This window comes from Episyrphus balteatus, chromosome 3, assembly GCF_945859705.1.
Source record: "Episyrphus balteatus chromosome 3, idEpiBalt1.1, whole genome shotgun sequence".
Taxonomy (NCBI): Eukaryota; Metazoa; Arthropoda; class Insecta; order Diptera; family Syrphidae; genus Episyrphus; species Episyrphus balteatus.
Genome location: NC_079136.1, coordinates 73,788,384 through 73,910,279, shown reverse-complemented (window position 1 = coordinate 73,910,279; position 121,896 = coordinate 73,788,384). Strand labels below are relative to the sequence as shown.

Genomic DNA, 121,896 nt, shown 5'->3' with positions numbered 1-121,896 from the left:
AGTTTTTGAAAAGTGACGCGCGTCAGTTTTTTGAAAAGCGATGTGCGTCACTCTTTGCAAAAGTGACGTCGAAACATCCCAAATGAATTTTAGCCTACTTCCAATTATCGTATCGAAATGAAACTTTGTACATATATCCAGCTCAGATGACTATACCATATTTTATTGGTCCGGACCCTGGGGAGGTGCATAGAGGGGTCAAAACACCCCAAATCAATCTTAGCCTTCTTCCAATTATCGTATCGAAATGAAAATTTGTTCAAATATGTAGCTCAGATGACTTCACAATATTTTAGCTGTCCGGACCCTGGGGAGGTGCATTGAAGGGTCGAAAGACGCCAAATCAATTTTAGCCTACTTCTAGTTACAGTATCGAAATGAAAGTTTGTACATATATGTATCGCAGATGACTACACAATATTTTATTGGTCCGGACCCTGGGGAGGTGCATTGAGGGGTCGAAAGACTCCAAATCAATTTTAGCCTACTTCCAATTATCGTATCGAAATGAAAATTTGTACATATATGTATCGCAGATGACTACACAATATTTTATTGGTCCGGACCCTGGGGAGGTGCATTGAGGGGTCGAAAGACTCCAAATCAATTTTAGCCTACTTTCAATTATCGTATCTAAATGAAAATTTGTACATATATGTATCGCAGATGACTACACAATACTTTATTGGTCCGGACCCTGGGGAGGTGCATTGAGGGGTCGAAAGACTCCAAATCAATTTTAGCCTACTTCCAATTATCGTATCGAAATGAAAATTTGTACACATATGTATCGCAGATGACTACACAATATTTTACTGGTCCGGACCCTGGGGAGGTGCATTGAGGGGTCGAAAGACTCCAAATCAATTTTAGCCTACTTCCAATTATCGTATCGAAATGAAAATTTGTACATATATGTATCGCAGATGACTACACAATATTTTATTGGTCCGGACTCTGGGGAGGTGCATTGAGGGGTCGAAAGACTCCAAATCAATTTTAGCCTACTTCCAATTATCGTATCGAAATGAAAATTTGTACATATATGTATCGCAGATGACTACACAATATTTTACTGGTCCGGACCCTGGGGAGGTGCATTGAGGGGTCGAAAGACTCCAAATCAATTTTAGCCTACTTCCAATTATCGTATCGAAATGAAAATTTGTACATATATGTATCGCAGATGACTACACAATATTTTATTGGTCCGAACTCTGGGGAGGTGCATTGAGGGGTCGAAAGACTCCAAATCAATTTTAGCCTACTTCCAATTATCGTATCGAAATGAAAATTTGTACATATATGTATCGCAGATGACTACACAATATTTTACTGGTCCGGACCCTGGGGAGGTGCATTGAGGGGTCGAAAGACTCCAAATCAATTTTAGCCTACTTCTAATTATCGTATCGAAATGAAAATTTGTACATATATGTATCGCAGATGACTACACAATATTTTAGCTTTCCGGACTCTGGGGAGGTGCATTGAAGGGTCGAAAGACGCCAAATCAATTTTAGCCTACTTCTAGTTACAGTATCGAAATGAAACTTTGTACTTATATGTATCGCAGATAACTACACAATATTTTATTGGTCCGGACCCTGGGGAGGTGCATTGAGGGGTCGAAAGACCCAAATCAATTTTAGCCTACTTCCAATTATCGTATCGAAATGAAAATTTGTACATATATGTATCGCAGATGACTACACAATATTTTATTGGTCCGGACCCTGGGGAGGTGCATTGAGGGGTCGAAAGACTCCAAATCAATTTTAGCCTACTTCCAATTATCGTATCGAAATGAAAATTTGTACATATATGTATCGCAGATGACTACACAATATTTTACTGGTCCGGACCCTGGGGAGGTGCATTGAGGGGTCGAAAGACTCCAAATCAATTTTAGCCTACTTCCAATTATCGTATCGAAATGAAAATTTGTACATATATGTATCGCAGATGACTACACAATATTTTATTGGTCCGGACCCTGGGGAGGTGCATTGAGGGGTCGAAAGACTCCAAATCAATTTTAGCCTACTTCCAATTATCGCATCGAAATGAAACTTTGTACTTATATGTATCGCAGATGACTACACAATATTTTATTGGTCCGGACCCTGGGGAGGTGCATTGAGGGGTCGAAAGACTCCAAATCAATTTTAGCCTACTTCCAATTATCGTATCGAAATGAAAATTTGTACATATATGTATCGCAGATGACTACACAATATTTTACTGGTCCGGACCCTGGGGAGGTGCATTGAGGGGTCGAAAGACTCCAAATCAATTTTAGCCTACTTCCAATTATCGTATCGAAATGAAAATTTGTACATATATGTATCGCAGATGACTACACAATATTTTATTGGTCCGGACTCTGGGGAGGTGCATTGAAGGGTCGAAAGACGCCAAATCAATTTTAGCCTACTTCTAGTTACAGTATCGAAATGAAACTTTGTACTTATATGTATCGCAGATGACTACACAATATTTTAGTTGTCCGGACCCTGGGGAGGGGCATTGGAGGGTCAAAACTTGCCAAATCAATTTTAGCCTACTTAGAATTATAGGGGAGAGTGGGACACATTTGAAGAATTTTTGCTTTCGCAACTTCTTGAACGAAATATGTTCGTTTTCTTGATCTATAAAGTTTACTAACAATAAACATTAACATTGAACTTCGATTTCAAATAACATTTGGATAGTTAGACGAAATATTGATATATGTAAAATTTTGATGTTTAACCAATATAACTCTTATGTTCAAAAGTGGGGCAGGTTTGAACATGGAAGGTGCACTTTTGCACAGAAGTATTACTTTCGTTGTAATGAATAGATAAAACATAGCTTTTTATTAATTTTTTACTAAGAACATACACATACTCAAAATTGATTATTATATCATATTCAAGAAACCAAAAAATAATAAAAACTCAGAAAAAAATAACCTTAAAATTTAAAATATAGTTATTTCACATTTATTAGTTGAAAAGAAAAACAAGAAAAATTAATTTAAAACATAACTTCGAAAAATGATATTCATATTCATACCTTTTATGCTTCCAAGAGTAAAATAGATTTATTTTGTGATCAACCTATTTTTCTAGACATTAAATGCAAATGTTAACAAAGCGGATGTTCTTCATATACCAGGAGCGTTAATTGGTGTAGGCAGCTTGCAGGGGCGTACACACCTTTGGGGCAAGCGGGGCGGTGCCATGCCAGGGCCTCGACTGGAAACAATGCAGAGTTGGCAACTTACTTAACGCAGCAAAAAGATAAGTTATTTGACATGAATTACTTCGGATACAAGAGAGACAAATTATATTGGTAGCCAATCACATACCTCAGGGATCGCAAAAAAATAAATCAGTTTTTTGAAAAAAAATTACCTATATATTATTTGCCACAAAAAGTGTTGCGTAAATAATCTTAGCGACCAACAAATGATACATCAGGGGTCCCATAAAAAAAAGTAGGCTGTATACCTACGTACTTTTTTATTTGTTCTTATTTTCTATATAAAGTATGTTCAACGAGGATTTTTCTAGATCAGAACAGGACAGGACAGCACAGTTTCGTGAGAAACGTCAGAACAAGTTAGAACAGTCATTTAAACGTCACTTGTCAAAATGAAAAAAAAAAAAAAAAAAACAAATTGTAAATTTGAATTTTTTGTTTATCGTTTCTCGTTTATTTTTTCTATTTTTTTGTAATTTTACTGTGAAAAATATAATTAAAAATTATTTATTAGTTATAAAAACCACGAGCACCCGAGAAATATTCGTACAATTAAATCAAAACAAAAACAAAAAATGACAGCTTTGATTTTGACACTTCTCACGAATCTGTTCTAACCTGATCTGACTCAAAAGCAAGAACAGAAAATCCTGTTCTAAACTGCTCTAGATTTGTCAATGAACAGGAAATTAGAACAGTTCAGCACAGAAAAAACCTCAATGAACAGCAAAAAGCTGTACTTTTCTGCCTAGAACAGTCCAGCACAGCGTCAGTGAACAGAGCTATAATTTGTTCTTTTTCTATATCAACTCAACGTACGCCTCTGGCAGCTTGACTTTAATTTTTATACCACGTAATCGAGTTCTCATCGAAATCAGTCTAGTAGAACTTGAAGGATTCAGGCATTTTTTGTTTAATCTTCAATAATGTTATACCTACATTTCCATTTTATTTTCTTTAATTTTTCCACAAATGCTAGTTTCATTATCCTTTTTATAAGAACATTCAAGTTTACCTACTTAAAATATCTGATTCAAACTGCTCGGGGGCGGTTTTGAACATGTTCGAAATTCCTCCAACACACTTGTTCAAACCAATAATACAAAATTTACAATCATTTAAACATTAAGCTAGCTAATATTTTTTTAATGTTAACTATTGTGTGGCAGTTTTGTCCTATGTTACAGGAAATACGTAGATTTACTAACTGCCTACTAACTTTTTTGTTTTATTAAAATGATATTGTTTAATTTAACATTAATTTCGCAAATTTATGCATCACTTTTTAATTATTTAGGTAGGTATAGGTATAATTTGTTATTTATTATATTCATATTTATACTTTAACATGTACATTTTGTATGTAGGTATAATGAAATATGAAGATATTTTAAACTTTTATAAAACACCATAGCTCAAGATGTTTGGTTCTAGTTATTAATGGAATTATTTTAACACATGGATATTTTTATAAATAAAACAGATAATTTTTCGTGATCTTTCTCTTGGTTTTTTTAACCCTAGAAAGATAATCATAATATACGTCTCAGAGACGTATGATTCTAAAAAAGATTTTTGGTCTTATGTTAACACTTTTTGTCATATTTATTTAACTCATTACTTAGATTATTTTAAAGAAGTGATATAATAAATCAAATCAATTTAACAAAAACCCAGAAATTTGAATTGAATTAGATAAAACAGTTCTTTACACGCCATACGTCTTACAGACGTAGATTATCTTTCTAGGGTTAATAGTAAATATATTTCTATTTTTTTAGTAAAATATTTCTTTTTTAATCATAAAAAAATCAGGTACAATCCGGTTTTACGACTTTTTTCAAAATTCCGAGAAAATCGCGTTTGAAAGTTGGGGTAAATTTTTTTTTCGAAAAATCCCCGAATCTTTGAACGCTCCTGGAAGCTAAACCGCTTGAGAGCAATTTTTGGGAGTGGTGCCAACTGCCAAATGATAGCTTGTGTCATGGGCCTACGCTTTGCACATTGTCAGATTTTTAAAAAATCGCTTTGCATGTTAAACCGCCACATCATGCCTATTTTTTCAGAATCGGGCTTAACTTTTTTTTTACCTTTAAGTTCTCCTGGTTTGAGAACGCGTGTACCTACAGGGAAGGGAGTTGTACCCAAATGTAGGTTAGAGTCCCCGCTACCTTTTGGCATCAAAAAAATTTTCATTTTTTTTCAAAATTCCGAGATATAGGCGTTGGAAGTTGGGGCGCTCACTTTCAGCTCAGCTCACTTTCAGCTCAGCTCAAATGAGCTAAGCTATGGTACCTAGCTCAAATTTGAGCTGAGCTGTGAGCTGAGCTGAAATGTTAGCTTTTTGCAACCCTGGCAACTTGCCACATGTAACTTGCCACATGCAACTTGCCACACGCAACTTGCCACATACAACTTGCCACATGCAACTTGCCACATGCAACTTGCCACATACAACTTGCCACATGCAACTTGCCACATGAAACATGTAACTTGCTACGTGTTGTGTGTTTTATGTTTGCCGTACTGTGGCGTACTGCATTTTTAAATACTAAAGTACTGCGTACTCTAAAGGTGAAACGACAGCCCTGCTACCCAGGGTGATCGCGTCATAATCCCTTTGACATTCTTGTCAAAAAGTAAATTTTCATACCCACCCTCCCATAAGAAGTATAACTTCAAAAAACAAAACCGACTTCCATGGATCAAAAATGGGTTTTATGGTTTTTCTCTTAGTTTCTATACCCAGAACTGAACGACATTGAAATGGGACTACAGGCCCCAGCTTTCCAATACAAAAAGAATTATCAAAATTGGTCCACTCAGTCCAAAGTTATAAGGTAACAAACATAAAAAAAAAATACAGACGAATTGAATACCTCCAATTCTACAACTATAATTCTACAACTTTTATAGATTTTACATGTAATGATGTTTGCGACGCGTTTCGAATTGTTACTCCATCTTTGGCGGAATACTTTTTCATTTTGTCAAAAAGTAAAGTAGTCTTTCTTTGTTGTGTTAATTTTCTAACACAAATAAATTTATCCTTTTAAAGCATATGAAGATTTCACAGCTGTACCAAAACTTACGCAAGGTTTAACTCTTTTAAGATCTGTCATTAGTTTGGTCAAAAAGTGTTTCGTTTCAAATTGTCATTTGTTCAGGAAAAATTTTCTCCATAAGATCCAATGGTAACGAATTTACTTTAACTCGTAATTTCTCCGAATTCACTTTTTGTGACTTGGTTCACTTCAGCTCTTAGCTCTCCATATCATCAAATGTCTAAACTATTGCTTTGAAAAACTTGAGTATAACCACTTCATAAGTCATACACCACATACCTACACGATTTACCCTTTGTGGTCCATGCGTCGTATGCTACAAGCTTAAGGAATAGTTTCCACAAAACCTTGATTGATTACATTTTCAAGACTCTCAAATACTCAAATAGACCTTAAACTTATCACGAATTAATACTGCTTACTTCAAGATTATCCTAGCTATCAACCACAACCGACTACGTCCACCAATGAACCTCAATGATAGAAACTCGTGCTGGCTAGCAAGACAGAGTGAAACAGGATTTTGCAACCTATTGTCTCCAACAACATAAAAATTAATTCATAATCTGCGTCAATAAATCATAAAGTTGTGACGATCTTCATTGTTAGTTCTATACATAGGCAAAATGGACAAGGCTTACAAATTGATTTTATGGAAATTAGAAAATCTAATTGGTCGTATGCGGTTAGTTATTATTAATGCAAAAACAAGCTTCCGCAATCCTATATACTACCATACCTCTATTCAAAAAATTCAGAAAACACCATGCACGGCATAAATTAAAAAAAAAAGTATTATCAACCATTAGGTTTGGGTTATCCGTCCATTAAGGAAAAAGGAAGCGAGAATGGTTTAGGTTTTCAAAATAGATAAAACTAATACAAATAAAAATGTACTTCGTATAGTAGTTGTTATTTTAAAGAAGAGAATTTAAGAGAAAAATACATTAAAAGAGTGTCTTAAACTTTCACTGCGCAATATCGTCATTTTGTTTATATCACAACCCTCTTTCTCTAAACATATCGTGAGAGTTGGGAGAGAGTTTTTAAACAAAACACGTGGGTCTCATGAGTTTCGAATATATTTTTGGCTTTTTTTCAAACATGGGATTATGTTTATAGATTCGGACGTTACAACTTATGCATATGTATGAGTATATGAAAACGAAGAGTAATGTTATTTTATTTTTTAAAGCTTCAAGTGTAGTAGTGAAGTCCTACACGAAGACATGTCAACAGAGCCAGACACGATTACGTTCAATACCAAATGAATGAATGGATGAATCATGAATTTTCAAATTTTATCCAACCAAACCACCCGTGGACATACCTATATAGAATAAAGATATATGGTTGCCAAGGTGTTTAATTTAAATATATCTACAAACATAAGGAATCGCCAATTTGAGGGCATCTATCTTCCTTTGGGAGAATTTGTCTGCTGCTTGGTACTTAAAGTTGCTTTCAAATACTATTTCTCTATTGAATTGATTTGAAACAGTAGTTCAAAGTAGATCTAAGTACTAAGCAGTAGATAAAGGTTACAAAAGGAACGCAGCTATTAGAAAAAATAAAATGAAAAAATAACAGAAAGTAACTGATATATATAAACATATCCATAGTGACTCAAAAACTAAAAACAATAAATTTTTTCTAACGACGAAAATTTGGAAAAAAAAATATTAAATATTACTATTTTATATCCAAGGCAAGTTATATACATGAAAATCATGTCAGTTTCAATAGTCCTGTTACCGAAGGTAATGGTACCAGCCATATGACCAATATGAAAACCTACTTTTTCGAAAACAGTTCTAACGATTTTGATTAAACAAAATATGTATACCTTCTGGCAAATAAGGACACAATTTTGAAATACATTTGTAACAATAAAATTTTTTGACCCATTACACTGTTAAACACTAAAAAAATCGGACACCTTTCATCATATCATAGCACTTGTCCCACTGATACGAAATGGTATCTCAAAATTTCAATACACCGCGAAAGTCCTGATATAGGGACAAAAATCGTTTATTCTCTTAAATGACTTCAGATTTTCGCGAAAAGTTATATTTAGAGGCGTTTAAATGTTTGAAAACCCCATTTTTTGGATTTAAAAAAAATCAATTTTTTGAAAACACTATGGTTTACATTTTACAACGAAAATATAATACGAACCGTTAGATTTCGTTTTACAAAAGTACTTATGCAATCTCAAAAGACATATTGTCTAAAATAAACATATTAATTATTTTTCAATTTTTTTTCGAAGAGATATTTAAAATATAAATTAATGATATTTCAAAACCTTAGTGGTAAACATAACCATACTTTTTCTTCCAGTATGTGAAGGTCACTAATTTGTGATTTTTTTTTGGAATGGGAGAGTTAAGAACCAAAACAGTTTATTTCCTTACCTATTATTTATTTAAAAATTATTATTATATCCCAAAAACCGATTTACCTGATTTTTTTTTCAAAAAAAAAAAAAATTTCAAATTTTTTTTTAATGATCGAATCGGTTCTCATTCCATTCAGCACTATAAAATATTTTAAAATACTATTTCTAATAGCCAGATTTTTCAACCTATCAACCGTCTTCTTCTCCTCTACTCTTGCAAATGCGGTTAAAACAAAAACAATACAAAAAAGTACGTATACGCCACAGTGCATATAAAGAACGTGGAAATAATATAAGTTACACTACCTTTGGCATATGTATCATACCCAAATCATAATTAAATTACACTTTCAATCAATAAATTGTACAAAATCTTCATCTTCTATGTCGTCATTGTTAACAAATAGACAGAAAAAACAAAATCCTTTTAAAAAAAAACAGCACTGATAAAAATGAGACCTACATACATATATGGCATCAATAGTAGATAACAAATATGATTTTTTTTTTTAACCATCCCCGGAACTTGCTTTGCCGACACTTAATTTCAAACTATAAGTGTTTTTTTTTTCAGCCAAAACTTTTTTCTGGGATGTTAGATTATTTTGGTGCAAATTTTATGAGATTTAGATTCAGGTTAGATGGATCCATAAAAACTTTCAAAAGCCAGACAATTTAGTTTATGCCAATGCCCAGGAAGATCTGGCATAAATTATTTCTAATTTAAAAAATTTCATTGCAAATGCACTTTATTTTGGAATTACCTTCTGCATCTATACATCTAAATCAAAGAACCAAATCCAACATACCAATCATTTTATGTTTTCACCCGCAAATCAACACAATTCCAGTCTGTCATGTTCATTATGACCAAAAACTTTTATTTAAGTTCAACATCAAAACCCCTGAATTTTAGAAAAATGTCTATTACTTTTTGTAGAACTAATTTTTCTTAAAGACATTTTGATCAAGTATGTATTGTATTGTATGTATTAGGTTGATTTTAAAATTTCATCAAAATCCGTTAAAAAGTTCAGATTTTACAGACTTCCGACCAAACCACTATTTTCATTCATAATTTAATATTCCATACAAAAAATCAAAAAATTTGAAAATAAAGCCCAAAAAAATCCAAATTAATAAAACACACTTTTAGACCTCTGATTACGCTATTTCATGGATATTTTTTTAAATTAGCACCATTTTGACATCTCTTCTATTTATGTTTCATACAAAAATTGAATATTTTGTGGTTATATGGTTGCCAACTATGTTTTTAAGTAAATATTAGAAAACATGATATAATGAAAAATTTCAATGTTCAATAAAACTGAGAATTAATTTTTTCGTTAGGTAAACCAAAATATACTTTTCAAATAGATTTCAATTTCTAAATTCAAATCCGAAGTCGAAAAAAATCTATAATGTCATATTTCGTCAAGAAATGGCCGTGCAAATTAATTTTGACGCCAAAAAAGCACAAAAGGCACCACTGTGCGCCGCCGCATCTTAAAAATCTTACATAAAAAAAAAAACCAACACCAACCAGATAGGATGATTTTTATAGTCGTTTTACCATTAATTTAATAATAATATACATACATATGTGACCGCTGGAAACCCACACAGAAAAAAAGGCAATGAAATTAATCGGATTTCTGCATGGTTCTTTGCCAAGAAGACTACCGTTTTAATTTAAACGGAAATCCACTTAATTTAAGATGAAAATTTTCTTACTTTTATGGAAATAAAAAAATAAGTTGATTTCCGCTTAATTTAGGTGGTCTTTTTCTCCGTGTAAATGCGATATTTTCGATGAATAACTGCGCTGCTTGAATTAATTTTTTGCTAAGGTGGCAATTCTGTTGAATCGTAAAACCATCTATGTATAGTATCCTCATGCTGTAACAATCGTACTGGCAATCCCTGTTGATATACTTTGTGAAATTTTCGAAAATGCACTTTTGTCTGGCTGCTGTGCTAGCTCACATGGAGATGCTTTACTTTTAGGTACTGTGCGCAAGCAAAGCAATAGAAGAGATTCATTCAAACATTCTAAAGCATCATCCTGTGGTTCTGTTGATGTAGTATGTGCTGCTGATGTGATGAGGGTTGTTGTTGTATAGTCTTAAAACCTTAGTCAGACGAAACCAATACTACACACAGCACAACATTGAATGGAGCTGTACTATCGCATTTTCACCCATCAAATTAATGTTGTTGGGATTGCGGGTGGGAAAATGTGAGGGGTGCAACGGGTTGTTTGGGTTTGTATAGTTACTATATATCGTATCTTTTTGAATGTGTGTGAGTTCGGCGGGCTTTTATCCATTGGAAGAGTGCGGTCTATGAATTTTGTATCAATTTTGATCCGACCTAGGGTAGGAAAGTAGTATTGGGAGGGAATTTTCAAACCCCAGAGAGAGAGCAACACCGACAAAAATATTACCAAAATGTTTTTCAAAAGAGAGTCAGTCAGCAGAATCCTCCAATAAAATGAGACAGGTTGAATGATGTTCTACCATAGTAAAGCCAGCAGAGATACAAACTTGGTTGGCATATAACAAAAAAAAAAAAAAAAAAAAACAGGAGATCTTTCTTTGGGTCTGCTGCTGTTTCAGAGCAAAGAAGATACATTTAAAGGATTCAGTCATTGCCGGCTTTTCAAACTGTTTGGACGTGTCGTCCTCGGTAGATATTAGACAAAAAAGGACTTTCCCTATAAAGGTTATCTGGCAAATTAAATAGTATTTCTATAGTTATAGTGTTGTGACAGTGTGGGTCAATGGATACATCAAAACGGGCTGCCCAACCCAGCCTATACCTACTACATACCCCTCACCTCATTGCATAGCTGAGGTTGTGTGAAATTTTGTTTCCATTTTAACACCTCCACCCGCTCGTCACCGCTGGCCTTCGGCATTTGGGATACGGTTAATACCTTTCGGTGGTGTCCCTTTTTTTTTTGGGGAGGAATTGCGTGAAAAGTTGATGGACCTGATATGCAATAGCAGAGAGGTTGTTTTTTTTATTTTTGGATCTATTCTATGGGAAGTTATTCAAATAATTGAAATAATAAAGAAAATTTAAATTTTTTTTCACAACTAGTCGATGTATTCAAAACATCGTGTAACTGCCGCCGGTGTTTTAGTGAATTTTGGTGAAAATTTGTTATAAAGTGGAAAGTTCTTGAATATCCTTGATTTCCTGATTTATTTGCAATAAACTCGTCCGTTTTTCTGATGATGGTACACTTTAAAGTTTTTTTTTTGTGATGATTAAATCTTTTCGACGCTGAGTGAATAACCGCGCGAAGGTCCTTTAAACGACTTCCGTTTTTTTAACTACTAGTCGTTTATTTCTTGAAGTAATTAGCCAAGTTAATCAATATTATAATTGTAAAAAAAAACGAAAAATAAAGATGTGATGTGAAATCGATTGTTGTAAATTAGATAGATCTTTAATAACCCTTCGACGAATTTCCAAGATTTTCAAATCGGTACACAAGCAAGCATGAACCTATTTATGTTCCTTCCGTTCCTTACTCATATATGAAAAGATTGACATAAATCCATGATCCCCATATAAAATGTTTCTGTGTGTGTTGTTAGCCTTATTTGAATTTCGTGTGATGCTTTGCATTCCGATAGACTTTTGATAATATTACTGCCCATATCCTTTCACAAAAAAAAAAAAAATATACAAAAAAGGGTTCACACGTATAAAAGCCCTAGTGTTTTTTATAGGATGTTCGTGAAAATTTGTTGTTGCTATCAAAAAACCGAAGGATTACATTGAGTGCGAAACTTTGGATTTTACATTTTTTGTTTGGAAAAAGGAAAAAGGTAGGCGAAAATTTGGGGTGGTAATAAAAATGGTAAATAATAAAATGTATAGATGAACAAAGAAAAAGTGGTCGTTAAATGTGTATTTTATTATTAGGCTGAGTACGAGTTATTTATTATACTAACAGATACCAAGCGTGGGCTATTGGGATAAGTGATTATTTTTTTTGCTTAAATGCACATCCTGATGGATAAATATAAGCTTTATAGGATGTGTATTTAAAGAAACTGGAAAAGATTATTTGATTAGTTTTATGTTTGTTTGGTTCGTAAAAATCTAATTTTTAAAATTAACTAAAACTTGGTTGAAAAGGAAACTTTTGTATCATGAATTTCAAATTGACAATTTGACTGCATTGGGTTTTATTTTAAAAATTTGGAAAAATATGGAAAGTTGCTAAGAGGTTATATTTTCTAAAGCAAAATATCCGCAACAATAAACTGTTTGAGAAAAATGTTGTCAGAATCCAAGAAATCATTTTAAAACAAGGATAATTTTGTTTATTATCTATTCTATGGATTTAGTTCATTGAATTGAATTAATATTATGATTTCAATTTTCTCTTACGATTTTGTTGTACGATTTTTGTGGTCGATTCGATTTGTAGAAAAATATTAAATACTTTCAAAAATTTGTCAACAAAAAAATTTCAACCTGAATTGTGACAAAATGGAGGATTGCAATGACATGAAACAAATTTGGTTTTCTCGAGTTAAAAAGAAAATAGAATTTTTAAAAAATTATATTTTTTGATCGCCGACGCACAGCCGAACAAAAGCCATTTTTGTGGAAAAATGCTCCCGCACGCTGCGTGAGGCTGTGATTCCGTGAAATAATAATTTTTTTAAGTGGTGCGGCTGTGGTTCGGTGGAACTCCATTTTTTCTCGAGTTACCAAAAAAGGTGCTGGTTTTTCACTAGTGTATTTTTGGTCCGAATAATTGCTTTTCTTTCTCGCATGCAAGGTGCTAAGTGTGGTATTTCATACTTGATACTAGTCAAAAGGCATGTTTCCAAGAATTTGACTCGTAGGACTAATTTTCTAAAAAATTGACCTAATTCGGAAACAAAATTACTAAAAACCACTTAGTACGGAAAAGATAGATTTATTAAATGGGGTCTGGGAAAAAATTCCAAAATGCTTCAAGACTCGAAAGAGTATCAGGAAACGAGTCGAAAACCACATTTTGCACAATGGCACCTAGAGTCATTTGGCCCCATTTTGTTTTTTTTTTTTTTTATGAAAATTTTACTTTTTCACATAACTCACGTATTTCTGAGTCAACAGAAAAAAAAATTTATTATAAACTTGAAGATAATTAAATTTCCTACAATATGCCTATGTTAAATAACTTTTTTCGATTATTACTTTGGTATAAGAGTTAGGATGGTTTGTTTGAACGCGTCAAAGGGTGATTTTCTTATTTTTGTCATATCCCTTTTATTTGAGCTTTTTTGAAAATTAGTAGTAAAAATTGTAGATATTTTTATTTCCTTCATTATTTACACTAACGGTTTTTCAATTTGACAGACCGTTTTTTAAAAAACAAACACCTAGGGCGTGTAGGTTGCACTCCGACAGGAAAAAAAATCGTATGGGAGGGGGATCTATGTCCCCTCTTTTAGGCGGGAGGTTCAATTTTAAAAGAAAAACACTTAAAACTGAAAAAAGTGATTAAAAAATATATACAAAACATTTCGACATCCGATTTTTTGTGATTGATCACAAATTAATAAGAGCATTGAATATAAGAAAAAAAATAATACTTAATAATGTAAAATAAAAAATTGTTTAAAAAAAATAATTTTTTTTAAGTTTTGATTTTGAAAATCTGTTTTTTTTTTTAAACTATTAGCTTGAACAACTTTATAAAGAAATTTAATTAAATTTCTAGAATTTGGCTTTTTACAATGGTATAGCAAAGGTCTATGGCTATAACCGTTATTTAAAAAAATTTTTTTTTAATGTTTAAAGTGTTTTTTATTTACTTGCTCCTCCCCGCCTTAAAGGAGGGAAATAGACCCCCCTCAAATATGATTTTTTTCTTGTTGGAGTGCAACCTACACGCCCTAGGCTTTGTTACACCTTATGCAAATTACCCTGTTCCTTTATAAAAAATTGCAATTTTTTTGAAGTTTTTTGCCTACAGATCGAAAACGGTCTGTCAAATCGAAAACCGTTAATGTAACAAATAAAGGAAAAAAAATATCTACAACTTTACAAATTTACAAGCTCAAATAAAAGAGATATGACAAAAATAAGAAAATCACATTTTGACGTGTTTCAAAAAAATTAACCCTAACTCTTAGGCATGCAGAGTTATATAAGGAAACAATCAAGTATGCCAGTATTAGACCAAACCTAAATTAATCCTCTTTTCAATGATAAAGTCAGTAAACTGACCTGCCAATTTTTCTTACTTTATAAGTACAATGTCTGGGAATTTTTAAGCATTTCAAGTTTAGTTTGCAGTTCACCGTGTAAACTGCAATTGAAATACAATTGAATTATTGCTTGCACGCGTAAAAAATATCAAATTGAGGACCTTTTTTCCAAAAACAGAATTAAAAGCATCAGGTCCAAACTATTCAAAATCGCAGCAATGCCTACTAATATTTTTTATTCCACCAAAACTTGATTCGAAAAATGTGAAAATATTCAAATTTTTCAATAGCATGCCATTTTAAAACACTCGTGAAAGAATTAACTTTGCAAAGAGTTTTCTTTTTAATTTTCCACAAAAAGCTAAATTTGGACTTTCCCCATTTTTGATGCATAGTAAACATTTTTTACACGTTTCACCATTTACCTACAAAATTTCACAAACTTACAATCGCAAGATTTTTTTAACTTTTTTGAAAATATCGATGAATTTTGTTTCACCATACCAGTCTGTTCACGGAAAAAAATATCACTTAAAAACAAGCGGATTTTTGCATGGTTTTTTTCCAAGATGACTTTCGTCTTAAATTAAACGGAAATCCTTTTAATTTAAGATGAAAATCTATGTCTCCACATAAAAAGAAGATTTTCATCTTAAATAATGTAGATTTCCGTTTTATTTAGTTATCTTGGAAAAAAAAACAATGCAGAAACCGGCTTGTTTTTAGGCTGTTCTACAAAAAATGTGGTAAAAATATATTTTTACAAACTTCTTTTTCTCAATAGCTAAGAACTACCTTTTTTTAATTTGTGAAACCAAATTCTCTCCTTCTCATTTCCCTTATAGCTCGCAGGACACAAATTGAATGCAAACTAATTACATACATATATTTCGAAATCCATTAAATTTTATTCAATCTTATCATCCTTTTTGCTGGTACTCATTTCATCAAGTGTTTCAAAAACAGTAGTTAATAATTCAACAACACTGTATTTTGAAACTCCACATGTGAAATTTAACTGGAAAAACTAAATAAAACATTTCAACTTCTCAGAAATTACTATTGTTGAATATATTAACCGTGTTTTATTGGTAACTCAGTACTTAGCTCAGTAAAATTTTAGACGGGAAACAACAACAAAAGATTGCTAAGCATAAACAAAAGTTTTTTATTTGTTGTTTTATAGAGACAATTTTTTTCTAAACTTACACATTTTTGACCCTTCAACAATAAGGATTATTAATAAATAAATAAAAGTAATCAATTATTGTTGTTTACTGCAAAAAATGTTTACTCAGTAAAATACTGAGTACCAATAAAACACGGCTATTATAAATAACAATTTTGTTAATGTTTTTGGAAACATACTTTTATTTTTTATTTTCGATAGAATCATTTGAACAAAAGAGCACTCCAATAGGCCAAAATCATTTTTGTTCTTTTTATTTTTGAAAATGTTCCATACAGGGTGTCCCAAAAGTAATCGTCTAAACTGAAACTAGTTAGATCAAATTTTATAGCCACTCGTATTTTGGTAGTTTGTTAATTCCAATTCCCAAATGCACATGGTTTTCAAATAAGTGTAGAGCTTATGAATTTTCGAAAAATACCTACCAACATTTTGCATCCACTGTTTGTTTATTATTTTTACCGGCTTCCAAAAAGGAGGTGGTATTCAATTCGTCTGTATTTTTTTGTTACCTCATAACTTTGGACTGAGTTAACCAATTTTGATAAATCTTTTTGTATTGGAAAGCTGGTGGCTGCAGTGTGAAAACCCAGTTTTGATCCATGGAAGTCGGTTTTGTTTTTTGATAAAAATGAATATCTTGAACAAGAAACATTATTTACAGGATATTTCTTCTTCCTCGTCTTCTTTTTTTTCTATTTTTTTTATGTTTATCTACGCTACTATGATTTCAAAGTAAGAATTTTTCATAATTTCACAAGAACTACATTTAATCGATGACCGCCAAATTCTGAGAAACCATTACGAGATGGTTAAACCATTTATATTTTGGACCATTACTTTATGAATACCCTGTACGTTCTAATAGTGATTTCTAATAGTTTTGTCATCGGTTATCGACTTTTATTTATGTTTCTTTCTTTGTTTTATTTTTTAAACAAGAGAATGAGTAGCAAAAGCGCTTTACCTCTACTTGTATGGCCTAGTCGATAAGATGAATGCTTTCATGATATGCACTTACACCTTAAACTCGAAGATTCTTGATATACACCCGCGCACCAATCGCTTGCACTTCTATACAACATTTCTTTTACCATTCCTGATTCCGGTCTTAATTCAATGGAACATGATGGTGATGGTGGCGTGCTATTTGCTTTTAAGAGCTTTTCCAGGAAAATAGACCTTTCGAAGCGAGAAAAAATAAATACATTTCACCTCATTATATTCCTGCGGCTTTTGAATCATTTAATAGTCGTCACCTTTTTCGTTAACACTTTGCATCGGCGAGCATCGAGCAAGAGTCTGGTGTGTTAGGTTGGGTTGTGTTATATACATACATATATGGAGTTATTATCCTTGCACACAGATCATCATCATCATCGTCGTCTTCGTCATCAACGTCACCATAAAGTCTTCTACATGCAGCAATGTCGTCGTCGTCGTTGCTGCATTATTCGACGTCGCCGCCGCCGTCTCTATCATCAGCAAATGGATTTACCCCGAGTGAACACTATCCGATTTGAAAAGAGGGTTGTAGGGGTCGAGCGATGGATTGGGAGGAGGAAAAGGAAAGTGCCTGAAAGAAATTTAAGGCCATACCCACTTGGTATTTTTTTTTCGTTTTTTTTTTTTTGCAAGGATATGCAGGATGAGAAATGCAAACAGTTATTAGGTAACACTTCAGATGTGAAAAATGTTGATGGCTGTGAATAGAAAGGAACTCATTACGTTCTTTGTGCATATGTTATGTATGTATGTAGTGACTGATGCTGCCATGTGAGGTGATGTTAGAAGGATGTATGCGTTTTTGGACAATGAAGCTGAAGACTTGCTGTAGCATTTTTTTGTAAAGGGGTGAAAATAACGTCTAGTGTTTTTCTTTTTTTTTTTTTTGTAATCTTCTCGACATGATCGTGTCGTAATTTTTTTGATGGTCACATGTTTATTGAAGGGTTGGATTGAACTCATAGAAGTCGTTCAAAACAATAGTCCTTAAAAGTCTTTGAAGTGGCAATAAAATTATAATTATGGCAAGGAATTACTGTTTTAAATTGATAGGTGTTATGTTGGATCTTGAGTTCTTAAAACAAGCTTTGTTTACAAGTAAGATTGAATTCAGCCTGACATCTTTTATACCTGCCTATAGTTGAAATTGTGTTTTTCTACTTTATCAAAGTGATGCTTGAAGCTTGTTTTAGCTTTGCTATTTTTCGATCCGATGCAAATCCAAAACCCGAGCATCACCGCACTTGTGTATGGCACAGTTTAAATATTGAATGATAGTTACAAAGCCTAGCACGCACAGAAAAAGACATGCTGAAGAAAAATGGAATCCGTACTAAATTAAGCGGATTTCACCATAGTTTTTTTTTTTGCAAATGGACAAAATAGAAATTCAAATAAACAACACAAATTAAAACAAAGCCGTTTGTAAATAGTTCTTGTTCACATAAATGTATTAATCTAAAATTCACACGTTTCTCACACCAACACACAATAACATAATAGGTAGACCAAATAAAAATGAACAAAAAAATAAAAAAAAAGGTCACTCAAAAAATTGCCTTTTCTGTATTATGAGAAAGACGAAAATTAAAAAAAAAAAAAATACAAAAATATTAATTTTTTTATAAAGAGGATCATTAATACTTTTTTATAGTCGTCTTTTCGGGTCTTATTTCATTCTGCATGTTGCGGCATTTGGCAAGATTGCATGAACATAAAGTTTCTAACTTGATCAACCGTATTCTTCTCCCCTAATGTTTCATAATGTGGTTTAAAAAAGACAAAACAAAATACAAAAAAAATCACGTATACGCCATAGTGCACATGAAGAAAGAGCAAATTATATGTATTATAACATTGTCCTAGATTCTATCATACTCTAATCGAAATTAAATAAATACTTTCAACAAATAACACTTTTCAACAAAATTGAACTTTTTTTCTGCCACAAGAACCAAGATATACTTTTCTAGAGGTTTTTGATATGCTGAATTCGAATCCGAAGTCAGAAAAGTTTGACTTGCTTCGGTTTTTGAAATATTACCGTTATAAAATGCTAAAAAAAAAAACATTTTCGAGATTCTGTTTTTATGTGTTGTCATTCATTTCATTATAAACAAATTTGCAGATATTCTTCTTCCAAAAACTGTTTAAATTTTTCCGATATCTCTGTTATTCCTCGAGATATCTTAAGTTTCAGTTAATAAGCCAAAGAGAAACAAAACTTAATCTAAAGTTTAAGTCACTGGTCACAGAATTTTTGTCACAAGAACCAATATATACTTTTCTAAAAGATTTTGGATTTTTTAACACGAATCCGCAATCAGAAAAATAAAAACCTTTTTTTGCATTTTATAACGGTAATATTTCAAGAACGAAGGATAATAGAATTTTTGTAATTGCGAATTCGAGATCAGCAACCCAAAAATCTTCAGAAAGGTATATTTTGGTTCTTGTGGCAAAAACCTTGTTGACCAGTGTAATTAAACAAAATGTTCATAGTATAATAAAAAAGCATCAAAAATCATAAAAATATTTTTTCAACCTCGTTAATTCTGTTAATTTTAAAAATATTTCAAAAACAAAAAATTAATAAATACATTAATACATTAATACAATCCTAACTCAAAACAAAACCAATACAAATAAATAAAATAAAAATAGGTAGCACTCTTTTAGTATAATTTTGAAAAGTCCTTTTCAGACAATTTTTGGCTATCGAATCCATTCGCAGCGGTTATAAAACAAAAAATCTATTAGCATTGATTTCTAGATTGTTTTTCTATTCCGGTGCTTAGTTGATGATGGTTAATATGTACATATAAATGTACTTGGTTTTGATTTTCTTTTCATGAAAGTTCACATTTGAAAGGATTTGGAGAAATAAAAAATTCGATGAAGCCAACAGGAGCGTATCTTAGAGCTTTTGCCTTAAATTTTAAATAAATTAAAAAACTTTATCCAATTTAAAAAAGAGAATGAACTTTTGTACATATCGATTAAATAATACACATTCGTGCTGTTAAAAGAAATTTTGTTTGCATAAATACAAACAACAAGAGTCTTGTTTTGTTGTTATATATATTTTATCTAATTAATTGCTCTAGAATAGAACAATTTACATTAACATTTTTCGAAGAAAAAATTGCGCATACGCCATAGTGACCCCTTATTTAATAACTGAAATAGTGCATTATGTTGTTTGTGGTTGACTATTTTCTTACTGTACTGTGACTATTTTCTTACTTCAAAAGAATATTACATTGTAGTTGAAATTTTATATGACATACTTATATGAAAATGGTTCTGGGCTTAACGCTAAATACCGGTAATTTTTTTGTTTTTTTTTATATAATTTCGAAATTACGTATTTTTGGATATTTTTTAATTCCCGCTTAGAGAGAGAACTAAACATTTTTTTGTTTCAAGAACGGCTCTAACAATCCTAAATCTATATTTTACAAATAATATTGTTACCATTAGTAATAAAACTAAACGCCAATGACCTCTTTCATTTAAATCTCATATTTGAGTTTTTTTTCACGACTGCATACAACATCGCAATTTAAGCCCAGTGCCTCTATGTTTTTTTATGCAAAAAATGTACTCATCTACCGCTGCTGGCCAAGGCAATTGAAACAAATATGGACGCTCTTGAGTGAATAATTTGCAGAGTTTACATTCCAATTGAACACCTCGTCGTCCGTTGCAAATAGAAAAAAAAAAGTCAAGTGCAATATAAACAGTACTTGCACCTTCCAAAGACTTCTCCTCTTACTCCCATCCAATCCACCTACACGGACTAGCTTCTGATGAGTGGTGAAAAATAATACTGCAAACAAATAAATAAACTCCAATGTGATGAAGAACAAAAACTCCAATGTAGCTTTATTAAGGGAAGGAACTGGGCGAACATAAATAAAAGCAGGACGACGCATTTTACTCCAACTTGAAGTGTTGCTTTTCTCAAATTCAAAATTCATAAGCGAATTCAAGCTCAGTCCTCGTTCTCTCCGGTCTTAGATCTTTCAGCAGAGTTAACATGTGTATGTGTGAGAAAGAAAATTTTTATCTACAAAGCAGAGGGTGGCGACAAGCAAAGCAGAACGGTAGCTCATTAAAATGGTGAATCGGACTAAGGCTTCAAAACAAAAACCCTCAAGCTTAAACAAACAACAACAACTTTTTTTAGAATTGTAAATAGCAAACGCCTCACTGAGACCTTAGAAAAATGTTTGGTGATGCTTTGGCTTACACTGCAAAGTTTATGACTTCCGGCGGTGTGAATGTGAGAATAATCTTGCCTTCGTTTCTTCGTAACGAAGAATATTAATGGGACTGTTGGGTATATAAGACTCGTCCCGGTGCGGTGTTTCGTATTCCATTTTCTCTCTATGTGCAAAACAAAAGAGGGCAGAGTGTTAACTTTTGTGTTTAAAATTGAAAATTTACAAAATGCTTTCACCATGAATTTTGGTAAGACACACACATTGCTCTTGCCTGTTTGGAGCTGGTGATGAGCTGAGCTGAGCTGAGGCCTCCTTCGTACTATATTATTAGGGGTAAAGGCAATGGAATGAATACGAGACTATGATGATGAAGATTATCTCTGGGTATTAGGAGAAGGATTTTCGCGTTGAGCATAATGCTTTGTGCTGTTGTAAAAAGGAAGGCAAGTATTATCCAACATGATGTGCCTGGATGGATTTCCATCATTGTTTTTTTTTTTTTGTTATAAATATCTTACCTACCTTTGGAGTGTAGGTTAGGTATGTGTGTTTGCGGGCTGGATGCCTGTTGACACGCTAGCTGGCTGGTTTTGTAGAGTGTAGGTAGAGGTAAGGTACACTTTAAATGACATGGTAAAGTAGAAATTAGTTTAAAGTTCATTAAGATGTAGTTGTGCACTTGTTTTGAACTAAAGAAGTTCATTAGTTGATGAATTAATATACAGACGTCTTTTACATTTATGTATCAAAGGAATCTGTTTTTTTTTTTAATGGATGGATAAATGTTTCTTCTCCGTTTCTTATTTTGTACGGTAAGATTCTGTTGAGAGTTAATTTTGATAATTTAATTTCTGTAGGTATTAATTAAAATACTTATTCAGCCTTTGTGTTAAAAATATTGACTTGTTTTTGAAAGAGTCAATTACTACTTATTGGATATGGGCTTTTAAAATATTTTTATTGCGAGGCCGGAACTTGACTCAAGTAAAAAGAGTTCAATGAAAATGTAGGTTCATATGTTTTCAATACATTTGAATAAATGAACTTAAGCAATACCTACATGTTTGTAGTACTACATATTTAACAGAGGTGGCGATATTAAATATGTTATTGACAATTAATTTTTAAAGTTTTTTTTTGTTTTTTTTTTTTTTTTTTGAAAAGATCAAGCAGTTACTACAGAGCATAAAATTTTGACATCAATAAAATAAATATTTTTAATGTCACTCGTTTTTGAAATAAAAGAAAGGGTTGAATGAGAAAGAGGATATCATGAGAAACTACATTTATGTCCTGTTCTGCTGAAGTTTTGCTGAAATGCTACATACATAGTTCCGTTTTTACTTCCTGAGATAAAATATGAAAATAGTCAAATTTTAAGAGTGAATTGAACGAAAGAAGCAAAAATGTTCGTTACTTTTTAATTGTATTTCTTATCACACTTTTTGTTCCTATATGTAAATATATAGGTATGACATGTGTATTATATTTTATTAATTTTAAATTCTTTAAAAATAAATTTGCATTTTGCACGAAAAAAAAACACACTGACGAATATTAATTTTTCATTAAAAAAAAAATGTTGACAAAGCTCGTGTTTAAGTCGCAAGAAATTCTTTGAGTTATATATTTATCAGTTAATTTGTATTTTTTTTTTTTTAACGAAAAATGAATTGTCTTATATTAATAATCATTTTTATCAAAAAAAAAACAAAACCGACTTCCATTGACCAAAACTGGGCTTATGGTTTTTCTCATAGTTTATATAGCCAGAACCGGACGAAATTGAAATGGGACCACACTGCGGGCACTAGATTTCCAATACACAAAAAATTATCAAAATTGATTCACTCTGTCTAAAGTTATGCGGTAACAAACATAAAAAAAAAAAACAAAAAAAAAAGACGAATTGAATACCTCCTCCATTTTGGAAGTCGGTAAAAAAATGAAAAAGAATGAAAAATAGATAGCATTTTATTCCCACTCTTGAAGAATTGACAGAATTTTCTGTATTGCGAAATATGCCATTTCAATTTGAAACATTTGAAAAAAAAAATGTTAAAGCAGCTATTTGATAGCCAAGAAATCTCTGAAAATGACAATTTGGTTACAAAGAAACTGCACCAGGGTTGCAAGAAATCATTTTTTTAATGCATTTGTTTTCCATTACAAATTTAAAAAAAAAACATTTGTAACAAATAAAAAATTTTCATAAAAAAAATATTAATGCAACTGAAAAATATTTGCATAGAAAATAAAATTTTTATTACAAATAAAAATATTTTGCATTAAAAAAAATTGTATATTGCAAATATACAATTCAAAATGTGTGCTTTTATTTTTTTTTTTTAATATTTGTGAATTTCTTACAATTTTGACTGTTTCGCCTTTCATTATTAAAGTTGAAGCTTATCGTCAAATACCTAAAATTGCAAGAAATTCGACGCACACATTTTGCATAGAATTTTTCTTTTTTTTTTCAATGCAGAAAATTTTAATTTGCAATAAACATTTTTTTTAATGCAAAATATTTGTATCTGCAGTAATAATTTTATTTTCAATGCATTTTTTTTTTAATTGCAATAAATATTTTCTTTATTTCAATTTTTTTGTTTGAATTGATATTTTTACAACACATGTTTGTCACATAGTTTTAAAATGTACCTATTTTATAATGCTGAACTTGAAAGAACTACTCTAGAAAAAATTACATAGGTATCTACATTATAATCGTTTTTGAGGGGTGAGCGGGAATTAACAGGGGTAGGAAGCAACATTTATAAAAAACAGTGTTCCTTTTAGAATTAACAACTTGCTATTACTCTATAACCTTCTGTTGCAAATGAAATGATAGTAAAAGAAGTTCTTGGTGTGGTGTCAAAATAAAGCACCTATCTTTCTTTTTGGATTTTTGGTCTTCTTTCTCTTAATAGAGAAGATACACATTTCTGATTGTCTTACTTTGTCATAAATTTGTGTTCTGGCTACATATTGTTTGTTCATGTGAGAAATATATGAATTTCAGTTTTTCAAATTTCTTCTTATTGTTCCTAAATTATGGGTTTTGCTTTTTATGAACATTTGGTATTGCAACAAAGGTTGTTTACTTGAAAAAAAAAAACAGTGTATTTTATTAGAAATAGAAAACTAGCATCCAACACTCAACGAAATGGCAGCTTCCCTCATGCATGCCGCGACCGTACCAACAAAAAAAAAAAAATGCACCCAAACATATTCTATAAAAATGTTATCCTAATTAATTCAAACGGAGACGAGACATAATAAAAAAAAAAACAACAAAACAAAACGAGGTGATAAAATGTTTTAATCTTTTCTGTACATCAAATTTTACTATTGCTATTTGTAATACAAAAGAAAGTTTCCATTTTGTTGTTAATTACATTAAGTATGTATTAATTTATTATGATTTGTCATCCCTTAATTAGCCATTTATGCATCCAAATTTGAAAGAAGATTGTTCAATACTGTATTTGAAAAGTAAGGTTATATGTATTAAATATGAAAATGAATTATTTAAATAGGTACACTCACCTGATGCACCTTGCATTACAATAGGTATGACTCTTTGGCCAACATTTCTCAGAAGATCGACAATTTGTTTTATTGCTGCTATATCCTCGACTGGTCCTTTCTGTTCTCCAGAATTTTCTTCTTCAGCCGATGTAGAACGCAATTGTCTTAATTTGTTTTCCACAGAATGACTTTGACTATCCACACCTAAGGCACTCTGGTTGTCAATGGATTCCAAGGAAATTTTAGTCCTCAATTCCGTAATTGAAGTTTGGCCTTCCTGCTTATATACTATTTATAGTAAAATCTAAATTGCCATAGTTTTTCAAATAATATTACCGTTGGACATGTTTCTAGTAAAACAAAATATGAAAATTCCAACGAAATTAACATCAAAAAACTAAAGAAAAGTCGGAAACCCATTTAAGCATTGGGTATAGTTTGATCAACTGAGAACTATTGACACAATCTGGTGAAATTTGTTTTCAAACAGTCCCAGTTATGTATGATATTGAAATGTTGGCTATAGATATCTAAAAAGATAATAAACTTTAATAATAAAAATTAACTATTGATTATAATTTGCGTATAAATCAACAAGTCATTATTTTATTAAAATGTATTTACTGGTTGCAATTGAGTTAAACGATGCACTTAACATTTGGATATGCGTGACATATCGACTTCATACCGTTTTAAAAGGTTCAATTACAGATGTCGGTTTCATATTGTAACTTTCTTGAAAGCATTTATCAAACATGAACCACTTGAGTTTCATGGATTGAATAATGAAAACATCTTTTAAAAAAAATGATGAATGATAGATCTCTTAAAAAAATAATGACGTCTCTCATGAAATTTTTCATAATTTTACTGCTGAATTCTTTTTTGCTCAGGTTCACATAATTGTAAGCGAGTATCTATTAAATTATACTGATCATTATTTAAAGTTCAAAAACTGACAATTTTAGTGAACCGGGCCGATCAGCTTCGATATTGATGATTTTTTCTTTTTCAAATGTCGGTAACCAAAAATACCTTTTTTTTATTTCATAAAAATTTAAATGATATCAAAACATTGTCTAGGTTATTTAAGGAAAAAATTAAGTGGTAGAAGCAATTTTATCTCTAATTGAATCAAAGCATAAAAAAATAAAATGCACGACCGGATCGCATGTACTTGCTCTATTAGTTCAAAGTACATACTTATTAGCTTACCATTGAAAAATTAACGATATGTCTAGATATCAGAAAAAAAATTAAGAAAACATGTTCAAAAAAATATTTTTTTTTAATTTTGTTCAATTTTTTTTTTTAATTTGGATACCAAAAATTATTTTAAATTGATAATAATAAATATCTGTCTATAAGGTTTAAATAAAATCGCTGAAGCCTTCCCACCGGCCGTCGACGCACAGACCGACACGGACGTATTGACGAAACCATCTTTTTTGAAAATCGTCGTAATGCTAGTTTTGATTAAAACCTGGAAATTTTTTGACTCGAAACCAAAACTAACTGGTCCTATAGAGCAAGTAAAAAGGATTAAAAACTGTTTTTAAAATAACGAAAACACCTTTTTGAATGGTTTTAATTTCCGAACTAAGTATGCCATTTAATTTCATGTACAACTCATGTAGGAATTTTTTTTTTTTTAATACAAACTTTCGAAAAAAATCTGATTTTAGTATTGTTTAGAAATTATTTATAAAAAAAAACATAAGATTTAAAAAAAAAAAAAAAATTCAATATGTGTCGGATATTTTGTTTTAATTTTTCAAACAAAAGTTACGGATTTTAGGGCCAATTTTTCAGTAGTCAGATAAACCTCAGATAGAGCTTATTTCTAGGAATAAAAGTTTTTTTTATATTGACATTTATTCTTTTGATAGTCTAACTGACGTTTGAAAAATCAGGGCTAAGCCCTGTTTTTCTAAAAGTGATGATGCTATGTATTTTTATAGAATTGTGAATACAATATTCGAATTCCTTGGGAAACTCAACGTCTTCAGCCTAGTACGCTGCTGAAGTGAAACGAAAAATTTTGAAGTCTCCAAAGTCAACAGCGGACATGTTAACGAAAAATTACCATCAGGTATTATAGCAAAGTAAAAAAATAATTTTTTATATATAAAAATTTTCTAACATTTTTCAAAAAAAAAGTTGGTATGCCATTTTAAAGAAAAAATTGATTTACACATAAAAACGAAATTTCAAAATTTTTCACAAGCCCATTTTCAAAAATTGATTTTTCAAAAAAAAATTTTCAAATATTTTTTAAAAATCCAAAAATGTGTTTTTTGAAAATTTTCTAAAATTTTAATATTACCTTTACTTGAGCGCTTTTGCATAAAAATTTTTGTTGAAATTAGGATTGTCTTGTACGAGATATTCATTAATCAAAAAAACTGTTCTATGACAGGTACCGTTAATAACGGTACAAAAAATATTTTTTTATTTAAAAAATTTGGCTCTTATCTGTTAGTAGTATACACACATTTTTTTTTTTTCAAAATCGTTAGAGCCGTTTTCAAACAAAATAAACTTTTCTATTTCCGTTATATGGAAGGTAACGTTAGTTTTGGTCATAAAAAAAAATTTCAATTTCTCCTCTAGGGAATCATCAAAAACTGCTAACTACTAAGTTTAAAGAAAATCGCTCCATTAGCTCCAGGTACTTACAGACAGACAGACAGAATTGCCGGACCCACTTTTTTGGCATTCTCCATCATCGTAATGTCATGAAAAATTGTTATCTTGAGTTCGATTTGTTTACGAATCCTAAACTTGCCCTATGTATATCGCAAGTAAAAATTATGTAGAAAAAGGTTTCTAAGTTTTGAAAAAAGTTCAAACGCTATCAAATAGAACTTAAAAACAAAGATTTAAAAATTCAGCAATTTTCATTCAATTTTGGTTATATGGCAGGTACCTACCTACCTCCAGGGAATCTCACAAAGAATTTTTTTTTAATTGATTCTTACTTAATACTGTAAATTCTTCGAAAATTTCTCATCAAATTTCAAATTTTGAAATAAAAAAATAAAAATTACTAAACACTTCAAAACTAGAAATAAAAACTTCTGTTGAGGTTCTTACACAAAATCTTAATTCTATTGATTTTCATCAAAAAAATCTTTGGATATCTCTTAGGAAATGTACGAATCTTCTAAAAAGTTTAATTTTATTTGAAGTGAAGAATCTAAATGTGCCATATGTATATTCGAGAAACGGTGATACATATGTACATTGTACACAGTATGTTCCCACTCTGTCATTGCTAACCAGAACTGGAGTTTATCTTTTTCATTTTTATTAGTTTTGGACTCTGATTTGACTTGAACTTAATATATAGATGAAATGAGTTTAAATTTTTGTAAATGCATATTCTTGATTCCTCCAGTTTCCCCATTTATATTTATTTTTGATAATTACAGAAATCTGGTGAAATCTAATCATTTTATCATCGAAGTTATCCCCTTTGGACAAGGCTAAATACAACAAATTGCTAATGTATAGCAATGATTTCATCAGTGACTGTGATTTTGATGAAGGGTGAGTACATTCAAAATAGAAAAAATAATCCCTTAAACCATTTATTTTTGATCTTGACAATCTCAACTCTATTGCACATATATATATCGTACCTAGTACAACCCTAAAATTTGAAAGTAATTAGTTGTTATTGTGCTCTATCCATTATATAATTTGTCCTCACGCCTATAATACAAAAATGCTTGCTCATTACCGCAATATTAGTGTCGAAGACTTCTTTTCTTTTAATTCCCACACAGCATGTTATCAGAAACCAACACAATTTTTTCTAAGTCCTGTACAATGTAATCGACATTTCCATTTCAGCTATTTTCATTTCACTTATGGGGTGAAAAAACCAACCGCAGACTCTTTATTTTTTTTTTTTTTTTGTATTTCACACTGTTTTTTCATTTAATGTGTCCTTAAATATAGCAATTTACTTTTTAACTCCCCGACCCGATAGATGCTGCTGCTGTTGTGCTCCAACTTATAATTATCTTGGGAGTAATTATGCCATACTGCAAAGCTACAAATGGACTACGAGTACCGACTTTCATCCAAGAGCCACCACCACGTCTTCTATTTAGCAACGATACGGGAACTCAGGTTTCATGCACGGCACATGGCAATCCACCACCTACAGTCACTTGGGTTTTAAAGGATGGCTCAATGGCGACACCTGTTCCTGGCCTTAGGTAAGAAATTGAGAAAAAGTTTTTTTTTATATAGCTATATATGAATTGCAATATTACTTTTATTTCAAGTGAATCTTCTTCGTTGGCTATAGGTCTTGATTTGAAACGTCGACAAAGAAGAAAAGATAGACTCAAATCAAGACCTATAGCCAACGAAGAAGATTCACTTTATTTAAAAAGAAAGGTCACGGAATAAGGAAGTATTTACTTTTATTTCTTTTTTAAGTTGTTGATATACATTGTTTAATCATGTACAGTACATAAATATGCATAAATATGTAAAAACAACTGTACAATTGAACATTTGGGCATTAATTTATCAATTGTTCTAACATATAGTGTTTTCAGAAAAATAACGAAGTTGATCATAAATATGTATATTAACAAGATTTTTCTTACTTATTACATAAATACACTACAGATCAATGGAAAAGGTACACTCCGTAAATGACAGATAAATAATTCTTCTCTCACTTTTATTATCTTTTCCCAATTGTATTATCTGAATTCAACCTCTGCTTCTCGAAATTAACGTGCATCTTTGGGTAAAATATTACCAAAACTTAAATTTTTGTCGTTTTGTTATAGTAAGTTTCAGGGGCGTATGCACATACTATTGGGCAGATTGGGAGGTGAATTGCCTGGGGGTGCCCCCGACAAAAACCAGGGCCCCATGTAGAGAAAAATACTGTTATTTTAAATAAAATAACGATGCAAAAAGATTAAAAAATGTTCACTTACTTTCATAATTTACTTCAAGAACACCGAGAACATTACAGATACGAATAATAGACATTTTCCACTACTGCGTTGTTTGGCAATTTCTGTGGACCCCTCGCAGTAAAAATAGTAAATGTACAAGAAAAGATATTTATATTACCTTCAACTTTGGTTAAGTAACATTTTCGGTCAAGCCTATAATTTGGGATATATTGAATTGAAGCTATGAGAATATATAGTGACGTAAGCCATAACATTAAGTTTTGAGCTTTTAAGCGTTTAAGATACAGGGTTTTTTAAAACAAGACTTTTTTTAGTGCCATCTAGTTTTGAGCGTATCTAGCTGCATAAATTTTTTTTTTATTAATATTAAGACACCCTTTTTTAAGAAAAACTCATTTAAAAAAAAAGTGGGTTACGCAACTATTGTTCTCATAGCCTAAATTAGCGTTTTTCAAAATGGCGGATTTCGTTCTGGAGAGATATTCTTAAACGTTGGCAAAACCACTGCTTTTTCATTTTTCCTAATCTACTGGGGTCTTCCTGCCTGGATGGAAAACAGCATTTGTCTAGCCTGTATTTAAAAGAGGCTCCGTTCTTTCTCCTACCATCTTCCTCATTTTTATTATTGATCTTCTACGTTAAACTTCTAGTTTACTAAACTGTTTCGCTCATATTAGAACCATCAGTTTTTCATATTCATTTTGAGGATTCACACCCATGTCCTTCGGATGTAAAACTTTAACGACAAAATATGATAAGCTCATTAAATTCTGATCTTGACAACATTGTCAAGATTTCTCCGAAATTCAAGAAATTCTTCTCATCTTCTGATCTAGCTCTAATCTATACATTCGACCAAAACTTGAATACAATTGTCACATCTGGGCAGGTGCTCCGATAACGTATTTGAGTTTCTTGGACAGAATGCTTTTAAAATGATAGATGATAGAACGATAACTGAGACAATTGCCTTCCTCGACCACCGACGTAATGTTTCATGTCCCTCTTTGCTTAATCGCTATTTTTATAAACAATGTTCAGATGAAATAGCTAGTTCCATGGGTACTTGAAAATATAAATTTCTTACCTTAAAACAAAAGTCAAAACAAAAGTAAAAAATCTCCATACATTTTCTTAAATAGAAAAATTAAGATAAAAAAGGTCCTTAAATTTAGTTTTGCCCCGAGGCCTTGCCAGCTCAACGAACATCTCTGCGAAATATGTAGGTCCCGAGAAAAGCATTTTTATTTTTTGTTGGACTACTTACATAACTTCCAAATTCTTTTGCCAAACTTCAAGAAATCAGGAAATATTTATCTTAATCTCAAATATGTACACTGTCTATTTATTGCTAGGTTGAAATTTATTTCATCAAGAAAGTAATAAAAAAAAAACTTTCCAAGTGATTTTTATTACTGAGATGATTATCTTTTTTTTATTTCATACCAAAAATACATCAATGAAAGCTTTAGAAGCGTTGAAAATATTTTGCCAAACACCATTAAACATTTAAATGAACTGCTTTAGTGATAAGATTCATTTATATTTATAACTTAGGTATACATCTCAAGAATTGACAGAAAACAATAAATCAACTGTCATTTGCAATAACGACCAGCTTAAGCAACATTGCATTGAAAAAATCGCTTGAAATCTTCAATGCAATGTGATATCATTTATAAAATCTTTTTCCTTCCATGGAAGGATGGGATATTCAACTCTAGTTTTGTCTTTAAATATTTGGCAAATCCTTTTGTCATTTCATTACTCCTCACCCACAGAGTTATATTATGTTTGTCTGTCAAACTGGCTTCATAAAACAAAACGTTGTTTCGCTATAACATAATGCATACATAAATAAATGAGTGTATGAGTGAATAATAATAATATTTAACAAAAGAAATAAAATATAACAACAAAGCAGTATTATATCTTCAAATAGCTAGTAGGAGAATAACAACGAATGAGGACTCTCATGCATCAAAACTTTTCTTCAACGCAGCATGGACGATGCAATGATAGAAAGATAAAACAATAAGAGAAACAAGTTCTCCGCGCCGTTTTTGCCCGTTCAGACAAAAACTTCTCAATGCTAACATCATTTCACGAATTAAAAATACACTATTTATTCCTCAAAAAAGGAATTCTACTAGACAATTCTGCTTTTCGTTTCCTTTGGCCGCAAGTTGATACCACTTAGCGAGGATTTAAGAAAACGCTTATTTGCTTATTTGGTATACCTTTACTCATAAAAATGATAAATTCTCCGTAAATAATAATGATAAAAACGTCGTTAAGATTTTGATTTTTAAGACAAATTTTATTCTTTGTAAGTGCATTTCAAAAATTTTTTGAAGGCTGTAAAATTTTTCTTACACATGATAATTTTTGACCTTGAGACCAATTTTCTATAAATTTGGGATAAACATAGTGTTTTATTAATCTATTCCAATGAAAAAAAAATAATAGTAAACAAGAAAGTCAAAAGGGTATAAATTATAAATTTATTTTTGTAGTTTAGGATAATTTTTATTTAAAATATAGGGTGCTTTCATAAATGCATGGTTGCGCAAGTCTGACGAATGCAAAGCTTTCATTAATGCAAATGACAAATGTCAGGTGTTCATAAATGCAAAACGCAAATATTTTGCAGCGTAAATGTGCAAATAAAAAATTTTACATGCGTTCTAAATTTATACTGAAAAAAGAGACAAATATCATGTCAATGATAATTGCAGTCTTTTTTAATTGTTTCTATCTGCTAAAAGCCTTCAAAAAACCTTGTGGATTTCATTTTTATAGAAAGATGAATCAAAATCCAAATTAAAAAATTTGGACAAATGACGCTATATTTGAAATCAATCGCATGGCTATCATCTTTGGCTCTAGTTCCATATTATTTTGCCTTATCTACTTTTTATGAAAAATTTAGCAACTTTTGAAGTGCTCAATTCTTAAAACTATAAAACCAAAACGTTTTTAAGCTTATTTTTGATTTGGTTATGCGTTATGGTGTTTTTCATAACTTAAAAATGACTTAATCCTTTCCCTGCAATAGCAGAATAGCCCATTACACGGTGTAACACTCAAAATATAAGCGGGCGGAGACCTATCACGTTTTGTAGAGCTAGTCGCACTGATTACGGAACGGTATTTAAAAAGTCCCTAACACCCCCAAAATCTGGAGTTAGGGGCAAAAAACGTTTTTTTTTACCTTCACCCATTGAAAAAAATCTATCTTCGTCAAATTTTTACCCATTTCCGAATTTTGACAGGAGATAAATATACATTTTTAACAATGTATAAAACATGTAACTCTGTTAAACCACCTAGAATTTATAAGCTGTCAAAGTTCAAAAATTTCATTTTTTTCGTCATTTACCCAACTTCGACATCAAATTAAAGTATATATTTTCACAACAACATGCTGTTTTAAAAATATATTCTAAAATAATATTTATTTCCAAATCAAACGAGGTATTTTTTATGAAAATCTGTTTAAAATCGGCTTAGAAAAAAAAATTTACGATTTCAACCCAGATACAGAAATTCGAACTTTTAGGTATAGAACAAAAATGTTGTTTTGGCACGTGGTAGGATAACTTGGGCGCCAGAATTTGATAACAGGTTTTTGTAGAGGAGTTCAATACAAACATTTTTTCCTTTGGGAGGGGGGTCTATCTCCTCCCGTTTAGGTGGGAGATGCAGTTTTCTAAAAAACAATTATCAAAATAAAAAAAAATTATTAAAAAACAACGGCAACACTTACAGTAATAAATGATACCATTTCCGAAAGGCTAAACTGTACATTTAATTTTAATTTTTAACTCAATATACTATAACCAATAGTTTTTGAAATAATCGATTTCAAAGTTAAAAAAAGGTGAACAAAAATGTTTAAAAACTCATTTCATACTATTTTTGTCCAGACTGTGAATTTTAATAAAAAAAATTACTCACACAGAAAACTGCCTCAATTGATTCCTAATCGAACAGTGAAAACTGTATGTTTCTATTTCTATGTCTTCTAGTTTTTGAGAAAATTGAAAAATAAAAACAAATAAAAACAAAAATTATTTTGGAAAAAGAAAAATCTGATAAAATAATTTTTTTTTTGCCCCGAATTCCAGATTTTGGGGGTGTTAGGAACTTTTTAAATACCGTTTCGTAATCAGTGCGACTAGCTGTACAAAACGTGATAGGTCTCCGCCCGCGTATATTTTAAAACCTCATTTTTGTAACACAGTGTTATGTGTCTTTTGGTCTTTGAATTCGGAATTGTTTTTAAAGGCTTCAAGCTTCTATATTTTTTTCAATATGGGGCCCTGGCCATAAAGTTAAGAGTGTCCCTGTTATTCTTCAATGAATAAAATTAAGAATTAGACCTGTCTGGTTATTCTCCGAGCACGAATTCCATAGAAATCATTCTTTGGAGATTCTCAAGCGTAAAGTTGCAGGAAAGCAAATTAAAGTCCAAAATTAGCTTCTGAATGGCAGAATGGTGAAAAAGTCAAAACTAAATTTTAATTACCTTTAAAAAGTTATTGCAGCATAATGAAAACATACAAAGTTTCCAAAAACGTCGTTTCTCCTTTTGTATGTATTTTCTATCAAAATTTATGATTTTTTTTTTTATTTTTTAAGTCAATCCGTGTCTCCGTGAATGAGACCAAAAAAAAGTTTCCTACTTCATCACACTCTTGAAAGATTGAGCAACATTAACCAAAATAAAGCAATGTACTGCTGTGATCTCTACGAGATCGAGATCACATGCAAATAAAACTTTATAATTTTGAAACTCAGTGAATGATGAACAATAGTTAGAAAGCTTCATTATTTAGTCAGCGATTAAATTCGTTTCACTGTTTTTTAGTTTTAACATTGGGGGTCCCCGTGGCGTATGCGTATTTTTTTTTTTTTTCAATAAAATTAAAAAAAACGTCCGTTCCTTGTTCAATAGTTTAGTTGACCAATTTTGAAGCAATTTAGAGTAAGTTACAGTAAGACATATTTGTTTTAATTAATACATTCAAGTAATAATAAGGAAGATTAAATTAAAAAAAATATATATAATGTGGTTATAGTACGATTAATAGAAAGCAATTTTAAAATATTCTTTTTTTTAGTTCGTTTTTCAAAAGGACAAAATTTAAATACACTCAAAGTGAGATCTTCTTTGAGTCTTTTATGAAATTATTACGACACACATATTTTTTTTAATAAAACAAATGGTAGCTTTATTCACATTGAAATGTTTATTGATTACTTAATAATGCATTGTTTTGAATAGTAATTTATTAAATTGACAGTTCACTGATTACAAAAAGACCAGAAGACAGATTCATTCAAGAGCAGTGGACAGGAAGAACAAAACTGCATGTAATTTTTGTAAATTACACTGTTGTCTTCGAAATCAAAATTTTATATATACAAAAAATCCAAATTAAATTGGACATGTTCAAAAGAGTTAGGAACTAAATATTAGTCATAGAATATGAACTTCTATCTCGACGGGAAAGGATTTTTTACATTTCTCTTGCATTTGATTTTTTTTTTTTTCAAATTTATTGATTGATTTATTTTCTTTTATTTTGACATTTTTTTCAAAATTTTATCATGTCAGGTATTTCTCGATTGGGAGAAATAATTATAATAACGATAATTATCGTTTCTTAAGCCTAGTACGCAGCTGAAGAGAGATGAAAATTTTCTAGTCTCTAAAGCCAAAAAACATTTTAACAAAAAAAAAATGCAATTAAAGTTAAAATAATAAAAATACAATCAAAAAAATTCAAGAATAAAAACATTACAAAAAATTAAATTTTGTATGGAAAATTTCCTTTCGCATCAGCTGCTTGCTAGGCTTTAGTACAGGAAAAATAGTAATGAGAAATTCGGAATTAATACCAAAAAAACTGAGACAAAATCGGTACATTTTTGGAAAATGCAGAAAATCCGCACTAAGTCAAATAAAAAAATGATATGTCCATTGGGAATTACGAATAATGTAAGTCATGCAAAGGGTGTTTTTTTTAGGTGAAGAGAAAATGTGGGTAGGTATATTGAAAAAACTTAGTAATACATAGTGGTACCCTATTGAAATTCAGCAATTAGCTATGTTACTTTTGAAAATGGAAACAATAATCTAAAGTCTCTATAAGAATAACATGGATAAAAGGGTGTTTTTTGAGTGAAAACTAAATTGAATTTTTAGTGAAAACTAAATTGAAATTTGGCTAAAACGTCGAATTCGTATTCGGGATAAAAAGCAAACACAAAAAAGTTTTCATAAGAAAATTTTAGGTGAAAGGGTGTTTTTTTTATGAGACAGTAATATCTGTCTGCTAATTTTTTTATATTTGGTTCTTAGCCCGAAAGCAAACTTTTTGCCAAGGTTCATGAGGGTAACGATACATACTATCTTTTCAGCTGCGTACGAGGCTTTATGCCAGCTACATCTTTCGAATTGAAATTCTTTTAACTAATTAATATGTTTATTTAAATGTTTATAAATTTAAAACATTCAATTTCACGTTGAATTCGATTTTGAAAAATTAGATTTTTATATATGGTAAAAATAGATACTCAGTAAATTTGTATAATAAAAATATAGGAAAAAAGTATGATAAAAGTATTCATTCAAAGAAGATATCCTGTATAGAGTTATCCTTATCATGTTTCTACCAAACACTACAAACAAATCATAATTATAATGAAAAAGCAAAAACAAAAAAAAGATCTTAAAAAAAAATATTATGAGCTACACTACACAGACTCACCATGCCCTCTGGTCTTCACTTTAAGCATCAGACCAAATAAAACACAACATTAAATAGGTAGATACAAAAGAGAAAAATAGTGTGGAGGTCTCACTCACAAACAACAAATATTGCATTAATCTACCTATCCAAGTCCAAAAAGAAAAAAATTGCACAAAAAAATAAAACTTAAAAGTCTCTCGTGTCTGCTTGAAGAGTTATTGCAATCGTAAATAATACAACCAAACCGATATCAACGCGACATGCTGAGCAGAAAGCAGATGAACGAACGGCTCTGAAAAAAAAAACAAAAATAAATAAAAAAACATCCCTGTCTGTATTACTTAGAACGAGAGAAAAAGATTTCTTTTGTTTTATTGCTTTTGTTTCCAATCCCTTTTCGGATTGAAATCTTTTGATGATAGTCCTCCAGAAACGCTCCGAGCGTATTCGAATAATTGAAAGTCCTTTTGGCGATGTGAAATTAAATTCTGTGGTCAGTTTGTATACATCCTATTTCTGGAGATAATAACAAGAAGGGTTTCTCATTGCTAGAAGGAAACTAAAGCTTTTTATGTGCATCAAATTGAAATTGGAAATTCACACCATAGTGAGTCGGAGACTGAATAATTACTTCAAAGAAAATGATGATGAAAAAAATGTAGACACACCGCAGTGTTTGCCAATGTGGGGCCCATGCTTCCCAGGGGGAGTAGTTTGATTTTATGGAGGGGCAATTTCAAATTATGCTGCATTACATTTTTTTTTCGAAAAATCTGTAACTCTTATACCTATTTCGATTCTCAAGGATGTTTGATATTCATCTATGACGTCTCCGTCATCAGTAAAGAATAACTGATTCACTTTCGGATCCGTCATTTTTCCTTAAAGCAGAGAATCAAGGGCAGTGATAAAGAGCAAAGGACCCAAGACGCTTCCCTGTGTGATGTGTGAGCCTGAGCATCGTTAATAAACTTTGGTGAATTTCCTGAGCACAACTTCTACTTTGAATGTCAATTTTGAAGATAGCTGCACCCTGGTTCATGTTGGCATATCGCTGTTCCTGGAAAACCTGGCTTGCATAAGCAGCCGGATCAAATATCTCAACGAGGTCGGGATACACGCTTTCCGAACTCTCTGCCTTATGCTGAGCACTTTTCTACTTTGTTTCTTTTTTGCAATGTTTGTTTTCCACTTCGAACAGAGCTTTTTGACCAAGCTCTGAAAGCGATCTTATTCCTAGATATCACTGCTTTGACTTTATGTTTAGAAAATTCTTCACCAAGAAGGTTTCTAGCTCCGTATCCAAGACCACGATGACAGTCTTCATAGTCTTAGTTGTCGATCCCCACATGTTCATTTATATCTCCATCTACAAACAAAACTTCATGCTTTGGATTTTAGCGAGCTGTTGAAATCAGGATAGAAAGCATCTTTTTCCACCTGCGCATATCCAACTTGAGGAGCATATGCACTAGCTTGACTGTATTCTTTGCATCACCAGTTTTAGAGACATCAATGTAACTGAATTTTTAAATAGCCAAAACTCAAGAATTACACTGTTTCCGTGTCTACCTTTTTCTGTCCTGTAGTAGAACATCTTGAATTCTTATTTCTTCACGTCCAAGAAACGACTTCTGTTTCCAGTTTTTCGGTATTTTGTTTTGTGATTTTCTTTTAGACTAGTTTTCGACCATCGAAATACCTACATATAGCTCTGACTCGATCATTTCTGATTAGTCAAGGGTCAGTACTTTGCATAGTATTGCCAGGGGCGTATATACTATTGAGGCAGTCAGGGCAGTGCCCCGGGGCCCCCATCGGATGTCAGGGCCCCACGAGAAATTTTGTAATGAAGAACCCTGTTTATATAAATAAAATATAACTCAGCAACCAGTTCTGCAATAAACTCTTGGATTTCATTTATGAAAAACCTAAGAGACCTTACTTTCATGTCTCACTCGATGTGTTTGTAGGATTTTCTTCAAAATGCATTTTTTTCGACAACTTTTGGTTTTGAGTTATGAATAGAAAATAGAGAGACTTTTGTGTTGATGTATCACTCTTTGGATTTGGGGGAAATTTTTGAAAATATCTTTTTTTTAGGCAAGGGGTACCCCTTGGATTTTTTTTTAAATTTGAAAAAAAAAAAATTATATATTTTTTTTAGCTAAATGCATAGGCCTGTTCATTTTGAACTCATTACTGTAAACCAAAACTTGTTTCGAAACATAAATCCCAAACATCTGCTTCCGAGAGTAAAAAAAAACAATATTGGGTTTGCCATAACTCAGCAACCAGACCTCCAAGAAACTTTTGGTTTTCAGTTATGCATATGAGCTTAAATAGGCCTTTATTTTGATGTCTCACTTGGCCCCAGGGGGCGCCCCGGCACCTCAGCGTACGTCTCTGAGTACTGCCTGGCTTTTTCAATAACTCCTCAAAAACGATGACATCATGAATTTTTATCTATGCCTTTGGGGTTGCGTAGCAAATATCATTACATTAAACTCGCTTAATAAATCAGTTTCAATTATAATAATTACTAACTGGGAGACAGATACAAGCCAGAAATTCGGAAACCAGGGTCGAAATCGGTTAACGCGATAGTCGAATGTTGATAGTCAAAAAGCGATAATTTTGTTCCAAAAATCGTCAGTTTTGATTTATCAAATATTGACTCTCGGGTCAACCGATTTCGCCCCAGAAAACTCAGAATCCCGAAACTAAAAATCCGGTAAACCCAAAATCAAGAAAGTCCAAAATTCCAAAAATAAAACAAAAAAGTAAAATAACTGAACTCCTTTACCTCTAAGATTGGATTAGGTATTTTTATGGAAATCCCGAAAAATTGTAAAATGTGTAAAATAAAAATTTGCCCAAATTGATTTCGAGATCCCATTCGGGATTTTGGATTTTCGAGATTATAGACTTTAGGTATTTTGGATTTTCTGGGTTTCGGGATTTCTGGACTTTGGGGATTTTGGGTTTTCTGAATTTCGCTTTTCGGCCCCAAACACAATGTCATTCAAAACTAGACGACGAAGTTTGTGCTTGATTGATTGATAAAGAATATTGTATGTTACCTAACTAAACTATGTGACATGAACTTTTTTCTTTAAATATTAAAAAGGATTTATATCATTTCCTGAAGTACAAGGACTTTCTATTTAAAATATTTTTTTTATTTTCTAAAGAAAGAATGGCAGACTTTTGTGTTAATTAATTAGATTCCTTCTAAAATTCTGACTGACAGTCATTCAAAGAGTTCTTTTATAATGAATTCAGTTTGTTTAATTTGAATTTGATTTTTTTCTCTGCCCTAGAAGTAAATTGTTGCTATAAACAGAAACACACAACATTTTTTATTTTTCTCAATGTAAATTATTTTCATTTCTATTTTTGTAGACAAACACCAGGAAATGGCACTCTTTATTTTCCTCCATTTCTCGCGCAGTATTTTCGAACGGATGTGCATGATACAACATACAGATGCAAGGCTAGCAATGAGGTTGGAACCATATTGAGTCGAAATGTCCGTGTGCAATCTGGTAAATATATTGTTGAATTGTGTTTATTTTTTAATATCTTCCAATTTATACTTTTATGTATTTAAAAATTTATATTTACGATCATTAATTTACTTGAATTTTAAAATAATTAGTATTTATATTTAAACCAAAATACGAACTGTTAAAAACACATAGGTAACGTTGGATACTTTTAATATTTTTTCTTGCGATATATACAAAAGAAGGTATTTATGCACTATGTTATGAGGTAAATTAAGGATACGTACGAGATAAAAACAAATATAGAATTACATTTTTTCTGTAGAACCCTTTGAATTGCGGCAATCATAAAATTTAGGTAGTACAAAAAAACAGCATTTTTGATATAACAGTAGTTTATGGATAACCTATGAGTAAAAATTGTATGTAGCTACTAAAATACTAGTTTTTTTTAAATTTATTTTTAACAGACCTTATATGTTGTAGTGTTTCTTTGTACTTAAACGCGGTGTTTGAAATATATTTTAAATTTAATTTATAAACCATGATGTTTTTCAAAAAAAAAAAAAAAAAAATGTGCTTTTTCGTACCTACTTGCCATCGTTAAGAAGATATTAGGTTTCGGAGACAGACTAAAGACTACATGGTACAAGTTTATTGAAAACAATCGCGTATTTCGTTTTTTTTTTTTCTTAAACGGTTAAGAACCTTTTGACATTTTACTTTAATCGATGTTTCAATATTCTGTAACAATTTTCAGCTCTATGTACATTTTTTCTGGGTTGAATGCATATTTTGACCAGACTAACAATAGACAGTATCAGAATAAAAAAATTAAGAGATAAAAAGTATCCACACAATTTTGAATCTTGTTTCTTATGGTGTGAACATTGCAGATTGCCTTTGCCATACTAAGCCCATCATAAATTCTACCAATTAGGTACATAGTTTATATGCTGACTATAGGATAAATAACGATTCAAAATCAAGTTGAAGATCTAAAGAGTAGTGAGAGTTTCAGCAAACAATAATCTGTTTTAAGAGATGAATAGAAACATTAGTTAAAAAATACTCTTGGTAAGTCATTGATATAAATGCAGAAAAGAATAGGTCCCAAAATGGATTCCTGGGGTATGCCTGAATTAATTCTTTTAAGATTTAATTAATTCCTCCCACGACCACCCTCTGACATCTTTTAATCAAGATAACTCTAACCAATTCAACAGCTCTCTGACTAAAACCAAAATAACTTTGCAGCTTAATAGGTTAAGGGCAACTCTATCAAAATTCTCAGAAAATTCGAACAAGCGGAGTATTGCCTATTCACCTTGATCAAATTACAGTCATACGTCTAAAATTCCTATCATGGTAGTAGAGCAGCTCTTGTTTGCTCTAAAGCTAGATTGATACGGGTAAAGTAAACTATTTTGATCAAGGTGATTGACACAGAAGTTTCTCAAATAGGTACCTAATATAACCAAAGTAGGATGCTAATTGGACGGAAATCACCCGGTAACCAGGCTCATTAATTATAGCTAATCAAATGCTAAGTTGTTGCGCAAACCAAAAATTTGTTGCTTAAATTTTTTTGTGTTATTTAATTTTCCGCCAAAGTAAGTCTGAATTAGCCGATAAAATCTGAACTGATTAAAAATAAAAGGTTTAGCTGTCCCCCAAATTTGTAGCTTTTTTAATGCTTTTCATTTACACAAACTAGAATTTTATAGCCAGTTTTCTTGTTATTCAAAATTCCGCTAAAATAAGACTCTACCGATCAAAATTTTTTGAGCAAAGCTACAATTTCGAGAAAAGAAAAAAAAAAGAAAAATGCAAATTTTCTAAAAAATTTGACCGTTACATAAATGAATCGTTTATTTCAGAAACAACATAAGTCCATTTTTACCAACATTTTTTTTTTTTTTTGGAAATTTCTCATTTATGTATAGTTATTCATCTTCTGAAAAAAAAATTAAGTAGGTATGTCAGACCCCCAAAAATACGAAAACTGAAAGTAAAGGGTTCAAAATATATGGAAAGATTTCACGCGGTGGCAACATTTTTGACTGTTAAATACATGACTTTTTACCAGTTTTAAATTATTTTGGCAGCAATCTTGACACGCACGCCCTTTTGTTATACATCTGTAAAAAGGTAAGAAATTACTCTATCCATGTCTATTAAATTCATTTCAATTGAACTCAGGGTTCAAAACTTATAGCCAGATTTTTCGCGGTTGCAGCGTTTTTAACTGTTGAATACATAAAATTTTACCAGTTTTAAATTATTTAGGCAGCCATCATGACACGCAAGCCTTTAAGTCGTACATCAATAAAAAGGTTAAGATTTACTCTATCTACTACTATTTTATTCATTAAAATCAGAAGCAGGGTTCAAAAGATATAGCTAGATAAAAACAAAAGTTTTACCAACAAAAATTCGTTTATTTCAGAAACGACATAAGTCCAGCGACTTTAAAGGCTTAAAAACCCGCTAAGACTTAAAAAAAAAGGTTATTTGAAGTGTTTAGTCGAGTAAAATTAAAATTGGTAAAATCTCGGAATCCACGGAAAGTCGATGAATCTGTAAAACTAGTATAGGGCTGCATTATTAATAGGTCAAATAAGAAACTTAAAAAAAAAATTTCACCGCTCTCGATTACACACAATTTTTAAGGACCGTTTACTGTCATTCCGCATGCAAGCGTTCAATGCGGGTAGCGGGGAAACCACGCAACTTAAAATTAAATCATCATGGATTTTCTTCCTTACAGTCCTAGAGAACATCCCAACAAAGTTTGAGCAAAATCTTAAATAAGACAGCAATTCCGATTGAACGCTTGCATACGGAATGACAGTAAACGGTCTTTAAAAATTGTTGTAATCGAGAGCGGTGAAATTTTTTAAATTTTTTAATTTTAATTTTTAAATTTTTTAAATTTCTTATTTGACCTTTTAATAATGCAGCCCAATACTAGTTTTACAGATTCATCGACTTTCCCTTGATTCTGAGGTATAAATCTAATTTGACTCCACTAGTTGTGGAATTTTAAAATAAGAAACAGTTTTTCGTTGCTCCTGAAAAGTTAGTGCTCATGGACTTATGTATGTTGTTTCTGAAATAAACGATTCAAATGAGGTTGATTCTTATTTTAGCGGAATCTTGAATAACAAGAAAACTGATCGAGCTACAAAATTGAGGTTTTCGCGTTTTATTTGGGTCAAGGTTACTTCATGTTTTTGGAAATTTATGAATATTGGAGCTAAAAAATTGGAATTGACATCAAAAATTTTGTTTTCAAAACAACAATTACTGACATAAGAACAAATTAAAAAAAATTATTTTATAAAAATGTCTCCACTGGCCTGATCAAACCGGAAGTGCTCTTCTGAAACGCTATGTTGAGGTAAAAAATGACTGGGTGAAGCTTCATTACGTGATTAATTTTATCACCAAAAATTTGCATTTATAATTAGCTACAATTTTGGACTTAAAAAAAAATAGTTTTCCTATTTTTGTACACTGAATTCAGTACAAATTTTTGGCTTGCGATTAAATTATTTTTACTCCGCCAAAGTAAGGGACATAACATAAGTTTTTATTTAACATTCATTTTTGATTATTCATACGAATCCTGAATTTAATTACCAATGAACAATTACGTACATATATCGCAAGTATAAATAAAAATTTATTTTAACTTTACATTATGTTATGTTTATTGATAGTAATAAAACTAAAAGGTCTGAAATCTTCAATGCTTTACCAATTTCCTACATCCCATTTCCCAACATCCTCTTTTGCAGTGATTTTATTTATTTCTTCTGAAACAGTTTTGGTTCTGTGTTTGTTTCTGTTAAAGCTTTTTACTTACATTTTTTTTTTTCCTCTCTCTCTCGATCCGGTTTCCTGTTATTATTCGTATTTTACATTTGCAGTTGTCAGACGAAATTTTCATATACGAATTGAAAACACCGAAGCCTATTTGGGAAACTCTGCTCTGATAAAGTGCACAATACCCGACTATGTGCGTCAATATGTTAAAGTGACCAGCTGGAATCGAGGCGATGAGGTTCTACTACCGGATCAATCTGATGTGGGTGAGTAGTATGCCTTTCTCGAAACCATTTTTTTTTTTTTTACATTTTAGGGATACACAGGAGTTTCCTGTGTGTAGGTAACGAGTAGATAGTACAAGTGCATGGATGTTTTTACGTTTTTAAAAGCGGAGAGAGAGAGTAGTAAATAAAATCAAACAAAGCAGGGAAAAAACACGAGGTGTGTTCAAATAAAAAAGAACAACATCATAGGAAACAAAATGATGAATGGAATGTGTATAAAAATCCATACCAAAAGCAACGTAACGTATGCAAAAACAAAAGCTGCTTGTGTAGTCATTCGGGTCAGGATGTATATCCTTTTTTTTGTTGTATTGTTTTTTCTTGTTTTTTAACTTTTTTTTGTACCTTGATTACTGCGCGTTGAATCTAACTACAAATGATACAAAATGGGACTGGAGATAAATTGGTTTTATCAACACGAGGTGAACTTTTTTATTTTGTTCACGATTTTTCAACTTTTTTTTTTGGTTTTATTGTATTTCGGACAACCCGTTAAATGTATCGTAAACAATAGTTTGATATATTCTGTAATTCGTTTTATTTATGAATACTTTCTTGGTATTTGTATTGGGTTGGTATTTATTTTTATAGTCTAAGGACAACTTGCATAATTATTTAGTTCAGTAATCACGGATTTAAATAATATTGATTTAAAATTTGTTTTCGCTGTGGTTGAAAATATTTTCATAAACCATGAAGTCAATCATTACTGCTCAAAAACCAATAATTGAGTCTTTATTTTTGAAAGTGGTATAAGTCCATGTAAAAAAACAATTGAAATTAACCGGAATTCAACGATTTTTCTTAACTTAGTAAACAAAATATTGTAGTCAATATTGTTAGTTTGAACAAAAAAATATGTTGAATAATTGTTTTAGGTTCAATAAATTTATATTTTTTTAAAAGAATTTCAAATTAAAATTTAATATCTAATATTATTATATGTACATAATCCTAAACGGAGAGTTAAGACCACCTAAAAATAGACGGATTCTGTATTGAATTAAGCTGATTTCTGCATCGTTTTTTTATCTTCTTAATTTTGTTGAATGTGCGAATTAAAAAGAAATCCACTTAATTTAAGCGGAAAATGCTCTTATTCTTATGTGGAGACATTTTAATAAATAAAAAAAAACCAAAGGCTACGGGGAATAGTGGGAATCGATCCTACAACTGTTGGGTCACTCGGTGAGTGCTTTGCCATCAGGCTGTCCCACTATTGGAACTAAAGCTGAAGGATGACGATAACTTTTAAATTTGTATTTTTAGTCGGTTTTTTTTTTTTAGATGAAAATTAATATTAAAAAAGTTCAACTTAAATTTATCAGAATTTAAGCGGAAATAATGGTGTTTAAAGAGCGTGGGATTTGAAGTGGGCATCATCTTATTTTAAGGTGACTTTTTTCTCCGTATATGCACGGTATATACGGAATTCCGCTATTCAATATCTCGTTTCCTGAAATCCAAAAAAAAATTAAATCCCGTTTCTAAAGAGTTGTTTTTTTTTTTTAAATTCCACTTAAAATGCTTAATCCTGTTTGAAAAAACGCATATGGAAAGCCAGCTTTTTAAAATTCTGTTTAATCGCGTTTATACCGCACATTCTGTTTCGTTCTTTGATACAAAATACTGCTCAATATTTCAAAATTAAATTACATAAGAGTTCCCCAATGTGAAAAACTAGCCTGAAAGATGTTTTTCACTCTTTTAGCCTTTTGTCCCGCGGAGATTAAAAAAAATATCTGGTAACCCTAATTGTGAATTATCTGTCAGACAATGTTTGTCATCTTCTTCTGTGAAATTAACTAAAAATTTTGCATATTCGAGTGCCATCAATTAAAGAACCTCCAAGCATTGGTGATTTTAATTTTTACGATTTCCACAAAAATTTCTTCAATTCATTTTTTGCCTTATTTGTACAAAATTAAAAAAAGTGCTATGAACAATTTTTTTCGGAATCAAGAAGAATTTCAATTAAGTTCAATACAAAATTGGATCCTAAAAGGCAATTCCAAGAAAAAGTGGACATGAAATGTGAACAAATTATGAAGGCTTTTTTACTTTTTCCAATAGCAAACACTATTTACAAACGGCAACTCTTAATGCAAGTTGCAAGAAAAGATTCTTTATTATATAAACTTATGGCTAGAAATTTAATTTATAGAATATTCGTAATCTAAAAGCGTTTTTAAAGCATAAACTTGGCAGCTACAGAAGAATTCCACATGAACGTGATGGAAAAACAAGCTCACAGAAAACAAGATATATCTTATGACGTGGCAATGATTATTTCCCCTTGTGATTGCTATAATAAATTAACGGGTTGGGGTCAAAATTCTGCCGGGGTCAAAATTCTTTTGTCAAAATTCTGCTTTCAAAATTCTGCTTTACAAAATTCTGCTTTCAAAATTCTGCTTTTCAAAATTCTGTTTTTCAAAATTCTGTTTTTCAAAATTCTGCTTTTCATAATTCTGCTTTTCAAAATTCTGCAAAAATTTAAAATCATCTTTTTGAAATATTATCTGCTTATTTGATTACTTACCTACATAATTTGTCATTTTTTAAATGCGAATTAATTTTTGTTTTATAAATGAATAAATTTGAAAATATTAAGAAAAGGTTTTTAATATTAAACATTTCCGAAAATAACTAAAAATTTATTAATTTATCAAATAAAGATGAATATTCAAAAATTTGAATAAGAAAAGGAATATACAACATCGGTTCCAATTAGTATACATATTTTATTTGAAAGAAAGTCAGTATATGCATTTCAAAAAATATTTGCGACACTTAAATAAAAAAATTTAGGAAAGTACCAATGTTGAATTACATTAATGAGGTGTATTTTTCTTTAGCCAGCGCATATGCTATAAAAAAAAACAGAATTAGCAGAATTTTTTTGTTCAAATATAATGCTGGCAGAATTTTGAAAAGCAGAATTTTAAAAAGCAGAGTTTTGAAAAACAGAACAGAAAAAAAGCAGAATTTTGAAAAACAGAATTTTCGCTGAAAAAGCAGAATTTTGAAAAGCAGAATTTTGAAGCCAGAATTTTGACCCGATCCCTAAATTAACATTTAAAATTACTTTAGTGAAAATAAATCTATTCTTTATATTTGCAAACAAAATTCGCAGGTAAAAAGAGTTACTAAATTAATCTAACGTGAGTTACCTAAATATTTTAAAATTTTTCCTCGAAATATTAAACAAAATGTTTTTTTTTTTTTTGTCACTTATTTTAAAAGCTTGTTATGTTTTATGTATGGAATCTTCATTAAAAATAAATTAAGATTCTAGATTTCTACAGAAAAACTTCATACTGTCGGACTCATTAAACTCAGGAGTGTTAAATTGGAGTTAGCTGGATGAACGCTTGAAAATCGTTGTCTTTTGATCTTCAGCTATTACAATAATTCTAGCGTCTTAAATTTTCAGGTTTCACCTGTTTTTAGTAGTTTCTCAACTGATTTTCATAAAAATTGCCTCGTTTAATTTGGGTATGATTTAATTGTCTATAAATATAATTTAAAAATAACACTGCACTGAAGTATGTTTGTATTGTTATGTATATATATGAGCTTAACAGGCAAACAAAAAAGAGGTTGTCTGTAAAGCCGGTTTACGGACTATGATTTTACGTGATAACGTCGTCAGAAAACAGGTTGTGTGTTTTTGTTTAAAATGAGTCAATTGAAGAGTTTACTTTTTTTCAAACAATCATAATTTACAAGAAAAAGCTAAAAAAAAATACCTTTTTTATTTTCTCATTATATTAATTTTTTATTTTAAAAGCTTACAAAAAAAATTATGCAATTTAAAAGCCAAGTATTTCTTCTTTTATTTTTAAATTTTTATAATGCGCAAAGAGTATAAAAATAATTTATTGAAAACAATCATTTTCATCAAAAAAAGCAAAGAAAACATGAATTTTTATCTTCTCACTCATTAATTCCATTTTTTTCCCTAACAACCTATAAAAAATTTATACCATCTAAAAGCTTATTGTTTATGCTCAAAATATATATATCGATCAGTTCTATGGGACATCTACAAAACGAGCTAGAATTTTTTGAACTCGATCAAATTTCATTTAAAAAAGGAAAAAAAAACATTTATTTTTATGTCCTCAAGCTATTTTATCAATTTTTTTAAATGACAACCTTTACAAATTTTTACACCATATGAAAGCTTATTATTTCACCTTTCATATGACGTATTAATCTTATTTCATAGATGCCTACAAGAGAAGTAAGCATTTTTTAAAATCAACCATGTCGAATTTCCAGACTGAGATTACGGTACTTCCCACACTGGTGGCTGTTCATGATCAACAGATTTCCAATGGTGTTTTGAGGTTTTTCGCAAGTTTCTTGATTTAACATTGTGAAGCTTGTAGTTAGTCTACCGTTATGTGTGATATACCAAATGAAAGGTAATTGTATCAGGATAAAAGTTTAATGCAATTTCTATCTGCTCTTGATCAAAAGTTATAACCTGTTGAATTCTAAAATTTTATTTTACCGTTATCTCAAAATTGTGTTTACGAAAATGATTGAAACTTCGCACACATTTAGTCGTGGTTATGGTCTATCATTACTTCATATACTTTATTCCTCTATCTATTAAAAAAAAATATATAAAAATAAAAAATGAAGCAAATCGGTTAAAAACGGTCAAAAAACGTGTTTTTTTAAAACTTGTTTCTTCCGTTATTCAGTCATAACTCACTAAACTATTCCAATTTTTTGCACATGTATGTATAAGACTAAAACCTACATGTCCTATAAGATTGAGATTTTATGAACGCTCCAAAAAAAAGCGTGTTTTTCAAAAATTCATATTTTGAAACGCAGAGTGTTGGAAAAAAATCCGTGTCAGACCCCTAATTTTTTTCCCCTCATATTTCACTTGGCATCTTTAGAATTGGCAAAAAAAATTTTTCCTACCCAAAATCATCATTTTGTCATAGCCCCAAAAAGTGTACTTCGTTCAAAGAAAACGTTATAGCTTAGTTTCAAATTTTTTTTGAATTTTTTCTTAAATGCAGTTATTTTTAAATTAGTCTCATCTATCTATAGCAAAAAAAAATCAATTCTCTACGATTTCTTGTTTAGATTTTAGCCCAAATTTCACCTTTCCGTTTTACCCCTGTTAACCCTATTAAATGCCGGAATTTTTAAAAATCCTTCATTTGGATTAATCTTTAGGTTATTATCTTTCAATAAGCTATAGGAGATTTTTGTATATCTAATAGTTTATTTTTAATTTTGAATTGAATTTTTTTGCCGCACTGCGAAAGTGCGAGAGTGTAACGTTAGAAAATGGCGTCACTTTTTTGTGGTGGCTGCCATGGTTCATCGATTTATAAGACGTTATCACGTCAAAAAAAAAAAAAAACAAATTGAATGGAAAATTGAAGACGCTGTATTTTTTGCAATGGGTGAAGATCAAAAAAATATTTTCTGTCCAAAATCTGCAACAAACAAAAATGCATTTTCACTTTGCTCAAAAAGCCCTACAAAACTTACCTGGGTTTCAAGAAAAGTATTTTTTTTTAAAGTGGAGTGTTATTGACAATATTTTATTTGTCTTAAAATAATTTTCTCTCTTTTTCGTAAATGACTGAACCGATTTCCATGAGTCACATTGAGTTTTTAAATTTCGAAATACCTTTGCATTAATAATATTTTTTCTAATTTTAGGACTTACGAGGTTATGAAGTTTAACCGTCGATATGTAAAGATATGGTTTAAAAAAAAAATAAAAAACAAGAACTCCCCTATTACAAGTTAAAATTTTACGTTACTAAAATTCAAACAAGACCAAAAATACAAAATCAAAAAAAGGTACAAAAGTGCTTTTTTCTAATATGCAACTGAAGGAGATGGACGGTCACATCCTTGTTTATTTAAGTCTCGCTGTACCCTATTGAAAAATATGTATCTTAAAAAAATTTGACAGTGATCTTATCGAGTCTCATTCATATGTATGTCATATGACCAGATTTCATGAACATACATTTTCTAGCTTGGTTAACCGTATTCCTCTAAATAAATAAATACAGAAAAGAACACGTATACGCCACAGAGCACTCAAACAACTTGCACTCTTCCCGTTCTAAAAACTTAAAATAAATGAAAATTACTTTGATTAAACTAATTTTCGAAATAATTTTTTCTAAAAAGTCAATAATTTTAAAATCAAACTACATAAATAAAAATTATTCATTGTTTTTTTAGCTAGCAGATATGTGGTACTTTCAACATCTGGTGATCTCTATATTCGGTCTGTTCGATCTGAAGATGGACTAGTAAAATTTTCGTGCCTCACTACAAATACCTTAAGCGGCGAGCGTCAACGAAGTGATTCAATATCACCAGCTATTAGAGGTAAATATATCTAATCTGTATTATCAATTTAAATATTAAACTTTTCAAACTCTTTATATAGAACTTAGTAAAAACCTAGCACCTTCTACAACTCAAAAGCCTGTTATTGAAATTCACATCGAAAGAGGAAACGACGTTCACCTGCCCTGCAACATACAAGGCAATCCTTTTCCAATATTCACGTAAGTATCTCATCGAACTTTTATTCAACAGTTTCCATTTCCTTTATTAATTCTATTCATGAGGATATTTTTTACTGAGATACGAAAAAAAAAAAATAGAAAATCTCTTACATCAGTTTTATACAATTCTTCTTCGAACTTACATCTAACCTGGATACTGAAAAATTAATCGAAGTCTTTTGAACTTCCAAGAGAACTCTTTCCTGCTTGCTTGGTAGCTGGAATAAAGAAAAACAATCAATTACAATATTAATCCTGACAATAACAAAGCATTTGAAATTATGTCCTAGCACTCGCTTCTTTTCAGTTTTATATATATTCTCTCTGGCCTTAATTTAAGGCACAAGTTGTTTAGTGCCAGGAGATTTAAGTATAATATATAGAAAGTATTTCATTTATGCTTTTTTCATGAAAAATCCAACGATGGCAACTGAAGTGCTTTGCTTGATACATTTTTAATGAGACTATATTATACTCCTTGTGGGGATGTTATCAGAATGTACTTACATTTATGTAAAAGTACATTGAATGAACATAATATTGAACTCCAAGAGTTTGTTTGACTTCCGCTCAAATAGAAAACAGTCCATTGACTTTGAGAGTATCCTTGAAGAATTAAATGCATAATGAGATGAACAAGAACATGTTGTTTGCATAAAATTTCGTGTGCGTTTGTGCGCCCTCTTATTATTATGATCGTATTAATTTAACCTGAAAGATATATTTAATGCTTTTTATTTAATAATTGATTTGTTCTTGATACAGATTTATTTTTTCTATTTTTGTAGATGGTACCGAGTGTCTGATTCGTCAGCTTTGTATCCTATTCCATCATCCCAGAGGATTATACTTACAAGAACACTTCTGCTTATTAAAAATGCTGATGATCGAGACTCTGGGAAATGGGTGAGTTGAAAATTGAAAAAAAATTTTAAAATTGTGTTAGCCAATTATTTATATTATAAGCAGATAAATATCAAAATTAATTTAAATATTTAAAAAGAAGAGGACATTCTTTTTAAATTTATATTTTTTTCTTAAATTGCCCCTTGAATTTTATTATTTTGTCAACTATTTTTATCTGCAGCATAACCCTGGTCAACCCAAAAAAAAGACGGGAGAAAAAAATTTTGTTATTTGAATTTTAATTCACTTTAGTTTGCTGAATTCAAAACTGTTTGCAGATTTATTCCATCAAGTCCAGTTTTTGAGCTTTACTTATCACCATTTTCACTTTAAAGTCTAAAAAACTCTTTTTTCAATTAATTTTTTTTATGTTTAATCCGGAATATATATTTTCTCGCATTATGTTGTTTTTTTTTAAATCCAAATCGGAAGTCACAAGTTCGAATTTGTTTTAAAACACAATTAATATAGGTAGTAAAGAAATTTTAAGAAAGTAGTTCTTGGTAAATTCTAAGAAAAATCATTTCTCGCTTACTTTGGTATACCTTAACCCACATTAACGTTATTTTCTTTGTAAATACTAATGGTAGAAAAGTTTTTAAGGTCTTAATTTTTAAAGCAAATATTACCCCTTGTAAATGCATTTAAATACTGTTGATATCTTTTTTATTTGTCAGATATTATTTATTCAAGGCTGTTCCATTTTTCTTATTTTTTGTGTTAATCAAAAATTTTATTTAATATTTTTTGGTCTATTGAATTCAATGGAATAAAATAAATAAAGCTTAACTTAAATCGCTAAACTTGTTTTAACTGAATAATAGATAAAGAACATGGATTTAAAACGAAATTAAAATTTTCATTATATTTTTAACAAAATAATTTGGAAGGAAATTGTACAAATGTGGTTCAGACTCGGATCAGGAATTTCAGCTGATTAGTAGTGGATCAACTTTGGTTCACGGATGGATTTAGCTATTTCAACCTATATGGACCCAGAACCAGTACTAAAAATCAATTTTACCACCGAATTCAGAAGATAAAAGTTGCTGAACCACGGATTAAATATTTGTACAACTGGCCCTAAGGAAACTCAAAACAAACTTGACTCGAGAAAAGTTATTCGACATTGTCTTGCCTCCCTGAAACAACAAATTCTTAACTGTTTTAAAATATCCCGATACTATCTTTGGACCTCTCCATTCTGTTGATGCCAGTTGGTGCTAAAAAGTCTAAAAGGGGTCTAAAAGGTCCATCGAAATGTCAATCTACCAAGGAGCTGTAGGAAAAACTCGTCTTTTTAAAGAAAACGGGGTGGGGGGGAGGGGAAGGTTAGGTATACTCAACGGTTGTACCTACAATAATGTGCTATACTTTTTTTTAAAGCCGAAAACATAGTCTTTTACAAAAATTTAAAATAAACTCATTTTATGACACAAAAACAGAAAACCGGATCCACAATATCTTGTCATTTTCGAGAAATTAATAAAAAACCAAAACTATTTTTTTCTAAGAAGCTTCTTTATTTTTTGTTTGACGTTTTCTTTACATGGGCTTACATTTAAAAGGGTTACACTGTATATTATGATACTTATTTAATATTATTACGACTGTTAGGTACGTGGAGAAATACCCTTCAAAAAATAAAAAAAAAATAATAGAAAATGTTTTTTCATTTTTTTACGTGGCTTGTGAACCCTATAAAACTTCTTTGATCGATCTGAAACTTTTTTGCTGTTATTATAGTTCCACATGGAACCACCCTGCCTATGTATATCTAAGAATTTATAAGCTTCGAGTCTTAACATCCATCTTTCGATGCGAGCTAAAGTTTTTTTTTTTTTGTTTTGGGACCGAAAATTATTTCTAGGGTCAATGATGACGTCAAACTCTTTTCCAAAAATGTAGATGCTGAAGTGTTCTAATTTCCATATAAATACAAGCAAAACTTCCTTTATGTTTGACTGCACCAGCGTTCCCAATATGTCAATGTTTTTTTTTTTTTTTTTTTTTGTATGCGAAGAAATTGGGACCTCTGAATTGTACTTGTGTTCACACAATCCAACAGTACTAGCATCAGCAACCACTTTTGTTATATCAGAAACGTTATAGTATCCCAATAACAAGATCTTCGTTAGAGTGATTTTTAATTTCGAAAAGACCAAATCTAACTAAAGCCCTATCCAACCTAAAAGTTTGTACTTGTTCGTACGTGGAGAAATACCCTTCAAAAAATAAAAAAAAAATAATAGAAAATGTTTTTTCATTTTTTTACGTGGCTTGTGAACCCTATAAAACTTCTTTGATCGATCTGAAACTTTTTTGCTGTTATTATAGTTCCACATGGAACCACCCTGCCTATGTATATCTAAGAATTTATAAGCTTCGAGTCTTAACATCCATCTTTCGATGCGAGCTAAAGTTTTTTTTTTTTTGTTTTGGGACCGAAAATTATTTCTAGGGTCAATGATGACGTCAAACTCTTTTCCAAAAATGTAGATGCTGAAGTGTTCTAATTTCCATATAAATACAAGCAAAACTTCCTTTATGTTTGACTGCACCAGCGTTCCCAATATGTCAATGTTTTTTTTTTTTTTTTTTTTTGTATGCGAAGAAATTGGGACCTCTGAATTGTACTTGTGTTCACACAATCCAACAGTACTAGCATCAGCAACCACTTTTGTTATATCAGAAACGTTATAGTATCCCAATAACAAGATCTTCGTTAGAGTGATTTTTAATTTCGAAAAGACCAAATCTAACTAAAGCCCTATCCAACCTAAAAGTTTGTACTTGTTCCAAATTTCTTTAAAGTTGTTTGATATTCTCGTTTGCAGTGGCGAAATTCGGTATCCAATTGGCAATAAAGTATCTCCGAATTTCGTAATGCTTTCAAAATATTTTTCTAAGGGCTTACTTAATACCTTCCGGTGTAAGTTTTTAACCAAAAATTTAATGATTTTTTACATTAAATGCATATATCTTCGTTTAAGATTCAAAGATTCATAACAGGCTTATATCGTGTCCACTGTCACTTTCTGCGAAAATCAAACATCTATAAAAATAATGACACCCCTCATCCCTCACATCCTATCAATAGTTTCTCAAGTATTTTTGTGAAAAATTTCTGGAGCGCTATTAATATGTACCAAACATTAATCTTTTTTAACGAAAAAGTTCTTTCATTGCTATTTGGTGAAACGCATTTTTGATGTCAAGTTTGCTAAACAAGCAAGCTTCTCGGAATTTAGGTAGCATTTGGGTAATTCTTGGCAAGGGATGATTTTCTCGCACAGTGACGGCATTTGCCCTCCTTATATAGGAGATATTCACTTTGATTGTTCGTTTACTTCTTCGATGATACCAAAATCCAATAGCTCTTGCAACTTTTTTCAACGAGGGTTTCTAAATAAATGAGTATTCTGCTGCATGGCAGAACTGATTTCTCAATGTGGATTTTAACTAAAACATTTTTTTTTAATTCGAGGAAAAATTTACGTTACCTACTCGCAATTTGATTTACTTCGACACCTTTTTTAAGGACTACGATATTTTTTCCTAGAAGGTCCTTTGTTCCATCCGTAATAATTATATGAAATTTCACTTAAATTATTCAAGAATTTATTATTATTAATTTTAATTGTTTCCTAAACAGATATGTCAAGCATCGAATCAATTTGGAGAACAAAGAATTGAAATTCGATTGATAGTAGAATCATATGTATCTGTTCATATTTTGCCGCAAGTACAAATTGTTAATTCGGGTGGAACGGCAATATTTAATTGTTCGACAACAGGATCATTGGTAGAAAGCGTTGACTGGCTTCACAATGGTAGACCAATAATGGAAGAAAATAATCTTAGCACTGGTCGCGATAAGTGAGTAATTTGTTAGTTATAACAAGAATAGTTATCATTTTTCCAATTTTTTTAAATTAATTTTTTTTTGTGCAATTTTGTGCTTTAAAATTTATTTTTATTCACTCATTTTTTTTTATATTTGATAGCGTCCGTCTGTTATCCAAGACCTCCCTAATGGTGCAGAATGTAGGCCGAAAAGACAAAGGAGTCTACCAATGTTTGGTTGGTAACAACAAAGCAAGCGCACAAGCTATGGCTGAACTTAAGCTGGGCGGTCAGTAGTATTGTTTTTTTTTTCTAAATATTTTATTTAAATAAAAACTTTTTCACAAAAAAATATTTTTCAACTCAAAATACGAATTAAAATTATTTTATAATTAATTTCTTATTAAATCTTATAGATACTGTTCCAGAACTGATTTATACATTTATTGAACAAAACGTACGCCCCGGTCCGTTAATATCACTCAAATGTTCAGCTAGTGGTTCACCGCCACCTCAGGTATGTAGCTTTTCCGATTGTTTATACCTATGTATGTATGTATAATGTTTTGAAAATAATGTGTCCTTGTTCTTGTTTGCATCCTCTTATTTCATACATTTACATACATTTTTTTGTACCATTATTTTGTTACAGTTTTCCTGGTTTCTTGACTCTCAGCCGCTAATGGATGTGTCACTTCATCATCGCGTTGCAATTGGACAATATGTGGACATGTCTGGAGATGTGATAAGTCATTTAAATATATCTCATGTTCGACCCGATGATGGAGGACTCTATAAGTGTGTCGCTTCCAATACAATGGGCAATGTTGCCCATGCAGCGCGACTAAATGTTTATGGTATGTATATTATGAATGAATGACGAAAACAAAATTTAAAAAAAAAAAATCACTAGTTTTGCAAGATTCGAACCAAAGACTCGGGATGGGAAAACTTTCATTATCAGTTTCAGGAACTTTTGAAAAAAAAATGTTTCACAGACCAATAGCTTTATGTGCTTTGAATTTAAGAAAATTTCATCTAAGCATATTGATGTTTTATCTGGAGTTCCATAAGGAAGCCATATTGGTACACTTTTATTTATTCTTTTTCTGAATGACATTTCTTAATATATTTCATATTACAAAATTCTCAAATTCTCTGACGACTGTAAACTTTTTTACGGTTTTCGAACTCAATTGGGTATTCATTTTTGTTTTGCTATTTTGCCATTTGCTTTTCGATATCTTGCTTGAGACTCAAATTAAAATCTTTTGTCTAATGAAATTCACTTTAAGCTTCTGGGACTATAGACACTAGACACATAAACGGAGAAAAGTCAATTATGTGTTTTTTCTTTACCAACTTATATCCGAATTAATCAATTTACCCTCTATCATCAGCATGTTGAAAATCAACACTCGCTCAAGGTTTACTCCAAAGCCTTTATTTTCTTATACAGCTTTAGCCGGAGTTAACTAAGGAAATAATGAGAAAATATATTATTCAAAAACAAGACTCTTGTTATAATTGTTTAAATTTTGAATAGTACCTATAGACCAGTGCCAATAATTTTTTGAAACAACAAAATGGCAGCACATCACATGCCAAAACATAACAAAAATAGTGTTTTTCAAAGTCCAAAATTCGATATCTCATAAACTTTGCACGTTAAAAGCATTCTAATGCTAGATTCACATTAAGAATGTCACAAAAGGTCATTACAAAAGAATAATTTGGTTTCTATGATATTACTGTCATTTATGGAAAAATCGATCTTAAAAATCTTTTTTTTTTCAATTTTTCTCAATATTTTTTGAAATAAAAGTGTAGTTTTTCTACATAGTCATAATCAAAAGGTTTTATTCTTAATAACGGCATTCCAAACATTTCAAAAATTTAAAATATTTTTGGTAACTTTGGTAACAGGCTATTTTTTTTTTTTTTTTCAAATTAAGTTCGTCAAAAATCCAAAAATTAACATTATGCTCAAAAAACATTTAAAATAGGTAAAAAGCATAACAAAGTTATTTTAAACCAGATTTTGGTATGATCTAACCATTTTTGTAAAAAATAAAAAACCAAAAAAGGTAAAAAAGGTCTACTTTTGACAGAAATCGTAAAAAATCACGATTTTTGACACCCGCCCAACTTTTTCGCGTGGTCTTCCAGGTCCCATTCCATTCAGCATTTAAAAAAAAACTTTAAAACAGTTTGTTCTGTGGCCAGACTGTATGAATATAGGTAGTTTGATCAACCGTCTTCATTTAGCTACTTTTGAATATCCGGTAAAATAAAAAAAAAGAGTACGTATACACCACAGTGCACGTGCACAATGTGCAAATAATGTAAATTATAACTTTGGCCTAGATGCTAACACACCCAAATCGAAATTAATTAAACATTTTCACTCAAAATAATCATCTTCTTCAGTGTTAATAAATAAACAGAAAAACAAAATCCTTTTAAATAAGAATCAAAAATTAAAAAATATTTCTTCAGTCTCGTTAATTCCGCATATTTTAAAAAATTACAATAAGAAAAAAAAAAATAAATAATGATGTAATTTTCTTAAAAAACTTTTTTAATTTTCTTTTTTGACAAAAAAAAAATAAACATGTTTTAATTAATTTGAACAGGTCCTCCATATGTTCGTGCAATAGGACCAATCAAAGCAGTAGCTGACGAAGATATAACAGTACATTGTCCATTCTCCGGATATCCCATCGAACAAATAAGATGGGAAAAAGGACATCAGGAATTGACATCAAGTAAGACTAATGATTGTTTATTCCCCTTTTTCTATGTTTTTTTTTCAATTTCTTTTTTCTTTAATTCAGATTCTCACTATTCACTCGCTTCGGTGCAAGAAGGAGGTTACTTAGTTATAAAGGAAGTTGATTCAGCCCGGGATGCGGGACTTTATACTTGTATTGTTCGAAGTCGTACGGGTGAAGAATCCCGCCGTGATATGCAACTAACAGTGAATAGTAGGTTTTTTTTTAATTTGTTTTATCATTATTTGTTCCTTTTTCAAAGGATTAAATTGATACATTAGGGTGTGATTCCTAAGAGATCTAATGTCCATTTATTAAAAATACTCAAGTTTATTATTTCGAAATTATCTAGGGAGTAGGTACTAAAGAACGAAAATAAAGGTCCTTTTTCACATTTCTATTACATTATAAGAATTGAGATGGGACACAAGAAAAAAATTACATCTTCCTACGCACCCTAACGTTCATACTTTTACAAGAGATAAAAAAATATGGCTCGTAACTATATATGTTTTATTTTTGTATTTTGTAAAAAAAAAAAGGTCCCCCAGTAATTGAACCGTTTAAATTTCCGAAAAATCTCCAGGAAGGCGGAAGGGCCCAAATAACGTGCGCTGTCTCATCAGGTGACATGCCAATCTATTTTAGCTGGAAGAAAGATGATATGTCTATACCTATGAGTTTACAGGTGGGTTTTAAATTGTTCTTTCTATGTTTGGTCCTTGTTATATTTTTTTTTTTATTTTTCGTTTGTTTGGTTTCTCTATATCTACACATCACACAGATAACCGAAAAAAAGGAAGAATTTTTTTCGTTATTAGTCTTCAAGGATATTAGCTCAAAGCATAGTGGGAAGTATACGTGTTTTGCCAGCAATGCTGCTGCAAAAATCAACTATACAGCAGAGTTACAAGTTCGAGGTAAATTTTTATTTATATTTATAACACAAAAAGGTTTTTTTTTTTGTCCCTTATGTACTTTATACTCGGGCGTGTTGTACCTATACCTTTTTATTTATTTTTTTTTTTAGTTGCTCCACGTTGGTCATTTGAACCGATGGATACAGCTATTATGCTAGGAAATACAATATCTATAAAATGTGACGCTGAAGGATATCCTATTCCTTCAATATCATGGTTTAAGGGCCAAGGTAAGTTTGAATGTGTTTTGTATATTATCTTAGAAAAAAATAAATAAATAGCATTTTTGAAGTTATTCAGATGTAAAATGTCATTGTATTTCAAAATAAAGTGCAGGAATCAGTCAATGGTACTTCTTTTTGTGTGTAAAAAATTTATTAAAGTGGTTGGATAGTTTTACAATTATATGAAATTCAATTGATTTTTTTCAAGTACCTACTCCGGTTAAACTATTGAAATTAAAAAACAGAGTTTTTCTTTCTACCTTTCTGCTGGTCAAAAACACATTTCAGTCTTTGAAATACATTTTGCAACTGAATATAAAAATGCTGAACCGAGAGAAGCCAGAGCAAGTACGGTAGGTACTTACATATGTATAGTGTCTAATGTCTATGCAATCTGATAACGAATTGAAAAGTCTGGAAACTTTAATTCGTGATGTCTGATGTCATATAAGGTTTTCAGAAATAAGTTGAAATAAATTAACTGAGCCAAACCTCCCATTTGGTGCGTGACCTATAATATTGAGTTCCATCAATCGTTGATATTGAGCTTTTTTGAATAAGGGAAAATGTTTATGTAAAGTGAAAGGAACAGATATTTTCGGATCAAAGACCCGAAACAAGTTTTGGTTACCACAAAATTTTTTTTTTTAAGATTTTCGAAAATTATCCAAGGGGTACCCCTTGTCTAAAAATTCGGAATTTTAAAAAATGTTCTCCAAATCCTTCAATTGAGACATCAAAAGAAAGGACTCTTGAGACTCTATTCATCACTGAAAGCCAAAAGTTTGTAGGAGTTGGGGTTGTTGAATTATTTGCAATGGAAATATTTTTTTTCTATTCGGAGGGGTACCTCTTGTCTAAAAATTCGGAATTTTCAAAAATGTTCTCCAAATCCATCGAATGAGATATCAAAACAAAGGACTCTTTAGACTCTAATCTATAACTGAAAATCAAAAGTTTGTAGGAGTTCCGATTGTTGAATTATTTGCAATCGAAATATTTTTTTTTTTTTTTTTTCATTCGGAGGCAGATATTTTCGGATCAAAGACCCGAAACAAGTTTTGGTTAACAGATATGAGATCACAGTAAATAGGCCTATGCATTCTGCTAAAAAAATTACAATTTTTTTTTAAGATTTTCGAAAATTATTCAAGGGCGTTAATTTTGGACAGGAGTGTAAGAAGTTTTGGTTATTTGTAACCAAGTACGTGCGACTCAGTCGTGCATTTTATTTATAGGGTAAATAAAATCGAAAATTTGCTAGCCCCCCGCCACTGCCACTTAGGTGGGTTGTAAGTCCACAATTGTACAATACAAGTGAGCTTTTGGCCTTTGGACTTTTTACCCTGTTCTGATAAGAAATTAAGAACCAAAAATCCAAATTTGTTCGTACTAATTCATTTGAAGGCAGTCCGAGCTAATTGTATGAATTACTCAAAAAAATGTAATGGCAATAATATTTTTATACAACCCATCCCTATCTTCTTCACCATGTACCTACAAACCTAAAGTAACTTAACAGAAGTCGATTTATTTTTCTTAGAATCAGAAATCTATCATTCCCTTTTTAAAGCAAAAATTAAAGATTAAATTTTTAACTTTAAAAACTTTTTTTCGAAAAGGAAAACTATCGAAGGACTTTAAACCTCTGAACATGCGAAACCATTCACTGGTGCTCAATTTAGCAACTGATGCAGACGAAGGATATTATATGTGCCAAGCTGCAAATGACATCGGTGCTGGCCTCAAGAAAATAATTCGCATTAACGTCAATGGTAAGTTGGATGTCAAATTTGCCAAAACCCAACAAACATTATTAGCATCTATCTAGCTTCTATAAGCTTATTTTTTATTCAAATACTGAACAAATTATGACTATTTAATCCCATCATAGAACCCGCACGATTCGAGCAACCTGCACGAAATGTATCATCCCGCCGCAACGATCCAGTCACCCTACAGTGCCATGCCAAGGGCGATGAACCCATAACCATATCATGGACGCACAACAACGGTCGTATCGATTTGAACAACTACCGCTTCAGCATAGCCGAAATGAAAACAGACAAGGGTGTTGACTCCCAGCTGTCCATATCTCGTTCCGACCGACACGACTCCGGTCTATACAAATGCATAGCAGAGAATCCATATGGCCGTAGCGAACAAGTTATATTCCTTGCCGTACAAGAGCGACCCGACACCCCCTCCAGCTTAGAAGTTTTCGAGGTAGGCAGTCGCACCGTCAAGCTATCCTGGCGTCGACCTTTCGACGGAAATTCACCCGTCCTCAGCTATCTCGTACAATATCAACCGTTGAAATATCTGCAAAGCCATTCGGCTCTAGGCATCGCTAAAAATGAATGGAATGGCCCAAACATAATTAACGTCACTCTACCCTCAACGAGTGTCAGCAAGAGGTATCGTATCCGTTTATCGTTAGGAGATTTTTTGTTTTTGTCACTTTGGAATTAAGGGTTAACATTTTGGCAGCTATGACACTGACCTACGAGAAAATGCTATCGTTTCGGGACTTACTCCAGCCACGACATTTCTTATTCGCATGCAAGCAATAAACGAAATCGAAAGGAGTCAGTTCACAGAGCCGATTGTGCTGAAGACGCAGGAAGAATCACCCACAGAGGCACCATCGAATGTTCAAGTCCAAACGGGTGGAGAAAGTGAACTTATTGTTACATGGCAGGTTTGTGAAAACATAAAGCTCGATGATAGAAAAGATCTGAAAACTTTTTAGATTCAACTTTTGAAAATACGTATATTTTTCTAAAATTTTTCAAAGATACCTCCACGAGAATCCTGGAATGGTGAACTTATCGGGTACACAGTAAATTGCACTGAGGAGAAGCAAAACATCAACTACATTAGCGTCGTAAATAATTCATTAAAATCTGTTGTCGTTAGTGGGTGGGCCACAACCAAAGCAACCCTTCGTAATCTCCGAAAATATACAAGATATGCAGTGACAGTGCGCGCTCTTAACAGCTTTGGTTCCGGACCCTGGAGTGCAGCTGTACTGGGAACAACTCTAGAGGGAGGTATGTCATATGAAATGGAAAAATCCTAAAATACATGTTATGGCTTTTATCTTATATATTTTGTATCTATGTCACGTACTATTTTTATAGTTCCGGAAGCACCACCACAAAATGTCAACTGCACCGCACTGTCTTCGCAGAGTTTAAAGATATCCTGGTTGGAGCCATTATTGCAATTTCATGGAGGCATAATACAAGGATATAAGATTTTATATCGACCAATTGTGAACCAGAGTAAGTTAATGTTTTCAATTATTCCTTTTTCCTTTCATATTATATTCATGAAAGTAAATTTTGGAGAGTGCGACTAGAATATTTAACTAAATTTATAGCTTCAAGATAGATTAACATAGAGGTTATTTTGAAAACATTATACACAGAGAAAAATATGACCCGCTAAAAACTAACAGATTGCCATATTGTTTTACCGTCCATACATTTCATAAGGAAATCTTATTAAAATCAACGATTAATAAGGTTTTTTTAAGGAGATTTCTTATTATTTTTATAGAGAAAATCTTATTAAAATTTGACTGAAAAGTTGATTTTTTTTGCAACTTACCACTTGAACAAAAATCGCGATCAATATTTTCATGGCAGGTTGGTTCAGGTGGTAAGGTGGGCGACTAATGATTTGAAGTCTCCAGTTCGATTCCCAGCCTGGTCATCGTTTTTTTTATTTTTTTTAAGATTTTAAAACAATATGGAAAACCCGATTGTTTTAATAAGGTTTCCTTCTTGGATGAAAACCATAGAGAAATCTTATTGTTTTTGTTCTATTTTATGTGGTCTATTTTTCTCTGTGTAGGTTTCGCATTGAAATTAACTTGAAAAGCTATAAATGATGGGTTATTTTCAATCAAATGTGATTTTTATATGTATACACGTTTTTATTTTATAGTTTTTTGTGAATTCAATTTCATCAGTATTTATTAGCTTTGATTGTATGAATAGAATACTTTGAATGTGGATACCAATTTTTGTGCAGCTTCAGGAGGAAAAATTCATCCTTTTTTTGAGAAATATTTTATTAATGCATCTCGAAATAAAATCTAAGAATAAAGAGATTAAAAAATAATTTTGGTTAAAAGGGTGTTTTTTCGAGGATCGACTAAATTCGGTAATATAAAGTCTTAAAAAGCCAAATGGTATCCGGTTGAAATCTAGTAATAGTCTAGGTAATATTTAAAACTAAAGGGTGTTTTTTCTAATCAAAGAATATATTGCCTTAAAAAAAAAACCTCCTTTCATACAAAATTATTTTATAAAGTCTGTTTTTCTTGTTTTCTATCCCAAATGTCACCAGAGCCAGGATTTTTATGTAAATTCATACGTACCTGTGCCTAGTTACATTTTTTTTTCGCATAAATAAAAGAATAGACAATTTTTTTGAAAACAATTTCCTTTAAAATGGCATTTATTTGTTAAAGCATATTCTTTCATATTTTGATATACATAAATGCATATAAACGCACTGAAAGTCACTCAGAATATGTTTCATTGGCTAAATATTCGATTCCGAAACATTTTTTTTTTTTTTGGAAAACAAAACATGGGAAAGTTTTTTTTTATTGAGTTTTGAAAGTGATATAGTATTTGGAAATAAAAATTTTACAACCTACATTTTTTTGGAACAATGATAAGAACACCTTTTAAAAGTTAAAAAATATAAAAACTTAGAGGATCGAAAGAAGAGGGGCTAGTTCTTTTTTTTTTAACTTAGTAGTTCAAGAAATTGGAACATTATTAGGAACGATTTTTAAAAATTCAATTTTTAAAACAGGAGTTCTAGCTCAAAAACTTCTTTGTTGTTTTATCCATAAAACCCTCATTTTCGATAATTCAAAAAAAGCAATTGGAACATTTCGGAGCAAATCAGGAACAACCTGGAACAAATTTCAAAAATAAAAATTTCAAAAAAAATTGGGCCCAAATTTATATCCTCTTTTACTTGCCCTGATTCGAACTCGTGCATCAGACTACTAGCACAGTAGAAAAATCTTGTATACCAAAAGTGAATAAGAATAGTAATATTTTTTAGTCATGATCATAAGCTGTAGCGTATCGGGTGAGTGAGCTATGATGACAGAATTTCCGTTGATTACAATTCCACCAGGCAGAAAATCTGTTAGTTTGGATCAATTTTGAAGCCGTTTTGTATATTTCGGAAATATCAAAGAAGCCTTCTTGTAATTTCGTGGCATATCGCTCTTCTCTAAAATGTCATTGCTTTAGTTTGGAAATGTTTTTATAAGATCTACAAAACCAAACTTAAAGAATTGTCCAGTAATACGATCCAAACTTGGTGCTTTGACATTTTGAAGATCTTTGATCAGAGTATTCATTTTTGCCAATGTTATTATTTGTGCATCCAGTATGTCGTCTTCAAAGCAGAAAGTGGGTTTCGTTCCGTTAATGTAACGCACTTTCTTCCAGAAGTCTGTGCAATTCGCTAGGTATTTAGCTTTACTTATCAATTTTTTGTTTTTGCACTTTTTTGGGTGACAAAAGTTCATTTAACAGAACCAATTTTGAAATTTCTGTGAAGATTAATTTTCTAAGAAATTAAATTTTTTGAGTTTTTTATTTGATTTGATTTTTATCGTGTTTTATTCAAATGAAATATAAACATATTACATGGTTACACTAAACTATTCATGTGAAATTTAAATCCCTGCTGTTTCTCCTAAGTTGCATCCTCATTCCTCAAAAACATATAATATAATACAAAATATTCTTCTAAAGCTAGGTACATACAATTTTCCTTTTTACAGATGACTTTGCATCAAAAATGGAAATCAAAAGAACATCCAATTTGGAGACATACTTGCATACGTTGCATAAAGCAACAAACTATTCTATACGAGTCCTAGCGTACACTTCATCAGGTGATGGCTTGGCAAGCAATCCAATCTACTGCCAGACAGAGGATGATGTTCCAGATGCACCAGCTGCTATAAAAGCAGGTGCGCTTACAGCCGATTCTATTTTGATATCATGGCTGCCGCCAAAGAACCGTAATGGAATAATTTCCCACTATACAGTATATTCGAGGGAAGCTGGTCGTAAAGGACAAGCAAAATGTGAGTATTTTATCATATATACATTATTATCATATACTTTGTACCTACATAATATTATAGATAATGTATATACATACATTTTGAAAACTTTTGGTTGAACGTGTGGTGAGACAAGAAGTTAAAATAGGAGTTAATTCTATATTGGACTTTTTTTGGCTGTATCGTTTTTAGTTAGGTTTTCTTCTTGTTTTCAGGGTAAAAAGGTATTGGTTAAATAGTGTTGGTTGGATGTCTTTCTTTATATCAGCGTGCTATTATTTGAATAGTTTTTTATTATTTTTTTTTTCCAAAAAAAAGAGTGTGTCGGTTGGAGTAAACATATAATAAACTTCATAAAAAGGTTTTTAAAGTAGCTTAGACCAAATTGTTTCGATCTTGGTCTCAGTCTGAATAGATTCAATACATAAATCAGATTGTTTTAACATTTTAATAGTATATCAGATTGTCAAAAAGTTGTTGGAATGAAGGGGTTGGAAAAGCCATGGAGAATTTGTTGTTTACCTCGTATTATTTAGACATTCTTTAGGGAAAATTAAACTATTTTGGACATAAGTTACTCTTACTGTGCTTTCGTTGAATAAGCAAGTTAGTGAATCGAAGAGACAAAATCAATTTATGCATTAAATTTATTTTCTAGCAGTGATGGATGACGATCTTGACTAAACTAGAAAAAAAACCCGCAGATTATTTTGAAAGGATTGCAATTGTTTACGGAAACTCTTGGCTCGAAAAAACAATAGTTTATAAGTGGAATTGTCGGTTGAAATAAGCCAGAGAGTCAATTGAAGATGATTCTTTCTGGAAAAATCATGGCTACAAGTTTTTGGGTACGGAACAGAATTAGCTTATCAATTATAAAAAAAAGGTGTCAGTATTACCGATACAGAGTTGTAAAAGATTGCAATCTTTTTTGAATGCAATCTTTAATGACTTCAATCAAAAGATTGCATTCATTGACTTACATTTGATACTTAGACTTCAAATTTTGCAATCACCAATCATTTTCCATGAAATGATTGCAATCTTTTTTTTTTCCCAATCAATTGACTGCATTCAAATGATTGCAGTCTTTTGGGACTGCATGCAGTCTTTGCATTCTTTTTGCAATCTTTCCATTCCTTGGCAGTCTTTGCATTCCTTGGCAGTCTTTTGCATTCATTTGCATTCCTTGGCAGTCTTTTGCATTCATTTGCAGTCTTTTGCATTCATTTGCATTCTTTTGAATTCTTTTGAATTCTTTTGCATTCTTTTGCATTCTTTTTGCATTCTTTTGAATTCTTTTGCATTCTTTTGCATTCTTTTGAATTCTTTTGCATTCTTTTGCATTCTTTTGCATTCTTTTGCATTCTTTTGAATTCTTTTGCATTCTTTTGCATTCTTTTTGCATTCTTTTGCCACACCCACACCAAACGTATGGATTTCACAAAAATTTTAACATTTTTTTAGTTCAAGGATGAATTTGATAGTTTTAAGAATTAAGTTCAACTATAGTATCATTGTCTGTGCAGGAGTAATAGTACAGTCAAATACAGTGAAAAAGGGGTATGCCTCGGAATGAATTCTAATAATAATATTTTTTTTGCTTAATATCTTCGTTTTGGCATTCTATAACTTACCTCAAAAATCTCATGTTCGGAGGTCGTGATTTTTAAGGCCAAACCACAAAATTAAGATTTTGGAAATAAGCAATAATAGACAATGGTATTATTCAATGATGAAAACAAAACTAAAATCCAGGAAATCTGACGTCTCTAAAAAAAAGTTTTAACTCTTTTTCATCTTTCAACCTATATTATCAAAACACTTGCAAACTTACTACCAAAAAACCTTTAAAAATTATGGTAGAGTAACCAAATTTTGCATGAAGGCTTTTATATCCATTAATCATTAACAATCATAACAAAAACATATCTCTGAAATCATGTATCATATGTTTATATAATACCATTGTGGTTTGGCCTTAAAAATCACGACCTCCGAACATGAGATTTTTGAGGTAAGTTATAGAATGCCAAAACGAAGATATTAAGCAAAAAAAATATTATTATTAGAATTCATTCCGAGGCATACCCCTTTTTCACTGTATTTGACTGTACTATTACTCCTGCACAGACAATGATACTATAGTTGAACTTAATTCTTAAAACTATCAAATTCATCCTTGAACTAAAAAAATGTTAAAATTTTTGTGAAATCCATACGTTTGGTGTGGGTGTGGCAAAAGAATGCAAAAAGAATGCAAAAGAATGCAAAAGAATTCAAAAGAATGCAAAAGAATGCAAAAGAATGCAAAAGAATGCAAAAGAATGCAAAAGAATTCAAAAGAATGCAAAAGAATGCAAAAGAATTCAAAAGAATGCAAAAAGAATGCAAAAGAATGCAAAAGAATTCAAAAGAATTCAAAAGAATGCAAATGAATGCAAAAGACTGCAAATGAATGCAAAAGACTGCCAAGGAATGCAAATGAATGCAAAAGACTGCCAAGGAATGCAAAGACTGCCAAGGAATGGAAAGATTGCAAAAAGAATGCAAAGACTGCATGCAGTCCCAAAAGACTGCAATCATTTGAATGCAGTCAATTGATTGGGAAAAAAAAAAGATTGCAATCATTTCATGGAAAATGATTGGTGATTGCAAAATTTGAAGTCTAAGTCTCAAGTGTAAGTCAATGAATGCAATCTTTTGTTGGAATTGTGTAACTGAATGGCAATGACTGCATTCACAAAAGATTGCATTCTTTTACAAGCCTGTACCGATAGATATTTCTGCATAAGTAGAAAAGAGGTCACCAAAGAAAAAATAAGAGTAAAGTGCTTTTGCAAGACAAATCTTCTGTTCTCAAGAGCCACTTTGTAACGACTGCCATACAGGAATTCGGTTCCACCTTGAATCTCATATTTTGCCCTTTTGATTATATGTATTTTATTCCTAAAACTGAAAAAAAAGCAAAAACAAAATTTACCGACGATGAATAGGTGAAGTCTAAAATGTCTCCGTATTTTCAAGAGCTAGACAAAAAAAAAAATGTCCTACGGTATTTATAAACTTTTGCATTAGCCTTAAAGGAAAATATATTTTACCTAAGGGAAAAATAAAAACATGCTGAAATTCGTCTCCCTTCCTCGCTATTCCAAGAACTTTTTGACTTCCCTTCGTATCTTCAAAACTGCGTACACTTACATTTTGGTTATACTTCCGATCAAAAAATTTGCTGTGGGCTTTTAGACGATATACCTACAGATTACAAATAAAATTGATCCTACAAATAATTCATCCTTCCCAATACAAAAAAAATTTTTCTTTATGTTGCAACCTAGGAATTCGAATTCCAAAATGATTTGCTCAAAAAGAAAAAAAAAAATACACCATCAATCGTAAAGGAGATGTATTTGTGAATTAAAGAAAAAAATGTTACGTATACGCCATACAACATTTTCTTAAATAATTTCAAAATGTTTCCAAATATCCTTATACTTTCCGTATAAATTTTAGTCCTTAGAACAGCATTAATCAAATGCTTGCGGATACGTTTTTAAGATAATATGTACATTGTACATTAGGGTGGGTCAAAAAAATCGAAAAATCGATTGCTAGACCCCTCTAGAATATACACACCAGATATGGGAAGGTCCTCCGCTTTGCAATTTTCCTTTTTACATCAAGCTTCTACTAAAAAAAAAATAATTTTTTTATTAATTGACTTTTTAACAAATTTCTTTTCATATTCTTGTAGGAAATTGAACGTTCTACAAAAAAGGCCTTATACACTTTTTTCGTTTATCTAACCGTTGAATAGATATTTGAGGTCCAAAAATCGAGAAAATCTTTAAAAATTCGTTTTTTGTTCTTAATTTTGTAACAAATTGAAAAATTATAATGATCAAACGCGCAAGACATATTCTTGTTGGAAATTGATTGCTCCACAAAAAAGGTCTTGTTAACTTTTTTCATTAATCTAACCATTCTAAAGATATTCGAGGTCAAAGTTAAAAAAAAAATAATAAAAACATTTTATATTTTTAAAAATTTTCCAGCTCACTGAAAATTCATTATTTTCAATTTAGCAAGACGTATTCTTGTAGGGGCTTAAACGTTCTACAAAAAATCCCTTGGCATCAAATTGATTGCTTTAACCGTTTAGAAGATATTCGTATCCAAATCGCAATGCATACGGGTCATAAGAAAACTATTGAAATCAGTGAGCATTGGTTTGGATACGAATATCTTCTGAACGGTTAAAGCAATCAATTTCATTCCAAGGAATTTTTTGTAGAACGTTTAAGTCCCAATTCAATTCAATTTTGTTTTATTGAACATACTATATACAATTGACTTAAGCTTAACTTATTTCTAATAAGATACATTGATTGATATAAAATTTGTTGGCACATATGGGGCCTAACCTTATACAATGGATAAAAGATAAAATATATATAAATATAGTACATGAATAGGCTTAATTTTACAAGTCTGCTGACTAGATTATCCTCGGGGTGTTCCGTCCCGGTTGTCCAGTTGTGGTATTGATAATGGTGGGTTGGGTGGTATGGCATTTAGCCGCGGTAGTAGGCCGATTGCGTATCGGCGTAAAAGTAAACTACTTCCTCGTTGTCGGTTGGGATTATGTGTTCATCCAGAATATCCAAAGCACTAAGGTATCTGGGTTCGGGATGTCGTTGTTGGGTTCTCATGCTTCTCATCAGCTGATTGGGGTGGTTGGCGATGCTTCCGAAAAGTTTCTTTGCAGATTGCAGCAGATACTTTTCCAACGTCATGATGTTTGCTTCCTCGTAAAGTCGCTCGTTGCTGTAGTATTTTTGTCGCTGTCGATCGAAGTAAAGTCCGGTGCAGATCCTCAGGATTTTCCTCTCAAAAATTTGAAGTTCCTTCATGGCTGTCTTGGAAATGGTATACCATACCGGAAAGCTATAGGCGATGACAGGTCGTAGAAGCTGCTTGTAGATCAGGAGTTTCGTTGGTTGGCTTAATCCGTTTCTTCTCTTCATCAGGGGGTGAAGGCGATGGAAGGCGTAGTTGGCTTTTTTCAGGACAGACCTAGAGTGAAGGTTGAGCCTCAGGAGCTCGTTAAAGTTGATCCCTAAATACTTCGCGTTGCGTTTGGCTGCCAATTTAGTACCATCAGGTAGTGTAAGTGTGATGCTCCTACAGTTTGCAGCTGACCGAATGCTTCGTCCTCCTGTTCGTCTAAAGCACAGTAATTCCGATTTGGATGAGTTGATCCGGATACCCCATTTACTGTAGAACTCATACAGTTTTCGAATGTGAGCTTCAACTTTCCTGGCAGCTATCGTTGGCGAGACGGACTTGTAGTATGTGAGCGAATCGTCAGCGTAAAGCAGGTTCTCGCACTCACTTGCAAGCGGCTGGTCTGACGTCAGGATACTATAGAGGAAGGGACCAAGTTTTGATCCTTGGGCAACTCCAGCTCTAATGCACTTCTTTGCTGATTTTCTATCCTCCACTTGTACGAAGAAGTTCCTAGAAGAAAGAAAAGAAAAAATGATTTTTATTAGTGCTACAGGGAAGCCTAGTAAATGAAGTTTATGGATAAGGGCTTCTATCCATACGCTGTCAAATGCTTTCTCGACATCCAGAAAGCATGCGACGGTAACTTGATGGTTGTTCAAAGCTGAGGTGATGTCTTGGTGGAACTTCATGAGCGGATGCAGTGTGGAGTGCTTCTCCCGAAAGCCGAACTGCATGTCTGGGATAATGTTGAAATCGCTGCAAAACTTCTTGAGCTTCCTCAGTGTCAGCTCTTCCAAGAGCTTACTTAGGTTGTTGAGAAGAGAAATTGGCCTGTAATTAGATATAATGTTCCTCGCACCTTTCTTAGGAATTGCCACGATTCTTGCAGTTTTCCATTTCTGCGGGAAGTAGCTGTTGTTGATGCAGTTGTTGAGGATAATGGTTAAGAAGATTAATATTGTCTGCGGGAGCCTCTTAATGACGAAGTTGGAAATGCCATCCGGTCCGGCTGATTTCTTAGATTTGGATAGGCTTATTATTTCGGCAATCTCTTCTGGGGTGGTCAGGTTTGGGGTGTCAACTGGATCACTTGCGGGATTGGTGTTGCTGAATGTTGCTACATCGATGTTAGGTACTAAGGTCCTTCGGATGGATGCTTCCATTTCCTGTAAGAAGACTGGGTCTGCGGAAGGGTTCGGTGTGAAGTTACCTTCGAAGTGGGCTGCAAATGCTTCTGCTTTTTCCTGAGATGTTGTTGTTTCTCCATTGTTGGTGTTAATAACTTCCGGCATTGGTGACTTCTGTCCAACAATTCGGTTGATATTCTTGAAGGCATCAGGTCCGGGCTTTATTGACTGCAGTCTCTTCTGGAACTGTGTGTTGTTGAAGTGTTGAATGGCGTTACGGAGCATGATGTTGGTGCACTGCAGCTCACTCCACACTGTCCGGTAGTTGGCATTTGATGTGTTTAAGTCCCGCTTGTGGATCCTTTGGAGGCGTTTTCTTAACCGCTGTCTGTGTGCGTATAAATTTTGCACGTGTACTGGAAGATGTTGGTAGCGGTCCTTTGATGTCTTCGGCTGTTTTTGATTGTCCAGTGCACTTGTGATTGCCGTTTCCAGAGAATCAATAGCAGCATCAATTTCAACATTCTGGAGATTTCTGTTGTGTGGTGGGAAAGTGATGGATTGTTCAACCTCTCTCTGCAGCCTGTCTATATCCAATCTCCTATAGTTGATGAAGTGTTCCGCTGGTTGTGTCACTAAGTTGATGGGCTGATGAAGCTTAATACTGAGCTGAATTGCTTCATGGTCCGAGTCGCTGGATACTGTTGAACAGATAAAGTTGCAGAAATCAGGATGAATATGCACAAAATTTGATGTTACTAAGAAGAAGTCCAATGTTGAAGGTGTTCTTGGGTAGGTTGGTTTCGGTTGAGAAATTACAACTAACGAGTGTTGGGCACTGTTGAAATCCAACCAGTCGGATATTGCCTTCCCTTCAGTGTTGATTGTTGTATCCATCCAAAGGTGATGTCTAGCATTGAAATCACCGCCGATGAGTCCATAAGTGCTTCTCGAGAGTGTGCCGTTGAGGGTCTGTAAGTCGCTCTGGATGTTTTTGGCAGTGGAATTGCATTTGAAGTACACGCTTATTATGGTGAGTGTCTCATCTCTTCCTAGGTTTAAGATTACGGCAGTAGCTTCACTGGTCGAGAGTCCTTTGATGATGGTTTCACTGGTGCTTATATTTTTCTTTACAAAAATTGCAGTCCCTCTTCGGTTCTCGGCTTTGTCCTGTCGGAAGGTGTTAAATCCAACGATGTCAATGTTATTTTTCCGTGTCACGTTGGTCTCGCTGATGAGGGCGATGTCTGGGCTGTTGTTCTTCAAGAACAAGTTGAATGATGTCCTCTTCTCCAGGCTGTACAATGAATTGACATTGTACGTCAGTAACGTTTAAGTCCCTACAAGAATATATATTGCTAATTTGAAAATAATAAAGTTTCAGTGAATTAGAATTTTTTAAAAATATAAAATGTTTTTATATTTTTTTTTAACTTTGACCTCGAATATCTTTAGAATGGTTAGATTAATGATTTGTGGAGCAATCAATTTTCAGCAAGAATATGTCTTGCGCGTTTGATCATTATAATTTTTCAATTTGTTACAAAATTAAGAAAAAAACGAATTTTTAAAGATTTTCTCGATTTTTGGACCTCAAATATCTATTCAACGGTTAGATAAACGAAAAAAGTGTATAAGGCCTTTTTTGTAGAGCGTTCAATTTCCTACAAGAATATGAAAAGAAATTTGCTAAAAAGTCAATTAATAAAAAAATTATTTTTTTTTAGTAGAAGCTTGATGTAAAAATGGAAAATTGCAAAGCGGAGGACCTTCCCATTAATATAAAGAGCTCATATTTGGTGTGTATATTCTAGAGGGGTCTAGCAATCGATTTTTCGGAGTACCAATTCAAAAAAAAAGAATTTCGATTTTTTTGACCCACCCTATTGTACATATGTACTTATACAGGTGTATTGTCGGATCCGATCGGATATAATTCTTTTTTTTTTTAGAACCATCTAATAATAATCGTCTAATAATTCCATCATGTTCTGACAACTTAATATTCTGAAGTTTTCAGCTGGAGATGGTTTTCAGAGCTGCGAATGCGTCTCTTCAGAATTTCCCAGGTATGCTCTATTGAATTTAAATACGAATTTCTGGATGGTCAATCCAATCTTGGTATACCAAAGAGCTCAATCTTTATCGTGCATTAGAATAAACTGTGTACTAATTCTAGTGCACTTTTTTAGCACTGCAAGCTGTTTGAGGATGATATTTACGTATCATTAAATACTCAATGAAAGTCTAGAAAAGCTTACTCATTCCGTACGTATGTATAAATACAACTAATTGTTTTCGAAAAAAAATGTTACGTATACGCCATAGAACGTTGTTTTAAATAATTTAAAAAAATGTTTCTTATACTTTTCGTATACATTTAAGCCACTTAAAATGAAAAGTTTTGTAAAACAAAAAGATTTAACGGTTTACAGGCGTACCTGTACTTATACTTATTTGTACTTGAAATTGCGTAAAAAAAAACGACAATAACTTGAAAAAACTAAATCAATCTGCGTACAAAAATAGTAAGATTCAGTGTCAATGTCGGGTACAATAGTAGTACCCAAAGCTGTTACAATCCTACGACAGTTTGATAACATTCCTCTCAGCCAGAAGAATAAACGTATGAGCATATGATACGGATATTGTTTCATACAGATACATTAAAATATGAATTTTCTAATAATTTAAATAATCCTAAAGAAACATTGTCAAAAAAATTACCACCAAAAAACAACCACTCTGTCTCTCTTTCCAACCAACCACCATCACATATAAAAATTTTCTTTAGGGTTAAAATGATAAAACTAATAAATTAAATTGTCTGCTTTTGTTCCATGTCTATCGCATGCGGTATTCATATCTACTAAACTTATGTGAACGTCCTCTCTCTACACACATCTTTTGGAAATGGAAAATAGCTCATATGGTGCGGGTAGACGAGTACGGATATCCGATAACGTTCGAATCCAGAGGACTAGTCGAGAACCAAATGTACGAATTTTGGGTATCAGCTTCAACATCTGTGGGAGAAGGTGAACCGACATCTGTGGTCGCACAGGCCACAAATACAAGAGGTAAGTCCTCCAAAGCTGCACATTCGCATTTTTCGACTTCTCTCCAACCTACGTCCTATCCCCCTATAGACCACAAATTTTAATAAATCCAAATAGGAACAGTCAAAATTGAATTTCAATGGCTCGAAGCATCAGTAGCAAAACCATGCAAGCAAAGCATATATACGTACAATATTATACACGTATAGAAATAAAATTTTTGTCTAAATTCTCAAAATGCTAAAACTTTTGAATGCAATTGCAAAACCCAGATTAAAACAATTTCCTATTTACTTAGATCCCAGCTCCTCCACAAAAGTCCTCCTCCTGTCCTGTGCAAACCAATGTCGCATTTCCGTCTCCCACATACCCTTCCTTAATAAACTTAATCCTTTTAATGGAACTGCAATGTTGCTGTGCTCCTCCATAGATCCTCCTATCCTGTACCCCAATATTTATATCCAGCCAAGCGAAATGGATGAGAGGATACATTTGCAATAATTTTCTTTCGCAGCACCGGCCCGAATAGCTTCGTTTGGACAAACAATACGAAAGGCTGTCGGAACAGGTTTGATTCTGGAATGTTTGGCTGTGGGTAATCCTACTCCTCGGGCACGATGGTTGACAAGAGATCGTCCGGTGACATTTAGTCCTTTCTATGAGGTTACCAATGAAGGCAACTTGAAAATACATCGTAAGTAAATATATACTATACATACATAGTATACATACATAATGTATTTGTATATTTTTTGTTTTTATTGTTGTTGTTGTTGTTTTTTGTTTGAATTAAAAAAAGGTGAGTATTGATATCGTGGTATTGAATACTTATACAAAAATATATACATAGTTGCAATAACTTTAAGTAGCATTGAAAAGTAAACGATTTCACAACAAGGTACGTATATCCTTTCAAGAGTTCTGCAAATCTCAATTTAACCATTGTCCTTTTAGTTGGGGGTGGGTAAAATGAAAATGTAGTCACGGCGACATGGACAAAAGCACCAAGATTTTATCCATTTTGATACTGAGTTTGCAATGCTTGACAGGAACCATCAGGTTCTTTGTCGGCCATTTTGAAATTCAAAGAGTTTACTCTGAAAAAAAAAAACAGAAAGGAATATTTTAAAGTTCATCCACGGCTAAATCTGATGGTGGATTCTTGTAGAACTGAGAATGATGAAAGAAAGAATGACATACAATTTCGATACCTTACTTTGTTTTCGAATTAATGGAAAAACAACAAGTCTAAGATTTTTACAAATAATTTCAAAGCAATTTTGTCTGGGAGCATATTTATACAGGGTACAAAAACCTCATGGCTTTGACTAAAGGTCAAGTCAAATTTAAGAATGTCTGTGAATGGTTTTCCTCACTGAAGAAAATATGTAAATTACATGTACACGAACCGGATTGGTTGTCTAAAACTTCTGCCTGCCTTTTGTATCTTAAAATTTTTTAAAGATTTTTATGAGAATAAAGTAGGTTCAGATTGTAAAAAAAAACCGACTTATATGGATTAAAACTTATATTTTACAGTTTTCTCATGGATGCCATAGTCAGAACTAGACCAAAGTAAAATAAGGACCACAATGAAAGCACTAGCTTTCAAAAACAAAAAGAATTATCAAGTAGGTTCACAGGAGACAATTAAAATGTATTTGAATCACTTTGGATACAAGGAAGACAAATTATATCATTGTCAGTGTAATGTATAATGCATTGGTAGCCACACAATATATATTAATTTAAAAAAAGGTTACCCCAGGGGCCCCAAAAAAATAAACTGCTTTTTTAAAAGAAAAATTATAATTTTATCTTTAGGCCCAAAAAATATTAGTTGCAACCCAAAAAAGCAAAAAAAGGTTTGTTAATGGGATACCAAATATTACTTCAAGTCAATACGTTAGGGGCCCCAAAAAAGCAAACAAATTCAGGCCAGGGGCCCCAAAAGCCTTTACTTCAGGGTGTCAAAAAAAAATTAAATTAAAAAAAAATTGTTTTTTAAATTAAACTACATTTGTTGATGGATTACTAAATATTACTTTAGGAGTCCCAAAAAATATGACTTTGGGGCTCCAAAAATATTATATGAAGGGTCCCAAAATCATAATTTTTCAGGAACCCCGTTAGTTGAGAGGCAATCAAATATTAATTTGGATGCCCAAAATCTATTACTAAGGAGCCCAAAAATATTCATCAAATTTTCTGATGGCATGACAAATATTATTTGGGGATCCTCAAAAGCTATTACTTCAGTGGTTGAAAACAATCAAATGGAAAATTAAATATCAATTCAGGGGCCCCAACATAAATACATCAGGGCCCAAAATAAAAACATTACGTTATTGGTGGCATTCGGAATATTACTTCAGAACAGAGGCCCCAATACCTATTAATTCTTGGCTCCAAAAAAGTTATATTATATTTTAGGGGTCTCTAAGCACTTAATTTTGAGGCCCTAAAAATAATTTTTCAGGGGCCCCAAAAGAAATAAACTATGTTTGATGATGGAAAATCAAATGTGTACATATAACTTCAGAACAGATGCCCCAAGAACTATCAATTCTAAGGTAAAAAAAAAAATTTATTTTAGGGGTCTCTAAATATTTAATTTTGGGGGTCCGTAGCCCGACTAACAATTTTGCTTCTATAAAGCTTAACAGGTGCTATAGTTGCTTGTGTAGAGCTTTATAGAAGCAAAATTGTTTGTAGGGAGTACAAGTACTTACAACATTTATGATAGAAATTTTAAGTAAGTATAGCAAAGTGCATTATGACCATATTAAAACATTAAAATAAACCTAAAAATAAATAAGCCATACAAAAAAAAAATTTATGGCGTATACGTACTTTTTTTTGTATCTAAGGGGTCCGGCGACTAAACTTACGCCACTGGTTATGATGGAAAAAGGGAACTATGAATTAATAAAGTGTTCAAAAATAAAATATTATTATGACTAAATACGTTATTTATTTTAAAGCAATGTTTTATTTTGTATCCAAAAGAAATATCAATGTAGTTCTTTCAGCATTAACCAAACTTTTGGTATTGAAGTTTTGCTTAAAAAAAGTGTCTTCTAGACACTTGTATCTTTAGATACAATTTTTAAATAGAGGAACTCATTTTAAAAATCAATTTTCAATTATAACTCATTGTAGTTTGTCTTTCCCTAAATGCAATTCTATAAGTAAATTGTCAAAAATCACAATTTAAACAAAAAAAAAAAAAAACATTTTGGAGGCTCAAAAGGACCAATATCCTTGGAATAGTGAAGTAATTACAATTTGTATATATCTGTGCAGAAAAAATTCTATGAGCGTTTGAATTAAAGATACCTACTCATATCTGAATTTCGTTCAATAACTTCGTAGCGGTTACTTTCAAAAGCATCAAGGTTTAGGTTATCACCTTTTTGCATGTATACAGTTTTTTTTTTTTTTAATTCTAATACGGACCAAGTCATAGAGGCATATGCATAAAAAAAAGTAATTACTAGTAGTAAAAGGTTTATAGTAAATACTAGTAGTACTAGTAGGAGCTGAAACTAATAGTATTTACTACATTCGGTATGCATAAACCTTAGTTTCTACTAGCTAGTATAAACTAGTAGTAAATACTGGATTCATCCCAGTAAATACTACTAGTTCATCTGAAAGTAATAGTATATACTAGATACCTACATAAATGCTGTTGCTTTTTTTTTGTTCTATATTTTTAACGTTCTATAATTTCTTTCTTTTGTAACCAATTTTTTGTATTACAATTTGTTGATAATAGCCCCGTTCCATTGGAGGTGGTAGTTTACTCATGAGTAGGTCTAGTACTAGAATTAACACTTGATCTTCTACTCGAGGAGATAGAAATGTGTAGTTGTTGTACTAGATTTCTACTCACGAGTAAACTACCACCTCCAATGGAACGGGGCTAATAACAACTGGTGTTTAAGGCGGTTAAGTTTTATACGCTTAGAACAAATGCCTAAAAAAGCATTTTAATTTTAGTACACATAATTTACTTCACTATTTCAAATCTACTTTGCTATTTTTACTTTGCATTACTTTGACTGTTTTAATCATAATTGTATACTTTTTTTTTGTTTCGTTTAATTTTCAACTTGAAAAAATTTATTTTCCTTATTCAATAAAAAAATCAAATATACCTACAACATCGAGTGAATATACTTAAAATTAATTTTCAACACAATTTAAGAGTTTAAAAGTGAGTGTTCGAAGTTAAAAAAATGGCAAAAGTAGAAGTAGAGTTTGTTAAAATACTAGAAAAGTATGCCGTACTTATTAACAAATCTCAACCAGGGATGGGACTTTTCTGCAGTTGCAGTAGATCTACTTAATTTTTTTTTCAAGAAACAAATCTACTGCCTTTAAATAAAATCTACTGCACTTTTTGTTTTAAAATAAATCAGCGAGTTTCATGTGAACAAGATTTCACCCGAAAAAGTTCAATTTTTCAATTTTACTTTTACCCTATTATAAGTTCCGTGCGGAAAGTTGTTCACGTTCAGAAAACTCCCCTTAGTTTGAACTTTTTTTTCAGGTAATGAGTGAGGTAGTCGACAGGTCTTTTCTAACTAAAATTTTAGTGACGCACAAGGAACTAGTTTTGCCGAAAATAAAAATTCCATTCGGGGGAAACTTACAATATATTTTTGATTTCTATGCGAACAAAAATGTTTCGGGTTGAAAATTTCCACGTGAATCTCATGTAAAAATGTTATGAACATATTATTTTTGTTTGATCGTATTTCTGATTGCAGTCAATGCATACATTTTTCTTTTGTTCTGTTTTTGTTATATATTCTTAAAAAGAAATAAATGTTAAGTTTTTGTTAATTTTTATAAAATTTTATACAAATATAAAAATCTACTGCGATAAAAATGAATCTACTGCGTTATTTGTTCAAATCTACTTCGACATTTTTTTCAAAAAGTCCCATCCCTGACTCAACAGCCTCATATAAAAAAAAGCAAAGGCGGAAGCCTTAAAATTGTTTATTCCTGAGTTTCAAGCCAACACTGGTATTTTAATAACAGGAAACCAATTAAAGAAGAGGATAAATAACATTTAACATGAGAAAGTTTTTACTAGTAAATGTTCAAGTTGGTATTTAGAAACTTGAAAAATTACCAGTAAATACTAGAAAGTAAAAGTTCGTACTAGTTTTTTATGCATATCAAAACCAGTATTTACTATAAAAATTCATCCAAAACTAGTAAATACTATTCTTCTAGTAAATACTACCTTTCCAGCATTTACTATGTTTTTTATGCATATGGAAAGTAGTAAATACTATTAAAATTTACTAGTAAAAGCATATGCTACCTTTTATGCATACGGCTCATATGTCTTATAAATGTATATTCAAATGCTAGGGAAACCCAACTCTAAGGGTTTTCGATCGATAGTTTTGTAGGATTCTAAATCATGACGAAAACGTTTGCAAGTGCGCAAGCTACATGCCACCACCAAGGAACAGATTTCGTATACAATAATTGGCATAGTCCGAGTTTTAATTTTCGTTCAAAATCGCACATGTTGTCAAAAAACTATTAAAAATGCCCCCTGTGCGCATCACTCAAGCCACCCAACCTGACCCAACTATAGACGGATAAAAGATTCTATATAGTGTCAGTGAGCAAGGCATTAAAACTATAATAAAAACCTTTATATACATAATTCAAATGTTTCATTATAATCATTTTAGTTTTAATTTTATATTTTAACAGGTATTGAGAGTAGCTTGTCCGGAAATTACTCTTGTACAGCGAATAACCTTTTTGGCAATGATGAAATTCATTATCAAGTTATAGCAATGAAACCACCCGCATCCCCCCAAATTATTGTGCAATACGCATCGGCAGATAGTATACGAGTGAGCTGGGATGCACCCGATGATGGGGGAGCACCCCTTCAGGGTTATACAATATATTACAGAATGATTGGTGGGACATGGACGCCCGTGGAACTAACGCCCGAAAACACTGCTTACACAATTACGGGGCTGAAGTGTGGCAATCAATACATAATCAAAATGTCTGCTCATAACATTGTCGACGATGGGGCGGCTTGTGAGGAGATTAACGTCTGGACCAAGGGGAAAGGTGAGTTGGATTTGAAATATCTCCCTGTCCGTTGCCATTTGTGAACAACAACCAACTCGTAAATGAAGTGCAACTCAATTTTGCGGTCGAGTCAATTTAAATTATTGATTTTATATGAGTGCAGTTGGGGTTGGGGTGTTTTTCGGAATTGAATCTGAATCTGGAACTGAATGTCAATTGGTTTCGTTAACGCGGTCATTGACTTCCAAAAGCCACAAATTGATTCGAACATTCAATTCTGCATGTTCGTCCGCAATTGCAATTAAGTTTTTTTTTTTTTATGTATTTGTTTATTTGTATGGATGTTGTAGTGTAGATGTATAATGTGTATTTTTTGTTTGCTCTTCTTTCTGTCTTTTGTGTTGCAGCTTCCCAGGCTCCGAATGGCAATGAACTAATCGCAACGAATGCTACATGCGTTAATTTGAAATTGGCAACATGGAACAATGGTGGTTGTCCAATTAGTCACTTTGCAATTGAACATCGTCCATTAGGTGAGTTTATTTGTTTCTGAGTATCATAAAAAATGCTTTTTGTAAATTTGGTAACAATTTTATAAAGTGATAGAGGGTTTAGGATAGTTTCACCAAAATATGTTTTTTTTTTCAAGTGAATAAAAATATGCTACATCGAACTTATTGGTTTCGTTTTTTAAAGTGTTTAAATGAGAAAATTTAAGGCGCACATTAGGGTCATTAGCAAATTACTCAGAATTGATACTGTACTTATACCAGAGGGACAGGGGAGGTCACGAAACACCTTTTTTCATGATATTTTTGTTTTTGTATTTTTCGGACTTATTTGTATGTGACAAAGTTGTAGAGAATTAAATTGCCTATGAAAAAAGTTCTCAAAACTGAATCTCTATAACTGATATTTCTCGAGATCCAATCAAAATTTTAAAGGCTCATATTTTTAGTAATTTTTTTGCTGGGTATTTCCACTTATACAGTGGTCTATTGCACCAATTACAATAAGAAAAATTGTAGTTGTACTTTAACAAATTTGTAATTTCCTTTTTTTTGATAAATTGATTGTAAATTGTTATTTGTAAATTGGTGTAGTAGGCCAAAGAAAACAAAAAAAAATCGATTTTGGGATACGAACCTAAGCCACCGTAGTAAAAGGTAACCACTAAGTCACCTAGACGACACGACTTCTAAGAATAGGAAAACTTTGACTAATATAAACTGCATGATTTCAAATATTTTTTGAGGATTCTCAAACTGTGAAACGATTATCGCCTTTTCGATCTAAGACCATCGATCGGCCATCGAGGCCCAAAACTTATATCCAAATAAAAAAGTTACCACATGTTCTTAATTTTCTCGTCAATACCTACGCAACTTTTGATATCTAACTCTTACGATACAAAACTCGAAACAAATTTTGCCCCATACATGGATGAGTCACTCTACTGAGCTGTTAGTGAAAAAAATTACAAATTTATTTTTTTCAGATTTTCGAAAAATTATAAGGGGTACCCCTTGCCGAAATAAAATTCAATTAAAAAAAAAACCTCCAAATTCATCAAGTGAGATATCAAAAGAATGGTCTCTTTAAATTTTATTCATAAGTGAAAGAGTTTTTTTAAGGTCTGGTTTTTGAGTTATATTTTATCAGGTTTCTTTACTACATAATTTCTTGTGAGGCCCTGGCATGCGTTAGGGGCCCTGAGGCACTGCAGGCCAAATGGTATGCTACCTAAAGTGGCCCACCAATTTATAACGCTCCTCTTGCTAGAAATCGTAGAATAGAACAGATACAGAACATTTTGCGAACACAATTATGTAGCAAATAATTGATTATTGAGATTTCATAAAGGGAATATATCGAAAACGCGAGCTGATAAAAAAAAATTCTGATTTCTGATTCAAGTTCAGCACACTCAAAACCTTTAGAAAAATATTGTTTTGTTTCTATACGCTAAAAACCTCTGTAGCTTAAAAAGAAGTCAAAAATCGATTCGAGAATTTATATCGGAAATATCTAATAGCTAATAGAAAAATTTTCATTTCGGATTCAAGTTATTCCTTAAACAAAACCACTTTAAGCTTAAAACCACTGTAGCTTAAAAAATAGCAAAAAATCTAGAACATTTTTGACTTCGGATTCAAGTTCAGCACCCCGAAAACCTTCGAAAAAGTCCATCAAACTTAATAAAACAAAACCCAGTTTGAAACGACAAAATAAATAGTTTCTTACATTATTTTTTTTTTTGTTTCTGTTCTTGAATTTGAATTCAGCACTAAAACAAAGTTCTGTTTTTTATCAGTGGGACTTTCCCAAGGTAGATAGTATACGAATCGGCACAAACGACAACGCATGTTAATCTCGAAAATTTGATAGGAACTACCCATATATTAGTTTAACGAGTGCCGCACAAAATAATGTTCATTAATATGCCATGAATAACATTTCCGTTTTATCTTTTACCGCACGCGAAATCCATATTACAGGCGACATCCGATGGACAGTTGTCACATCCGACATATCCAACGCCGAAGAGAATCGTGAAAATTTAATATTTTGTGATTTTCTGCCAGCCAAATGGTATCAATTGCGTATATCGGCAACAAATGACGCCGGCAAAACCACAGAACACTATCACTTTGCCACAACCAACCTAGATGGTGTTAAAATTTCGCCACCGCCCGTCTTTCCATCGGAAGCTGATTTGACCAACAATTTAATAAATGCAAATCCTGCCAATGATTGGTTTTCAACATTGATTGTCATCATCATCATTATCATCGGCATCATTATTGTGTAAGTGTTTACCTTCCCTATCGGCATTATTCTCCTCTAAGCCATTCCATTCCTAAAGTCTACTACAACCCTATAAAACCAATTTTTCATATCCGAACCTATTTACCAAGAATGATTTATTAGATCCTTAATACGGAAATAATATCTATGCGGTTAGGTTCTATATGCCACAAGGCACGGGAAGGTAGTTTACTAATGAAAATCCTTTACCCATCAGCCATCACCATAAACCAATCCTACACAAAACGAAAGTTTTCGTCATCCCTCCTCTTCTCTTTGTCGTATTCGCTTCCAAACTCATCTAATTCCCGGTTAAATTCTTCATTAACTCTGCAACAATGGCATCCGTTCATCCCAACTTGTTATATCCTTTGGGGTTAATTGGATTTCTTTCTCTTCTTCTCTTTTGCTTTCGTTGCACTATGGATTGCTACTATTGGCGTTCGTTGGTGGTCGTCATCTCCGTTGTTCTTTATACGGCTGCTTGGATTTTATGCCTGTTGCTCGGTATACACTAACACAAATGCATTGGATCCTTCAGTGGATTGATTGTTAAGCATCGAAGAACATTGTGCGCACCAATTTCCGACGGATATGAATCAAGAGCACTCCCGGGCGACTACAAGGAAGATCATGACAATCGGCGAAATCAGCAAGTCTATAGTGCATCTCCGGTTAAGACTGTGGATAAAGGAAACGAATCAGGTACCTATATTTATGTATATATGTGGTTGCATTTTGTCGAGGATTAATTTATAAATAAATTATACGAGTATTACGTATATAAAGTATATCGACAGGATGAACAGAAAAACGTGCCTGAGTCCTGAAATAATTTAAATTGGTATTTTTGTTCTGTTTTATTATTCTGTTTAGAAATGTACGAGATTTCGCCATATGCTACATTCAGTGTCAACGGAGGCAGGACGGGCGCATCAAATCCGACAAAAACTCCAACGCGGGGAGTAACACCGTCTACGTTGGACTACACCATGCAATTCAAAACATTCGGTCATCCAGAGGGAGATAATTTAAATGCGACTGCCTATCCAATATTACCAAGCTCAGGCTTTGGACACGTAAAATCCAAATCCAGTTGGCATAAGCAACGATATTACAATACTGATGGTGAGTTTAATGTTTGAATTTTATTTTATGCATATTTGTATATAAGTATGAAATACTTACTTGTGGTAGGATTCATATAAATGTCATTTTATGACACCTGTTCATATTTTGGATAATTTTAATTTTAATTTTAATTTTAATTTTAATTTTAATTTTAATTTTAATTTTAATTTTAATTTTAATTTTAATTTTAATTTTAATTTTAATTTTAATTTTAATTTTAATTTTAATTTTAATTTTAATTTTAATTTTAATTTTAATTTTAATTTTAATTTTAATTTTAATTTTAATTTTAATTTTAATTTTAATTTTAATTTTAATTTTAATTTTAATTTTAATTTTAATTTTAATTTTAATTTTAATTTTAATTTTAATTTTAATTTTAATTTTAATTTTAATTTTAATTTTAATTTTAATTTTAATTTTAATTTTAATTTTAATTTTAATTTTAATTTTAATTTTAATTTTAATTTTAATTTTAATTTTAATTTTAATTTTAATTTTAATTTTAATTTTAATTTTAATTTTAATTTTAATTTTAATTTTAATTTTAATTTTAATTTTAATTTTAATTTTAATTTTAATTTTAATTTTAATTTTAATTTTAATTTTAATTTTAATTTTAATTTTAATTTTAATTTTAATTTTAATTTTAATTTTAATTTTAATTTTAATTTTAATTTTAATTTTAATTTTAATTTTAATTTTAATTTTAATTTTAATTTTAATTTTAATTTTAATTTTAATTTTAATTTTAATTTTAATTTTAATTTTAATTTTAATTTTAATTTTAATTTTAATTTTAATTTTAATTTTAATTTTAATTTTAATTTTAATTTTAATTTTAATTTTAATTTTAATTTTAATTTTAATTTTAATTTTAATTTTAATTTTAATTTTAATTTTAATTTTAATTTTAATTTTAATTTTAATTTTAATTTTAATTTTAATTTTAATTTTAATTTTAATTTTAATTTTAATTTTAATTTTAATTTTAATTTTAATTTTAATTTTAATTTTAATTTTAATTTTAATTTTAATTTTAATTTTAATTTTAATTTTAATTTTAATTTTAATTTTAATTTTAATTTTAATTTTAATTTTAATTTTAATTTTAATTTTAATTTTAATTTTAATTTTAATTTTAATTTTAATTTTAATTTTAATTTTAATTTTAATTTTAATTTTAATTTTAATTTTAATTTTAATTTTAATTTTAATTTTAATTTTAATTTTAATTTTAATTTTAATTTTAATTTTAATTTTAATTTTAATTTTAATTTTAATTTTAATTTTAATTTTAATTTTAATTTTAATTTTAATTTTAATTTTAATTTTAATTTTAATTTTAATTTTAATTTTAATTTTAATTTTAATTTTAATTTTAATTTTAATTTTAATTTTAATTTTAATTTTAATTTTAATTTTAATTTTAATTTTAATTTTAATTTTAATTTTAATTTTAATTTTAATTTTAATTTTAATTTTAATTTTAATTTTAATTTTAATTTTAATTTTAATTTTAATTTTAATTTTAATTTTAATTTTAATTTTAATTTTAATTTTAATTTTAATTTTTTGTGTTTAAAGATGATTCAACACTAAGTAAATCCATGACAATGGTGGCGGGAGCTTCGCAAGGCCATGTTAAGAAAAGCAGTCGCGATGGAAATCGCGCCAAGGGACAGAGCCGAGTGAACAGCGACCCAAGCCATTGTGGCTCTGAGTCAGACACAAGCGTTAGTCCCAGTACTGAATTTTCCAATATGCCTACATACAGAGTTCCTGTGAAATCGTCAAGGGGAGGAGGTACGCGTTTGAAAGCACTGTTTTGTCTGAACTTTTTTGACTTTTTTCTTCTTCAAGATATTTTTCGACCTGATTCCAGTACAGAGTCAAACAATGATCAATCATCACCAGTCGATCGACGATTAGCTACACCCCTTCACATTGGTGGAGTTGAGAAAAGATCAAATCGATCCCATGGATCCCGAAACCACCAACTTATTGATCACACAAAGGAAAGTCATTCCATGGATTTGATCTGTCCTGGAAGTAACAACAGGTAGTTCAGGTACCTAAACCCCAACAAACATTTATCCAGTCAACCAATTCGCTTTTTTAACTAAAATTAAAAATTAAATAAAATATTTTTATAAAAATGTACAAAAAAAAACACTCAACACTAAAAGTAAATTTTAATAATGTTTTAAAATTTAAAATAAACTTTGCAAATATTTTTGTTTATTATTTCAAACTAAAATTGTCAATTTTTAACTTCCTTAAATGTTTTCTAACTTTCTTTTTCCGGTCTCTGTTTTCCTGTCTACTTATACTCACTCAACCGAATACAATTGTTCCCAAAACAACTGCTACTCTAAATCCTTTAGTTTAGACAGTGAGGTTAATTCGGGGACAGTTTCTGCAACTGCGGCAGCGTCCTCCAAAGCTAGCGATTCGGGATTTCGCCCACCTTCAGGATTCACAGACTCCAGGGAGCTAAATGAGGCGGAATGTGATAGAGAGCAGCTAGCATTAGACTTAGAAGTACAGAGAGTAATGGAGAATAAAGATGGGCAGTTACAGAAAATGGATAAAGAGGAATTAACCTCACTGTTGGCAAGGTAAGATACATATTTTAAACTTGACTTAGAGCGAAAAGATTTAAGCCTTAAATAAGCTTTTAGTTTGGTAACAAGTAGAAACGAAACATTTAAGTTTGCAAAGTCCTAACTTAGTGTTTATAGTCGCCATACTAACTCAAGGCAACGCTCTCCAAGTCTTCTGTACTCTGCATCTTCGATGGCTTTCATCCAGACAAATTCTTTAACCATCCGTGGACAAAACTAGCCTCTCCTAGGTCTTACATTGTGGTCTTCTACTAACTGTCTATTGGCTGATAACGCATTCTGTTAGCAGCATGAGATTTCAAAGTAAAGCAATTCCGACGAATTTGTCATCTCTCTGTTCTCTCAGTCATACACCGCGGACGTTCAGTTCTTTACCTTCGCACACCCTCTCTGAAGTTTATCTGAACCGTCTGAAAATTTTTGACATGCAAAATTGGCCTAGATGTTGCTTCAGGTTATTTTACGTTGACTCATTCAAAGATACACAAAGATACTCTTAGGCTTTGTCAATTCCACGCAAGAGGCAGTACCTCAAAAAAATGCTTTTTAGGAGGTTGAGGCTGGGATACGAACCCAGACCTCCGGCATCATAATCACAGGTACTACTTATGAAAGATAATATTCAATAGATGTACTATAAACATAGAAATTGTTTTTTTTGAAACGCAAAAGAGAGAGGTTCTACACTTTTGCTCGTAAGTTTAGTTTAAAACCCAGCTGCTCCATTGTGTTATCCTTGAATTTTGTGAAATGAGTATGATTCCTATCCTATAGTTTAAAAGTAGATGTATTGTTTTCTATGTGTTTTTGGTGGTGATGTATTATGAATAATAGTTTGTCTATCATATTGTTTTCAAAGAGACAACACATGTTAAAACGTTCAGAATAAAGATAGATTACCTATTTTTCAGAATTTTATATGCTTTTATACAAATTGTGAGATATAGTAGATTTTCATTTCTACGAATTTTAACAAAATATTCTAGGTATTTTGTTTATCTATTGTCCAGTTGTTCCCTCCTACGGAGATTACGAGTTGTCTTTTTGAGAAGACTATCCTATTTTTAATTTGGTTTTGTGCCCTTCGTATTTAGTTTACTATAAAAGGACAGTAAAATGATAAACAGGCTAATTTGATGCCAAAAAAAGCTATCACAACAAAAACATTACATACAATTTTGATTGGTCTCTTGACAATTTTTTCTTTTAATTACCGATTTTTAAGCTATTTGAAAAACTGCCAAGTAAACAATCAAAATTTGATTAATACAAATTGAAAACCAAACATTTTAACTTCGTACTTTTACATTTCAGTACTTTTTCTGCCAGCATAATATTTCAACATAGGAGAACTTGGCTTTTTTTAACAGTAGATAATGTTTTTGGGAAATTGTTGATAAAATAAATCGTTTTAAAAAACTGCAGCTTTGAAAGACAACTTTCTCCACTTCCAAATATGAATGGTCAGCTAAATTCTATCCATATAATTTGGAAACAATTCCTAAAAACTATGAATTAATGATAATTTGACCAATTATTTGAATTATTAATGTTTATGTTGAATCGGTCTTTTTTGGTCACTCCCTTCTATATGCAAATAAAAATCTTTATTTCATACTAAAAACACTCCTTCCTTAAAAGATAATAAATGTACCAACAATGGAGAGCATTCGGTGTTTTAAATTTTTGTCTTTGTAGCCAATAAAGAAAATTGCCTTTTCTTAATATAATTTTGTAAATTTCGACTACAATATCTTTTCGATACTTTTAAATATTGAATAAAAAGATAAAAAAAAATAAAAAAGATTAAAAAGTCTATTAAAAAAATTAGGTGAAAGGGTGTTTTTTCGAAGAGACAGGAAAATCTGTTATTGCTTTCCAAAAAGCCAATGATTCATTTTATTTTTAGTTTCGATGACAAATTAAACGTTTATACTTAAGTTCTAAGACGTTTTACACGAATCATTGGCTTTTTGGGACCAATAACAGATTTTCCTGTCTCTTCGAAAAAAAAAAAACACCCTTTCACCTTAATTGTTTTTATCTCTTTATTCCTGCTTTCTATCCCAAATTCAACGTTTTTACCAAATTTTATTAGGGTGACCCAACAATGGAGAGCATTTTTTTTTCACTAAAAAAAACACACTTTTAACCATGATATTCTTATAGACACTTCTTTAGATTCTTGTTTCTAATCTCAAAAGTAACATATTTGCTGAATAGGGAATATACTCAAACTTTCTCTACACCTAAAAAAACACACTTTCACATGAAAAAAATTTATAGATTTGTTTTATTCGTAATTCCCATGGGAAAGACAACATTTTTAATAAATTTCGTAAGGGTAACTTTTATACCATTGATCTTATCAGACTTATGGCGGATTTTCCTTATTTACAAAAAAAAAAAAAATACCCTTTCACCTAAAATATTTGTATAGACTGCTTAAATTCTTGGTTTCAGGAGAAAGAAGTTGGTTTTTATTTTTGGCTAAAAAATATATTATTTGTTTACTCTTATAAATAGTAGTTGTGAAAGGACCCATACCTAATTTTTAAATAAGAAATTAATAACTGAATATATATTTCTTTTCTAAATCAATTTTTTTATTTACTTATATACTTTCAGGTACCATGAAAAAAAGGAACAAGAACGCCAAGAATACACGATTCATGTTTAAAATTTTAAAATAAAATTGCCTCTACTCTACTGTATTGCAATATATACATAGTTTTATCCTAAATTTAGAAACATTTTTTTGTACAATTTTATTAAGAACTTAAAAGACTAAAATAAAATATAAAATATCCTAGTTAATAGAGTTAAAAAAAAAACATGCAAAGAAAAAATAATAACAAAACTGAAGAAAATAATAGGTAGCTGTATCGAAAGATTTAGTTAAATGTTAATAGACCGCAATAATCTATTCTGTTCCTTATCTGGTTGAATATAATGAACTATGATTTCGATATTTGTGAACGCTCCCATTTTCACGCTTTTCTCGTTTAAGTACTTCTTTTCTACCGCAAGGTAGAAGAAGGTAGATAAGGGTCACTCCATTAGGAAGGCTGATTCTGACACCGTTCGGTGAGAACTGGCCACAAGTGGAGCTTCACATCTTTGCACTGCCTCCATCTGTTTTCTGTACTTCTCTTGCTTAAGTGCATCCGCTCTGATCTTGCAACCATCATACAGAATAGTCGGAGAGGCGACCGTCGAGTTACTTAGCTCATAAGGTTAGAGGTTAAAATCAGTGTCAAATGAAAGATAAGTTGATAATAATATACAAAAATAGGCTTGCCACTTCTAAAATGGGAACTCCCATGTGGCAACCCTACTTTAAAGGAAAAATTTTCACATAACTAATACATTCATATCTTTGTTGTTTGGCCAGATAAAAAAATTTTTGAAATGTCAAACAAAAGTCAAAATAGTAAAAAAAAAAAATATTAAAATAATATAAAGAACGTAACCCCACAAATAAGGCAACCCCATCCAAATGAAAACAACACTGACAAAAATCTTCTTTTAACAAAACAGTATAACTTTTTATGCACTAGAAAGCTAAACTATACACCATATTTTAGATAATACTCTCTTCTATCTAAAAAATGTCGGAAGCCACCTCGCAAATGCAGACAAGTACTCGGCAACCCTACTCAAATGCTAAAAAACACTAAAATCACTTGTTTTTTCGCACCCGACATTTTTTAAATAGAGGAGAGTCTTAGCTAAAATATTATGTATAATATAGCCTTTAACTCTATCAAATATTGTACACTTTGGCCAAAAAACAAGTGATTTTAGTGTTTTTTTTAGCATTTGAGTAGGGTTGCCGAGTACTTGTGTGGATTTTCGGGGTGGCACCCGACATTTTTTAGATAGAAGAGAGTCTAAGCTAAACATTATGTATTTTACAGCCTTTAACTCTATTAAATATTACACACTTTGGCCAAAAACAAGTGATTTTTGCGTTTTTTAGCATTTGGATAGGGTTGCCGAGTACTTGTGTGGATTTGCGGGGTTGCACCCGGTATTTTTTACATAGAAGAGAGTATTATCTAAAATATGGTGTATAGTTTAACTTTCTAGTGCATAAAAAGTTATACTGTTTTGTTCAAAGAAGATTTTTGTCAGTGTTGTTTTCATTTTAATGGGGTTGCCACATTTGAAGGGTTAGGTTCTTTATATTATTTTATTATTTTTTTTTTACTATTTTGACTTTCGTTTGACATTTCAAAGATATGAATGTATTAGTTATGTGAAAATTTTTCCTTTAAAATAGGGTTGCCATATGGTAGTTCCCATTTTAGCAGTGGCAACCCTATTTTTTTATTTTCAGTATCAACTTATCCTTCATTTGACATTAATTTTAACCTCTAACCTTATGAGCTAAGTAACTCGACGGTCGCCGCTTGGACTAGAAGGATGTTGCCATAAGTGGCCTTCGCTTAATGGCCGCTGGTTAGGCCCCCATGTTCGCCATCAATCTGCTCAATGATGCAGTGACTCCATAGGTCTGCTCCTAAAATTGATCCCTGCGCTAAGCCATATTTGACTTACTTTCTTCGCGGGACTTCTGTGGTCTCGTATAGCATTCCTTGATCCCTGAGATCGCCATCCGCGTGAGATAGCTATGATTAGTATTTGGAATCTCCGTTCAAGTGCAATTAGTATATCGCTCCACCTGGTCGAGTTGTAGAGATTGCGTTCGTCCAGTGTTGCCAGCTAGACGATCTACTTTGAATAGTGGTTTCTTTGTTGGGCGATTTGGGTAGCGTGCACTAATTTTTGTATTGCTCCGATCGTAGAAGGTCATCTCCGAAAACCGTACTGCTTCTCTGATAGTTCGCCCAACGCTTGTACTGCCACTGTAAAACGGGGTTTAAATAGTTTGTGATTCTTGAGAGCTTGTGATCCAAGAGTTTCCCGGTAGTGTTTGGTATACACAGAGGTTTGTATCATGTATGCCGATCGCAAGTAGATAAAAAGTAGTTTTATTGACTGTCGATTTTGTAGTTCATTGTATTCAGCCAGGGAACTGAAGCGATCCGATAGGGTTCAAGTCGGACTAGTTATCACCTACGGACGAGTGATATTATGTTTTTTGCAATCAACCTATCTAAGTTCTGAGGAATTAAGATTTTATAAAAGCCAAAGAACAAATTGAAAGCATTTTATACATAAAAATAATAATTTATTGCAATTGAGTACTAAGGCAAACATAATGCTGATATCTTAATCATTTTAAAAAGGGATTATGTTGGTGCAATCTTTGAAGTATATTAAAATAAAGTGAAAAATTGAAAGATTTTTATAAATGTCAGTATAATACAAAAAAAACTGTAAAAATACTTTGTCTACAAAAATAAAACTAAAGCTATGTTCAATTCCATCCTATTTACGTAGCACTAGTATTTAAAATAAAAAACAAATAAAAATGTACGCGTTTCTATATATATTTTTTTAAGGCAAGACTTAAAAATAAAATTAAACATTAGCGAAAAAAACTATTTTCAAAAATTAACAAACATAGGGAAATTAAAAACAAAAAAAAAATAAACACTGCCTCTACATTTATATGAAATATATATAGTTTCAACAAAAAAAAAAGTATAAAATAGGGTTGCGTTGGAATAATCGAATAAAAGTTTTTATGATTTAAGAATAAACATATTGAAATTTACAATAATATCATTCTATAGAAAATGTTTTAGTAAAAGTTTTAGAATGAAAACTCAACCTAACTAATAATAATTGTAATTTTAAATTTTCTAAAAATATTTGTTAAAAAAAACTGTGTACAATATGAATATCAAAATAAAATGAATTGAAAAATTAAAAGTGTTTTAAAAATTATTCGAAAAACGGATTTGTTTTATTTGAATTTATTTTTCAGTGAATTTTTGTAAGTATATATTGAGCATTTATGTTTTGACCCCGACAAATTTATATACAGTATTTTAATTAGTGAAAATTATTGGCAGCAATACCCTTACTCAACTACCCAAAGTCCCAACGAATCCTATTTTGAATTTGGCCACGATCGTCACAAAACTGCATCAATTATTGTGCAGTTTAAGGTTGGGCTATATGTGTCCTTGATTATGAAAGTGGACTAAGTCACTCCTCAAAATGGCGTGAAATCAAGCCTAAAAAAAATAATTATTTAAGGGGTACAGTTTATTTGAAAGCGAAATTGCAGTAAATAAACTTTTTTATTGCTCCTCTAGTGATTTCATAAAAGAAATATAATTAAATCGTTATAAGAAAAATATTATGTAAGTTTTTCTTTAAACAATGCAAAAAGTGACTTAGTCCACTTTCATAATCATGGGCACATATCTACTGTATTGTTTTTGAGAAATCGTTTAAAAGCCAAAACAAGCTTGTATTACTAAATCTAACAAAATTAAAACAAATTTATATAAAACATGCATGTGAAATTCTCGGGACATGCTAGGGACATCTTCGGGACATGCTCGGGACATGCTCGGGACATGCTGGTGACATGCTCGGGACATGCTCGTGACATCTTCGGGACATGCTCGGGACATGCTGGGGACATGCTCGGGACACGCTCGGGACATGCTAGGGACATCTTTGGGACATGCTCGGGACATGCTCGAGACATGCTCGAGACATGCTCGGGACATCTTTGGGACATGCTCGGGACATGCTCGGGACATGCTGGGGACATGCTCGGGACATGCTCGGCACATCTTCGGGACATCTTCAGGACATCTTCGGGACATCTTCGGGACATCTTCGGGACATCTTCGGGACATCTTCGGGACATCTTCGGGACATCTTCGGGACATGCTCGGGACATGCTCGTGACAACTTCGGGACACCCTCGGGACATGCTCGGGACATTTTCGGGACATCTTCGGGACATCTTCGGGACATGCTCGGGACATGCTCGCGACATGCTCGGGACATGCTCGGGACATGCTCGGGACATGTTCGGGACATCTTCGGGACATCTTCGGGACATGCTCGGGACATGCTCGGGACATGCTCGGGACATGCTCGGGACATGCTCGGGACATCTTCGGGACATCTTCGGGACATGCTCGGGACATGCTCGGGACATCTTCGGGACATCTTCGGGACATCTTCGGGACATCTTCGGGTCATCTTCGGGACATCTTCGGGACATCTTCGGGACATCTTCGAGACATCTTCGAGACATCTTCGGGACATCTTCGTGACATCTTCGGGACATCTTCGGGACATCTTCGGGACATCTTCGGTTCGGGACATCTTCGGGACTTGCTCGGGACATGCTCGGGACATGCTCGGGACATGCTCGGTACATGCTCGGGACATGCTCGGGACATCTTCGGGACTTACTCGGGACATCTTCGGGACATGCTCGGGACATGCTCGGGACATGCTCGGGACATCTTCGGGACATGCTCGGGACATGCTCGGGACATGCTCGGGACATGCTCGGGACATGCTCGGGACATGCTCGGGACATCTTCGGGACTTACTCGGGACATCTTCGGGACATGCTCGGGACATGCTCGGACATGCTCGGGACATGTTCTTCGGGACATCTTCGGGACATCTTCGTTACATGCTCGGGACATCTTCGGGACATCTTCGGGACATCTTCGGGACATCTTCGGGACATCTTCGGGACATCTTCGGACATCTTCGGGACATGCTCGGGACATCTTCGGGACATCGTCGGGACATCTTCGGGACATCTTAGGGACATCTTCGGGACATGCTCGGGACATGCTCGGGACATGCTCGGGACATGCTCGGGACATGCTCGGGACATGCTCGGGACATCTTCGGGACATCTTCGGGACATGCTCGGGACATCTTCGGGACATGCTCGGGACATCTTCGGGACATCTTCGGGACATGCTCGGGACATGCTCGGGACATGCTCGGGACATGCTCGGGACATGCTCGGACATGCTCGGGACATGCTCGGGACATGCTCGGGACAAGCTCGGGATATCTTCCGGACATCTTCGGGACATGCTCGGGACATCTTCGGGACATCTTCGGGACATCTTCGGGACATGCTTGGGACATCTTCGGGACATCTTCGGGACATGCTCGGGACATCTTCGGGACATCTTCGGGACATGCTCGGGACATCTTCGGGACATCTTTGGGACATGCTCGGGACATGCTCGGGACATGCTTGGGACATGCTCTTCGGGACATCTTCGGGACATCTTCGGGACATGCTCGGGACATCTTCGGGACATCTTCGGGACATCTTCGGGACATCTTCGGGACATCTTCGGGACATGCTTGGGACATCTTCGGGACATCTTCGGGACATGCTCGGGACATCTTCGGGACATCTTCGGGACATGCTCGGGACATCTTCGGGACATCTTCGGGACATGCTCGGGACATCTTCGGGACATCTTCGGGACATCTTCGGGACATCTTAGGGACATCTTTGGGACATGCTCGGGACATGCTCGGGACATGCTCGGGACATGCTCGGGACATGCTCGGGACATCTTCGGGACATCTTCGGGACATCTTCGGGACATGCTCGGGACATGCTCGGGACATCTTCGGGACTTACTCGGGACATCTTCGGGACATGCTCGGGACATCTTCGGGACATCTTCGGGACATCTTCGGGACATCTTAGGGACATCTTTGGGACATGCTCGGGACATGCTCGGGACATGCTCGGGACATGCTCGGGACATCTTCGGGACATCTTCGGGACATCTTCGGGACATCTTCGGGACATGCTTGGGACATCTTCGGGACATCTTCGGGACATGCTCGGGACATCTTCGGGACATCTTCGGGACATGCTCGGGACATCTTCGGGACATCTTCGGGACATGCTCGGGACATCTTCGGGACATCTTCGGGACATCTTCGGGACATCTTAGGGACATCTTTGGGACATGCTCGGGACATGCTCGGGACATGCTCGGGACATGCTCGGGACATGCTCGGGACATCTTCGGGACATCTTCGGGACATCTTCGGGACATGCTCGAGACATGCTCGGGACATCTTCGGGACTTACTCGGGACATCTTCGGGACATCTTCGGGACATCTTCGGGACATCTTTGGGACATCTTCGGGACATCTTCGGGACATGCTCGGGACATCTTCGGGACATCTTCGGGACATCTTCGGGACATCTTCGGGACATGCTCGGGACATGCTCGGGACATCTTCGCGACTTACTCGGGACAGCTTCGGGACATGCTCGGGACATCTTCGGGACATGCTCGGGACATCTTCGGGACATGCTCGGGACATGATCGGGACATGCTCGGGACATCTTCGGGACATCTTCGGGACATCTTCGGGACATCTTCGGGACATGCTCGGGACATGCTCGGGACATCTTCGGGACATCTTCGGGACATGCTCGGGACATCTTCGGGACATCTTCGGGACATCTTCGGGACATCTTCGGGACATCTTCGGGGCATCTTCGGGACATCTTCGGGACATCTTCGGGACATCTTCGGGACATCTTCGGGACATCTTAGGGACATCTTCGGGACATCTTCGGGACATCTTCGGGACATCTTCGGGACATCTTCGGGACATGCTCGGGACATCTTCGGGACATCTTCGGGAAATGCTCGGGACATCTTCGGGACATCTTCGGGACATGCTCGGGACATCTTCGGGACATCTTCGGGACATCTTCGGGACATCTTCGGGACATCTTCGGGACATCTTCGGGACATCTTCGGGACATCTTCGGGACATCTTCGGGACATGCTCGGGACATCTTCGGGACATCTTCGGGACATGCTCGGGACATCTTCGGGACATCTTCGGGACATCTTCGGGACATCTTCGGGACATCTTCGGGACATGCTCGGGACATCTTCGGGACATGCTCGGGACATGCTCGGGACATCTTCGGGACATCTTCGGGACATCTTCGGGACATCTTCGGGACATCTTCGGGACATGCTCGGGACATGCTCGGGACATGCTCGGGACATGCTCGGGACATGCTCGGGACATGCTCGGGACATGCTCGGGACATGCTCGGGACATGCTCGGGACATCTTCGGGACATCTTCGGGACATCTTCGGGACATGCTCGGGACATCTTCGGGACATCTTCGGGACATGCTCGGGACATCTTCGGGACATGCTCGGGACATCTTCGGGACATCTTCGGGACATGCTCGGGACATCTTCGGGACATCTTCGGGACATCTTCGGGACATGCTCGGGACATGCTCGGGACATGCTCGGAACATCTTCGGGACATGCTCGGGACATGCTCGGGACATGCTCGGGACATCTTCGGGACATGCTCGGGACATGCTCGGGACATGCTCGGGACATGCTCGGGACATGCTCGGGACATCTTCGGGACATGCTCGGGACACCTTCGGGACATCTTCGGGACATCTTCGGGACATGCTCGGGACATCTTCGGGACATCTTCGGGACATGCTCGGGATATCTTCGGGACATCTTCGGGACATGCTCGGGACATCTTCGGGACATCTTCGGGACATCTTCGGGACATGCTCGGGACATGCTCGGGACATGCTCGGGACATCTTCGGGACATGCTCGGGACATGCTCGGGACATGCTCGGGACATCTTCGGGACTTACTCGGGACATCTTCGGGACATGCTCGGGACATCTTCGGGACATCTTCGGGACATCTTCGGGACATGCTCGGGACATGCTCGGGACATGCTCGGGACATGCTCGGGACATGCTCGGGACATGCTCGGGACATCTTCGGGACTTACTCGGGACATCTTCGGGACATGCTCGGGACATCTTCGGGACATCTTCGGGACATCTTCGGGACATCTTCGGGACATCTTCGGGACATGCTCGGGACATGCTCGGGACATCTTCGGGACATCTTCGGGACATCTTCGGGACATCTTCGGGACATGCTCGGGACATCTTCGGGACATCTTCGGGACATGCTCGGGACATCTTCGGGACATCTTCGGGACATCTTCGGGACATCTTCGGGACATCTTCGGGATATCTTCGGGACATGCTCGGGACATCTTCGGGACATGCTCGGGACATGCTCGGGACATGCTCGGGACATGCTCGGGACATCTTCGGGACTTACTCGGGACATCTTCGGGACATGCTCGGGACATCTTCGGGACATCTTCGGGACATCTTCGGGACATCTTCGGGACATCTTCGGGACACCTTCGGGACATGCTCGGGACATGCTCGGGACATCTTCGGGGCATCTTCGGGACATCTTCGGGACATCTTCGGGACATGCTCGGGACATCTTCGGGACATGCTCGGGACATCTTCGGGACATCTTCGGGACATCTTCGGGACATCTTCTGGACATCTTCGGGACATCTTCGGGACATCTTCGGGACATGCTCGGGACATTTTCGGGACATCTTCGGGACATCTTCGGGACATCTTCGGGACATGCTCGGGACATGCTCGGGACATGCTCGGGACATGCTCGGGACATCTTCGGGACATGCTCGGGACATGCTCGGGACATGCTCGGGACATCTTCGGGACATGCTCGGGACATGCTCGGGACATCTTCGGGACATCTTCGGGACATCTTCGGGACATCTTCGGGACATGCTCGGGACATCTTCGGGACATCTTCGGGACATCTTCGGGACATGCTCGGGACATCTTCGGGACATCTTCGGGACATGCTCGGGACATCTTCGGGACATGCTCGGGACATCTTCGGGACATGCTCGGGACATCTTCGGGACATCTTCGGGACATCTTCGGGACATGCTCGGGACATGCTCGGGACATGCTCGGGACATCTTCGGGACATGCTCGGGACATGCTCGGGACATCTTCGGGACATGCTCGGGACATGCTCGGGACATGCTCGGGACATGCTCGGGACATGCTCGGGACATGCTCGGGACATGCTCGGGACATGCTCGGGACATGCTCGGGACATCTTCGGGACATCTTCGGGACATCTTCGGGACATGCTCGGGACATCTTCGGGACATCTTCGGGACATGCTCGGGACATCTTCGGGACATGCTCGGGACATCTTCGGGACATCTTCGGGACATGCTCGGGACATCTTCGGGACATCTTCGGGACATCTTCGGGACATGCTCGGGACATGCTCGGGACATGCTCGGGACATCTTCGGGACATGCTCGGGACATGCTCGGGACATGCTCGGGACATCTTCGGGACATGCTCGGGACATGCTCGGGACATGCTCGGGACATGCTCGGGACATGCTCGGGACATGCTCGGGACATGCTCGGGACATGCTCGGGACATGCTCGGGACATGCTCAGGACATCTTCGGGACTTACTCGGGACATCTTCGGGACATGCTCGGGACATCTTCGGGACATCTTCGGGACATCTTCGGGACATCTTCGTTACATGCTCGGGACATGCTCGGGACATGCTCGGGACATGCTCGGGACATCTTCGGGACATGCTCGGGACATCTTCGGGAAATGCTCGGGACATGCTCGGGACATCTTCGGGACATCTTCGGGACATCTTCGGGACATGCTCGGGACATCTTCGGGACATCTTCGGGACATGCTCGGGACATCTTCGGGACATGCTCGGGACATGCTCGGGACATGCTCGGGACATCTTCGGGACATCTTCGGGACATCTTCGGGACATCTTCGGGACATGCTCGGGACATGCTCGGGACATCTTCGGGACATCTTCGGGACATCTTAGGGACATCTTCGGGACATCTTCGGGACATGCTCGGGACATCTTCGGGACATCTTCGGGACATCTTCGGGACATCTTCGGGACATCTTCGGGACATCTTCGGGACATCTTCGGGACATGCTCGGGACATGCTCGGGACATGCTCGGGACATGCTCGGGACATCTTCGGGACATCTTCGGGACATCTTCGGGACATGCTCGGGACATGCTCGGGACATGCTCGGGACATCTTCGGGACATGCTCGGGACATGCTCGGGACATCTTCGGGACATCTTCGGGACATCTTCGGGACATCTTCGGGACATCTTCGGGACATGCTCGGGACATGCTCGGGACATCTTCGGGACATCTTCGGGACATCTTCGGGACATCTTCGGGACATCTTCGGGACATGCTCGGGACATGCTCGGGACATGCTCGGGACATCTTCGGGACATGCTCGGGACATGCTCGGGACATCTTCGGGACATCTTCGGGACATCTTCGGGACATCTTCGGGACATGCTCGGGACATGCTCGGGACATCTTCGGGACATCTTCGGGACATCTTCGGGACATGCTCGGGACATGCTCGGGACATGCTCGGGACATGCTCGGGACATCTTCGGGACATCTTCGGGACATCTTCGGGACATGCTCGGGACATGTTCGGGACATGCTCGGGACATCTTCGGGACATGCTCGGGACATGCTCGGGACATCTTCGGGACATCTTCGGGACATCTTCGGGACATCTTCGGGACATGCTCGGGACATGCTCGGCACATGCTCGGGACATCTTCGGGACATCTTCGGGACATCTTCGGGACATCTTCGGGACATGCTCGGGACATGCTCGGGACATGCTCGGGACATCTTCGGGACATGCTCGGGACATGCTCTGGACATCTTCGGGACATCTTCGGGACATCTTCGGGACATGCTCGGGACATCTTCGGGACATGCTCGGGACATGCTCGGGACATGCTCGGGACATGCTCGGGACATCTTCGGGACTTACTCGGGACATCTTCGGGACATGCTCGGGACATCTTCGGGACATCTTCGGGACATCTTCGGGACATCTTCGGGACATCTTCGGGACATCTTCGGGACATGCTCGGGACATGCTCGGGACATCTTCGGGACATCTTCGGGACATCTTCGGGACATCTTCGGGACATGCTCGGGACATCTTCGGGACATCATCGGGACATGCTCGGGACATCTTCGGGACATCTTCGGGACATCTTCGGGACATCTTCGGGACATCTTCGGGACATCTTCGGGACATGCTCGGGACATGCTCGGGACATCTTCGGGACATCTTCGGGACATCTTCGGGACATCTTCGGGACATGCTCGGGACATCTTCGGGACATTTTCGGGACATGCTCGGGACATCTTCGGGACATCTTCGGGACATGCTCGGGACATCTTCGGGACATCTTCGGGACATCTTCGGGACATGCTCGGGACATCTTCGGGACATCTTCGGGACATCTTCGGGACATCTTCGGGACATCTTCGGGACATCTTCGGGACATCTTCGGGACATCTTCGGGACATCTTCGGGACATGCTCGGGACATTTTCGGGACATCTTCGGGACATCTTCGGGACATCTTCGGGACATGCTCGGGACATGCTCGGGACATGCTCGGGACATGCTCGGGACATCTTCGGGACATGCTCGGGACATGCTCGGGACATGCTCGGGACATCTTCGGGACTTGCTCGGGACATGCTCGGGACATCTTCGGGACATCTTCGGGACATCTTTGGGACATCTTCGGGACATGCTCGGGACATCTTCGGGACATCTTCGGGACATCTTCGGGACATGCTCGGGACATCTTCGGGACATCTTCGGGACATGCTCGGGACATCTTCGGGACATGCTCGGGACATCTTCGGGACATCTTCGGGACATGCTCGGGACATCTTCGGGACATCTTCGGGACATCTTCGGGACATGCTCGGGACATGCTCGGGACATGCTCGGGACATGCTCGGGACATGCTCGGGACATGCTCGGGACATCTTCGGGACATGCTCGGGACATGCTCGGGACATGCTCGGGACATGCTCGGGACATGCTCGGGACATGCTCGGGACATGCTCGGGACATGCTCGGGACATCTTCGGGACATCTTCGGGACATCTTCGGGACATGCTCGGGACATCTTCGGGACATCTTCGGGACATGCTCGGGACATCTTCGGGACATGCTCGGGACATCTTCGGGACATCTTCGGGACATGCTCGGGACATCTTCGGGACATCTTCGGGACATCTTCGGGACATGCTCGGGACATGCTCGGGACATGCTCGGGACATCTTCGGGACATGCTCGGGACATGCTCGGGACATGCTCGGGACATCTTCGGGACATGCTCGGGACATGCTCGGGACATGCTCGGGACATGCTCGGGGCATGCTCGGGACATGCTCGGGACATGCTCGGGACATGCTCGGGACATCTTCGGGACATCTTCGGGACATGCTCGGGACATGCTCGGGACATCTTCGGGACATCTTCGGGACATCTTCGGGACATGCTCGGGACATCTTCGGGACATCTTCGGGACATCTTCGGGACATCTTCGGGACATCTTCGGGACATCTTCGGGACATCTTCGGGACATCTTCGGGACATCTTCGGGACATCTTCGGGACATGCTCGGGACATCTTCGGGACTTCTTCGGGACATCTTCGGGACATGCTCGGGACATGCTCTGGACATCTTCGGGACATCTTCGGGACATCTTCGGGACATCTTCGGGACATGCTCGGGACATCTTCGGGAAATGCTCGGGACATGCTCGGGACATCTTCGGGACATCTTCGGGACATCTTCGGGACATCTTCGGGACATCTTCGGGACATCTTCGGGACATCTTCGGGACATCTTCGGGACATGCTCGGGACATCTTCGGGACATCTTCGTTACATGCTCGGGACATGCTCGGGACATGCTCGGGACATGCTCGGGACATCTTCGGGACATGCTCGGGACATCTTCGGGAAATGCTCGGGACATGCTCGGGACATCTTCGGGACATCTTCGGGACATCTTCGGGACATGCTCGGGACATCTTCGGGACATCTTCGGGACATGCTCGGGACATCTTCGGGACATGCTCGGGACATGCTCGGGACATGCTCGGGACATCTTCGGGACATCTTCGGGACATCTTCGGGACATCTTCGGGACATGCTCGGGACATGCTCGGGACATCTTCGGGACATCTTCGGGACATCTTCGGGACATCTTCGGGACATCTTCGGGACATCTTCGGGACATCTTCGGGACATGCTCGGGACATGCTCGGGACATGCTCGGGACATGCTCGGGACATCTTCGGGACATGCTTGGGACATCTTCGGGACATCTTCGGGACATGCTCGTGACATCTTCGGGACATATTCGGGACATGCTCGGGACATCTTCGGGACATCTTCGGGACATGCTCGGGACATCTTCGGGACATCTTCGGGACATCTTCGGGACATCTTCGGGACATCTTCGGGACATGCTCGGGACATGCTCGGGACATGCTCGGGACATGCTCGGGACATCTTCGGGACATCTTCGGGACATCTTCGGGACATGCTCGGGACATGCTCGGGACATGCTCGGGACATGCTCGGGACATCTTCGGGACATCTTCGGGACATCTTCGGGACATCTTCGGGACATCTTCGGGACATGCTCGGGACATGCTCGGGACATGCTCGGGACATCTTCGGGACATGCTCGGGACATGCTCGGGACATCTTCGGGACATCTTCGGGACATCTTCGGGACATCTTCGGGACATCTTCGGGACATGCTCGGGACATGCTCGGGACATCTTCGGGACATGCTTGGGACATCTTCGGGACATCTTCGGGACATGCTCGGGACATCTTCGGGACATATTCGGGACATGCTCGGGACATCTTCGGGACATCTTCGGGACATGCTCGGGACATCTTCGGGACATCTTCGGGACATCTTCGGGACATCTTCGGGACATCTTCGGGACATCTTCGGGACATGCTCGGGACATGCTCGGGACATGCTCGGGACATGCTCGGGACATCTTCGGGACATCTTCGGGACATCTTCGCGACATCTTCGGGACATCTTCGGGACATCTTCGGGACATCTTCGGGACATCTTCGGGACATGCTCGGGACATGCTCGGGACATCTTCGGGACATGCTCGGGACATCTTCGGGACATCTTCGGGACATCTTCGGGACATCTTCGGGACATCTTCGGGACATCTTCGGGACATCTTCGGGACATGCTCGGGACATCTTCGGGACATCTTCGGGACATGCTCGGGACATCTTCGGGACATCTTCGGGACATCTTCGGGACATCTTCGGGACATCTTCGGGACATCTTCGGGACATCTTCGGGACATCTTCGGGACATGCTCGGGACATCTTCGGGACATCTTCGGGACATGCTCGGGACATCTTCGGGACATCTTCGGGACATCTTCGGGACATCTTCGGGACATCTTCGGGACATGCTCGGGACATGCTCGGGACATGCTCGGGACATGCTCGGGACATCTTCGGGACATCTTCGGGACATCTTCGGGACATCTTCGGGACATCTTCGGGACATCTTCGGGACATCTTCGGGACATATTCGGGACATGCTCGGGACATCTTCGGGACATCTTCGGGACATGCTCGGGACATCTTCGGGACATCTTCGGGACATCTTCGGGACATCTTCGGGACATCTTCGGGACATGCTCGGGACATGCTCGGGACATGCTCGGGACATGCTCGGGACATCTTCGGGACATCTTCGGGACATCTTCGGGACATCTTCGGGACATCTTCGGGACATCTTCGGGACATCTTCCGGACATCTTCGGGACATCTTCGGGACATCTTCGGGACATCTTCGGGACATGCTCGGGACATGCTCGGGACATGCTCGGGACATCTTCGGGACATGCTCGGGACATGCTCGGGACATCTTCGGGACATCTTCGGGACATCTTCGGGACATCTTCGGGACATCTTCGGGACATGCTCGGGACATGCTCGGGACATCTTCGGGACATGCTTGGGACATCTTCGGGACATCTTCGGGACATGCTCGGGACATCTTCGGGACATATTCGGGACATGCTCGGGACATCTTCGGGACATCTTCGGGACATGCTCGGGACATCTTCGGGACATCTTCGGGACATCTTCGGGACATCTTCGGGACATCTTCGGGACATGCTCGGGACATGCTCGGGACATGCTCGGGACATGCTCGGGACATCTTCGGGACATCTTCGGGACATCTTCGGGACATGCTCGGGACATGCTCGGGACATGCTCGGGACATGCTCGGGACATCTTCGGGACATCTTCGGGACATCTTCGGGACATCTTCGGGACATCTTCGGGACATGCTCGGGACATGCTCGGGACATCTTCCGGACATCTTCGGGACATCTTCGGGACATCTTCGGGACATCTTCGGGACATCTTCGGGACATGCTCGGGACATGCTCGGGACATGCTCGGGACATCTTCGGGACATGCTCGGGACATGCTCGGGACATCTTCGGGACATCTTCGGGACATCTTCGGGACATCTTCGGGACATCTTCGGGACATGCTCGGGACATGCTCGGGACATCTTCGGGACATCTTCGGGACATCTTCGGGACATGCTCGGGACATGCTCGGGACATGCTCCTGACATGCTCGGGACATCTTCGGGACATCTTCGGGACATCTTCGGGACATGCTCGGGACATGCTCGGGACATGCTCGGGACATCTTCGGGACATGCTCGGGACATGCTCTGGACATCTTCGGGACATCTTCGGGACATCTTCGGGACATCTTCGGGACATGCTCGGGACATCTTAGGGACATCTTCGGGACATGCTCGGGACATCTTCGGGACATCTTCGGGACATCTTCGGGACATCTTCGGGACATCTTCGTTACATGCTCGGGACATGCTCGGGACATGCTCGGGACATGCTCGGGACATGCTCGGGACATCTTCGGGACATGCTCGGGACATGCTCGGGACATGCTCGGGACATCTTCGGGAAATGCTCGGGACATGCTCGGGACATCTTCGGGACATCTTCGGGACATCTTCGGGACATCTTCGGGACATGCTCGGGACATCTTCGGGACATCTTCGGGACATGCTCGGGACATGCTCGGGACATCTTCGGGACACCTTCGGGACATCTTCGGGACATCTTCGGGACATGCTCGGGACATGCTCGGGACATCTTCTGGACATCTTCGGGACATCTTCGGGACATCTTCGGGACATGCTCGGGACATCTTCGGGACATCTTCGGGACATGCTCGGGACATCTTCGGGACATGCTCGGGACATCTTCGGGACATCTTCGGGACATCTTCGGGACATCTTCGGGACATCTTCGGGACATCTTCGGGACATCTTCGGGACATCTTCGGGACATGCTCGGGACATCTTCTTGACATCTTCGGGACATGCTCGGGACATGCTCGGGACATGCTCGGGACATGCTCGGGACATGCTCGGGACATCTTCGGGACATCTTCGGGACATGCTCGGGACATGCTCGGGACATGCTCGGGACATCTTCGGGACATCTTCGGGACATCTTCGGGACATCTTCGGGACACCTTCGGGACATCTTCGGGACATGCTTGGGACATGCTCGGGACATGCTCGGGACAGGCTCGGGATATCTTCATGACATCTTCGGGACATCATCGGGACATGCTCGTGACATCTTCGGGACTTGCTCGGGACAGCTTCGGGACATCTTCGGGACATGCTCGGGACATGCTCGGGACATGCTCGGGACATGCTCGGGACATGCTCGGGACATCTTCGGGACATGCTCGGGACATGCTCGAGACATCTTCGGGACATCTTCGGGACATCTTCGGGACATGCTCGGGACATGCTCGGGACATGCTCGGGACATGCTCGGGACATCTTCGGGACATGCTCGATACATGCTCGGGACATGCTCGGGACATCTTCGGGACATGCTCGGGACATGCTCGGGACATCTTCGGGACATCTTCGGGACATCTTCGGGACATCTTCGGGACATGCTCGGGACATCTTCGGGACATCTTCGGGACATCTTCGGGACATGCTCGGGACATCTTCGGGACATCTTAAGGACATGCTCGGGACATCTTCGGGACATGCTCGGGACATCTTCGGGACATCTTCGGGACATGCTCGGGACATCTTCGGGACATCTTCGGGACATCTTCGGGACATGCTCGGGACATGCTCGGGACATCTTCGGGACATCTTCGGGACATCTTCGGGACATGCTCGGGACATCTTCGGGACATCTTCGGGACATCTTCGGGACATCTTCGGGACATGCTCGGGACATGCTCGGGACATCTTCGGGACATGCTCGGGACATGCTCGGGACATGCTCGGGACATGCTCGGGACATGCTCGGGACATGCTCGGGACATGCTCGGGACATGCTCGGGACATGCTCGGGACATGCTCGGGACATCTTCGGGACATCTTCGGGGCATCTTCGGGACATGCTCGGGACATCTTCGGGACATCTTCGGGACATGCTCGGGACATCTTCGGGACATGCTCGGGACATCTTCGGGACATGCTCGGGACATCTTCGGGACATCTTCGGGACATCTTCGGGACATGCTCGGGACATGCTCGGGACATGCTCGGGACATCTTCGGGACATGCTCGGGACATGCTCGGGACATGCTCGGGACATCTTCGGGACATGCTCGGGACATGCTCGGGACATGCTCGGGACATGCTCGGGACATGCTCGGGACATGCTCGGGACATGCTCGGGACATGCTCGGGACATGCTCGGGACATGCTCGGGACATGCTCGGGACATGCTCGGGACATGCTCGGGACATGTTCGGGACATCTTCGGGACTTACTCGGGACATCTTCGGGACATGCTCGGGACATCTTCGGGACATCTTCGGGACATCTTCGGGACATCTTCGGGACATCTTCGGGACATCTTCGGGACATCTTCGGGACATCTTCGGGACATCTTCGGGACATCTTCGGGACATCTTCGGGACATGCTCGGGATATCTTCGGGACATCTTCTTGACATCTTCGGGACATCTTCGGGACATCTTCGAGACATGCTCGGGACATCTTCGGGACATGCTCGGGACATGCTCGGGGCATCTTCGGGACATCTTCGGGACATCTTCGGGACATCTTCGGGACATGCTCGGGACATGCTAGGAACATCTTCGGGATGCTCGGGACATCTTCGGGACATGCTCGGGACATCTTCGGGACATCTTCGGGACATGCTCGGGACATCTTCGGGACATCTTCGGGACATCTTCGGGACATGCTCGGGACATGCTCGGGACATGCTCGGGACATCTTCGGGACATGCTCGGGACATGCTCGGGACATGCTCGGGACATCTTCGGGACATGCTCGGGACATGCTCGGGACATGCTCGGGACATGCTCGGGACATGCTCGGGACATGCTCGGGACATGCTCGGGACATGCTCGGGACATGCTCGGGACATGCTCGGGACATGCTCGGGACATGCTCGGGACATCTTCGGGACTTACTCGGGACATCTTCGGGACATGCTCGGGACATCTTCGGGACATCTTCGGGACATCTTCGGGACATCTTCGGGACATCTTCGGGACATCTTCGGGACATCTTCGGGACATGCTCGGGACATCTTCGGGACATCTTCGGGACATCTTCGGGACATCTTCGGGACATCTTCGGGACATGCCCGGGACATCTTCGGGACATGCTCGGGACATCTTCGGGACATCTTCGGGACATCTTCGGGCCATCTTCGGGACATCTTCGGGACATCTTCGGGACATGCTCGGGACATGCTAGGGACATCTTCGGGACATCTTCGGGACATCTTCGGGACATGCTCGGGACATCTTCGGGACATCTTCGGGACATGCTCGGGACATCTTCGGGACATCTTCGGGACATCTTCGGGACATCTTTGGGACATCTTCGGGACATCTTCGGGACATCTTCGGGACATGCTCGGGACATCTTCGGGACATCTTCGGGACATCTTCGGGACATCTTCGGGACATGCTCGGGACATGCTCGGGACATGCTCGGGACATGCTCGGGACATCTTCGGGACATGCTCGGGACATGCTCGGGACATCTTCGGGACATACTCGGGACATCTTCGGGACATGCTCGTTACATGCTCGGGACATGCTCGGGACATCTTCGGGACATGCTCATGACATGCTCGGGACATGCTCGGGACATGCTCGGGACAGGCTCGAGACATGCTCGGGACATCTTCGGGACATACTCGGGACATCTTCGGGACATGCTCGGGACATGCTCGGGACATGCTCGGGACATGCTCGGGACAGGCTCGGGATATCTTCATGACATCATCGGGACATGCTCCTGACATCTTCGGGACTTGCTCGGGACAGCTTCGGGACATCTTTTGGACATGCTCGGGACATGCTCGGGACATCTTCGGGACATGCTCGGGACATCTTCGGGACATCTTCGGGACATGCTCGGGACTTGCTCTGGACATCCTCGGGACATCTTCGGGACATCTTCGGGACATGCTCGGGACATGCTCGGGACATCTTCGGGACATGCTCGGGACATGCTCGGGACATGCTCGGGACATCTTCGGGACATCTTCGGGACATGCTCGGGACATGCTCGGGACATCTTCGTGACATCTTCGGGGCATGCTCGGGACATCTTCGGGACATCTTCGGGACATCTTCGGGACATGCTCGGGACATGCTCGGGACATGCTCGGGACATCTTCGGGACATGCTCGGGACATGCTCGGGAAATGCTCGGGACATCTTCGGGACATACTCGGGACATCTTCGGGACATGCTCGGGACATGCTCGGGACATGCTCGGGACATGCTCGGGACATGCTCGGGACATCTTCGGGACATGCTCGGGACATCTTCGGGACATCTTCGGGACATCTTCGGGACATCTTCGGGACATGCTCGGGACATGCTCGGGACATGCTCGGGACATGCTCGGGACATGTTCGGGATATGCTCGGGATATGCTCGGGACATGCTCGGGACATGCTCGGGACATGCTCGGGACATGCTCAGGACATGCTCGGGACATGCTCGGGACATGCTCGGGACATCTTTGGGACATCTTCGGGACATGCTAGGGACATGCTCGGGACATGCTCGGTACATCGTCGGGACATCTTCGGGACATGCTCAGGACATGCTCGGGACATGCGCGGGACATGCTCGGGACATGCTCGGGAAATGCTCGGGACATGATCGGGACATGCTCGGGACATCGTCGGGACATCTTCGGCACATGCTCAGGACATGCTCTGAACATGCTCGGGACATCTTCGGGACATCTTCGGGACATGCTCGGGACATGCTCGGGACATCTTCGGGACATTTTCGGGACATGCTCGGGACATCTTCGGGACATGCTCGGGACATCTTCGGGACATTTTCGGGACATGCTCGGGACATTTTCGGGACATGCTCGGGACATGCTCGGGACATGCTCGGGACATGCTCTCGACATGCTCGGGACACCTTAACATAATATTACTTTCTTTTCGACATGCTTACAGATTTAGCTAGTTGTTTTTTTTTTCTTATAAAACTTGTGTTGATTTTTGACGAAAGTGTTCAAGTTTATTTAAAAGTGATTAAAAGGCTCAGTTCTAGATAGTAAAGGGGGCTCAAGAAAATATTGGATACATTGCCCCAAAAGGGCTAGCTACGCAACTGCTCAAAGATCAAACATGATAAAAAAGAAACAATTGTAACTTCCCATTGGGAAACCGCGTGAACTGTGTCGACTTGTCGCCGTCGTGCATCAAAAAGTTTAAACCACATTGAATTATTTTTATTCTATCATCATTTTTGCAGTTCGTCTTTTTTTAAACCTTCTTCGTTAGGTTCATTTGACGAGTTGGATTTTAAAATTCCTTAGAAAGCTGAAAAAGAAATACTATTACATGTTTTCTTGTCGAAAGAATCAGTCCTCTGCTTCGAAAAACCCCACAATCCAACAAATATTCCTTTTAGATGCATCACTCCAATGATGCACGTCAGCGCGTGGTTGACAGTATCAGCGACAGTCCAGTCCGTATCATTATTGATTCTGTTTTCTCTCGTCGAATTCATTGAACAAAATTGGTTCTGTATCTAGCTGCCCAGACTCTTTGTATATGGGCGCCTGATTTAAAATTGCTTCCATATAATGTAGTATGATCAATACATCGTATCGTGGTGACCACAAACCAAATTAATTCTGCCTGGTTGCTCTGTCCCGCATAAAGCAAAATGAAAAGTCGACAGGGCGAGGAGCAGCAACTCGTTCCATCAGCAAAACCGAATTGTGTATCCCATTGCTCCTCTATAACATACAAGCGCATGATGTCGCAGCAAAACAATTTTATCCCTTGCTTTGACCTCTCTTCTGAACATCAACGCTAAAAGTACATCAAGCATCAACCAATCAACTGGGCTGTTGTATATATGAGAACAGGGCAGGCAAAACAGTATCAAATATTGCGGCGGGTCAAATTGCAATTTTAATGAAAAACTTCAACGAGATGACAACAACTTTGAAACGTTTTCATATAAACTCGAATTGAAAACAGTGTGCTACCGAAACAAACTGTGGTCATTACCCAACTCCGCACTTTTTGTGCTGATGGCTTCTGGATACTGCCACTACCAATTAAACCATGAATGTCCTTTGAATGGGAATTCATTTGATTCTGCATTACATTCAATTAATCAAAGGGTTTACAATTTTTTGGGTAAAGTGTGTCTTGAATCGTTGGAAGCTTGGAGGTAAATACAATTCACATGTCCACTAAACAAAATACATATTGGAAAACAAATAAATTTAATATGTTTTTGAGAGGCGAAAATCAATGCGTACATATTTGCAATCAATAATTTAAAAGCCAATGACATCCAATATTAAGTTCTACTCTCGATATAGGAACTATAGTTACGGTGACCATTTTTCCAAGCACAGAAAAAAGGAAACTATGATAAAGCAAGACCAAGCTGGCGCCAGGTGCTGAAACGGCATTAGAACCGAATAGCTATTTGTGCAATTCACGCAATGTAGGTAACCACCTACGTGTGACCAATACTCCAGTAAAAGCGTCGGAAAAAAGGGCCTAACCTTGCGCACAGAGGCACTGTCAGTTTTTATTTCATGGATCGATGGGGGTATATTTAAAAGGCTTAAATCCAATTTCTCAACACCTGATTATTCTTTTTAGCGGATTTATTCACAAAAATGCATTTTTTGGGATATTTTACTTCAAAGCTAATATCTTTGCTCCAGTTTGTCGTAGACCAAAAAATAAACATACATTCTCTTGCTTATAATATTTTCTATCGTTCAAATGTAATTTTACTGTATTAAAATGAATAACTAAGTCAAATTCTAGTTGTTAAAAAACACATTTTCGTTTTTATTTCGAAAAAGCTTATATTATGATCAACATTTTTTTTGTTTTGTAGCCCTCTTAATTTCCTGCATTTTTAAGAAATTGATAAATGAACGCGAGTAAGACCGGTGCGAAAACACCCAAAAATATCGTTTTTTGATAATAACTCGGCTTCAGGATGTCCTACGGCAAAAAATAAAGTTCGTTACAATATTTTTTATCGATTTGGTGCACATTCTTTTTGTTTAAACAAGGTCAAATGACGCTTTGACTGGACTACAATTCTTAACCAACATAATTTTTGCTATTCAGAAGGAATCTTCAAATGATCCATCAATCAACCAAGAATTATTGTTTTATATTTTGCGTTTATGTTTTTTGCCTCTGAAAAAATCTCTGCGCGATCAGAGATCAGAGCCGAGCTCTAATTAGATTATATTCAGAGGTCTCATATTTAATTATGAAAAACACTTGAGCCCCATATAGAGCATCAATATTTTTTTATTTAACTAAAATTGACGGAAGCTTGTTTTGGGAATCAGTTTTTAAATGGGCCTGGTTTGCATATGGGCCTGGCGACATTCTGCCAATTCATAGGGTTGCCACGCTTTAAAGTTCCGATAACGTATGTGAGTTTCATGAATAGTATTGAACAGTGTTCTCCAAAGTGTGGGTCGCGACCCCCTGGAGGGTCGCCAAGAGTTCCTTATAAGGGGTAACGGCCGCGAGCAAAGATTAATAAAAACAAATATATCTATGAGCTTAAATAAAATAAAATACAACATTTCGCACTTCGGCATATCCACTGCGGAAAGCAAAATTTTTCTAAGCACAGCATTTCTGAATGACTTAGAATAATTTATATCCACCGATTTGCTGGTTTATTTCTTAATGAATATTGAAATCTTGGTTTGATCTTTAATAGGTACTTGAAGGATTAAATCGTTTTTCAAGCCACGGAGCGTCAGAAAAATGGTTCGAATTTTCAGACTTTGAACATCATTGATTCAGCTCTTAATTCCAAAACTCCTGTCAATACTTTTCTCTTTGACAGTCATCTGACCTCTGTGTGGTGTTGAACATTTTTGTGGAGTGCACATTAGGGCGTCCGTTATTTTTGAATCAAGTTCTTAAGTCGAAAAACTGTTGCTTTTCAATTTTCATTTTTCTAGGACCAGAGGTCTAGTCAGGGCATGCATGGTTTTTAGGTTTATTAAAGCAAGCATGTCTTGACTAAACCTCTGGTCCTAGAAAAATGATTTATACCTTTTTGAAAACGTTGTTTAATGCAGACAAGAACCTCATCAAAAAAAATTGATTTAAGTCTATATCTAAAAAAATGCCCTCATCAGTCAACACATACCTATTGGGACTCCATCTAGTGTCAAAATAAAAATCTGAAAAAATTAGAGGATTTTTCAAAATCCAGAATAACATACATACATACTTTATTTTAATTTTTAAATCAAGTTTTTTCAAAAGTTTTTGAAATACATAAATGATTTGAAAGTCAAAATTTGCGAATAAAAAGTTTAAACAATTACATTGAATACTATTGTTGTGGACTGCGGATATCAATACCAATTTGTCTAGTAAATTAAACTCCTTAAATTGATTCCTACTCTAAGTAAAACAACATGGAGTCGAGACTAATCATTGCATTGCTGTGCTTAAACCGTCGATTCAAGGACGACGATTTCGATATTTACGACTGTCTGCATGAAGAAAAACAAAATATCTACGAATACAAGCTTTGTCAAAAAGAAAGTTGCAAACAAGCTGTAGCTAAAGATGGAAATCGCATTATTTTAAATTAATAATGTCATTTGTTTCATTAAAAAAAAAAACAGCTGTACTTGATAGCTTTGCAGCTACTGATCAAAAATTTCTAAAAGTCGGGCAATTATAACAGAATATTGATCGAAATTTTGCATTAAAATCAAAGTTTTAAATCAAAAATTTTAATATTTTGGATTGCTATACTTAGCCTTCTTGTGTTGGGTGTGCAGAATAGGGCATTTTATTTGTCTGGGCGCAACAGTTATTGTAATATATTATTCCTAGAAGTCATCTTGAAAGCGAAACTCTATTTTCCCTTAGGAAAATAATTTTAAAGTAAGCTCATGTTTTATGAGTTTGTATCTATGCACGGTTGTGTATACTAGTATGAGTAAATTGTACTGTATGGGGCTGTGAGCTGCCACATAGAGGGAGAGCTCAGTAAAAAAAATACAATTTACAGGAAATAACAATTTATTATAGTTTTTTTTTTCATATTTGGACGATGATATAACCAGGAAATCACACACCATCTATTTTCGGTACCCCATTCACTCCCTTTTTTTATCTTCCATACTTTTTGCCCAAACCTCTTTGTATCTAAACGAGAACTGGATGTTGAGTATACGACATTGTATGTATAAACCTATTATTATTCTGGAATTGACCATTATTTCTTATGTTATAACATCTAACGTATGGAAGGAAGACTGGCACATAGGTTTGTACATGCATAAACTTAGATAATATTAAAATGGGAATTTCATCCAAAGAATACAATCTCTGTCACATATGGCTTATGAATGGGTCATCTTTGATTTCATTATAGTTTTTTGAAGAAAAGCAATCTAGGCATTTTAATAATCCTGTTTCGTTCCTGCGCAATTTTAACTGTAATTAGTTTTGAAGAGTTTAGTCTGAAAGATTAATTTTAATCTATAACAGAAATAAGTAGATATTAAAATAAATAAATAAAATATCAAAATTCAAATGAACATTAAACATTAAAAATAGAATGGTGAAAAATAAGAAGACAACTAGGCATAAAAATAGGATCACATAAACTAGTTAAGAGAAAGAGAATTATTTAGAACGGCACTTGTTAACATCAGTAGTGGCTGGGTGTATATAAAGAGCAAAGCAACCATTACGATTCATTTGCAATCCTTTGACACAGGAGACCTGACAAATCTAATAATCAGACAGAGGCAGCCCAGTTACGAAACTTACTCTCCTATCCTGCAGATGTGTAAAATATCCTTTCTATAACTTCAACGCTTTTACTTGTGTATGAAAATTAAGTGTCCTTTTTCAATTCCTTTTTCTGTGTAAAACAAATATAGATACAAATTGAGTTAAATTTGGTATGAAAGTCAAATCAAAATCATTCGGATGGGTCAAAATCAAATAAAAGAGAAGAGTTGCACTTTTGAATCATTTCAATATTGTTATTCTTGTCTGAAAGGTTTTTTTTTTATCCAAACAAAATGGTCAGAAGCTAGGTAATAAATAATTGAATTTTCAAATAAAAATAAAATTTTTGATCGACGCACCACAGCCGCACCACCGCCATTTGGTGCATTCTCTGTAATCGTTTTGCTACCCCATTTTTACCCTTTTTACCGCTGTTACTCATCAAATTTTAAATGCATGTAGAAGATATATGTAGTTATTCATAAAATAATCTTTCAACAATCTTGCTCAAAGAGATAGTGTCCTATTTATTACTATCTACCCCTTTTTGGATTTCAAAAAAAATTTTGATTTTTTTTTTTTGTCTTTTTGAAAAAAAAAAAAAACAAAATTTGGAAAACTAGACTTTAAAATTTTTGTTTAAGGTGTTGGTTAGTAACTTCTACAAAATGGCATTCCAAGTTTTTTTTTTAATTTTCTTTAATTATAAAAAATTAGTTTTATAAAAAAACGTCTCTAACGATTTTTAAACGTTTTTTTACTAAAAATGCATCTTAGTAAAAGAAATTAAACTGCATACATTTCTTGAAGCTCAATTTCATTTAATATGTTTTTTTTTTATTTTATTTTGCATTTAATTTTTAAAGCCCTATTTTTCGAAAAACAACAAGTAAGTGTTTCTTATTTTTTAGGAATTTTTGAAAGCTTACAAAAAACCTCAAACTCACAGGACTATAAGGTGAGACTTAATTACATACGTGTGCAATTTTAAAATAATTTTTCATCGATTAACAGGAAAAACTGTTTTTTTTTTTTTTTTAGATCTTTTTAAAGCTGTGAGCAGTATTTTATTGACCTAATAGTTTTGAAAATTTTAATGTCACTAGCGAATATTAAAAGAAAAGTGTTGTTTATAATGAAGGTTATGTCATTTATATATAAAATAAATAATAAGGGACCTAAATGGCTTCCCTGTGGAACACCAGAGTTCCAATAAATTGCAATAAATTTATTCATAACGGAACTTATTATATATTTAATATATTTTTGTGCATATATATTGTTTTATACATTTATTATATTTTTTCAAACCAACAAAATGGTTAAAAATGGAAATTCAAAGTTCTTGACGTTTACTTCAAAGTCCACATTTCGTTTTTAAGGGTCACAATAGCTCCTCCTAACCTTATGTAATAAGCATGTACATTCAATATACATCCACATACATATATTCAAATTCTAGCGGCAGAAACAATGACAGAATAGATGAATCATGTCCTTGCTTTATTCCTATGACAAAAAGCTGCTTCACGTAATTAAATCCACTTTGTTAGTATAATCATTCCTGTCAGGTCTTCATTATGATATAACAATTGAAGTAGGCTTCTAGGGTTTTCTAGCTTGGTACTCAGAGTACTCCTCGAGTTCAAGTACACAACGACGACGGCGACGATGACGATGATGATGATGATGGCTATGAGTCCTTAATGCATTCCCGCTTTTCATCATTATCCTTTTCATAGTAATCAACATCATCATTATCATCATCATCCGCTTCAACTCGGAATGTAATCATCTCGGCACTAAGGCACAATCATTGCCAACCCATATCCTCAACCGTATGGCCAACCAAACCATAGCTCCCGTGCATATAGCCCCAGCCCTTCCCTCCTTATCTAACTCAAGTATAAACATCATGATGGAAATCGAGAAGAGCACTTTATCTTTTTAAATAGATATTTCGCTTAAAGTTCCTTTTTTCTTTTACTGGGTGCCTTTCACAAAACCGGGAATATGTATACATACTTCTAAAAACTTAAACGAAGAAACGAATCTTAAGCTGGAGCTACTGCTGTGGGGGGTGCGATTCTCTGTTTCGATGGCTGGATGATGGGTGGGTACTGGCGGTTTTGTGCTTAGTGTTTGATTCTGTTCTTTGGAGGCACTTTAGTTCGTCCATACCTCTCCCAAAACATCATCAAGCCTTCTACCATCCATTGAGTTTATCTATTATCCTGTGAACCGAATTTGAATATCTTAAGTGCAGACGGTACTTCTCATGAATAAATGATAAGTGAAACACTAGCATTCTCCGTTTTTTTCATCATCATCACTTTACTTTGGGTTTGTATTCATATCGTTTTGTCTGTTTCCTTATTCATTTGTGTATAGTCCCTTTCCCGCCTATCTTTCGTCCATACACTCACTTAAATTGTAATGGACTTTGAAGGACGAAGAAATAAAGGTCTGTGAGAGTTGTAATAAGGACGAACGACGCACACAAAAAATAAGGGGATCTAAAAAAAAAAGGTTTTTTTTCGTTGTTTTTTTTTTATGTAAACTCAACCTTTATAGCGAATGCTGAGTAAAGAAGTAAGTGACAGCTGAGTATGCACCAAGTCCATGGGAAAGTCAATTTCAATTAAATTAGGTTCTTGTTTTTTGGAAAATAAATGAGTTTCATTTTAAAAGTTTCAATAAATGAGAAGAGACCACAAGTCAAATCCTTGCCAAAGTAAATTTCCTAAATTAAAAAAATTGTCATTTTACTTCGAAATTTATGTGATCTGACATTTTTGGGAAATTGAAACAAAACCAAATAAAAAAATAATTTGCATAAGGTGCTATAGGTTAGATTGAAGAAGATAAAGCAAGTGTTGTTATTTTTATAGTTTATCTAGTCAAATCAACAGTGCTTTTCATAATTTCAACCCCTTGGAAATCATTTAAAGAAATTGTATACCTACTGTTTTTTTTTTGTAAAAAAAATATTACGCATACGCCACAGTGACCTATGTCGGATTTTTTTTATATTTGAACAAATAATTATTATTATTTTTACTTACTAGAAATTATTCCAATATGATATTTGTAAATAGAATTCATTTTGATAAAAACTGAAACATCAAAAATATAAATTTTGAAACGCATTAATTTTTTTTAATAAATCATAAATCATTTTAATAGAATACCTTTTAAAAGAAGAAACTATTTCTATACATTTGTATATTGCATAAAGAACTACGAAATATCTATTTTGGAAAATTTCACAGATATATATGTATATATCTATTATTGCATTATGTTTATTTAAGTAGGTACCTCAACAATGTTGAACTTTAATTGAAAATGTAGGTACTCTTGTTCTAAAATCCAATTATGAAACGTTCCAACAACGTCAGGATGCTGATGTCGACATAAAAATTCATATTGGTAGGATCTTCTCCATTGATGATGTCCCAACTCACTAGACCAGGGCCAACATTAAATCACATTTCCTCCTACCCCGCTCTCTCTGTTAGTTTTGCTTGACATGAAATTTTCCATTTCGAAAATGAGTAGAACTTTAGATAGTAGCACACTGAAACAAAAACTATTACTATTTTATTACTATTTTCAAAGACTTTTCCTTCGAAGTTCTCAGAAACAGCTCGAATTATGATGATTTTTCGTATGTTTTTTTTGTTTTTTTGTTTATTAAAGTTAGAAACCTTTTGGAACGAAGATAATATCATATTATATTATCATATTATATCATATCATATTATGATTTTATATTGTTTGAAAAAATGATTATGATTTTCTGTACAGTCGGTTTACGGACGATAATTTTACGTGATAACGTCATTAGAAAACATTTATTACAAATTGCATACACTGACTGAAATTGTATATTACAAAGGAGTTAACTAAAAATTAAAATTTTTTGAACTTAATATTGTGAAGCTTGCAGAGCATGTACTGTTATGTATGAAGAAATAACGTGTCAAAAAACGACCGCTGTCTCAGAAACTTGACTATTTCGCAAAAATAGAGTACTGCTTATTATCTCTCTTCTGTATCTATTTATTTTTATTTATCTATAAAAAAAAAATATAAATATAAAAACGGATGAAAACAGTCAAAAACTCTAGCGCAAAAAAATAGTTTTTGAAGTGAAAACTTCTTTAGTATCGTAGTGATTTGAAACAAGATGAAACGAATGAAATTTGTACTGTATATAGGTAATTAAATAAACTATAATTGTACAAAATTTCAATTAATTTCATATTTAAAATTCTGAGATAACGGTACAAAGATGTTCTTTTTCTACACACGTTATATCTTTTGATCAAGAGCACATACAAATTTGATTTAACTTTAATAGGCATGCTGATAATATTACCTTTCATTTGATATATAACACATAACGGTACGTGCTCTACAAGTAACACAATCTTAAATTGAAAAAATTGAAAAATACCTCAAAACACCTGTGGAGATCTGTTGCCGATGACCAGCCATCAGTATAGGAAGTACCGTAATCTCAGTCTATAAATTCGACATGGTTGATTTTAAAAAATTCTAACTTCTGTTGTAGACATCTTTGAAATGAGATTGATACGTCATATGAAATGTGAAACAATAGGCTTTAACATGGTATAAATTTTTGTATAGGTTGTCAAACAAAAAAATTGATTTAATAGCATGAGAACATAAAAATAAATGTTTTTTTTTTGCTTTTTTTGAAGAAATTTCATCGAGTTGAAAAAATTCTAGCTCTTTTTGTAGATGTCTCATAGACCTGATCAATATATATATTTCTAGCTAAGACAATAAGCTTTCAGATGGTGTAAAAATAGGTTGTTAGGGAAAAAATGGATTTAATAGTGTGAGAAGATAAAAATACGTGTTTTTGTCGCTTTTTTTGATGGAAATTGATCGAGTTCAAAAAAATCTGGCTCTTTTTGTAGACGTCTCATAGGCCTGATCGATATATATATTTTGAGCTTGGACAATAAGCTTTCAGATAGTTTAAAATTTTGTATAGGTTGTTAGAGAAAAAAATGCATTTAATAGCGTGAGAAGATAAAATTACGTGTTTTTTTCGCTTTTTTGATGAAAATGATTGTTTTCAATAAATAATTTTTATACTTTTTGTGCATTATAAAAATTTAAGTATGGCTTTATTCTTCAGGAAAGTTTGTAAGCTTTTTAATGGTGTAATTTTTTGAAGTGAAAACTTCTTTAGTAATGTAGTGATTTGAAACAAGATGAAACGAAAAAGCGACAGGAAAAATCAATTGATTATAACTTTTTTGTTTTAATAGATAGATAGATGAATGAAATTTGTACTGTAGATATGTAATTAAATAAAATAAATAAAATATAATCGTGCAAAATTTCAATTGATTTCATATTTAAAATTCTGAGATAACGATGAAAAGATGCTATTTTTCTAAAAACGTTATATCTTTTGATCGAGAGCACATACAAATTTGATTTAACTTTAATACGCATGCTGATAATATTACCTTTTATTTGATATGTCACACATAACAGAACGTGCTCTACAAATTACACAATCTTAAATTGAAAAATACCTCAAAACACTTGTGGAGATCTGTTGCCGATGATGATCAGATCAGCCACCAGTGAATAAAGTACCGTAGTCTCATTTTGAAATTTCGACATGGTTGGCTTTAAAAAATTCTTACTTTTTTGGTAGGCATGGTAGATACATACATACGTGTGAATTGCACACATGATTTTTTTTCCGTTATGCGTTCAAAACCCATTTTAAAAATCCAATTATGTTGACACATATGTATGTATGTACGTAAATAAAACTACTAAAAAATTGATAGTTTAAGGTTGTGGGCTATTCCCTAGAGGGGAAATTGAAATTTTTTTTAGAACCAAAATTTACGGTATTTCACATTATGACCAAAATGAAAATGTTTGCTTTTCTCAAAAACTGCTTAAACGGTTTTGATTAAAAAATATATTTTTTTTTTTTTTTTGCTAAACAAATATTTTTTTAGCCATTATTAACAGTACCTGCCATTTAACCGTCTCCTTGATTTCTGACTTTCTCGTAAACGAATAAACCGATTTTAGTGAAAATTTTCGAACAAAACGTTGTAATGTTAAAAATAATTAAAAATTCTTTATTGATTTTTAAAAAAAGTTTCAAATTTTTTTTTGCTAAATCAATTTTTTGAAAACTGGTTGATAAATATTTTGATATTTTGTTTTTATGTGTTGAATAATTTTTTTAGATAAGCTTACCAATTTTTTTTTTGAAAGATAAAATAAAAAAAATTATTTAGGTAAGAAAAACTATTTTCAAAAAAACAG

At 34.9% G+C, this 121,896-nt stretch overlaps 2 protein-coding genes and 1 long non-coding RNA gene across 12 annotated transcripts; 1 reads left to right on the top strand and 2 right to left on the bottom strand.

Annotated features, from left to right (window-relative positions):
• Positions 1 to 12,426: 12,426 nt before the first annotated feature.
• Positions 12,427 to 90,260, top strand: LOC129913434 (cell adhesion molecule Dscam2). 9 transcript variants are annotated; one of them, XM_055992111.1, is made up of 34 exons: positions 27,978 to 28,160; positions 28,222 to 28,278; positions 28,340 to 28,457; positions 28,903 to 29,134; positions 40,024 to 40,166; positions 44,063 to 44,224; positions 50,486 to 50,635; positions 50,697 to 50,817; positions 51,606 to 51,723; positions 55,379 to 55,602; positions 55,731 to 55,858; positions 55,986 to 56,086; positions 56,222 to 56,426; positions 58,206 to 58,556; positions 58,886 to 59,031; positions 59,128 to 59,263; positions 59,374 to 59,493; positions 61,110 to 61,262; positions 61,382 to 61,904; positions 61,978 to 62,188; positions 62,285 to 62,540; positions 62,631 to 62,774; positions 65,315 to 65,623; positions 74,664 to 74,819; positions 75,313 to 75,492; positions 80,547 to 80,921; positions 81,290 to 81,415; positions 83,381 to 83,690; positions 84,232 to 84,395; positions 84,567 to 84,818; positions 86,409 to 86,627; positions 86,685 to 86,883; positions 87,209 to 87,442; positions 90,077 to 90,260. In XM_055992111.1, exons 3-34 carry the CDS (start codon positions 28,424 to 28,426, stop codon positions 90,126 to 90,128), a joined length of 6,234 nt encoding a protein of 2,077 aa, XP_055848086.1. In that variant the 5' UTR covers positions 27,978 to 28,160; positions 28,222 to 28,278; positions 28,340 to 28,423; the 3' UTR covers positions 90,129 to 90,260. The 9 variants fall into 9 exon arrangements, with proteins under 9 accessions (XP_055848087.1, XP_055848094.1, XP_055848088.1 ...); XM_055992112.1 differs by lacking the exons at positions 27,978 to 28,160; positions 28,222 to 28,278 and adding an exon at positions 12,427 to 12,563; XM_055992113.1 differs by having other exon boundaries at positions 27,977 to 28,278; positions 58,206 to 58,337; positions 58,407 to 58,556; positions 86,409 to 86,883.
• On the bottom strand, positions 24,819 to 25,389 carry LOC129913435 (uncharacterized). Of its 2 annotated transcripts, none has more exons than XM_055992121.1 (3): positions 25,242 to 25,389; positions 24,924 to 25,182; positions 24,819 to 24,856 (listed from the first exon to the last, which is right to left on the bottom strand). In XM_055992121.1, the coding sequence occupies exons 1-3, from the start codon at positions 25,323 to 25,325 to the stop codon at positions 24,822 to 24,824; spliced, it is 378 nt and encodes a 125-aa protein (XP_055848096.1). In that variant the 5' UTR covers positions 25,326 to 25,389; the 3' UTR covers positions 24,819 to 24,821. The 2 variants fall into 2 exon arrangements, with proteins under 2 accessions (XP_055848096.1, XP_055848095.1); XM_055992120.1 differs by having other exon boundaries at positions 24,924 to 25,185; positions 25,242 to 25,388.
• On the bottom strand, positions 30,783 to 31,292 carry LOC129913436 (uncharacterized). Its single transcript, XR_008772051.1, has 3 exons — positions 31,125 to 31,292; positions 30,945 to 31,068; positions 30,783 to 30,875 (listed from the first exon to the last, which is right to left on the bottom strand). It is a non-coding gene; the product is annotated as an uncharacterized LOC129913436 (long non-coding RNA).
• Positions 90,261 to 121,896: the final 31,636 nt, after the last annotated feature.

What these genes read in the sequence shown, in the direction of transcription:
- LOC129913434 (XM_055992112.1), top strand. Translation starts at nt 28,424, where the DNA reads ATGATTTCATCAGTGACTGTGATTTTGATGAAGG. An exon ending in AAATGTCCGTGTGCAATCTG is followed by an intron (nt 40,167 to 44,062) that starts GTAAATATATTG and finishes TTACATTTGCAG; the next exon opens with TTGTCAGACGAAATTTTCAT. An exon ending in AGGCAACTTGAAAATACATC is followed by an intron (nt 75,493 to 80,546) that starts GTAAGTAAATAT and finishes ATATTTTAACAG; the next exon opens with GTATTGAGAGTAGCTTGTCC.
- LOC129913435 (XM_055992120.1), bottom strand. Translation starts at nt 25,325, where the DNA reads ATGGGTTTCCGACTTTTCTTTAGTTTTTTGATGTTAATTTCGTTGGAA. An exon ending in TACTAGAAACATGTCCAACG is followed by an intron (nt 25,186 to 25,241) that starts GTAATATTATTT and finishes ATAGTATATAAG; the next exon opens with CAGGAAGGCCAAACTTCAAT. An exon ending in TGTAATGCAAGGTGCATCAG is followed by an intron (nt 24,857 to 24,923) that starts GTGAGTGTACCT and finishes TTTCAAATACAG; the next exon opens with TATTGAACAATCTTCTTTCA.